The sequence below is a fragment of the Lolium perenne genome, chromosome 7 (genome assembly GCF_019359855.2).
Source record: "Lolium perenne isolate Kyuss_39 chromosome 7, Kyuss_2.0, whole genome shotgun sequence".
In the NCBI taxonomy this organism is placed as follows: Eukaryota; Viridiplantae; Streptophyta; class Magnoliopsida; order Poales; family Poaceae; genus Lolium; species Lolium perenne.
Window position 1 is genome coordinate 168,746,972 of NC_067250.2, and position 144,179 is coordinate 168,891,150.

The window sequence follows — 144,179 nt, forward strand, 5'->3', positions numbered from 1 at the left end:
TATTGATTCATGGACTAAATGCAAGGATGCTTTTATTGGTAGATATTATCCCCCTGCTAAAATTATATCTTTGAGGAGTAGCATAATGAATTTTAAACAATTGGATACTGAGCATGTTGCACAAGCATGGGAAAGAATGAAATCTTTGGTTAAAAATTGCCCAACCCATGGACTGACTACTTGGATGATCATCCAAACCTTTTATGCAGGACTAAATTTTTCTTCGCGGAACCTATTGGATTCAGCTGCTAGAGGTACCTTTATGTCCATCACTCTTGGTGAAGCAACAAAGCTTCTTGATAATATGATGATCAATTACTCTGAATGGCACACGGAAAGAGCTCCACAAGGTAAGAAGGTAAATTCTGTTGAAGAAACCTCTTCCTTGAGTGATAAGATTGATGCTATTATGTCTATGCTTGTGAATGATAGGACTAATGTTGATCCTAATAATGTTCCGTTAGCTTCATTGGTTGCTCAAGAAGAACATGTTGATGTAAACTTCATTAAAAATAATAATTTCAACAACAATGCTTACCGGAACAATTCTAGTAACAATTATAGGCCATATCCTTATAATAATGGCAACGGCTATGGTAATTCTTATGGGAATTCTTACAACAATAATAGGAATTCACCCCCTGGACTTGAAGCCATGCTTAAAGAATTTATTAGTACACAAACTGCTTTTAACAAATCTGTTGAAGAAAAGCTTGGGAAAATTGATATACTTGCTTCTAAAGTCGATAGTCTTGCTGCTGATGTTGATCTTTTGAAATCGAAAGTTATGCCTAATGAAAATCATCATAATTAAATTACTACTACAGCAAATGCCATCCAAGTTAGAATTAATGAGAATATAAGATTGATGGCCGAATTGCGTGCTAGGTGGGAAAGAGAAGAAAATGAAAAAGAAGATAATATAGCTAAAGTTTGGACTATAACCACCACTAGTAATGCTAATGCTACACAAGTTGCTGCACCTCCTACTATTAATAATAAAAGAATTGGTGTTAGCAATTTTTCCACTTCTAATGAAAAGCGCGAAAAACTGCCCGAAACTGCTAAAACTGCTGAAACTGCCTGTGATAAAACTGCTGAATTTTTTTCCAACATTGGGGATGATGATCCCATTGCTTTAGATTATAATGGTTTGAATTTTGATGATTTCCACATCTCTGAAGTTATAAAGTTCTTACAAAAACTTGCTAAAAGTCCTAATGCTAGTGCTATAAATTTGGCTTTCACGAAACATATTACAAATGCTCTCATAAAAGCTAGAGAAGAGAAATTAGAGCGTGAAGCTTCTATTCCTAGGAAGCTAGAGGATGGTTGGGAGCCCATCATTAAGATGACGGTCAATTACTTCGATTGTAATGCTTTATGTGATCTTTGTGCAAGTATTTCTGTTATGCCTAAGAAAATTTATAATATGCTTGACTTGCCACCGCTGAAAAATTGTTATTTGGATGTTAATCTTGCTGATCATTCTACAAAGAAACCTTTGGGGAAAGTTGATAATGTTCGCATTACCGTTAACAATAACCTTGTCCCTGTTGATTTTGTTGTCTTGGATATTGAATGCAATGCATCTTGTCCCATTATATTGGGAAGACCTTTTCTTCGAACTGTTGGTGCTATCATTGATATGAAGGAAGGTAATATTAAATATCAATTTCCTCTCAAGAAAGGTATGGAACACTTCCCTAGAAAGAGAATGAAGTTACCTTTTGATTCTATCATTAGAACAAATTATGATGTTGACACTTCGTCTCTTGATAACACTTGATACACACTTTCTGCGCCTAGCTGAAAGGCGTTAAAGAAAAGCGCTTATGGGAGACAACCCATGTTTTTTACTACAGTACTTTTTTTTATTTTGTGTCTTGGAAGTTGTTTACTACTGTAGCAACCTCTCCTTATCTTAGTTTAGTGTTTTGTTGTGCCAAGTAAAGTCGTTGATAGTGAGGTTCATACTAGATTTGGATTACTGCGCAGAAACAGATTTCTTTGCTGTAACGAATCTGGGCAAAATTCTCTGTAGGTAACTCAGAAAATTATGCCAATTTAAGTGAGTGATCCTCAGATATGTACGCAACTTTCATTCAATTTGAGCATTTTCATTTTAGCAAGTATGGTGCCCCAATAAAATTCGTCATTACGAACTGTTCTGTTTTTGACAGATTCTGCCTTTTATTTCGCATTGCCTGTTTTGATATGTTCGATGGATATTTCGATTCCATTGACTTTCAGTAGCTTTGTGCAATGTCCAGAAGTGTTAAGAATGATTATGTCACCTCTGAACATGTATATTTTGATTGTGCACTAACCCTCTAATGAGTTGTTTTGAGTTTGGTGTGGAGGAAGTTTTCAAGGATCAAGAGAGGGAGATGATACAACATGATCAAGGAGAGTGAAAGCTCTAAGCTTGGAGATGCCCCGGTGGTTCACCCCTGCATATATCAAGAAGACTCAAGCGTCTAAGCTTGGGGATGCCCAAGGCATCCCCTTCTTCATCGACAACATTATCAGGTTCCTCCCCTGAAATTATATTTTTATTCCGTCACATCTTATGTGCTTTGCTTGGAGCGTCGGTTTGTTTTTGTTTTTTGCTTTGTTTGAATAAAATGGATCCTAGCATTCTTTGTGTGGGAGAGAGACACGCTCCGCTGTAGCATATGGACAAATATGTCCTTAGGCTTTACTCATAATATTCATGGCGAAAGTTTCTTCTTCGTTAAAATTGTTGTATGGTTGGAAACGGGAAATGTTGCATGTGGTAGTGTATAAATAAAATACTTGTAGAACATTGAGCTTTGATAACTTGATTCTTTGCAAATGTTTTGAGATATTTAGATGGTAAGGCTTGCTGGATAAATAAGTTAAAATTAGTAGTGGATTGTTGTCTTTAAGCTTGTGCCGTACTACAAACTCTATTTAAATAGTTGAAGGCGTAGTTGGACTTGATAGCTTTCCATGTCTGAGAGTTCATCGTAATAACTAAGTTGTGCTGAAGGTCGAGGGAGCTAGCGGGGTACTTGTGCCACCGTGAACGGCCCTCCTTGGAGTAAATTTTAATCATGCTCTTAATGATGAACCTGCTAGTTGTTTGCAATAAGCTTGTGAGTTCTTTTTGACTAATGTTAAGCTACGTTTTTTGGCACTTCCACCATCCAAAATTTCTAGCCTCTTCGGTACTGTGCATTGCCTTTTGCTCACATTGAGAATTGTGCATACTTCGCCGGTACATCCAAACCCGTGGGAGAACTTTCTCTTGTTCTCCTACACATAAGCCCATACATCTCCTCAAAACAGCCACCATACCTACCTACCACAGCATTTCCATAGCTGTTCCGAGATATATTGCCATGCAACATCCATTTTTACATTACATGCCATGTTGTCATTTATTATTTATATATTTCTTTGCATGATCATATACAGCTGATGTGTGGTTTACCCATGTTACGCTAGATCATTGCACATCCTGCTACACTGGCAGAGGCATAAAGTTTCATACATCATGTTTCATTCATTATGAGTTATTTGTACCAAAAAGTGTGTTGTCATATTAGGATGTTGCCCCTAAAAATGAAAAGAGCCATGGAGGCCATCGAAAAGAAAAAAAAGAGAAGAAAGAAAAAAATGAAAAGAAAGAGAAAAAAGTGAAAAAAAGAGGAAAAGAAAAAGAAAATAAGGGAGAATAAAGAAAAAGGGGGCAGCATTACTATCTTTTATCCACACTTGTGCTCATGTTTTAGCACCCGCATTATTCATAGTTATCATTTGTGCTCATGTTTAGCACCTACATTCATATGAGAGAGTTTTCATGTTTTACTAGTATAACTATGTGGGGAATTTACACTATAGAACTTGGGTTGTATATTCCAATGATGAGCCTCCTCAAAAGTGCTCTAGGTCTTCGTGAGCAACCAAGTTGGATGCACCCCCACTAGTTCCATTGGAGAGCTTTCATACACATATAGCTCTATGTGCATCCGTTGCATGGCAATCACTACTCCTTGCATAGCTTCGATCATAAGGCTTCCTCTTGTCTAATGGTCATTTACAGCTTTGCAAGCCTTTCTTCCATTTGTCCTTCCAAACCCCCATTAACGTTCTTTATGCCATAACATCCTGGTGCTAATACCAAATGCTTGCGCTCACCGGTTGAGTAGACTTCGAAACAGTTGATTCATGACGTTCATGTTTATGTTTACTTGACTGAATCCTTCTTATGTTGTGAAAATTTACTTGATGCTTGGAATGAAGGATAGAACTTCTATGCTGAATGCTTAATACATCTTTAATGAACTTTGTACGGTTGCATGTCTTTAAAGCAATAGTTCATGAAAACTTCTAGCTTGTCTAACTCTTGCATTATCATCTCTTATATCAATATAGATACTTGCTTTGAATGATTTGATCTCAGCTCATATGCTTTACAATAGTATGATCAAGGTTATGATGGCATGTCACTCCAGAAATTATCTTTGTTTATCGTTTACCTGCTCGGGACGAGCAGAAACTAAGCTTGGGGATGCTGATACGTCTCCGACGTATCGATAATTTCTTATGTTTCATGCCACATTATTGATGATATCTACATGTTTTATGCACACTTTATGTCATATTCGTGCATTTTCTGGAACTAACCTATTAACAAGATGCCGAAGTGCCAGTTGCTGTTTTCTGCTGTTTTTGGTTTCAGAAATCCTAGTAAGGAAATATTCTCGGAATTGGACGAAATCAACGCCCAGGGTCCTATTTTGCCACGAAGCTTCCAGAAGACCGAAGAGTCAACGAAGTGGGGCCACGAGGTGGCCAGGAGGGCAGGCGGCGCGGCCCCACCCTTGGCCGCGCCGACCTGTCTCTGGGCCCTCGCGACGCCCCTGACCTACCCTTCCGCCTACAAATAGCCTTCGTCGCGAAACCCCGATACCGAGAGCCACGATACGGAAAACCTTCCAGAGACGCCGCCGCCGCCAATCCCATCTCGGGGGATTCAGGAGATCGCCTCCGGCACCCTGCCGGAGAGGGGAATCATGTCCCGGAGGACTCTACGCCGCCATGGTCGCCTCCGGAGTGATGTGTGAGTAGTCTACCCCTGGACTATGGGTCCATAGCAGTAGCTAGATGGTTGTCTTCTCCTCATTGTGCTTAATTGTCGGATCTTGTGAGCTGCCGAACATGATCAAGATCATCTATCTGTAATGCTATATGTTGTGTTTGTTGGGATCCGATGAATAGAGAATACCATGTTATGTTGATTATCAATTTATATCTATGTGTTGTTTATGATCTTGCATGCTCTCCGTTATTAGTAGAGGCTCTGGCCAAGTTTTTGCTATTAACTCCAAGAGGGAGTATTTATGCTCGATAGTGGGTTCATGTCTCCGTTAATATTGTGAAGTGACAGAAATCTCTAAGATTATGGATGTGCTGTTGCCACTAGGGATAAAACATTGGTGCTATGTTCGAGGATGTAGTTACTGATTACATTACGCGCAATACTTAATGCAATTGTCTGTTGTTAGCAACTTAATACTGGAGGGGGTTCGGATGATAACCTGAAGGTGGACTTTTTAGGCATAGATGCATGCTGGATAGCGGTCTATGTACTTTGTCGTAATGCCCAATTAAATCTCACTATACTCATCATAATATGTATGTGCATGGTCATGCCCTCTTTATTTGTCAATTGCCCAACTGTAATTTGTTCACCCAACATGCTGTTTATCTTATGGGAGAGACACCTCTAGTGAACTGTGGACCCCGGTCCAATTCTCTATACTGAAATACAATCTACTGCAATACTCGTTCTCTTGTTTTCGCAAACAATCATCATCCACACTATACATCTAATCCTTTGTTACAGCAAGCCAGTGAGATTGACAACCTCGCTGTTTCGTTGGGGCAAAGTACTTGGTTTGTGTTGTGCAGGTTCCACGTTGGCGCCGGAATCCCTGGTGTTGCGCCGCACTACATCTCGCCGCCATCAACCTTCAACGTGCTTCTTGACTCCTACTGGTTCGATAAACCTTGGTTTCTACTGAGGGAAACTTGCCGCTGTGCGCATCACACCTTCCTCTTGGGGTTCCCAGCGGACGCGTGTCGAACGAAAAGACAATACGTCAACCACGCGCATCACGCGTCGTCAGTAACGCTCCCCACCTTCAGGAAGGAGAGGCAGGGAAGACAAGACTTGGTGTTTCTAAAGAAGAAAATCATCAACAGAAAAGTTCAGCAAAATAGTAGTCGAAATAATTTGTGCAAGATTGTAGTCGAAAGAACAAAGTTTCTAGAGGACAAGTCATTTACCTTGGGAAGGGGATTGGTGCTGCTGAACGGTTCTCGGTAAGAAGATGGAACTGAATCCTTCTTGCTTAGAGATGAAACACGTCGGACGAGCTTCTCCAAGTCCTTTACAGAGAGATCTTCGGATATGCGGTCGACGTCTTTATCGCCAGCATATAGCCACAAAGGGTTTTTGCGAGCCTGTAGAGGCTACACCCTAATCCTAAGGAAATGCGCAGTAATTTGAATACCCGATAACTCTTTGCCTCTGGTATTCTGCAGCTCGTGGATGCGCTTCATCAGTGCATCAATCGCCGTTTTTTCTTCTTCGGTAGCTTCTGCATCCCAGGATCGGCGTCGAAGAATTTTTGCACTGCCATCAAAGGGCGCGATGTTGTATGCCATCGAGTCGGAGCATTCCTCGCGGACATATAACCATCTCCTGCACCACCCTTGGACGGAGTTGGGGAATTTGACGTCGAAATAATCGACATAAGCACGGGCACATATAACAACACCACCTATATTGTAGGCGATGTTGTGGGAGCTATTACGGCGAATGCAGAAAATGCGTTTCCACAGGGCCCAATTCGGCTAGGTCCCGAGAAAGTTCTCGCAAAGGGTGATAAAGATAGAAATATGGAGGATAGAGTTGGGAGTCAGTTGGTGTAGCTGCAGCCCGTACACAAAAAGCAGTCCACGAAGAAATTCATGGATAGGGGACCACGGATGAGATGGTCAACGAAGGTTACCTGATATTGGATGGGAGGCGTCGGAAAGCTTTCTTCACTGGGGAAGATCAGCGCCCCCTCCTTCTTCGTCAAGCCAAGCTTCTTCATCAAGTTTGCGTCTTGATTTGAGATCTTAGATCTCTCCCACTCGGAAATGCCCAGATCTTTTGTCGCCATGCTTGCTTCGGGGGTGCTGTGCCTTGTGAGTCTAGCCCACGGTGGCATGAACAATGGCGTTGGAAAGAGTGAGGATGTCGATGAGCGCATGAGTTTTTTGGTTGCAATGGAGGTTTTGGACAGAGAGAGGATATGAGCACGGCGCAGCGAAGGGGATAGCAGGAGGAAGAAGAAGATTATTTATAGCAAGCAAAGTGAAACGTCGCGCCGTTGGATGATGAGAGAATGGATTTGATGAATTACACGTGTGCCCAGGGGTAAAAAAGTATTTTCACTTGGAGGTAACTAAATAGGCGCCACAGTACGCGTGCCAGAAAAAGCGGAGGACGTGTGTCCCCCACTTGTGTAACGTGTCAAAAACCGCAGACTTTCGGCCCCACAGGTCAGAGACAGGATAGGACTCGCGTTTTCCCGATACAGCGATCGTGGCCATCGTCAGCACTGATGTCACTTTAAGGAAAAACTTCGACTCTGGTGACAAGGTATTAACTTGTCAATGCCTATGGATTGTAGGCTAGGGTTTAGTTGGAAGTAGAGGGCAAGTAGATCTCGAAGGTTTCAGCCGAAAAGTACTCGACGATTATGAAAACTAGGGTTTGTAAACAATGATTCGATGATCTCTGTGTCCCTCGACTCCCCCTTATATAGGAGGCGGAGCCGAGGGATTCGTGTAGTACAAGTTACATAGTCCGGGAAGGTTTCTAACTCATCCCGCAAGATTACAAATAACACTTCCTATTACAACTCTATCTTTCCTTAAATACATCTTGGGCTCCCGAATCTTCTTATTCTTCGGGTAGTGGGCCTTCAGTAAACCCCGGGTACTATCTTTGGCAGGCCCATTTGGGATGCCTATGTCAGTAGCCCCCGAGATTTTGCTTGAATCGTAGAGTCAAGGAAAATCTCCACTATTTATTTTTATTCGACAGCTTCGACTTTTCTATATTTCTTCACATAAAATTCTATATTGTACAGGGATAATGGTAGTTGGGGCTAGTTCATCTGACGGATCCGGTACTAGTTAACTGCTCTCGTGGCAATCCGCAAAAACCTACTTCAAGATCACGTCCCTGGACATGACCTCGGGATACTGGTGTAAACTTCGACAGGCGCCGCTTAAGGTCTTACCATTCTGTCGAGTCCCAGTAAAATTTATCGGGTACCTAACGCGTCCGTTAGGATTTTTCTTCGTATCTGTTGATACGGATAAAAGTAGCAGAGCGCAGTCTTCGGCGATGCCACGCCCAGCAGAACGGATCTGGGGTCTTACCTTCGCAAATTTGCGGCATTCAGAAATTGATCGCAACTTTGGCGTTCTGAGAATATATTGTCGAGTGCTTTTTCGGCTGTTGGAATGGCACATTTTATCGAGTCAAAGATGACGTATATTGCTCTCCCGATGGGAGTATATGTAGAGTTAGTTATAACTCGAAATATACTCTTTTGCTCTTCTATCTTTCTTTTTTCTCTTTCTTTCTTTCTTTTATAATTTCATCGGGCACGCGAACAGCGTTCCCGATGGGAGTAGCCCCCGAGGCTACAACCAAGGACTTGTACTTGGGTGTAGGCTCCGCGCCTTATGCCGACATACTTCCTTTTTTCTCCCGGAGTTTTATAATTTCTCGGGTGCGCGAACAGCGCTCCCGATGGGAGTAGCCCCCGAGGCTATGAACAAATATTTGTATTTGGTCATAGGCTCACACCATTTCTATTTTTTCTTTCTAGATCTTTTTCTTTTTTCCAAAGTAGCCCCCGAGCATTTGATCAGAAACTTGTATTTGATCAAAGGCTCAATCATTATTTTTCTGTGTCGCCTTTTATGAAGCTGTTGAGTCGAATTTTTCCTTCTGTCAAGATGACGTTGTTGCTGACGATAGCCACGATTGCCTGTCAAAAATTTGCGACAGGCCTTTTCTCGCCGCCATGCGGGCCCAATTAATCCACTATCTTGACATGTCGTGCAAGTGGGGGACACACGTCCTCCGCTTTTTCTGGCGCACGCACCGTAACTTCCGCCACGTTGAATTACTTTTTTACCCTTGATGCCACGTGGTTATCATCTGTCACACCTTTTCCTTATCCAAAGGTTCGTCGTTTCACCGCACCCCTATATAAATTCATCTTCTTCTTCCTTGGACACTTCCGCCCGCGCCATCTTCCTTCTCTCAGCTGCAAATTTCTCCTGCGATCCACAGTTTCCTAAGCTCTTTGCCTCCCTGCAGTGAATCCTGCGCCATTATTGATGCCACCTCGTCGCTTGACAAGGCATAGCATGCCAGAGTCCTCCATGGCTGCCGTGGATCTCGGAACGGCGGAGTGGGAAAGATCGAAGATTTCCTCTCAGGATGTCAACATGCTGAAGAAGCTGGGGATCAGCAAGAAACCCCAGGCATTGCGCTTCCCCAGTGAGGAAAGCTACCCAGCCCCTCCAATGGGGTACCGGGTAAGTTTTGTCGACCACCTCATCCGCGGTCTTTCCGCCCCCATTCATCCTTTTCTCCGTGGACTTTTTTTGTCTATGGTTTGCAACTCCACCACCTCACGCCGAATTCAATCCTCCACATCTCTATTTTCATCACTTTGTGCGAGGCCTTCCTTGGCGTCCAGCCTAACTGGGCGCTATGGAAGCGCATTTTTTTCTGCCGCCGCAATGGCTCGCCCAATGTCGCCTATAATATAGGCGGCGTTGTAATTTCTGTTCGACCCACTGTCGACTACTTCGACGTCAAGCTTCCTGACTCAGTTCAAGGATGGCGCAAGAAGTGGTTGTACATTCAGGAGGAGAACCACGGATGTGCAGAAGACAACATCCCTCCTTTTGATGGTGCCGAGAAAATTTTTCGCCGCCGCTCCTGGGACGCGGAGGCCACCGAAGAAGAACGGGCGTCGACAGAAGCCTTGATGGCTCGCATCCACGAGTTGCAAAATACTCGCGGCAAGGAGTTATCGGGTATCCAAATTACTGCATACTTTCTTAGGACTAGAGTGCAGCCGCTCCAGGCTCGCAAATACCCTCTATGGAGATATGCTGGCAACGAGGATGTAGATCGACTGTCGGTGGATTTGGAGGTCAAAGACTTGGAAAAGCTTGTCCGAAAAATCTCATCTCTCAGCAAAAAAGATCCTGTCCCTGCTTCTTGTCGTGTAAAACCATTCAGCGCCGCCAATCCACTCCCCCAAGTAATCTTTGTCTATTGTTTTGTTGTTGCTTTGCTAACTGTTTTGTAACTCCTTTTCTGACGTCTCCCCCTATTTATTTGGCACAGAATCACCCAGACCTTGTCTCGCTTCCCCCTCTCCCTGAAGGTGGAGAAGTCGAAGAAAGGGCGATTGTCACTGATGACAATCAAGAAGCCCCCTCTTTTGTGAATGAACCCGTAGATTCTCGAAAATCTGAGGGTTCTTCCGAAGGCACTGCGTCGGCACAATCTCCTCCTCCCGCTGTCTCCCCAAAAGGCAAAAGGAAGAGGAATGATGTCGAAGATTCCGGCACTTCCAAAGCCGAAGAAGTTGATCCTTCACGTCAGAAGGCAGCTTACGATCCTTATCTTGAATCCCTCGTCAGCTCGTAAGTCATTTTTACTTCTCCTTATTTCTGTACTCGAAATGTGTATCTTGTCTTGCTTTTTATGCTGTCAATTTTTAATCACAGCGATGAGGAGGAAGAAATACCAACTGTTGACGTGGCTCCTCGGACGAGCACGTCACATACTTTACTTGCCTCGGACACGTTAGTTGAAGGAGAAGAATCCTCGCCTCCTCAACGAAACGTCGTCACCACTACTCCGCCATCAAGCCCCCTTGCTCCTTCACCAAAAAGGACAAGGATGGAAATGATCATTGAGCCTGCCCCTCAATTGGGTAGCTCTTCTACTCTGCTCTTGGATGATGTAAGTTTTTTAATTTTCTTGCCGATATCTATATTTTCTCTATTTTGCTTTTTCACGCCTTCACTCTTTTTTCATACCGATGTTTCTCTTTCTTTGTTATTCTTTGTCAGCCCATGATCAAAGAGCTTATCCGCATCGGCTCCCAATTCATTGGGTACCGCGAGTATGCCAGCAGAACCGAAGGTAATAACTTTTTTGCTGTCGTTGTTTTTGACTTCTTGCTCCTGTCATTTGTCGCAACTTTTTTGACCTTTCTTTTTTCTTTTTTATTTCGACAGAGAAACTTGCAGAGGCCAACAAACGTGCCAACGCACTTGCTCAAAAACTGGAGCAAAGTGAAGCGGCCCGCAAGAAAGCCGAACTTGCTGCTAGCGAAGCCAAAGCAGAGGCTGATGAAGCCAAAGCAAAAGCTGCTAGTGTCGAGGAACTGCAGAAGAAACTTGAAGATGCTGAAACTGCTTTAAACGGGCACAAAGCCGCACAGGCTACTCGTGAGCAGGGGATTCTTAAGCGCCTGAAATCGCAAAGTCGACGCTTTCAAGGTAATATTATCGACCCCTTCTATTCTTTATGGGACCTGCTGTTTCTTGTTTTTGATCAATGTTTATTTCCTGTGGCAGGCCAAACAAACCAAGAGTTTGATCTAGAGAATCCCGTCAATGATCCTCTCCTTGACGCACTTTCTTATATGGAGTTACACGGATCCGAAATTCGTGAAGGCGTGGCGAATGCTGACGCGGGACTGTCGACTCTGTTCCCCTACTTCTTCCTGAAGAAAGAGGAGCCTAAGACTTTCCTTGCCCTTGCCCGGAGCTTCAATTCATCAGAGGACCTTGGACTGAAGATGCGCCAGGAAAACATGAAGATTGCTGTCGAGAGTACTGTTGCCTTGGTCGCTGACAGCCAACAAGCTGTTGATTGGATGAAGGTTGGCGACACCGATCAGATAGAGCAGTCAAGATGGAGATCATTGATTAAGGCAGCCAAGCCCAACACGAAGAAAATCCTGGCCTATCTCGGGATCAAACCAGCTTCAACTCCTAGCTCATCAAGGCCGGAGGTCTAGTTGCATGCCTCTTTGTTTTTTGCTTTCCTTGTCTCTTTTGCCCCTGTCGCCAATTTAGCTGTGGCGACCATTATCCTGGTAGTCCTTTTGGAGAAACTTCTTTTGTAATGCCTATGTAAATTTATCTAGAAATTAATGAAATTCCCTCTGGCATTATCATTGATCCTGGCACTTTCTTTTCCAGTTAATATTTGACAACTATTCGACCAATCCTTGCTCTGCCGATGCTTCACCTGCTTCTTCCTTCTCGAAGAAAATGATAATCGATGATAACCCTCTCGAAGGTTCTTCAAGCAAACATTTGTCGGAAGATTTGTAAGAACTTCGACAACAACTTCAATCCATGAAGAAACAAACTCTTGCGATGATGGAGAAATCTCGACAAGCGTCCGAGAGAGAGGAAATTGCTCTTCAACAGGCAAAAGAAGCCATCGCTGCGAAATATGCTGCTGTTGCTGAAGCTTCTTCCCGCGAGAATTATATGCTTCAGCTAATGACTGATGCCAGTTTGGACATGACAGGTATGTTTTCCGCTCGTAACCATATTGGATATTATTCTTCACCATTCGTTCCTTGATTTTTTGTTTGATGTATCAAGCTCGTTTCTGGATGCTGCTACCGAAGACGAATGTGTGGAAGCTCGAACCACTGTTTTGCTGAGACTGGCTGCGCAACATGGATCTAATTTTTGGGTTACTCCTGAGCGCACCCGCCAAATCGTCAGATTTCAAGATCACGCGGCTCAGGTCCGCGATTTCCTTGACTTCTGTACGAAGACTTTATTCTTAGTTTATGGGACCATGTTCCCTCGGAACAAAATGCCAGAAACCCTTCCAGCTTTAATGGAGAAATTTCGAGATGCTCCTCGAATCCATGGCTTTGTGCGAGCTCAACTTTCTGCTGGTGCAAGATTTGCCATGATGATGATAAAAATTTGTCATCCAAAATTGCCCATAGATCAAATTGTTCCTACTTGTTTGGCGAAGATGGCAAAGAAAAAGAGAAATATGGGCAAGATTGACGATTTGGTGACTCCTGTTGCTAAAGATATGATGGATGAACTTCTTCGGATGGATTCTGAGTTCTTCGTGAAGGGAAGCTATGCTGAACATAGTACTCGTCCTTCTACTGAGCGGATAACCATAGATCATGTGCTAGGTTTCCCTTGAAGACTTTTTCCTCTTTTTTGCTGTATTTCTACCATTGATACATCTTTGTGTATTTGTAAATACAATCTATATTGTCAAGCTGTTTTTTTGATCACTGAGCCCCCGAGCTTTTGGCTGGAGTCTATACTGTTTTTCTATCTCGGAGGTTTTCCCTCCTGTCACAATAAGATATTTCTGTTTTTTCATTGATGGGCTGGAAGCCCCCGAGTGTCGTGGTGTCACAGTTCTATATTTTTGTTGTGAGGTTCTTAGACCAAAGCAGTAAGTTTTTTGGCGCGTACACTATGTTTATAATTTTATTAGCTTCCGATATTTGGCGAGGTATTTAGTGTACCAAGGCGAAATATTTTGGTAAGTCTAATATGTCTATATTGTACGTATTTTGAAACTTGAAGGCGTTGTGCCCCCGAGCGTGTTGAAGAATAAGAAATATATCTCCACTATCTTTATTATATTGCAGCACCGCGAGCCCGCCTCATTAAAAACCTTTCCGGCCCCACTCGGTGCCCCGAAAAGGAAAAGAGTGCGTCTGAAAACTCGCGGGCGTTTCAGTACATTGTATTTTTACAGAAGAGGACTATATTTCGACTCTAGGCGTAGAACCGCCTGAGCTGTGCTACGTTCCAGGGGTTTTTCTCGGGAACCCCCGTCTTCTTGTCCTTGATCCTGTATGCGCCGCCGTCGATGACTTCTGTGACAACGTAAGGTCCCAACCATGGCGACTCGAGTTTTTCAGTGCGCTCTTGATTGAGTCGCAAAACTAAGTCTCCGACTTGAAAAGATCTTGGTCTCAAACGTCGACTGTGGTAATTTTTCAGGTCCTGCTGATATTTGGTTACCCTTGATAATACTTCGTCTCGAGCTTCGTCGAGTGCGTCGACGTCGACTTCCAATGCTTTCCTGGAAGCTTCTTCATTATACTCTGTGACTCTAGGGGAGTCGTGCTCTATTTCTATTGGCAGTACTGCCTCTGCTCCATGGACGAGGAAAAACGGGGTCTCCTGTGTCGCTGTATTTGGTGTTGTTCGGATGCTCCATAACACACTTGGTAGTTCTTCTGGCCAGGTATGTCGAGCTTTTTCCAGTGGTCTTAATAGGCGTTTCTTGATGCCATTGCAGATGATGCCATTGGCTTTCTCGACTTGACCATTGGTTTGAGGGTGTGCAACTGACGCGAAGTGCAATTTGATGCCTACCTCTGCACAGTACGCCTTGAACTCTTTTGACGTAAAGTTGCTGCCATTGTCTGTGACGATGCTATGAGGTACTCCAAATCGAAAAACGATGCCCTTCACAAATTTTATTGCTGATGCTGCATCTGGTGAATTTATCGCCTTTGCTTCTATCCACTTGGTGAATTTGTCGACAGCAACCAGCAAGTACTCATATCCTCCTGGCGAAGCTTTGTGTAACTTGCCCACCATATCAAGTCCCCATTGGGCAAAGGGCCACGACAATGGTATTGGTGTTAATTCTGCCGCTGGAGAGTGAGGTTTGGCGGCGAATCTTTGACACGCGTCGCAAGTTCTTACTATTTCCTTGGCATCCTCGATTGCTGTCAGCCAATAGAATCCTGCTCGAAAAACCTTGGCTGCAATAGCTCGACTACTTGCGTGGTGGCCACATATTCCTTCGTGTACATCCTTCAGAATTATTCTTCCTTCTTCAGGTGTGACACACCTTTGCAGGACGCCTGAAATACTTCGCTTGTATAATTCCCCTTTGATCACTGTGAAAGCTTTGGATCGTCGAATAACTCGTCTTGCTTCAACTGGATCGTCGGGTATTTCTTTCCTGAGGATGTATGATACATATGCTTGCATCCACGGAATTTGTACCATCATCACAAGCTCTTGGTCCTCTTCATCCTCCGTGGTTTCTTTGAGGGGTGCCGAAGTTTTCTCTTCTTTTGCTTTTTTCTGCACCTTTTTTGGCTTCGTGGATCTCTCCGCTATTTCTTCCCAAAATACTCCTGGCGGGATTGGGAGGCACTGCGACCCGATGTTTGCGAGAACGTCGGCTTCATCATTGCTCAATCTACTGATGTGATTTACCTCGCATCCATCAAACAGCTTCTCAAGCTCATTGTACACCTCCTTGTATGCCATCATGCTATCATTGACTGCATCACATCGGTTCATAACTTGCTGAGCCACCAATTGTGAGTCGCCAAAGATTTTTAGTCGAGTTGCACCGCAAGCTTTCGCCATCTTCATCCCGTGTATGAGGGCTTCATATTCTGCTTCATTGTTAGATGCATTAGGGAACATCATCTGAAGGACGTACTTCAACTTGTCGCCTTCAGGTGATATGAGTACTACTCCTGCGCCAGCTCCTTCTACTCTCTTGGACCCATCGAAGTTCATGGTCCAGGTTCTCGACAAATCTGGGGGTCCCGTGTTTTGTAGCTCCATCCATTCTGCAATGAAATCTGGCAGAACTTGTGACTTGATTGCCTTTCTTTTTTCATATGTGATGTCCCGAGGGGAAAGTTCTATTCCCCAAAGGGAGACACGCCCTGTGGCTTCTGGATTGTTCAGTATATTTGAGAGAGGTGCTTCATTGACTACTATTATCGGGTGTACCGAAAAATAGTGGCGCAACTTCCTTGCCGTTGCAATTACTCCATATGCTAGTTTTTGGTACTGCGGGTACCGCTGTTTGGAAGGCGACAGAACTTCGCTGATGAAATATATTGGCCTTTGCACTCCATGGAATTTTCCTTCTTCTTCTCTTTCGACAACTAGCACCGTGCTCACCACTTGGGGCGTGGCTGCAATATACAGCAGGAGAGGTTCCTTTTCCTTCGGCGCCACCAGAATTGGTGGTGTCGAGATTGTGCGCTTCAAATCCTCGAATGCTCTGTCGGCCTCTTTGTTCCACTGGAATTTATCTCCTTGCTTTATCAGAGCATAAAATGGTAACGCTTTTTCTCCCAGCCTGGCGACGAATCTGCTCAAAGCTGCGACTCGCCCAGTTAGCTGCTGTATTTCTTTCAACTTTGTTAGCTTCCTCATTGTTACGATAGCTTGTATTTTATCGGGATTTGCTTCAATCCCTCTTGCTGAGACTAGAAACCCCAGAAGTTCTCCTGCTGGGACGCCAAAAGAACACTTCGTCGGGTTCAACTTCAGGCAGAATTTGTCAAGGTTGTCAAAAGTTTCCTTGAGATCCTCGATTAGTGTTGCCCCTTTTTTGACGTTATGACGACATCGTCGATGTATACTTGCACGTTTTTCCCAATCTGTGTCGACAAACACTTCTGCATCATCCTATGATATGTTGCTCCCGCATTTTTAGACCAAAGGGCATTGTTCTGTAGCAAAACACGCCGTAAGGTGTAATAAACGCTGTCTTTACTTCATCTTCTTCTTTCAATCTGATCTGGTTATAACCAGAATATGCGTCCAGGAAGGAAAGACGTTCACATCCAGCCGTGGAGTCGATAATTTGATCGATCCTCGGGAGGGGAAAGTGATCCTTTGGACAATGTTTATTGAGACACGTAAAGTCGACGCACATGCGAAGGACCTTAGTGTTTTTCTTCGGCACCAACACAGGATTTGCTACCCATGTGGCTTCTGTAAATATCTCTTTGATAAAACCAGCCTCTCTTAGTCGATCGATTTCTGACAGCATGGCCTTGCGGTTTGGTTCCGAAAAACGCCGCAAGGGTTGTTTGATTGGTCTCGCTAATGGATCCAAGTTTAGGTGGTGCTCGGCAAGTTCCCTGGGTACTCCTGGCATGTCGGCTGGACACCATGCAAAGATTTTCCAGTTCTCACGGAGGAACTCGACGAGCGCGCTTTCCTATGTGAGGTCCATGTCGTTTGCGATGGACGTCGTCTTTTTCGGGTCTGTTGGGTGAATTTGCACCTCCTTAGAATTTTTCTCGGTGTTGAAAGTTGATTCTTTGTTTGGCCTTCCAACGTCTGGCAGCACGTCGTAGTCAGTCATACTCCTTGACGCCAGGTACTCAGCTTGCATCCCGAAAGTTTCTGATATCCGGTGAAAATCCTTATCGCACTTATCGGCTAAGGCGAAGCTTCCTTTGACTGTGATTGGTCCCTTTGGTCCAGGCAACCTCCACAACAGGTATGTATAATGTGGCACCGCCATAAATCTAGCATATGCTGGTCGTCCCAACAGAGCGTGGTATTGCGACGGAAAATCCACGACTTCAAATTCCAGCCTCTCGATTCTATAATTCTCTCGGGTTCCAAACTGAACGTCGAGATTGATCTTTCCCAATGGATAACTTGGTTTCTCCGGTGTGATACCATGGAACCTTGTGTCTGTTGGCTTCAAGTTTGCTAGGGATATGTTCATCTTCCTTAATGTATCTGCATACATAAGGTTTAAGCTGCTGCCGCCATCTATGAACACTCGAGAAACATCAAATCCCGCAATTACTGCTGGTAAAATAAGTGCTGACTGCCCTGGTCGAGGAACTTGCTGCGGGTGATCTGCTATGGTGAAGCCAATATCTTGCCCTGACCAATTAAGATACTCGACTGTTGGTGGAGGCATTTTTTCTGCCATAAACACCTGTCGTGAGATTACTTTCTGAGCTCTATTGGATGGCCTTCCCTTCTGAATCATCGACACCGCTCCGTTGGAGTTAGGATCAACATAAGGTGGTGGTGGAGGTGCTGCCGCTATTCTGAGCTGATGTCGATTGTCGTCTGTAATCGCGGGAGGAGGTGGCAAGTGAATCTCGCTCCTGGGTTCTCGAGGATTTCTCTGTGCTGCCCGCGCGTTAGTGTGCTCTGCATACCTTAGCATTGCCTGAAAATTACGACAGTCTTTCTGCAGGTGCCCTGACTGTCTTTTTCCGTTGCTGTCGAGGAAAAAGTGCATCTGACATGGCCCGTTCATCATCTCTTCAGGAGACACGAAAGGCCTTGGGAACCTAGGCCCGCTATTTTGCCTGTTGTTGCGAGAATCATCCCTGTTATCGCTTCGCTGCTCGCTGCTTCTCTGATAATCATCTCTGTTGTGTCCTCCTGTGTTTGCCCGAAAACCTGCCGAAATTTGTCCTGGAGCGTCATAGTTCGGGTACTGCCGAGGGAATCGTCGCCTCGGTTGATAATTTCGACCACGGTCCTCCTCTGGCGACCTGTGCCGTTTGTTGTGGACAGCATCTTCTCCATCTGCCCATCTGTTTGCTATTTCCATTAACGCGGATACTGTCTTTGGGTTGGTCCTTCCCAAGTCCTCGACGAAATCTCCACGCCTGATTCCTGCGACAAACGCGTCTATCGCTCTCTCGTCAGATATATTTTCTGCCGAGTTTTTGATGATGTTCCACCTTTGGATGTATTTTCTCATCGGCTCGTCCGGCTTTTGTCGACATGCTCTCAGCTCCTCCAACGACGCAGGTTTTTTGCATGTGGACCGGAAGTTCTTGACGAACACATCCTCGAAGCTTTCCCAGCTGTCGATAGATCCTGGGGTAAGTTTCTTTATCCAAGATCGTGCGGCTCCACTCAGATGCACCTGGATGCTTTGCATAGCTGTTGCTCTAGTTCCTCCTGTGAGCTTTACTGTCTCGAGATAATCAACTAGCCAATCCTCTGGATCTTGAAGGCCGTCGAATTTCTTGAAATTGTCGGGTAACTTGAATCATGAGGGGACTCGAGTTTTTCGGACTCTCCTCGTGAAGCATGGCAAGCCGCACATATCTTCGTCGTTAAGCTCCGGGGATTGCCGATGTTCCCTTCTACTTTGCCGCGCTCTATCGACCCTTGCTTGTGCTGCCGTGTCTCTTGCTCCACTTGGTCCTTCAGGTGCTGCCGCTGTTGCTGCTGCAGGTCGTGGACTATTTTGTCTTGCCGCTCCTTCGGGAGGCGTTGATACAAACGCTGTCCCCATAGCTCCAACTCCTGCTACCGCCATATTGTATAGTGTTTCCCTTGGATCACCTGGCGGTGGTTTAGATGCGAGGATAAAAGCGTGTGTCGCCATATACCCAGCCTCTGGTGTCTTAGGGATGATGTTTCCTCTTGTATCTATCGACATAAAGGACATGTCGAGGTTTTGGACCAAATGCTCTCTTTCTGCTTCGGGTATATGTTGCAACCTTGATCTTGCTCTGTTCCGAGCCTCCCTGTGACTATCACCCGAAGTTCTAGATTGTCGACTTAGATCTGCCCTTCTCCTGCTGGATGCAGAAGCTGCCTCCTTTCTCCTGTTTAACTCAGCTGTCTGTTTTTCCAATTCTCTTGCAGCTCGTGCGAGCCTATATTGATATGCTTGCAATTCCTCTGGTGTGGCTGTGGTGGCCATTGGTTCTGAACTGTTCATAGCTCTCGCGGCTCTATCCCATGCTGCTTGCGAAAGTTGAACTCTATCTCGCGGCTGTGGCCCAACGTATTTATTGCCCAGGCCTCGTCGCAGATCGGAGGGATCGACGTATGGATTTCCCAGATCATCGAAAGCCTCAGATGTTTCCTCTTGATCTTCAATGGCATAAATCTGATGATATTTTGTATTCAGATCTATGTTGGGTTTGGTGACACCATCGTTGGGATTGATGAAGACCTTGCCCACTGTAATAGATTTGTCGATGAAGTCGTAACTGCCGACACTGCTTGAGTCATCGCTTATATATGAGTCCGCAGATGACTCAAACGACATGTCGCTGAAGATCTTGGCGAGTTTCTCTCTTGCCCTGGTGCTGACGTAGCGTGTCGACGAAGTTTCTTCTTCTCCTGACTCGGTTGACGATGTATAGCTTGAAAAATCGGGATCGACCGCCGACGATCCCGACGAAATCGGAATTTCGACACGATACGATCCTTATTTCTCGACGCGAAAGCGAAACCTTCCGAACGTCATCTCCATAGGCTCCGCCAGATACGCATATGCATCCAAACGGGAGGGTGGGTGAGGAACAAAATCGACAAGACCAGCAGCGATCTGTTTACCTCGATCCATTGCGTTGCTTGCGGTTGATGATGTCGAAGATCTTGAACGTGCCATCGAGATCAGATCCTTACGCCTCTAGTTCCCACAGACGGCGCCAATTGACAAGGTATTAACTTGTCAATGCCTATGGATTGTAGGCTAGGGTTTAGTTGGAAGTAGAGGGCAAGTAGATCTCGAAGGTTTCAGCCGAAAAGTACTCGACGATTATGAAAACTAGGGTTTGTAAACAATGATTCGATGATCTCTGTGTCCCTCGACTCCCCCTTATATAGGAGGCGGAGCCGAGGGATTCGTGTAGTACAAGTTACATAGTCCGGGAAGGTTTCTAACTCATCCCGCAAGATTACAAATAACACTTCCTATTACAACTCTATCTTTCCTTAAATACATCTTGGGCTCCCGAATCTTCTTATTCTTCGGGTAGTGGGCCTTCAGTAAACCCCGGGTACTATCTTTGGTAGGCCCATTTGGGATGCCTATGTCATCTGGTGTTTTAAAGATTGGCAGCACAGGAGCATCATAAATAACTTCGAGAGCCGTTGATCAAATACAAGTTTTTGCTCAAATGCTCGGGAGCTACTTTTATAAGGAGTTTGATAAAGAGATGATTCAAAAAAGACAAAATAATTGAGCCTGCAGCCAAGTATAAATACTCGACTGTAGCCTCAGGGGCTACTCCCATCGGGAGCGCTGGTCGCGCACCCGATAAATATGACATTACTGAAAAAGATTAACAATATAGCGACAGAGCTATTAAAGAGGTGAGCGTACAACCAAGTACAAGCACTTGGCTGTAGCCTCGGGGGCTAGTCCCATCGGGAACGCTGGTCGCGTACCCGATGAAATTGATAAATTAATGAGGAGCATATTTCGAGTTACGACATAACTGTTCATATACTCCCATCGGGAGGACAAGATTAACAATACAAGTCATACGTTGACTCAGATAAATGTGCTATTCCAGCAGCCGAAAAAGGCACTCGACAATATATTCTCAGAGCGCCTCAGTCGTGATTTAATCTCTGAATGTCGCGTAACTTTGCGAAGGTAAGACCCCGGGATCCGTCCTGTGCGGCGTGGCACCGCCTCTGAATGCGAGTGGCTACTTTTTCCGTGTCAACAGATGCGAAGAAAAATCCTAACGGACGCGTTAGGTACCCGATAAAACATAACTGGAATTCGGCATCTGATAAGACCTTAAGCGGCACATGTCGAATTACGCCTGTATCCCGAGATCATGTCCAGGGACGTGATCTTGAAGTAGGTTTTTGCGGGATTGCCACAAAGAGAAGTTAACTGGTACCTGATCCGTCAGATGAACCAGCCCCAATAACCCGTTATCCCTGTACAATATACGATTGTTTTAAGAAAGTTATTTTCTGATTCAAAGAAAACATATGATAATTGTAAAGATGGAGATTTTCCCTGATTCTTCGATTGAAGCAAAATCTTAGGGGCTACTGACATAGGCATCCCCAATGGGCCTGCTGAAGATGGTACCTGGGGTTTACTGAAGGCCCATGACCCGAAGTTTATGAAGCCCGGAAGCCCAATTAAGAGATAGTTTGGAAAGATAGTTGTATTAGGAATATTCGACATGTATTATTACGGGACGAACTCAAAGAGTCTCCTGGACTTTGTAACTTGTACATCACGAAACCCTCGGCTCCACCTCCTATATAAGGGGGAGTCGAGGGAGAAAGAAGGGATCGATTTCATTGTCAACATAACCATAGTTTTCTAGCAGTCGAGTACTTTTCCGGCTGAACCCTCGAGATCTACTTGCCCTCTACTTCCAACTAAACCCTAGTCTACAATTCGTAGGCATTGATACCTTGTCATCTGGTTAGTGTTCAACATGATTATCTGGACCTTATTATGGACTAGTCAAAACAATATGGTTATGGAGCGTGTCTTCTTATAGTGTACCTCAAACTCCGTGTTAAGTTTTTTGGCCTTTCTGTAGTGACACCCACTATGTAGGCAACATGACAATGAGCAGCTAGATGGCATGCTCAATGATCTCATGGCGGCAACACGCAACCCTCTAGACTGCCTAATCGTTGTTTCACCCTAATGTGAAGTTATACCGTCTTTTCTATTTTTAGTTGACGGGTTCATTTTTTGCCTTAAATTTCTTTATTCTTTCATTTTGGAATTTTTTTGAGGGTAGTAAATTAACATGGACAAAATAAAAGCGGGTAGTTCCTCAAACCAAGCATTTGATTTGGTATCACACTCCTTACCTAACAAATGTGCAACAAAGTTTGTATCCCTAGAGTAATAGGTAAAATCTAATTTTGTGAACGAAGTGGCTTGAATACAAATATCTTCAACAATTGGCACTAGTGGAAAAAGCCTTATAGATGAGATCTTATTTATGTGGTGCACCAGCTACATATGCGCCACAGAAACAGTTTTTGTGGCGCACCTGGCACGGTGCGCCACAAAAATAGCTTATTTTTGTGGCGCACCGGATATCCATGCGCCACATAAATAAGGTGGGGCCCACACCCTGCCACCCCCAATCATTGGTTTTGCTAATTCTGTGGCGCACTGGCCTCGGTGTACCAGAGAAATAAGGTATTCTTTGGCGCACTATCCTTGGTGTGCCACAGAAATAAGGTATTATGTGGTGCACTGGCCTTGGTGCGCCATAGAAATAAAGGTATTGTGTGGCGCAATGTGCCTAGTGCGCCACAGAATTAGCGAGCCAGATCTACAAAAGTGCCAACCTCCCACCTACCACACTACCCAAGCCATTTTTCTTCCTCCTCCATCTAGCTCGTTTCCCCTTCTCTCTCATCCCATTTTGGCCATACTTTTCAGTTGCTTGGGTACTTATTGCACTTAATTTGGTTGATACATAATTAGTGTTGAGGAGAAGGCTCTTCATACTCTCTCCTCTCTAACTCATCGATCGCGGTCTCCTCTCGGTATCGAATCTAAAAGGTGAGTAGTTGGAGGAGAAATGCATATGCATGTTGATCTTGTGTGGTCGTCGGTGTGTATGGATGCTTGTTGCATGTGAAGCGCTTGTGCATGTGTGTGCCGGTGTGGTGCATGGATGTTTGCCGAAACGTTGATTCATTACTGTTTCGGCAAATTTTTGCACTGCCCATACATCCTACCTTTAGGAGAGGTCATGCCGAATTTTTCCGCTCATGGTATACCTTTAGAAGAGGTACGGCCCATGCATGTGTGTGCATGTGTTGCGGTTCTAATTTCTTGTTCTATGTATACCATTGGCAGGCAAGCATGGTCCTCTCGATGAGTTCCGCTCAAATCTCTATATACAAGATAGACGCGAAGGAGGACATGATTCGGAACATTAGGCGCCAGATAAGATATCCGTGTCGATCATGCAAACTCGAGCGCTGGATCAACCCTGATTCCGGACAACTGGAGGAGCACCTGCTGAGGCGCGGTTTCATGCAAGACAACCAGGCGCGGTCAGCCCCAACAAATGGTGCGCATGAAGACCATGGCGAGCGAGACGACGAAGCACCACATGTCGGCGGAGACTATCATCATGAAGAAGAAGTCGGCGGAGACTATCATCATGAAGAGGAAGTCGGCGGAGAAGATCATCATGAAGAAGAAGATGTCGGCGGAGAAGATCATCATGATGACGAAGAAGATTCCGGCGTGACCCCGTTAATTTCGGCCTTGTGGGACTCTCATGTTCAAGATCTGCTCCTCCAGGAGACGAGCAACGATAGAGATGCAGCCAGAGAGAGAGCCAAGCTGTCGCAAATGGAGAAAGACGGGATGACTCCGATCTTTCTTGGGTGCTGTCCACATGATACACGCTTGCATGTAACGCTTGATTATCTGCAGTGAAGACGCCGAACAAGTGGACCGATTCCACCTTCAGCAAGAACTTGAAATTCTGGCACGATCGTCTCCCGGAGGGGAACACATTGCCAAGTAGTATCGAGGAGGCCAAGAAAGTCGTGTGCCCTCTTGACCTACCGCACGAAAATACCACGCCTGCATCAATGGTTGCGCGATTTATCGGGGCGAGTACAAGGACAAAACCACATGTCCAATGTGCGGCCACAGACGGTACAAGGTTGGGAACAAGAAGGTACCTCGAAAAGTGGTATGGTACTTTCCTATCACTCCCCGTCTGAAGCGGTATTTCGTGGACCCTAAGGAAGCAAAGCTCATGTAATGGCATGCGAAAAGGGAGAAGCCTGAAGAAGATCTGGAGATGGGCTATATGCTGACACCCTTCAGACGCTGGCCAGTGGGAAGCATTGGACATCGCCTTCCCTAGGTTCGGGGGCGACGCAAGGAACATCAGGTTGGGTATGAGCACTGATGGACTCAATCCAGTCGGCAACCAGAGTAGCACGCATAGCACCCGGCCTGTGTTTGTATGGACTTACAACCTACCCCGTGGCTATATACCAAGCAAAGGTACATACACCTGAGTATTCTCATTCAGGGGCCGAAACAACCAGGTGTCGACATGCATTTGTATCTCGGGCTACTGAAAGAGGAGTTAGACACGTTGTGGAAGGCGCCACCCCTTGCGTGGGACACCTACACTAGAACTTACTTCGATATGAGAGCCGTGCTTGTGACGGTAAAGCACACTTCTGTTGGGAACCCCAAGAGGAAGGTGATGACCCACAAGTATAGGGGGTGTATCGTAGTATCTTCGATAAGTAAGAATGTCGATCCCAACGAGGAGCAGAAGGTGTTGACAAGCAGTTTCGATGAAGGATTCACTGTAAATGCTCACAGACAAGTATTCAGGGAGTTTTGATGTAACAGATGAATAAAGTACGAGTAAGTAAAGTGCGAGAGTAACAATTGCAGCGAGTGGCCCAATCCTTTTTAGCACAAAGGAAAAGCCGGTTTGTTTACTTATAATGACCAAACGTTCTCGAGGACACACGGGATTTTAGTCTAGTGCTTTCGCTACATACGGCTAATTAATCTTCATTGTTTTGATAAGTGTTGTGTGGGTGAACCTATGCTAATGTACCGCCCTTCCTAGGACTAATACATACTTGTGATTATACCCCTTGCAAGCATCCGCAACTACAAGAAAGTAATTAAGATAAATCTAACCACAGCCTTAAACTCTGAGATCCTGCTATCTGATAAGGGCTAAGCCCAAGGATGTGCCCGATCTTCACGGATTTGGGTGGAACTCGTGGGGATAGGTGGATGAACGCGATGAACACGAAGAACGCGAGGGGGAATCATGGGGATACAACACACACACGCACACAAACCGGTTTTCCCTCGTTGGCCCGATACACCAACTCGATAGAGGTTGCGAGAAAAGACCTTCCGGTAGAAGTCCCGCAAAGAGATCGACAAATCAAAGCTCGCAAGATCTAGAAGGGTGAAAAGACCGGAAGGTTGATAGAAGTGCAAGCAAAAGACCAAATAGGTAGAAGTGCAAGCAAAAGATCAAACAAACGGTAGAAGTCACCAAAGAGATCTTGACAAGTCGATAAGGAGCCCGGGTGGGTACAAGATCAAAGATCTAGGTAGGGTTCCCACAAGGGTGAGCGAAGCTCAGGTTTAATTTCACATCAAGTCTAATCTCAGATCTGAGCCAACTAGGCTATTTATAGTAGGTGGGGCGAAGGGATAACTTACAAGCTGAATCTGCCAGTTTTGGTGCTGAAACGCGTATGGGCGGAAGTTCCGGTCCTGAGGGGCAGAAGTTCCGGTCGGGCGGAAGTTCCGGTTGTCCTGGGCGGAAGTTCCGGCTGGATTCCTTTTAGACAGCATCTTCGAAGCATCTGGGCGGAAGTTCCGGTCCTGGAGGCCGGAAGTTCCGGTCGGGCCGGAAGTTCCGGTCAAGTTCCGGCCCTGTTCCGGAATTCGGCCATTTCCTCGCAGTAACATCCAGTATGGTTTTGACGGACTTTCGGAACTTGGGCAGAACTTGGGCAGAAGTTCCGGAGGGCGGAAGTTCCGGTCCTCCGAGGCGGAAGTTCCGGTCATGGGCGGAAGTTCCGGCCATCAGGGGCGGAAGTTCCGGCCTGGAGCATCCAGCTCCTCTTTCTATTTCTCTTCCATGCTTCCGTGACATCGGCCTTGCGTCCTCGGGTCTCCATGGCATCCTCTCTTCTCTCCGTACTTGTCGTCGAGTTCCTATCATCAAGATATGTTGGAGTATGAAGTAGTGTATCGTCCCAAATAGGCGATTCGAGGCACGCGTAAAGGAGAAGATTCACCTTAGCGTGCCGTCTTGGCGATGAAGCACATGATGCGGTGAAGACCGAAGGTCGCCCCGTATCATCTCCCCCCACTTGAAAAAGAGTCGTCCTCGACGATAACTCTTCATGAACTTGTATAGGAGGTAGATGACAACCACACTTGAATGTCGCTTCACTTGTCAAGAGCCCTATGAATAGCACAAGAAAAGCCAAACAACACTCAAAGCATAGCCAACGTTCCACGGGTATAGTAAGAGAGCGTAAGTAGAAGGAGGTCACCTTAGCATAATGTCGGTGTGCTCTCACTGAGAGATCTTGTGTAGTAGATGTATGGGGTTGAACCCATGCGTTGACGCTCATCCATATGTCACATGTACCTTCACACAACAAAGACCAAGCAAAGTATATGTGTGCGTGATAGAGGAGAATATCATCAACAACATGTCCATTCATGTTCACAACACCGTTAGCACAACACAAATTTATCAAGAATAATGCATGTGCAAGGTCAATGTGTAAGAACTCCATATGAACATCTTCCAAATGCGGAAACACAAAAACTCCAAATTGTGAGACGACCATGGTGTCCATCTCATGTAGAAACTCATTTTCATTGTTACTCTCAAGGCATCGGAAAGAGAAATTGTTCAACATCCTTGAAGCAACAAGTGGAGAATTTGGGAAAAACACATACGGAAGAGTGTCCAAAATATCATCAACACGTGTGCACACAAACCATTGGAAAGAGAAATTGGTCCTCATATTTGGTGCAACACACAACATATCTTCCAAAACGTTCACCAAGTAGAAATTTGCACAACCGTGCGTGCCAACAAACCAAATAAAAGAGGAATTGGTCAACTTGTTTGAGGCAACACCCACGGTAAGAATCACATCATCATGCTTGCAAAAGAACCAAGAGAAAGAGAAATTGTTCGACATGTTCAATGCAAAGCATGGGAAAGGTATTAGAGCCGGGTTCGATCTTGAACTCACTTGTATGATGCTCGCTAGAGCTCTCTTTGTCAACTCGTGCTCAATCGAGGTTGACATTGGCATTCTTGTACCTACACACACAATAGGCAAAGCAAAGAATGTGTGTGCATGGTATATGAACACATCATCCATCATGATGGTCCATTTCTTTTGCACATCACCATTAGCGTTAAGCAAAGCATCATAATAGATATGTGAATATGCGGAGTAAACATGGGAACATGCTCAACATGGATATATGCAAAGTCTCCAAAATTTGAGAGAGCTATGGGGGCAATCTCATTTACAAGCATATTAACATTATTGCAAACCAAGCATTGGAAAGAGCAAGTGTTCAACATTTTGGTTGCATTAATGTGAGAGTATTGCAAACATTTAGAGCAAAACATGTTCAACATTGTATCATGGTTGTCGACAAACCTAGGGAAAGAGCAATTGTTCATCAAGGTTGTCACAACACAAGAATTAACATCATCATTTTCATTGCAAGCAATACATGGGAAAGAGCAATTTTTCAACATATTGCAAGCAATAGGAGAGAAAGTGAAACTCTCATAGCATGGCATGGTGATATTATCATTAGCAACTAATTCCACATGATCAACCATAATGGTATCACAAGTATCACAAGGGAATGTGAAAGAAGCATATGACATTGCAATAGGATCAGCCAACTCATGCATGCACTCACAAATCATCATGTCCACTAGTGGGATCATGGCATCATCAACACCCATATAGGTACCTTTGTAGTCCGACTCATTTGAAGTGGGTGTTGTGGAAGAGGTAGGCTCCATGTGGCCTCCATGTTCATCTTCAATCAAGCATGGTGTGATAGCATCATCTTCATGCACCATGTACATCTTCTCCATGATCGGGAACTCGTCATCCATGGTACCTAATGAGACACAAGGAAACACACTAGAGGTAGAGGGTAAGTTGTTAGAATTCGAAATGGCCTCACATGACCTATCAACTACCACTCCCATCTCACTCGGTGTATCACTCATATCCTCAAGGTGGGGGCACTCAAGCTCATGTATAGTGGATTCACTCATCTCACATATAGTGGAGTTGCTCATCTCACATATAGTGGAGTCGCTCATCTCACATATAGTGGAGTCGCTTATCTCACATATAGTGTAGTCCCTAATCTTCATGGCAATGGCGTCGTCGATGTCCGAGCAACCTAGCAAAGAGGAAGACAACACAAGAGGAGTAGAGGTTAATGTGTTAGATATCAAAGCGTCCTCACTCAACTCATGTGGTGTGTCACTCTTGCTCTCAAAGTGTTTGAAGTAGGATTTGCATTCGGCTTTGTCTTTGGGGGTCATATTGGCTTCAAGAACTTCTAGCTCGGCAAATGTGAGGCACTCAAACTCACATATCGGGTGGGAGTCACTCAACTCACTATCACTCTCACTCAAGTGGGCTAAGTGGCTCTCATTCTCACATGGGATTGGTACCATCTCCTTATTCAAGTATATTGGAGTAGGCTCGATTTTCTCATCTCCATGCGCCTCCATTGGTGAAGGGATCATCCCATGCTCACCATTCTCAACTCCATTCACCTCCTTGGTTGAAGGGAGAATCCCATGCTCAACCGTCTCAACTCCATCGCCTCCCATGTTGACACCGTTTGATGGCGCTATGGTGTTGTTGAGAGCTAGGCTTGAATCAACGTCACCCTTGACATGGCCTTCTTGTGCTTCATCTTGAAGTGTGGACTTCATAGTCGTCCTCTTGGCCATTTCCTTGCACCATTCTTTGAAGACAATGGTATCTTGAAGTGTCTTGTTGGCAATTTTGGCATCCAATTGGGCGAAGTAGAGCTTGTGGGCTTGTGGTGTGTTGCACTCCCATGTCATGTGCTTGTTGGATGTGCACACATCACAATGGAGATTGGGGCATTCCCAAAGATGACCGTCTTGATTGCAACGAAAGCATTGGGAGCTACTTGATCTTGGTGGACAACGCATTGTCATGTTGGCATAAGGATGGGTAGATCGTCCTTCATCTTGAAGTGTAGACTCCATGGTCTTCATCTTGGGGCTTGAGCTTCTTGTAGGCGCCATTATGGTGGTGGCGGTAGGAGGGGGAAGCACCATGATATGTGGTTCCTATTTCTTTGCACTTGGCGCCATCTTGCTTGTTGGTGTAGCGCCTTGTTTTGCACCATTGGAGATCTTCTCATGTGTAGGTGGTCTTGGAGATTTCATTGTGGTGGTGACGGTAGGAGAGGGAAGCACCATAAGATGTGGTTCCTCTTTCTTTGCACTTGGCACCATCTTCCTTGTTGATGTAGTATCTTGCCTCGCACCATTGGAGATCTTCTCATGTGTAGGCGGTCTTGGAGATGCCATTTTGGTGGTGGCGCTAGGTTTTGTGAACACCATATGGTTCGTGTTGTTGTTCTTTGTAGCCTTGGCCGCTTCATGTAGAGGATCTCGTCTTCTTGCATCATCACCATGTCTTGGGGGGTGTCGTCGAAGATCCTTGGTAGGTGTTGGTCGATGGCGAACATGAGGTGACTTGTGTCGGTGACGGTCATGTGGTGATGTATGTCTATGGTGGTCATGAGGTGGGGATGGTCGACGACGATCATGAGGTAACTTGTGTCGGCGATGGTCATGTGGTGATGCATGTCGATGGTGGTCATGAGGTGGTGATGGTCGACGACGATCATGAGGCGACGTGTGTCGGTGACGATCATGTGGTGATGCATGTCGATGGTGGTCATGAGGTGGTGATGGTCGACGACGATCATGCGGCGACGTGTGTTGATGACGATCCTCGGCATGCCTAGATGATGGTTCATGAGGCTTGGCACTTTGCTTGTGGCGCCTTCTTGAGCTCGGAGGAGAGTGTCGATGGCGATCATGGTGGTGGCTCTCTTGATGTTCCCTAGGACGAGCTCGGTGTAGATGATCATGTGCATAAGCACTCTCATGGTTGCGCCGTCTTGGAGGTCCTCTATCTTCATATGTAGTTCCATTTGCCAAGGTGGGGAACTTGTAGGCACCGGTCTTGTTCAAGGTGGAGTCGAAGCTAGATTCCACCATGGTGTCGATGTCATGCTCGAGGTAGTGCTCGGTGCAGTGCTCCATCATGGTGTCGTAGTCGTAGTCGAGGTAGTGCTCAACCATGTCGTCGTGGTCGTAGGCGTGGTCGAGGTAGTGCTCAACCATGTAGTCGTGGTCGAGGTAGTGCTCAACCATGTCGTCGTGGTCGTAGTCGTGGTCGAGGTAGAGATGCTCGATGTCGTGGACGTCACCAATGCTTGCGGAGCCATAGTCGGTGTCGGGCTCCCCATGGTCCTCCATATCTGCGGTGCTTGCGGAGCTATCACCCTCATCGGACTCCATGTCGTCCTCCGTAGGTTCATCCTCACTATCCATGTTAGTCTATGGGATTGGTGTATATATGGTGGAAGGAAAACTACCAAAAGGGTCAAAACTTGCAAACCAAAATCGAAAAGGTGTTTCAAGGCGGAGGGCAACCGATATGTATGCACACACACAAAACCAAAAACTCTATATGGTGTTAGGTAAGGATGTGGAAAGCCAAATGGAAGAACTAAACGAAAAGTCTATTGTCAAAAGTGGGTAAGATCCAAAAGTCACAAGTCAAAGGCGGTGATCACAAAAGGCATACACAAGGAGGAACACACGCGTGGGACAAAATGGGGTTAGCGCGACTTGGAAAATGAGCAAGAACAAAATGGTCCTAACGAAGACTACTAGCTCGGTGTCACGCTAACGCAAGAGAGACCGTGGCTTGGTTGCAAAATTGAGAAGCAACAAGATTTGCGCAAGACGCCTCTCTTCTCTTTTCTCTCTTTTGCTTATAAGCTTTGGACTCTTTTGTGTATAGGTGTCACTCACACACTTTCCTTTTTCTTTTTGTATTTTTTTTCTTTCTTTTTCTCACTATGTAAGGATACTACTATCTATGTAAGTATGTCACACTTCTTTTGCTTATCTTTTCACACGAGCTTGCTTCGAAGCTTTGCTCAACACACGCACACCCTCACGGTCGGGACGCTTGCGCAATGCTTCGCAACACTAGAAAGCCACTCTCGATAGGAAAGATACGCAAAAGAGGCTAGGGCTACAAGTTAGGAGCAAGTTATACCACTTGATGATGGTGGCCGACGATCTTGAACTTGCTATGGTGGAGGTGTCAAATGAACCGCTTGGATCCTCGGGGTGCCATCGTCGTTGTCGATGTTGCGGAAGCTTTGTGGTAGCTGAAATGGCACTCAAACCGAAGTCCAAACACAAGGGGGTTAGTACCAAAACGAAAAACGAAGGTTGCTGTCAAAATTTTGGCCAGGCGGAACTTCCGGTCCTGAGGGGCGGAACTTCCGGTCCCCGGGCGGAACTTCCGGTCCTTCTGGGCGGAACTTCCGGTCGCAATCAGATCTGCGGGCTGTTCGTCGATTTGGGCGGAAATCCGGGCCGAAATCCTTCAAATTCGAGGAAAATTTGGCACTAGAAGCTGTGGGAAGGTGGGGGAATTGCAGATCAACACCAAAGACAAGTTTCTATTGGAGCAAAACCACAAATAACTCAACAAATCGAGAGATCGATCCAAGGCCAATTTGGGGCTATTTTTTGGGAAAAATTTTGGAAATTTTTTTGGGCGAAATTGGTGGAATTGGGGGATGTGGGGGTCAAATCCGTGGCAACCAAAGAGCTGCTGATACCATATGATAAGGGCTAAGCCCAAGGATGTGCCCGATCTTCACGGATTTGGGGGGAATCATGGGGATACAACACACACACGCACACAAACCGGTTTTCCCTCGTTGGACCGATACACCAACTCGATAGAGGTTGCGAGAAAAGACCTTCCTGTAGAAGTCCCGCAAAGAGATCGACAAATCGAAGCTCGCAAGATCTAGAAGGGTGAAAAGAGCGGAAGGTTGATAGAAGTGCAAGCAAAAGACCAAATAGGTAGAAGTGCAAGCAAAAGATCAAACAAACGGTAGAAGTCACCAAAGAGATCTTGACAAGTCGATAAGGAGCCCGGGTGGGTACAAGATCAAAGATCTAGGTAGGGTTCCCACAAGGGTGAGCTAAGCTCAGGTTTAATTTCACATCAAGTCTAATCTCAGATCTGAGCCAACTAGGCTATTTATAGTAGGTGGGGTGAAGGGATAAGTTACAAGCTGAATCTGCCAGTTTTGGTGCTGAAACGCGTATGGGCAGAAGTTCCGGTCCTGAGGGGCGGAAGTTTCGGTCGGGCGGAAGTTCCGGTCATCCTGGGCGGAAGTTCTGGCTGGATTCCTTTTAGACAGCATCTTCGAAGCATCTGGGCAGAAGTTCCGGTCCTGGAGGCCGGAAGTTCCGGTCGGGCCGGAAGTTCCGGTCAAGTTCCGGCCTTGTTCCGGAATTCGGCCATTTCCTCGCAGTAACATCCAGTATGGTTTTGACGGACTTTCGGAACTTGGGCGGAACTTGGGCGGAAGTTCCGGCGGGCGGAAGTTCCGGTCCTCCGAGGCGGAAGTTCCGGTCATGGGCGGAAGTTCCGGCCATCAGGGGCGGAAGTTCCGGCCTGGAGCATCCAGCTCCTCTTTCTCCTTCTCTTCCATGCTTCCGTGACATCGGTCTTGCGTCCTCGGGTCTCCATGGCATCCTCTCTTCTCTCCGTACTTGTCGTCGAGTTCCTATCATCAAGATATGTCGGAGTATGAAGTAGTATATCGTCCCAAATAGGCGATTCGAGGCACGCGTAAAGGAGAAGATTCACCTTAGCGTGCCGTCTTGGCGATGAAGCACATGATGCGGTGAAGACCGAAGGTCGCCCCGTATCACTATCCCTCCTGCATCGATATACCAACGGGGGTTTAGGTTTCTGTCACTCCGGCAACCCCACAATTGGCAAACGAGTACAAGATGCATTCCCCTAGGCCCATAAAGGTGAAGTGTCGTGTAGTCGACGTTCACACGACACCACTAGAAGAATAACACCACAACTTAAATATCATAACATTGAATATTACTCAACCATACTTCACTACTAACATTTAGACTTCACCCATGTCCTCAAGAACTAAACGAACTACTCACGAGACATCATATGGAACATGATCAGAGGTGATATGATAATGAATAACAATCTGAACATAAACCTTGGTTCAACGGTTTCACTCAATAGCATCAATAACTAATAGAAATCAACACCGGGAGAGTTTCCCCTATCAAACAATCAAGATCAAACCCAAATTGCTACAGCGGTGGCGATGTGCAGCGGTGGAGACGGCGGTGATGATGATGGTGATGGAGATGATGTCCAGCTCGATGACGGTGACGATGGCGTCGATTTCCCCCTCCGGGAGGGAATTTCCCCGGCGGATCTCAGCCTGCCGGAGAGCTCTTTTCTCTCTGGTGTTCTCCGCCCCGCAGAGGCGGCTATGACTCTTTGCGAGGTACCTCTGGAGCTTAGGTTTTCGGGACGAAGGCGTACGCGAAGAAAAGGAGGCGAGACGGGGCTGTGGGCCCCCTCCTCACAGGGCGGCGCGGCCAGGCCTTGGGCCGCGCGGGCCTATGAGGTGGGCCCACCTCGGGTCCCCTCGGCTCCCCCTTCTGGCTCACTTCGTCTTCTGGAAAAATAGGATTTTTCGTATAATTTCCGTCAACTGTTGATCTTCCGAAATATTGCATTCTGACGGCGCTTTTTCCAGCAGAATCCTGGCTCCGGTGCGCGATCCTCCAATAATCATGAAACATGCAAAATAGATGAAATAACATAAGTATTATCTCCAAATATGAAATATATCAATGAATAACAGCAAATTATGATATAAAATAGTGATGCAAATTGGACGTATCAACTCCCCTCAAGCTTAGACTTCGCTTGTCCCCAAGCGAAACTGAACTCGGTAAACAGGACCACATGTTTATGGAGTGAAGAGTCGATAAATCAAATACGGACAAGAAGCATCATATTCATTCACACAAGACATTCTAGTAAACATCTTCCTCATATAATTCAACTTGAAACAAGTATAAGGTAATCACAAATGAAGGTGCATAAGAAATCATAATTGGTGATGGCAAACTTTGTTCTTGGTCAGAGAACAATTAACAGGTTATATTTATCTTACCGAGCAGCGCTCTCATGTTAAAGTTTATATGGCACAACTTGCATACTCAATCATAATAGTTTCCTAATGATCATTGATAACTTGCAAACCTATATTCATTCAGATAAAACTTGTACTAAACAAGGAAGAGTAAAAGACATGATGAAGCAAATCACAATATAATGGTTTGATCACAACAACTCAAATGCTTGTTTAAGATGGATGGAAATAGGTTTACTGACTCAACATAAAGTAAAAGACAGGCCCTTCGCAGAGGGAAGCAGGGATTAAATCATGTGCTAGAGCTTTTTCAGTTTTGAAATCATATAAAGAGAATAAAAGTAACATTTTGAGAGGTGTTTGTTGTTGTCAACGACTGGTAGCGGGTACTCTAACCCCCTTGCCAGACAAACTCTCGAAGAGCGGCTCCCATAAAGTTTTATTTTAGGTTGGCACTCCTTCCAACCTTGCTTTCACAAACCATGGCTAACCGAATCCTCGGGTGCCTGCCAACAATCTCATACCATGAAGGAGTGCCTTTTTATATTAGTTTTATTATGATGACACTCCTCCCCTCCTTTGCTTTCTCAAGCCATGGCTAACCGAATCCTCGGGTGCCTTCCAACAATCACATACCATGGAGGAGTGTCTATTTAGGTTAATTAATTTGGGATTGGGAATCCCATTGCCAGCTCTTTTTGCAAAATTATTGGATAAGTGGATGAAGCCACTAGTCCATTGGTGAAAGTTGCCCAAAAAGATTGAAAGATAAAACACCACATACTTCCTCATGAGCTATAAAACATTGACACAAATAAGAGATAGTAAATTTTTGAATTATTTAAAGGTAGCACACGAAGTATTTACTTGGAATGGCAGGAAATACCATGTAGTAAGTAGTTATGGTGGACACAAATGGCATAGGTTTGGGTTGAGGTTTGGATGCACGAGAAGTATTCCCTCTCAGTGCGGGTTTTCGGCTAGCAAGGTTAATTAGCAAGCACAAGAGTTGAGGGAAACAAACAAATATACATGTGATAGAAACAATCATGCATCTTTCTTGTAAGCACAAACAATTTTAACTTCAGAATAATAAGCTATGAGCTAACAAGAAAGGAAGACAATGAAATAGCTACATATATTTCTCTTTTCTACTTAAACCTCAAAGTGTTGTTGCTATTGACCAATGCTAAGTTTGCCAAAACCAAATAGATTTATTCAATGCTCCCAAAGTGACACCAATACTAAAATCAAGATCAATCATATAATAGAGATTGCAAACTAAAATAAGGTGTGCAATATGTAAATGATAAGACTTCTCATTAATATTTCATAACGATAACTCACACCAAAGGATACATAGACAACCAACTAAAGGAGAGATACTTCCACACTGCAACACATCTTATATGATAACTTCCCTACTCATGATATGACACTACTTAATAGTAAAAAGTAAAAGATAGTGATGATGTGATACCGCGGCACTCCCCCAAGCTTGGAACAAACCAAGGGGATGCCAATACCGATGATGAATTACTCCTTCAGCGATGGTGGTGATGAATTCTCGACAAGCTTCTCAACAAGCTCCTGAAGTTCATCAATCTTGTACATGAGGTTGCGGATCATCTCCGAATTGTGCTCGATGCGATTAATAAGTATGTCCGACGGCGAGTCTCAATTCTTGGAGTTATTTCCCCACCCTTCAGCTTCAGGCTTCGTCCTTCCTGCAGTGTTAGAACGATCTATATCCCAATTGCTAGGCAATGCTGCCTTGGGAGTCCTTTCAATTTGACTATTGTAAATTAGATTGCGGAAGGGATGATAAGTGCCTGAAGAAGATGTCTTTGGAGCTAGGTAATGACGTGGAACCCTTCCTCCGGTGCGAATTCTTGCGCTCCTGTTTGCACTAAAAGGGTTATCCACCACCTCGATGCTTGCGATGGTAGCACGCGGGTATGCGCGCGAGTCTTCCTTCACTTCTTCTTCATCTTCTTCCTTGACGCTCTCGTCCTCCTCTTTCCACTCAGGATCTTGAATATCTTCATCCGAAAGCCCCTTGCCCTTGTTCTTCGAGACCATGGTGCTTCTAGATTGAGAACAGATCTTGGCAGGAACAGCTTGAAACAAAACACGTCGACAAAACGATATACGGACCTCCAGGGTTCCGGGGGATTATATAGCAGGAATTTTTATGTCATAAGGAAAGTACTAGGTCGAACCGGAGTCGGAAAGAGGTGACGAGGTGGCCAGCTCATAGGGCGGCGCGGCCTGGCTGGGGCCCGCGCCGGCCTATGGGGCACGCCCTCGTGCGTCTCCTCCACTCCGTTTCGATCTCGTAATTTTTCATATTTTTCAAAAACAGCAAAAATATTGTTCGGAAAGTAAATCGCGAACTTTTTATTACCTGTACTGTTACCTATTCAAAGTCGAGTTCTGGTGGACTGTCGATTTGACCTTTGATGAAAGCCTCCGGTGTTTCCACTCGAATAATATCAACATCTACATTATAAGAATCACCTGAGATATAATGCTTGAGTCTTTGTCCATTCACCACTTGTGTGGCATTGCCTTGGAGAGAGCTAATTTTAATTGCTCCTGAACGATACACCTCCTCAACAACATATGGTCCTTCCCATTTCGAGAGTAATTTCCCTGCAAAGAATCTGAGATGAGACCGATACAATAGGACTTTATCCCCAATATTAAATTCTCTTTTGATAATCCTTCTATCATGCCATTTCTTAACTTTCTCTTTAAAGAGTTTAGCATTTTCATAAGCTTCACTTCTCCATTCATCTAGAGAACTCAATTGCAACAACCTCTTATTACCGGCAAGTTTAGGATATTTATTTAATTCTCTAACAGCCCAATAAGCCATGTGCTCTAGTTCTAAAGGTAAATGACAAGCTTTTCCATAAACCATTTTATAAGGTGACATTCCCATGGGATTTTTATAAGCAGTTCTATAAGCCCATAGTGCATCCTTCAATTTACTAGCCCAATTCTTTCTAGTTTTATTAACAGTCTTTTGCAAGATAGATTTAATTTCTCTATTTGATAGTTCTACTTGCCCACTAGTTTGAGGATGATAAGCGGAAGCAATTCTATGATTAATACCATATTTAGCAAGAGTTTTTCTAAAACCACCATGAATAAAATGAGAACCTCCATCAGTCATAATATATCTAGGAACTCCAAATCGAGGAAAAATAATATCTAAAAGCATTCTTAAAGAAGTCTCACCATCAGCACTTTTTGTAGGTATGGCTTCCACCCATTTAGTAACATAATCAACAGCAACAAGTATACGAGTGTTACCTTCTGAAGAGGGAAAAGGTCCCATGAAGTCAAATCCCCAACAATCAAACGGTTCAATAACAAGAGTATAATTCATAGGAATTTCATTGCGTCTGGAGATATTACCAACCCTTTGGCATTCATCACAGGATAAGATAAACTTCCTTGCATCTTTGAAGAGAGTTGGCCCATAAAAACCTGATTGTAGAACCTTTTGCGCAGTTCTTTCTCCGGCGTGATGTCCTCCATAAGCACTACCATGACATTTACTCAATATCTCCTGTTGTTCATATTCGGGAACACATCTTCGCAGAATACCATCCACTCCTTCTTTATATAAGTGTGGGTCATCCCAAAAATAATGCCTCAAGTCATAAAAGAATTTTCTCCTTTGCTGGGCTGAAAAGGTTGGAGGCAAGTACTTGGAAACAATAAAGTTAGCATAATCAGCATACCAAGGACTGTCTCGTGAGCTCACCTTTATTACAGCCAATTGTTCATTTGGAAAACTATCATTAACAGGAACAGGATCATAAGCAATATTTTCCAATCTAGACAAATTATCAGCAACAGGATTATCAGCACCTTTCCTATCTACAATATGCAAATCAAATTCTTGCAACAGAAGTACCCATCTAATAAGCCTTGGCTTAGCATCTTTCTTTTGCATAAGGTATCTAATTGCAGCATGATCAGTATGAATAGTAACTTTTGAATCAACAATATAGGATCTAAACTTATCACAAGCAAAGACTACAACTAACAATTCTTTTTCAGTAGTAGCATAATTTCTTTGAGCAGCATCAAGGGTTTTACTAGCATAATGAATAACATTCAATTTTTTATCTACTCGCTGTCCAAGAACAGCGCCTACAACAAAATCACTAGCATCACACATAATTTCAAATGGTAAGTTCCAATCAGGAGGTTCAACTATAGGAGCAGTTGTTAAGGCTTTCTTTAGAGTTTCAAAAGCTTCCTTACAATCATCATCAAAAACAAAAGGTACATCTTTTTGAAGAAGATTAGTAAGAGGCTTTGAAATCTTGGAGAAGTCTTTAATAAACCTCCTATAAAACCCAGCATGACCAAGAACACTACGAATACCTTTAACATCCCTAGGATAGGGCATCTTTTCAATTGCTTCAACTTTAGCTCTATCAACTTCAATACCTCTCTCGGAAATTTTATGTCCCAATACAATTCCTTCATTAACCATAAAGTGGCATTTCTCCCAATTAAGAACAAGGTTAGTTTCTTCACATCTCTGCAAAACTTTATCAAGGTTCCGCAAGCAATTATCAAAAGAATTCCCATACACGGAAAAATCGTCCATGAATACCTCTACAATACTCTCGCAAAAGCCATGAAAAATAGCAGACATGCATCTTTGAAAAGTAGCAGGAGCATTGCATAAACCAAACGGCATTCGTCTATAAGCATAAGTTCCATATGGAGAAGTGAAAGTGGTTTTCTCTTGATCCTTAGTTTTAACAGCAATTTGTGAAAACCCAGAATAGCCATCAAGAAAGCAAAAATGAGTATTTTTGGATAACCTTTCTAACATTTGATCAATAAAAGGCAAAGGGTAATGATCTTTCTTAGTAACTTTATTAACTTTTCGATAACCAATGCACATTCTATACCCTACAACTACTCTTTGAGGTATGAGCTCATCATTATCATTAGGCACAACAGTCATTCCTCCTTTCTTAGGAACACAATGCACATGACTAACCCATCTACTATCAGCAATAGGATATATAATACCAGCTTCAAGGAGTCTTAATACCTCATTTCTTACCACATCCTTCATCTTAGGAATTAGACGACGCTGAGGTTCAACAATAGGCTTCGCATCATCTTCCATATTAATGGCGTGTTGGCAAATAGAGGGAGAAATCCCCTTCAAATCATCAAGAGTGTAGCCAATAGCACCTCGGTGTTTCTTCAGTATTTCCAATAACCTTTCTTATTCAAACTCTGAAAGCTTAGAACTAATAATAACAGGATATATTTTCTTATCATCAATATGAGCATATTTAAGATTATCAGGCAATGGTTTTAAATCAAAGACAGGATCTTCCTTTGGTGGTGGTGTTGTACCCAGATCTTCCACCGGTAAATCATGCTTAAGAATAGGTTGACGAAGGAAAATTTCATCAAGCTCATCTCTTTCTTCTCTAAAAACTTCACTCTCACTATTCTCCAAATGTTGCTACAAAGGATTATTAGGAGCAAGAGCAATAGATGCACACTGTTCAACTATAAAATCATTATTAGGCGAATCAATTTTATAAGGAGTTTTGGTAAATTTAGAGAAGTTAAACTCATAAGATTCACCAGCAAATTTAGTCAAAATTTTCTCTTTCTTGCAATCTATAATAGCTCCACAAGTATTTAGAAAAGGTCTACCAAAAATGATAGGACAATATTTACTAGCAGCAGAACCAAGTACCAAAAAGTCAGCAGGATATTTAATCTTACCACATAGAACTTCCACATCTCGAACAATACCAATCGGAGAAATAGTTTCTCTATTAGCCAGCCGAATAACCACATCAATATCTTCAAGTTCACAAGAACCAATTTCGTGCATAATCTCCGTGTAAAGCTCATAAGGAATAGCACTAATACTTGCACCAATATCACATAAACCATAATAACAATGATCACCAATTCTAACAGATAGCATAGGAACACTAGCTTGCTTGGACTTATTAGGATGTGAAACAATATTGGAGGCATCTTCACAGAAAATAATATGACCATCCTCCACATTTTCAGTCACAAGATCTTTAACTATTGCAACAGCAGGTTCAACTTTTATTTGTTCTTCAGGTTCTATAGGTTTCTTTTCACTTTTATGAACCGCACTATTTATAATAGAGTACTCCTTCATTTTAGCAGGAAAAGGAGTTTTTTCAATATAAGCTTCAGGAATAACATGATCAACAGTTTCAACTACAACACATTTATTTATAGATGAATCAATTTTGTCTTTATACGGTTCATGATACTTATCAAAATTCTTCTTAGGCAATTCATAATGAGAGGCAAAAGCTTTATAAAGATTTGCAGCAACTTGAGAATCAAGACCATAAGTAGCACTCATATTACGAAATTTATCAGTATCCATAAAAGCTTCAATGCATTTATAATCATAATTTATACCTGATTCTCTATCTTTGTCGTTCTCCCATCCTTCAGTATTTTCCTGGATCCGATTAAGAAGGTCCCTTTTAAACTCTTCCTTGTTGCGCGTGAATGATCCAGAACAAGAAGTATCCAGCAAGGTCTTGTCTTCAAAAGAAAGTCTTGCATAGAAATTATCAATAATAACATTACCAGGAAGCTCATGAATGGGGCATTTGAGCATTAAAGACTTCAATCTCCCCCACGCTTGGGCAATACTCTCTCCATCATGAGGCCAAAAATTATATATGCGGTTCCGATCTTTGTGAATTTCACTTGGAGGATAGAACTTAGAATAAAACCGGGGCACAAAAAACCTGGACATGCATTTGTATCTTGGGCTGCTGAAAGAGGAGTTAGACACGTTGTGGAAGGCGCCACCCCGTGCGTGGGACACCTACACTAGAACTTACTTCGATATGAGAGCCGTGCTTGTGACGGTAAAGCACACTTCTGTTGGGAACCCCAAGAGGAAGGTGATGACCCACAAGTATAGGGGGTGTATCGTAGTATCTTCGATAAGTAAGAATGTTGATCCCAACGAGGAGCAGAAGGTGTTGACAAGCAGTTTCGATGAAGGATTCACTATAAATGCTCACAGATAAGTATTCAGGGAGTTTTGATGTAACAGATGAATAAAGTACGAGTAAGTAAAGTGCGAGAGTAACAATTGCAGCGAGTGGCCCAATCCTTTTTAGCACAAAGGACAAGCCGGTTTGTTTACTTATAATGACCAAACGTTCTTGAGGACACACGGGATTTTAGTCTAGTGCTTTCGCTACATACGGCTAATTAATCTTCATTGTTTTGATAAGTGTTGTGTGGGTGAACCTATGCTAATGTACCGCCCTTCCTAGGACTAATACATACTTGTGATTATACCCCTTGCAAGCATCCGCAACTACAAGAAAGTAATTAAGATAAATCTAACCACAGGCTTAAACTCTGAGATCCTGCTATCCCTCCTGCATCGATATACCAACGGGGGTTTAGGTTTCTGTCACTCCGGCAACCCCGCAATTGGCAAACGAGTACAAGATGCATTCCCCTAGGCCCATAAAGGTGAAGTGTCGTGTAGTCGACGTTCACACGACACCACTAGAAGAATAACACCACAACTTAAATATCATAACATTGAATATTACTCAACCATACTTCACTACCACTACAAGAAAAGTTCTGATAGACAACGTCTCAAAATCGTCCGCTAAGGGGTATTTTTCGTCGCCTATGGGCCTAACCCGACGATATGGGTTCTGTTGTCGAAACTGCGTCAGGCAAAGTCCTACCACGTATTTTTCGGTCCGTCGCGCTTGGGTGCCCTTCCGCCACGGAAAATCGGACCGTTGCAGAAGTGTTTCTGGGAGCCCGTTGACTGCTGACGTCATGCAAACTGCCACGTGGCAGACGCCGTTGACTGGCAGTTAACGGCGTTAACCGCTGAAACCCCGTGGTAGATGGTAGGCCCACACGAGGCCTGCCACGTCTTAAGCGGGCCGGCCCATTAAGTTTGCGGGCCGGGCCAGCTAACTTAGTTTGACCGGTCAACTATATAGCTGGACTGGTCCATTAGTTACGTGGGCCGGGCCTAACCTCTAAGGTTGACTGGTCAAAACATTAATGGGCCAGCCCACTAAGCATGTGGGCCGGGCCGAATTCACTCATTTGACCGGTCAACAGGCAAAAAGGGCCGGCCCACAAGACATGTGGGACCCACTTTCCTGTTATCGGGCCGGCCCATTTACCTAGTGGGGTCCACCTTAAAACAACTGGGCTGGCCCAAGAAGTTATTGGGCCGGCCCAATTAGCATGTGGGTCCCACTTTCCTGCTATCGGGCCGGCCCATTAAGTACGTGGGGTCCACAATAGATCAAATGGGCTGGCCCAACAAGAAAGTGGGCCGGGCCAAAACACAGGTGGGTCCCACTTCCCTGTTAAAGGGCTGGCCCATTTAGTATGTGGGGTCCACCATATAGCAAGTGGGCCGGTCCAACACGCTAGTGGGCCGGGCCAAAAACACAGGTGGGTCCCTCTTTCCTCTTAAAGGGCCGGCCCATTTAGTATGTGGGGTCCACCATGTAGCAAGTGGGCCGGCCCAACAAGATAGTGGGCCGGGCCAAAAACGCAGGTGGGTCCCACTTTCCTGTTAAAGGGCCGGCCCATTTAGTGTGTGGGGTCCCCCATATAGCAAGTGGGCCGGCCCAACAAGATAGTGGACCGGGCCAAAAACACAGGTGGGTCCCACTTTTATCTTAAAGGGCCGGCCCATTTAGTGTGTGGGGTCCACCATATAGCAAGTGGGCCGGCCCAACAAGATAGTGGGCCGGGCCAAAAGCACAGGTGGGTCCCACTTTCCTGTTAAAGGGCCGGCCCATTTAGTATGTGGGGTCCACCATATAGCAAGTGGGCCGGGCCAAAAACACAGGTGGGTCCCACTTTCCACTTAAAAGGCCGGCCCATTTAATATGTGGGGTCCACCACAAAAGCAATTGGGCTGGCCCAGCTAGTTAGTGGGCCGGCCCAGTAGTGGGCGGGGTCCACCTTCAAGCAAATGGGCCGGCCCAATTAGACTGTGGGGTCCACCGTAAATCAAGTGGGCTGGCCCAATAAGTAAGTGGGCCAGCCCGTTTAGTTGCTGTTTATATGCCGGCATAATAGGCGCTTTAGGATTTTGCGGGCCGGCACATATGTGATTTCGGTTAATTGGGCTGTTTAAGGGATGGGAATTCGTGTTTTAGATACTGAGAATATTTACGCAGCAATGATTTCTGTCGGATAGCCTCACTTACCACAAGCAACAAAGAAAAAATGCGCGAAAGAACTATAAAAACTAGCTAAATATTACATCAGCTGCACGGCTTTGAAAAAATATTACAGAACCCGGAGAAATTGAATGGTAATTAAACCTAGCAATACAATGAAGCGATCCGGCAATCTTTTAAGTTGTCCATGCAGCACCTATATCTGAAACAAAGACATTACAAGTTAAGACAGCAACAATGGAAAGGCAAAGACACTACAATATTGTTTGCCAAAGAATTTGGAACTCATCATTTCGTCGTTATAACAAGATCATTGTAATGCGCACAATAAGCAAACAAAGAGTGCATGCCGCATACCAACAGCCAATATAACAGAGCATGTTAGAATGAAACAATGAGACTTACTACGTCGAGTCCCATGCAAACCAACATGTTCGGGGAGTACAAAATTGGCATGAACAACATAGTAGCAGGCTATAAATTTTGTAACAACGATCGAGCAAGATGAAGTTATGATGGCTACATCTACGAGCAGGAATGTAAACCAAAAATAGAAGTTACGATGGCAAAAGCTAAAGAGGAGGGAATGTGAACCAACATGTGCCAAGTGCAATTACTTCATTTTGGCCGTGAACTAAATAATACTCCTGAACTTATAGTGAAGGGGATGCAAATCAAGATGTTTCGGGATATAAACTTGTAATGAGAAACACATAGAGTATAGTTAATGCTGGAGCTTAGGATAGACCAGATACAGAATATAGTGGGATCACCTGTGAACTTGTATAAGAGGGAATGCAAACCAATATGTTCAGCATTCCATATGTGAGCGTCATGCCAAGTCAGAGAAACAAGTCAATAATGCAGCTTTTGAAGAACAAGATGGCACGCAAAATTATTATCTAGTAATATGACAAGTTTATTTGTACTACAGGCTAGATAGCAGAGTGATAGCATGCCAAACTAAGTCCTTACTTTGTTAGCTTACAATGAAGTAGATACAAAACAATGGCATCACCTGTAGTACAGGGAATGCAAGCCAACATGTTCATGGAGTAAAAAATTGGCACAAACAACATAGTAGCAGGCCATATTTTTTGTAACAACGACTGAGCAAGATAAAGTTATGATGGCTAGATTGACAGAGCAGGCAATGTAAACCAAATATAGAAGTTACGATGCCAAAAGCTATAGAGCAGGGAATGCGAACCAACATGTGCAATTACTTAAAATTGGCCATGAACTAAATAATAGCAGGATGTTACTATAATACCTATAATTTTTGTAACAACGACTGAGCAAGATAGAAGTTATGATGGCTACATCTACAGAGCAGGGAATGCAAACCAAAATGTTCAATCGCTTAAAGTTAGCAATGAACTAGAAAATAGCAAGGTGTTACGGTCATAGCTAGGAATGAACTAAAAGAGCTTCAGACAAACAAGCATCTGAACCCAGAACAGGGCGCTAAAACAAGGGACTTACATTAGGAGAAGCACTCTGTGGGAGTCACATCAGATCTTCCTGGGTTTGATAGATCCGGTGATGAAGTACGCTACATGTGCTACTTGGGGTTGGAGAGACGGCCATTACACTTCATGGTTACTCCTCTCATCTGCAAAAACGTAACAGCGCGTCGTTAGCAGAAACAAGTTCCCCCAAGATTAAACAAGAACTTGCAGGCAAGCAATAGAAAAGCGACAGTAGAAGAGTTTAGATCTTGCACGGCGCCGGTGAAGCAGATCCGGTCCATGCACATCGGTGTCGGTGAGCAAGATCCGATGCGGTGGACGACGGATCCGGCGAAGCGGCTCCGGTGGGGTGGACGATACCTCAGCTGAAGCGACTGCGGTAGACTGCTGGATGAGCATATGGTTTCAAGGTTCGGCGGGGATGATCCGGTCCGGTTGATGACGGCGTCGATGAAGCAGCTCCGGCAGGCAGCCGGATGACGAGGATCGCGAGGCCTCGGGTAGGCCAGGGAAGTCCGGCGGGGATGTTCCGGTGCAGTGGTCGTGGAGGTGGGAGAGAGAGGGACTTGGGAAGTTCCGGTGGGTGTGGTCTCAGAGGAGAGACTGAGGGAAATGAATTCTTTTTCGGTTAGTTTTCGGGGCTAGGGAGGTGGTGATCGAAAAAAATGACGGGTAGACCCCCCACCAACCGACTTATACATGGACATTGTTGTCATCTTTACGAGGGTAGAATGGGAAGTTAGAAGCGTGTAAAATATTTGTATTTTTCGGGCGGGAAGTTTTGCCGCTGGAATGAGATTTCGAATTTGGCTACAGTCCAAGTAATACAAAAATATGAGACCGTACTAGTACGGCCAAATGTCACATCAAGTCATCATCACGTTGAAAATCGGTTACCACGATCATAATCATGATGTATCTTGAAAATCCATTTTGAAAAGCCCTTTATTTCAGGATTGGTTGGAGATTTTGCAGCTTGACTGAAAATTGATTTTGAATACGGCTATGGTGCAAGTAATACACTCGTGATTGTAATATATAAGGCCAGGGGTAGACCATGCTAGTTTGTAGCCCTGTTCAGCCAAAAAAGGCCAGGGGTCACATCAAGCCATCATCATAAAATCATTTACACCCAAGTTCTTTCAAATTTCAATCCAAAAACGCGTCTAAAATAATCCGGATTCATTTTGCGGGGGGGTTTTGCCTCTCGACTGAGATTTTGAACTTTGAACTTTGCTACAGTAGAAGCAATATTAGTACTAGAAAAATGGTAGACCGGCGTAGTGCCTCTGTTCAAGAATCCAAGGCCTACGGTCACATCAAGTCATAATCACAACCGAAATCAGTTTCCATGTACTATCTCCTAAAAAAACTTAAATTTGAAAACGCTTAGCGAATATTTTGGAATTTATTGGCGGGAGATTGTTGCGCTTGACAGAGATTTTCAATTTTGGATTTTCGAGGAGTTTCCTTGGCAAGGGATGCGGTGATCGAAAAAATGACGGGCAGACCCCCCACCAACCGACTTATACATGGACATTGATGTCATTTTATGAGGGTAGAATGGGAATTTGGAAGCGTCTGAAACATTTGTATTTAGTGGGCAGGAAGTTTTACAGCAGTATTGAGATATTGAATTTGGCTAAGGACCAAATGTAATAACAATAAATTGTAAGACCGTACTAGTACTATGTTGAAGGCCGAGTTACACATCAAATCATCATCACCTTGAATATCGGTTACAATGATCACTATCTATCTTCAAAATCCCATTGAAAACGCGTATGAAATATTTCAGGATTGGCGGGACATTTTGCCGACGAACTGAAATTTGATTTTGATTATGACTATGGTCCAAGTAATATAATACTAATATTATTTTTGGAGGTGGACGGAGGGGAAAACCCCACCGTTTGTTATTTATTCCCGAAAATAGCCAAGTACACGAGAGAAATATACTACTCCAGGAGTAGTAATACTAAGGCTAGCCATAGTGCTAGTATCATGCGCATTGGTCTCACAAAAATGCTCATGTGGCAGCTAATTAAGTAGGAGAGAGGAGATTAGAGTAACATAGGTAGATACTGTATCATAGCGCAAACAACGAGAAAAGTTAATGATAAACAAATCTTGTACACAAATTGGCATTGAGATTCTAAAAAATAATAAATATAGCATGACTATGATACTACTACATGATACTATTCCTATAGTGGGTATGAAATTAGCATCATTAGAAAGTGATTTTTGTTTGACAAAGAATTACTTTAAATATATAAAGATTGTTTGTATGAAATTAGCATCATTAGAAAGTGCTTTTCAATACGAATCCAACGATATTAATTACATATAATATAATCAAGATTGTGTTGCTCAATTTTTATTGTCAAAGTTCGTCTTGGAATACGCGTGGGCCTTATTCCTTGGGACGGAGGTAGTACTTACCACTATGACTAGTCTAATATAAAAATGGTAGACCATGCGAAGTAGCTCTGCTCAGGCATTTATTCCCAGCGGTCATATCATGCCATTATCACAAACAAAATCAGTTACTCCCATGTCCTCCGAACTGCAATTAAAAAATGCCTCTGAAATATTTCGAACTTAATTGGCTAGTGGTTTTGCAGCTCAACTGATTTTGAGTTTGAGTGTGGCTACAGTCGAAGCTATATCTGTATCTGTCCATCTATATCTATATTTGTCCACCTATCCACTATATATAGAAAAAATCTCAGTTTTTGAAATCAGATAAGCCATCACCATGATGCACAAGCAATTATTGGCCGTTGGCACATCAGTTCTCCAACGCTTGATCCAACGGTCAAAGTTCCCTTTTTTAATAGAACGGTCAAAATTCATTTGATTCACTCGGGAACTGCGCGCGCCAAAACGAGTCTAGGGTCACATCAAGTCATAATCAGAACCAAAGTCGGTTCCCATGTTCTCCAATTCAAAACGCGTACAAAATATTTCAGTGTGTGAAATAATTGTATTCGATAGGCAGGAGGTACTAAATGCTACAGTTTCGAGATTTTGAATTAGACGGTTGTTAAGCTATTGATTATATGCAGTCAAAATTTGGTACTGTAGCATACATAAGTATCTCTGTTCACAACTCGCCTCTACAGAAGCAGGAACAGCTGTTGAGTTGCAGCACAACACAAAGGAGAAGCCACTGTTCCGTTCATTGCACTCAATACAGCAATGAATGAACTAGACCAGTTGACAATCTTCTAGACCTGGGCTATATGTAGAAAGCTGGAAATCAATGGATCACAGAAAATCATCAGTGTCAAGCTTTAATGCACTAGCCAACGCGACCAAAAGTACGAACTGATGGAAAGGGCCAGGCAATCCACTTTATACATCTCAACATAGCCAACACAACAAAAAGTCCAAACTGACAGAAAGGGCTAGACCGGGAGAAGAGAAGAGAAGGTTTGCGAAAGCGATGACCCGAACTTGAGACTATGGGCTCTGATACCATGTCAAAGCTTCATCCACAAGCCAACGGAACCACAAGTCAGAACTGATAGAAAGAGCTAGGTAATCCACTTATAATATTAACAAACAGCAGGGTTCCGGTTCAAAAAAAATCCACATCACAACAAGGAAACGACCACCAAGATCATAGCAATTGCAGATAAATGCACCTACGAAATATGCTCAGACTAAGGAACCATTTTACAAGACCAAGATACTGACCTGCCACGCTGTCCCTGTTCATCTCCAATTATCTAGTAGATACTCTTCTTACTACTTACTAGCATTCCTAACCTGCTCCAAAGAGGGCCTCCTTCGTGTCTGCTATCGTTCTAAAATTGTCGACTTCTAGTCTTAGCGCAGCTGATGCAGCTCGTTCTACTTGGAGTTGCTCCTCTAGAACTTGAGCATGCAAATACTTTGACTTGGACATGGACTTGCACTTCACCAGTCCAGCATTCCGTAAGAAAGTGTTTTTGGCAATGCCTTTCTTTTTTATTGCCATGGAAAATGCCTTCACACATTCTTCATCGGTTTTTTCCAGACCGTTTTTACCGGGTTTTGCCATCTCTAATTTCATATCTTCTTGCAAAAAATTCAGTTCGTACACATGTGTAAACATGATAGTTACTACAGAGAAACTTGCTGATAGTAGATTTATCATGTGTATGACCTACTTTTATTCCTACAGTTTGGCATGTCTGATTCACATCACATGAATTTTAATAACCATCTATAATATCATACTGACATGTACTTTACTACTCCTACAAGTTGGGATGTGAGTCGTCACAAAATTTCAATCTTAGAGAAGACTTACAAGAACACTCTGTGCGACTTCTCCAATCACATCAAGTTTGTTCTTCTGGCATGCTTCAAAAATCTCTAGCAGAGTCATCTCTTTGTTTGGTTCCCTTTTACTTGCATTATGTAACATCTGCATTTTAGTACTACCATTTATAAATCGAATAACGTGGTTGAAATGGAGGATCATAATATAAGCTGCACACTGGTGTATATACTCTGCATGATCTTTTACTAAAATATTTCTAAATAGCAGTATAAAACAACATGTCCTTACTTTTTGCCCGAATGTGCACTATAAGGTTACGAGATCCCATACGGCTAGGTAAAAGTAGTTTACCACGGTTTTCCTGATTCTGTTTAGCCAAATTCTGCAAAAAGGATACTAGTGAGACACTGCTATAAATAAGAATCCAAGATGTGATCTGGTCTCAGTCTTACAAATCATACCATATTCTTTGGATCAGACCAGTGCTTCACAAGATCTCCCCACTGTTTGTCAGTCATTTGCTTAAGAGGAGATCTAGTTGGAACACTCCCAGTAATCTTTCTAGTGAAGTATTTCTTCTTTAGCCTGCTGCGATACTGGCGCAGACAGTCTGAGAATAGACTGTTGAGAACATGCTTTACTTCCTCTTGGTCCTCATCGAACTCGAACTTTAACTGTTCACAACAATATAAACCGTTGGTGCGATATACATAGAGCCAACAACAAGCTAGAAGGAACGGGACGTGCCAATGTGGTATACTAGTATGAGTAACATTACCAAGAGAAAGATGACTTACGTGTAACCTGTGCACTAATTTTTCAAAATGCGCAGAGGTGTCTACGTGCTCTTTCCATGTTGGGAAGATAGGAATTTCATTCCTGACGAAAATTCCTACATCCGATGCTAATTTACAAGATTCTTCTGGGTCCAGTGGCCTTCTGCCACCTACGATAGATGAAAGGCGAAATCTTGATTCCTTCCCAGCAAGCTTAGCTACGAACATTTTCCCTACTGTTGGGCCCCTCGTTTTTCTTGATCGTGGTGCAACTACAAAGTTAAGCATTACATCAAGCTATCATAAAGTATAACTTTATAACGGAGAATGAAACTATAAGCATTGGAAAATGTACCTTCTTCGGTGTGGGGCTCATCCTCAGGGGAGTTGTCTATGGCAGGACTAATATGGGTCAGTGGGAGATCATCAACAGTTTGTTGATGTGCTAGCAGTGTTTGGCCAGTTGTGGTTGTGTCAGTGATGGCGTGTAACTCACACGTTCGTTGGGAACCCCAAGAGGAAGGTATGATGCGCACAGCAGCAAGTTTTCCCTCAGAAAGAAACCAAGGTTTATCGAACCAGGAGGAGCCAAGAAGCACGTTGAAGGTTGATGGCGGCGGGATGTAGTGCGGCGCAACACCAGGGATTCCGGCGCCAACGTGGAACCTGCACAACACAACCAAAGTACTTTGCCCCAACGAAACAGTGAGGTTGTCAATCTCACCGGCTTGCTGTAACAAAGGATTAACCGTATTGTGTGGAAGATGATTGTTTGCAGAAAACAAGAGAACAAAGATTGGCAAGAGATTGTATTTCAGTATAGAGAATTGGACCGAGGTCCACAGTTCACTAGAGGTGTCTCTCCCATAAGATAAACAGCATGTTGGGTGAACAAATTACAGTTGGGCAATTGACAAATAAAGAGGGCATGACCATGCACATACATATTATGATGAGTATTGTGAGATTTAATTGGGCATTATGACAAAGTACATAGACCGCTATCCAGCATGCATCTATGCCTAAAAAGTCCACCTTCAGGTTATCATCCGAACCCCCTCCAGTATTAAGTTGCTAACAACAGACAATTGCATTAAGTATTGCGCGTAATGTAATCAGTAACTACATCCTTGAACATAGCACTAATGTTTTATCCCTAGTGGCAACAGCACATCCATAATCTTAGAGATTTCTGTCACTTCCCCAGATTCACGGAGACATGAACCCACTATCGAGCATAAATACTCCCTCTTGGAGTTACAAGCATCTACTTGGCCAGAGCATCTACGAGTAACAGAGAGCATGCAAGATCATAAACAACACATAGACATAACTTTGATAATCAACATAACAAGTATTCTCTATTCATCGGATCCCAACAAACGCAACATATAGAATTACAGATAGATGATCTTGATCATGTTAGGCAGCTCACAAGATCCGACAATTAAGCACAATGGGGAGAAGACAACCATCTAGCTACTGCTATGGACCCATAGTCCAGGGGTAGACTACTCACACATCACTCCGGAGGCGACCAAGGCGTAGAGTCCTCCGGGAGATGATTCCCCTCTCCGGCAGGGTGCCGGAGGCGATCTCCTGAATCCCCCGAGATGGGATCGGCGGCGGCGTCTCTGGAAGGTTTTCCGTATCGTGGCTCTCGGTACTGGGGGTTTCGCGATGGAGGCTTTAAGTAGGCGGAAGGGCAGGTCAGGGGGCCACACGAGGGCCCCACACTACAGGTCGGCGCGGCCAAGGGGCAGGCCACGCCACCCTAGGGTGTGGGCGCCTCGTGGCCCCACTTCGTCTCCTCTTTGGTCTTCTGGAAGCTTCGTGGCAAAATAGGACCCTGGGCGTTGATTTCGTCCAATTCCGAGAATATTTCGTTACTAGGATTTCTGAAACCAAAAACAGCAGAAAAACAAGAATCGGCACTTCGGCATCTTGTTAATAGGTTAGTTCCAGAAAATGCACGAATATGACATAAAGTGTGCATAAAACATGTAGATAACATCAATAATGTGGCATGGAACATAAGAAATTATCGATACGTTGGAGACGTATCAGCATCCCCAAGCTTAGTTCTGCTCGTCCCGAGCAGGTAAAATGATAACAAAGATAATTTCTGGAGTGACATGCCATCATAACCTTGATCATACTATTTGTAAAGCATATGTAGTGAATGCAGCGATCAAAACAATGTATATGACATGAGTAAACAAGTGAATCATATAGCAAAGACTTTTCATGAATAGTACTTCAAGACAAGCATCAATAAGTCTTGCATAAGAGTTAACTCATAAAGCAATAAATCAAAGTAAAGGCATTGAAGCAACACAAAGGGAGATTAAGTTTCAGCGGTTGCTTTCAACTTGTAACATGTATATCTCATGGATATTGTCAACATAGAGTAATATAATAAGTGCAATATGCAAGTATGTAGGAATCAATGCACAGTTCACACAAGTGTTTGCTTCTTGAGGTGGAGAGAAATAGGTGAACTGACTCAACATTGAAAGTAAAAGAATTGTCCTCTATAGAGGAAAAGTATCGATTGCTATATTTGTGCTAGAGCTTTGATTTTGAAAACATGAAACAATTTTGTCAACGGTAGTAATAAAGCATATGTATCATGTAAATTATATCTTACAAGTTGCAAGCCTCATGCATAGTATACTAATAGTGCCCGCACCTTGTCCTAATTAGCTTGGACTACCGGATCATCACAATGCACATGTTTTAACCAAGTGTCACAAAGGGGTACCTCTATGCCGCCTGTACAAAGGTCTAAGGAGAAAGCTCGCATTGGATTTCTCGCTATTGATTATTCTCAACTTAGACATCCATACCGGGACAACATACACAACAGATAATGGACTCCTCTTTTATGCATAAGCATGTAACAACAATTAATAATTTTCTCATATGAGATTGAGGATATATGTCCAAAACTGAAACTTCCACCATGGATCATGGCTTTAGTTAGCGGCCCAATGTTCTTCTCTAACAATATGCATGCTTAACCATAAGGTGGTAGATCGCTCTTACTTCAGACAAGATGAACATGCATAGCAACTCACATGAAATTCAACAAAGAGTAGTTGATGGCGTCCCCAGTGAACATGGTTATCGCACAACAAGCAACTTAATAAGAGATAAAGTGCATAAGTACATATTCAATACCACAATAGTTTTTAAGCTATTTGTCCCATGAGCTATATATTGCAAAGGTGAATGATGGAATTTTAAAGGTAGCACTCAAGCAATTTACTTTGGAATGGCGGAAAATACCATGTAGTAGGTAGGTATGGTGGACACAAATGGCATAGTGGTTGGCTCAAGTATTTTGGATGCATGAGAAGTATTCCCTCTCGATACAAGGTTTAGGCTAGCAAGGTTATTTGAAACAAACACAAGGATGAACCGGTGCAGCAAAACTCACATAAAAGACATATTGAAAACATTATAAGAATCTATACCGTCTTCCTTGTTGTTCAAACTCAATACTAGAAATTATCTAGACCTTAGAGAAACCAAATATGCAAACCAAATTTTAGCAAGCTCTATGTACTTCTTCATTAATGGGTGCAAAGTATATGATGCAAGAGCTTAAACATGAGCACAACAATTGCCAAGTATCACATTACCCAAGACATTATAGCAATTTACTACATGTATCATTTTCCAATTCCAACCATATAACAATTTAACGAAGAAGAAACTTCGCCATGAATACTATGAGTAGAAGCTAAGGACATACTTGTCCATATGCTACAGCGGAGCGTGTCTCTCTCCCATAAAGTGAATGCTAGGATCCATTTTATTCAAACAAAACAAAAAACAAAAACAAACCGACGCTCCAAGAAAAGCACATAAGATGTGATGGAATAAAAATATAGTTTCAGGGGAGGAACCTGATAATGTTGTCGATGAAGAAGGGGATTCCTTGGGCATCCCCAAGCTTAGACGCTTGAGTCTTCTTAGAATATGCAGGGGTGAACCACCGGGGCATCCCCAAGCTTAGAGCTTTCACTCTCCTTGATCATGTTGCATCATACTCCTCTCTTGATCCTTGAAAACTTCCTCCACACCAAACTTAGAACAACTCATTAGAGGGTTAGCGACAATAAAAATTAACATGTTCAGAGGTGACACAATCATTCTTAACACTTCTGGACATTGCATAAAGCTACTGGACATTAATGGATCAAAGAAATTCATCCAACATAGCAAAAGAGGCAATGCGAAATAAAAGGCAGAATCTGTCAAAACAGAACAGTTCGTATTGACGAATTTTATCGAGGCACCAGACTTGCTCAAATGAAAATGCTCAAATTGAATGAAACTTGCGTACATATCTGAGGATCACTCACGTAAATTGGCATAATTTTCTGAGTTACCTACAGAGAAAACAGCCCAGATTCGTGACAGCAAAGAAATCTGTTTCTGCGCAGTAATCCAAATCTCGTATGAACTTTTCTATCAACGACTTTACTTGGCACAACAAAACACAAAACTAAGATAAGGAGAGGTTGCTACAGTAGTAAACAACTTCCAAGACACAAAATAAAAACAAAGTACTGTAGGTAAAAACCATGGGTTGTCTCCCATAAGCGCTTTTCTTTAACGCCTTTCAGCTAGGCGCAGAAAGTATGTATCAAGTATTATCAAGAGACGAAGTGTCAACATCATAATTTGTTCTAATAATATAATCAAAAGGTAACTTCATTCTCTTTCTAGGGAAGTGTTCCATACCTTTCTTGAGAGGAAATTGATATTTTATATTACCTTCCTTCATATCAATGATAGCACCAACAGTTCGAAGAAAAGGTCTTCCCAATATAATGGGACAAGATGCATTGCATTCAATATCCAAGACAACAAAATCAACGGGGACAAGGTTATTGTTAACGGTAATGCGAACATTATCAACTTTCCCCAAAGGTTTCTTTGTAGAATGATCAGCAAGATTAACATCCAAATAACAATTTTTCAGCGGTGGCAAGTCAAGCATATTATAAATTTTCTTAGGCATAACAGAAATACTTGCACCAAGATCACATAAAGCATTACAATCAAAATCTTTAACCTTCATCTTAATGATGGGCTCCCAACCATCCTCTAGCTTTCTAGGAATAGAGGCTTCGCGCTCTAGTTTCTCTTCTCTAGCTTTTATGAGAGCATTTGTAATATGTTGCGTGAAAGCCAAATTTATAGCACTAGCATTAGGAATTTAGCAAGTTTTTGCAAGAACTTTATAACTTCAGAGATGTGGCAATCATCAAAATTCAAACCATTATAATGTAAAGCAATGGGATCATCATCCCCAATGTTGGAAAAAATTTCAGCAGTTTTATCACAGGCAGTTTCAGCAGTTTTAGCAATTTCAGGCAGTTTCTCGCGCATTGCATTAGAAGTGGAAACATTGCTAACACCAATTCTTTTATTATTAATAGTAGGAGGTGCAGCAACATGTGTAGCATTAGCATTACTAGTCGTGGTAATAGTCCAAACTTTAGCTACATTCTTCTCTTTAGCTAGTTTTTCATTTTCTTCTCTATCCCACCTAGCACGCAGTTCAGCCATTAATCTTATATTCTCATTAATTATAACTTGAATGGCATTTGCTGTAGTAGTAATTTTGTTATGATGATTTTCATTAGGCCTAACTTTCGATTTCAAAAGATCAACATCAGCAGCAAGACTATCGACTTTAGAAGCAAGTATATCAATTTTCCCAAGCTTTTCTTCAACAGATTTGTTAAAAGCAGTTTGTGTACTAATAAATTCTTTAAGCATGGCTTCAAGTCCAGGGGGTGTGTTCCTATTATTGTTGTAAGAATTCCCATAAGAATTACCATAGCCGTTGCCATTATTATAAGGATATGGCCTATAGTTGTTACTAGAATTGTTCCGGTAAGCATTGTTGCTGAAATTATTATTTTTAATGAAGTTCACATCAACATGTTCTTCTTGTGCAACCAATGAAGCTAACGGAACATTATTAGGATCAACATTTGTCCTATCATTCACAAGCATAGACATAATAGCATCAATCTTATCACTCAAGGAAGAGGTTTCTTCGACAGAATTTACCTTCTTACCTTGTGGAGCTCTTTCCGTGTGCCATTCAGAGTAGTTGATCATCATATTATCAAGAAGCTTTGTTGCTTCACCAAGAGTGATGGACATAAAGGTACCTCCAGCAGCTGAATCCAATAAATTCCGCGAAGAAAAATTTAGTCCTGCATAGAAGGTTTGGATGATCATCCAAGTAGTCAGTCCATGGGTTGGGCAATTTTTAACCAAAGATTTCATTCTTTCCCATGCTTGTGCAACATGCTCAGTATCTAATTGTTTAAAATTCATTATGCTACTCCTCAAAGATATAATTTTAGCAGGGGGATAATATCTACCAATAAAAGCATCCTTGCATTTAGTCCATGAATCAATACTATTCTTAGGCAGAGATAGCAACCAATCTTTAGCTCTTCCTCTTAATGAGAAAGGGAACAATTTTAATTTTATAATGTCACCATCTACATCTTTATATTTTTGCATTTCACATAGTTCAACAAAATTATTAAGATGGGCAGCAGCATCATCGTAACTAACACTTGAAAATTGCTCTCGCATAACAAGATTCAAGAAAGGTGTTTAATTTCAAAGAATTCTGCTGTAGTAGCAGGTGGAGCAATAGGTGTGCATAAGAAATCATTATTATTTGTGGTTGTGAAGTCACACAACTTAGTATTTTCAGGGTTGGCCATTTTAGCAGTAATAAATAAAGCAAACTAGATAAAGTAAATGCAAGTAACTAATTTTTTTGTGTTTTTGATATAGCAAACAAGATAGCAAATAAAGTAAAACTAGCAACTAATTTTTTTGTATTTTGATTTAGTGCAGCAAACAAAGTAGTAAATAAAACTAAGCAAGACAAAAACAAAGTAAAGAGATTGGGATGTGGAGACTCCCCTTGCAGCGTGTCTTGATCTCCCGGCAACGGCGCCAGAAAAAGAGCTTGATGGCGTGTAACTCACACGTTCGTTGGGAACCCCAAGAGGAAGGTATGATGCGCATAGCAGCAAGTTTTCCTCGTAAAGAAACCAAGGTTTATCGAACCAGGAGGAGCCAAGAAGCACGTTGAAGGTTGATGGCGGCGGGATGTAGTGCGGCGCAACACCAGGGATTCCGGCGCCAACGTGGAACCTGCACAACACAACCAAAGTACTTTGCCCCAACGAAACAGTAAGGTTGTCAATCTCACCGGCTTGCTGTAACAAAGGATTAACCGTATTGTGTGGAAGATGATTGTTTGCAGAAAACAGTAGAACAGTATTGCAGTAGATTGTATTTCAGTATAGAGAATTGGACCGGGGTCCACAGTTCACTAGAGGTGTCTCTCCCATAAGATAAACAGCATGTTGGGTGAACAAATTACAGTTGGGCAATTGACAAATAAAGAGGGCATGACCATGCACATACATATTATGATGAGTATTGTGAGATTTAATTGGGCATTAGGACAAAGTACATAGACCGCTATCCAGCATGCATCTATGCCTAAAAAGTCCACCTTCAGGTTATCATCCGAACCCCCTCCAGTATTAAGTTGCTAACAACAGACAATTGCATTAAGTATTGCGCGTAATGTAATCAGTAACTACATCCTTGAACATAGCACTAATGGTTTATCCCTAGTGGCAACAGCACATCCATAATCTTAGAGATTTCTGTCACTTCCCCAGATTCACGGAGACATGAACCCACTATCGAGCATAAATACTCCCTCTTGGAGTTACAAGCATCTACTTGGCCAGAGCATCTACGAGTAACGGAGAGCATGCAAGATCATAAACAACACATAGACATAACTTTGATAATCAACATAACAAGTATTCTCTATTCATCGGATCCCAACAAACACAACATATAGAATTACAGATAGATGATCTTGATCATGTTAGGCAGCTCACAAGATCCGACAATTAAGCACAATGGGGAGAAGACAACCATCTAGCTACTGCTATGGACCCATAGTCCAGGGGTAGACTACTCACACATCACTCCGGAGGCGACCATGGCGGCGTAGAGTCCTCCGGGAGATGATTCCCCTCTCCGGCAGGGTGCCGGAGGCGATCTCCTGAATCCCTCGAGATGGGATCGGCGGCGGCGGCGTCTCTGGAAGGTTTTCCGTATCGTGGCTCTCGGTACTGGGGGTTTCGCGACGGAGGCTTTAAGTAGGCGGAAGGGCAGGTCAGGGGGCCACACGAGGGCCCCACACTACAGGTCGGCGCGGCCAAGGGGCAGGCCGCGCCGCCCTAGGGTGTGGGCGCCTCGTGGCCCCACTTCGTCTCCTCTTCGGTCTTCTGGAAGCTTCGTGGCAAAATAGGACCCTGGGCGTTGATTTCGTCCAATTCCAAGAATATTTCGTTACTAGGATTTCTGAAACCAAAAACAGCAGAAAACAGCAACTGGCACTTCGGCATCTTGTTAATAGGTTAGTTCCAGAAAATGCACGAATATGACATAAAGTGTGCATAAAACATGTAGATAACATCAATAATGTGGCATGGAACATAAGAAATTATCGATACGTTGGAGACGTATCAGTCAGCTGGGACTGGTACAGTGTGTCCTTGGGCAGTATTTCCTACCACAGCTACTGCTGATCCCAATTGTGGCTGAGAAGTTGCCGTGGAAACTGGTTCTGCTGCCAATTGTGGTTGAGAAGTTGCTGTGGAAACTGGTTCTGCTGCCAATTTTGGCTGAGAAGTTGCTGTGGAAACTGGTTCTGCTGCCAATTGTGGCTGAGAAGTTGCTGTGGAAATTGGTTTTGCTGCCGATTGTCGCTGGTTGAATGGATTGGTAACAGGTGGCTGATTCAACCGCTTGGGGTGTTCACCACGTTTTTTTTATTTCAGTACTCTTAGCATTTGCGTTATTTTCTTCAGCTAGTGCCATGAATCGCTGAGACTGTCTAGTAGCAGAAGCAGATTTCTTTTTTGGTTGCAGCTGTTCTATCACCGATTCAGGTACCTGTTGAAAGGTCTTCCTCTCATTGGTGGTTCCTGCGAAATTCTTACTTGAAGCTGCAGATTCCTAGCACACATAAACGATATTTCAGTCTACAGAAGTCCCATATATGATGATATGCAAATGGAATAGAATGAAGAACAGTAAAGGATGACGTGCATGCTGAAACATATATATGATGCGTTAAGGAGACCTAGAGGTGGCATGTGAACATGTTTGGTGGGATTCAGGATACAAGTATACAACACATGGAAGTTGCAACAGATATCTCCAAGTAAAAAAACAGAAATCACCTGGTGGGGTTGAGGAGAATGGTCAGGCAAGGCATCTTCCTGAGTCAGCTCTCCAAGAGGCTCAGCAGGATCAAATTGTGAATCATAACATTGTTCTTTATCTTTGGGGAGGGGAAAGGGTTCTTCTCCGATTTTGTTCAGGTTTGCACTAGAGGCAATAGCGTTACAGATGTTTGTGCCCACACGGCTTGCAAATCTGCTACATATCTTCCGTCTCCGTTTCTCTTTTAATTCATTCTGTAGTGCAATAATATCTAGCATGCATTACAAAAAAAATGCTAATGAGATGGTGGTGCAAGTAAGCAAAAAAATACTTTTCGAAATCACATGCATGAGGAAAGCGGCCATATCAACCTTCTTGGGAGTGTGCGCGTGTACGCTTTGTTTTCCTGCCGTGGACAATGGAGGCGCTTTGTGTACCCATCTCTCCAGTCCGGTGGATGGAAGGAGTCGGGGATTAAGATACGAGAACCCGGCGATGGTGAATGTCGCTGACAAGGCGGCGGTGGAAGTCGGCTACGGAGGAGCTCGTATGGTACAGTGGTCGTCGGTGGGGGTGGCGGGAGGTGGAAGCTACTCCGGCTTGCTAAAAAGCAAGGGAGACGGTGGAACATCGTCGGTCACTACGGTGGCCGATGAGAAGGCAGTAGTGCTGGTGTGGGAATGGGACAGTGGGCCGGCACCGGCGCCGGCGTGTGAGATGATCCAGTGGGTCATGCAAGGTGGAAGCGTGAGAGAGAGATGCGGGGTTCGGCGCCGCCGGTGATAGGTCTGAATTGAGCGGTCCGGGGGGATAAGATCGGCACTATACTTATTTCACATCGCTTTGAATTTTGGAAGCGGGGGGAATTTCGGCGGGAATTTTTGGGCAGAGTTGAAATTATTACTGGTTGGTGGAAAACTGTGGAACCCTAGCCTACGAAATCCCAGGTCTGAAGCTGAGGGCCCTTTTGTTGTGGCTTTTTTTTTGGCTTTTTGGCTTTGGCAAAAGCCAAAAAAAGCACCTATTTAGAAGCCAAAAGAATAGGATCTTTGTTTATGGCTTCCAAAATCCAAAAGCCAAAAAGCCAAAAAAAAGCCACAACAAAAGGGCCCTGAGTAGGTTCGGGGTCAAGGGGATATGCTTGTTGGTTCTTGGGTGCATATGATCTCTTTATTTCGAAATTCATCTTCTATACATTTTGAAATGTCAAGAAAGAATAAAACGAAAAATGCATGTGTACTTCTTCGCTTGCTATATACACATAAAATATTTCAATGGAAAATCGAATAGTAATTTGGGCTATGTAAAAAAGAGTTAATCCGTAAAAAAATTGTGCTAACCATAAGGCTTTTTATGAGACATGTTTTCTCTCTTTTTTTACATCGACCATGAAAAAAACTTGTTTTTTTACATCAACCATGAAAAATACTTTTTTTACATCGACCATGAAAAATACTAGGAATTTGCTAAATTTATATTTTCCATCTTCTAATGTCTAGGTGTAACATCTCTACTAGTAGTAGTATATACTAGAAAATTGCACGTGCCTTGCACGTGAGAGCTCTTTTTTTAGTGAAACAACTTCGATGCAATAAGAATTCGATCTTTTTTTAACAAAGGAGGGGGGCCCAAGGGCTTGGATACCATTAAGTGCAACAGAGGGGTACATATTACAGATTGCAGTCAACAGTCACTTGGGTTGAAAGCCAATGCAAGCCCGCCTACATGATAGCAGGATTTTGTGAAGCTTTTTAACTTAATTGGTCAAACATGCGAAGCACCATTTACTTGTACAACTTTATCGGAAAATAATTACTTGTACAAGCTAGTTCCCCCAAGAACTACCAGCACATAAGTAAACAAAGGAACCAGGGACATCATCAACTGAAACAACAATCTATTCATATAGCGGCTCTTGCATCACCCTTTGAAAATCATCTACCTGCAAAGATGAGTGCAGAGTTTCTACTCGTGCTTTCACCTGTTCCAAGATCGTCCAGTTGATCTCATGGACATCTGCATCAGCCAAAGCGGTAACCAAGTTGCTAGCCACTAGCTTCTGCAGATCAAGAATAAAGCATGTAGGCCATCTTGAATTGTAGAATTCCATCCTCGGTTCATTTCTTTGTTCTGCCAAGTGGCCACATCCAAGTCCTTTTGAAGACGCCTAATCTTAGCTTCCCCAGTGCCACATCCTTCTGTTTTGTTCCTACAAACGTTTGCATCACTGGAACTCTGGACATCTGTGCTACAATGCTGCTTGGCAGGGACATGAGCAGTCACTTGCTTCTGCGATTTGCCATGCATTAAATCAATCAGCAGATTAAAAGGAAATATGTTGGTTGATTCATGTCACCACTTTGAGCAACCCATGAGTTTCTAAACCTTAAATGGAGTCTAAAACATTGCAATAAAAGGGTGGGTGCATCATTTGGATGCAGAGGCCGGGGCGACCCTATTTTGAAGAAAAAATTAGGAAATCTGAAATCTATATCTATATCTCTACCATCTATACCACTCCACTCCTGTTGACAGTTTAATCTCTTTCAGTACATTAGATTATGTCATGTTTAAAACACTATTATAAAATTACCTCCTTAATGTTGAGCTCAGGAGGATCCAGATGTGCTGATCCTAGGTGGCCCCTCAAATGATTGCTTGCTAGAACAATAGGACCAAATCCCGCCTCCTTTCTACCAATGTCTGCATCACTGGCGCGCTCACTGTCTTTGTTAGGAACATGAGCAGTGGCTAGCTGCTGCAAATCAAAGTTCATCAAATCAATCAGCAAACAACACATATGAAATTTGAGCAGTGCGGCTAAATACCTTCTTCAGCAGCAGCCCCACGGGATCGTCCTTTTGGCGGCACATCACACGGGTGAAAAATCTCGGCAACGACTTGGGGTGCGGTGATTTTGTCCCATTCCACGGTATGCCGATCGAGGCTGCAATTATCTTATTCTGCAAGATATTTTGCCTCCGAGATTCTTCGTAGGCATTCTCGAGTGGAATATCTAGCAGGCATTACAAAAAAAAACAGATGCTAATAACAAGCAGTGGAAGCAAGCAATAAACTAGTCTCGGAAATCAAATACATAACAAAAGCTGCCGGACAAAGTGTTCAACCTTGGTCGACTGGGGAGGTGGCGCGTTGGCCGTTCGGTTTGGTTCGGTGGATCATGGTGGCGCTTTGTGTACCGATCTCGCCGGCCGGTACGATGAACCAGTGAGTCGGGGAAGCAGATCCGACGAAGCGGACGGAGTGTGGTTGTGACGGCGTCGCGAGCCGCTCCGGCGCGGTGGATGTCGGCTACGGATGGAGGACTGAGAGGGAGCGAGACGGACTAGGAGCGAGGTAGGGAGAGAGGCCCTTGCTTGTTCGTGGGTGTGGCTGGATATAGGGGAAAGGAAAGCCCTAGAAGATAGCATCCTGCTAATATCCTAGTACAAAACAATTGAACTAGAAAATCCCGCCAATATATGGTGCTGAATTGCGGGCGGCTCATAGCTTGTGCACAAATAAAATGGGAAAATCCAAAAAATGTAGTTCAACAAAAAAAAACTCTAGTAGGCAAAGTCGCTAGCTCGCCATGAGACGATGCACTCCGCCAAAAAAATGTGACAAGCTAGTTTGCTATGGATCTTGCATTAACCCTACTCGATAAAATGGTGGGCACAAAAGACAAGCTAAATCAAAAATAATGGTGGTAGAAAGATGTAAACTCTTCAATGTAAACTCTACTAAACAGGGCCAACTCCAAAACATGCCTCATTATTTGTACTTCCTCCGGTCCATATTAACTGCCACTACAATGGATGTATCTACAAATACATCCATTTGAGTGGCATGTATATGGATAGGAGTAGTAGATCAAAGGAGTTGCGAGACAGTGGAGGAAATGAGGTGGGGAGGAGGAGGGTGACGACCAGACCCCCACCTCCACGGCACCGCATAAATAGAAGCTAAAATATGTGAAACAGTGGAGGAAATGAGGTGGGGAGGAGGAGGGTGATGACCAGACCCGATAACAGTACTCCCCCCGGTCGAACTGCTCCTCATGTCGCGCAAGGTGAAAAAAGGGGTATTTTTTTCATTGACTTGATGGAGAAAAAAAATCTTCTTTTTAGCACCAGCGTCACCGCAAAACTATTCACATCTGAGTTTATCTTTTTTTTTTCTCGATGTATATTTCGAATTTTGATCTGAAATTTTTAGGGGTTATCTTAATATGTGCTGTGAACGTGCATGATTTATTTCAGATTTTTTCGCAATGTTTCAATTTGGATTTAGGCCGCATGTCACACGGGGTGCATGTCACCTCGCTACCGCTCGAGAAATGGAGGCCCTCTCCGCTGGGCTCCAATAAAAGCTTCACTGCTCATGTCGATCGTTGAAGACAGTGGCAAGTGCATGTCAGTGGGACAGAGAATAAATTGCGTCCACGCGTCGGCGCGTGCTGTCTACCCCAAACCCTAAACTCTGTCTTATGAAGTCAAGCATGCATGAAGAGAAGTGGTTTTTGGTTTCAAACATGGAAATTTCAAAAACCCTCCCAAGAGCTACATTTTGGAGTGACTAATTATTCATATTCATGATTTAAACTTGTTTAAATGGGCATAAAAATGGGCATAAAATTATAAATCAAAATAAATCGAAATAAATGAAAAACCAAGGCACATAGTCTTCTTATATCATATAGTAAGCATTCAATTAAGTTGATAAACAAGGTCTAGACATATTCAAACCAGAAAAATCATGTATCTCCCGGTAACCCTGAACTCTGTCATATGAAGTCAAGCATGAAGAGATGTGGTTTTTGGTTTCAAACATGGAAATTTCGAAAACCCTCCCAAGAGCTTCATTTTGGAGTGACTAAGAAGCATACATGCTTACTTTTTCATATTCATGTTTTAAACATGTTCAAATCTTGGTCAACCCCAGGATTTGACCAAGATTCAAATGGGCATTAAAATTCAAAAAAAACAATGAAAAACCAAGGTCTTCTTATGTCATATAGTAAGCATTTAATTAAGTTGATAAACAAGGTCTAGACATATTAAACCTGAAAATTCATGTATCTACCCCCTAACCCTAAACTCTGTCTTATGAAGTCAAGCATGAATGGTGAAGAGAAGTGGTTTTTGGTTCCAAACATGGAAATTTCAAAAACCCTCCCAAGAGCTTCATTTTGGAGTGACTAAGAAGGATACATGCTTACTTTGTCATATTCATGTTTTGAACTTGTTTAAGTCATGGTCAAACCTAGGATTTGACAAAGATTCAAATGGGCATAACAATTCAAAAAAAAATCAAAAATCAAAGCACATAGTCTGTGTATGTCATATAGTAGGCATTCAAGTTGATAAACAAGGTCTAGACATACTCAAACCAGAAAAATCATGGAAATTTCAAAAACCTCCTGCGAGCTTCATTTTGGAGTGACTAAGAAGGATCGATGCATGTTACTTTTCATATTCATGTTTTAAACTTGTTTAAATCTTGGTCAAACCTAGGATTTGACCAAGATTCAACAAATGGGATAAAATTCAAAAAAAGCAATAAAATGAAAAACCAATGCACATCGTCTTCTTATGTCATATAATAAGCATACAATTAAGTTGATAAACAAGGTATAGACATATTCAAACCAGAAAAATCATGTATGTGGCTACCCCTAACCCTAAACTCTGTCTTATGAAGTCAAGCATGAAGAGATGTGGTTTTCTGTTTCAAACATGGAAATTTCAAAAACCCTCCCAAGAGCTTCATTTTGGAGTGACTAAGAAGCATACATGCTTACCTTTTCATATTCATGTTTAAAACTTGTTCAAATCTTGGTCAAACCTAGGATTTGACCAAGATTTAAATGGGCATAAAAATTCAAAAAAAAATGAAAAACCAAGGTCATCTTATATATGTCATATAATAAGCATTCAATTAAATGGATAAACAAGGTCTAGACATATTAAACCTGAAAAATCATGTATCTACCTCTAACCCTAAACTCCGTCTTATGAAGTCAAGCATGCATGGTGAAGATAAGTGGTTTTTGGTTTAAAACATGGAAATTTCAAAAACCCTACTAATTAAGAGCTTCATTTTGGAGTGACTAAGAAGGATACATGCTTACTTTTTCATATTCATGTTTTAAACTTGTTTAAGTCATGGTCAAACCTAGGATTTGACCAAGATTTAAATGGGCATAAAAATTCAACAACAAAATCATAAACCAAAGCACATAGTCTTTGTATGTCATATAGTAAGCATTCAAGTTGATAAACAAGGTCTAGACATATTCAAACAAGAAAAATAATGGAAATTTCAAAAACCTCCCACGAGCTTCATTTTGGAGTGACTAAGAAGGATCGATACAGGCTTACTTTTTCATATTCATGTTTGAAACTTGTTTAAATCTTGGTCAAACCTAGGATTTGACCAAGATTCAACAAATGGGGATAAAAATTCAAAAAGTAATCGATAAAATGAAAAACCAGTGCACATATTATTCTTATGTCATATAGTAAGCATTCAATGAAGTTGATAAACAAGCTCTATACATTATCAAACCAAAAAAATCATGTATCTAGCTACCCCTAACCCTAAACTCTGTCTTATGAAGTCAAGCATGCATGAAGAGAAGTGGTTTTTGGTTTCAAACATGCAAATTTCAAAAACCCTCCCATGCAAGAGTTACATTTTGGAGTGACTAATTAAGAAGGATAGATGCTTAATTTTTATATTCATGATTTAAATTTGTTAAAACCATGGTCAAACCTAGGATTTGACCAAGATTCAAATGGGCATAAGAATTTAAAAAAATGAAAAAATGAAAAAGCAATGCACGCATAGTCTTCTTATGTCATATAGTAAGCATTCTCAATTAAGTTGATTTTAGAGTGACTAAGAAGGATGCAGGCTTCCCTTTTCATTTTCATGTTTTAAACTTGTTTAAATCTTGGTCAAACCTAGGATTTGACCAAAAGATTCAAATGGGCATAAAATTTCAGGAAAAAATCAAAAGAATGAAAAAACAAAGGACATATCATTCTTATGTCATATATATAGTAAGCATTCAAGTTGATAAACAAGGTCTAGACATATTCAAACTAGAAAATCATGTATGTATCTACCCCTAACCCTAAACTCTGTCTTATGAAGTCAAGCATGCATGAAGAGAAGTGGTTTTGGGTTTCAAACATGCAAATTTCAAGAACCCTCCCAAGATTTACATTTTGGAGTGACTAATAAGAAGGATAGATGCTTAATTTTTATATTCGTGATTTAAATTTGTTTAAACCATGGTCAAACCTAGGATTTGGCCAAGATTCAAATGGGCATAAGAATTTAAAAAAATCAAAAAATGAAAAACCAATGCACACATAGTCTTCTTATGTCATATAGTAAGCATTCTCAATTAAGTTGATTTTAGAGTGACTAAGAAGGATGCATGCTTCCCTTTCATTTTCATGTTTTAAACTTGTTTAAATATTGGTCAAACCTAGGATTTGACCAAAAGATTCAAATGGGCATAAAATTTCAGGAAAAAATCAAAAGAATGAAAAAACAAATTAAGGACATAGCATTCTTATGTCATATATATAGTAAGCATTCAAGTTGATAAACAAGGTCTAGACATATTCAGACTAGAAAATCATGTATATATCTACCCCTAACCCTAAACTCTGTCTTATGAAGTCAAGCATGCATGAAGAGAAGTGGTTTTTGGTTTCAAACATGGAAATTTCAAAAACCCTCCCAAGAGTTACATTTTGGAGTGACTTAAGAAGGATAGATGCTTAATTTTCATATTCATGTTTTAAACTTGTTTAAATCATTGTCAAACCTAGGATGTGACCAAGATTCAAATGGGCATAAAAATTCATAAAAAATCAAAAGAATGAAAAACCAAAGCACATAGCATTCTTATGTCGATCATATAGTAAAGCATTAAAGTTGATAAACAAAATGTCTAGACATATTCAAACCAGAAAAAATCATGTATGTACGTATCTACCCCTAACCCTAAACTCTGTCTTATGAAGTCAATCATGAAGAGAAGTGGTTTTGGGTTTCAAATTAAACATGGAAATTTCAAAAACCTCTTAAAAAATTCATTTTAGAGTGACTAAGAAGGATACAGGCTTCCCTTTTCATTTTCATGTTTTAAACTTGTTTAAATCTTGGTCAAACCTAGGGTTTGACCAAAAGATTCAAATGGGCATAAAATTTCAGGAAAAAATCAAAAGAATGAAAAAACAAAGGACATAGCATTCTTATGTCATATATATACTAAACATTCAAGTTGATAAATGTAATATCCCAGGTTTAGAGGCAATAAAATGAGAGAACACCAAAGTGTGCATTGCATTCATGCATAGAAAATCTGGGGAATTTTCGCGCTTTCAAATAAAACTTACCACAGTAACTGAAGTTTCACTTGACTTGCTGGAATTGAAGTAGATCATCAAGTCAAGCGCTATAAACTTCACTGTGATCTTTGTTGAAACCTTGTTTTGGGTAGAGATGATTTGATCTATGGACTAGATCAAATGGAATTAGTTTTACAACAAACAACACCTTAAGTAAGGATTAACTACAAGATTTTATAAAAGATCTTAACATGCCATTCCTTACAACAACACATGAATAATTATTCCACTATGAATCAAAGAACTCAATTAATTAAGAAACTATTCTATACTTATCTTATCCATGTTTTCTACTAAATAAATGTTCCTACCATGAGTCACATGGTATATCTTGTCAACTACAATACTTGAACCAAGTCAAGAACACTCATATGTATTCTTCATTAACTTTGACCATTCCAACCTTGTTTCCAAACTCATTCTATTAAACCCTAGAGAAAGGAGAGAATCATGAATATGCTTATACTATCCATTGGGTAGAACCTAGATGAATATTCAACCTATCTATATGAGGTAAACCATTAATACTAATCAATGCTATAAGGAGTACAAGTCAAGTAATAAACCCTACTTGACCTAGCTAATATTTGATGGTAAGTTAGAACCTATTCCTCTAGTAATTATATAGAGGCAAGTGTTGTGATCATTACACCTTGGTAAGGATCATAAACCCTAGAGAAAACCCTACCTATCTCAGAGAGCTTAAGCTACATATGTATACTCAAGTATATGGACCAAAACTTGATCTTGGAAAGAGAACCATGATTCACTAAGGAATTGTTATGAGGCCAATACTTTGATCATTACAATTTGGGTGATGATCATAAACCCTAAGAATCTAATTGAGTGTGTTGATAGAAGTATTAAAGAAGAGAGATTAGTGAGGAATAAGTGGATCATGTCTAATGCATGATCTTACCTTATAAATTGGGATGATAATTTAAACCTATCTATGTGATCCAGAGATCTCATTCTTCTCATGAAACAATAAGTAACTCATTAGTAGTTAACCAAACCAATACTCATGCCTTGTATAGAGTAGTAATGATATTGTATTTAAACCTTGCCTATCCAAACACTTGATACAAACTTAGCATTGCCTTGATACAATAATTCTACCTAAGTGAGGAGGATAACCCTAGCCACTAAAACATGATCAAGCTATGCTCATACCTGATCCTAGTTGTGTATCCCATTGGTGATCACTACTGAAACCCTAAACCATATTTGAATTCCAATCCAAGTATTACTTTGTACCATAAGTAGAACCCTGCCATACCTCATGCCTATTTAATACTTCAAATGGTGAAGTATTCCCAAAACCCTAAACCTTTCACATAGAATTCACTCCACATGAAATAGTATGCCCTAACTTGTGTATCATGGATCACAAGTATAAACCAAGCCATAGATACTTAGAACTAAATACCATGTGGTGAGTAGAATGAACCAATATTCAATTCTATTTTTGCTTCCCAAGTACTTGCTTTGGGAACCAAATGAAATAGTAGTTTATAAAACAGAATCACCACAAGAGCAATTGAATTAACCATGAGGAATATAGGATTCATCCTAAATAATTTAAGTCAAAGCTGGATTGATGATTATAGAGGTTATAACACCATCTTCTTAAACTCTAAGAACCATCATTCACATAAAATGATGAATTCATCTCATTCTCATTATCATTTAATTTAAACTCTAGCCATAAGGAGAATTATATGTGAACAATCCATATTATTAAGTACTAGCTTAACCTAATCATGAGTTCATTATGCACCAGCTATAAATTTCAAACCATTTAAATGGATCTGGTTCCTAAATTAAAAGGAAGTGAGATAAAAAGCTAAACCTATTTCTTTGTTAATTCAACCTCACTAAGTGTCACTTTAATTAAAAAATTCAATAGTTGTTAAACAAAAGAATTAGGCAGTGAGTATTATCATAAAATGATATTGATATTCAAATAGTTTTGAACCTGCAAAACAAAATAGAAATCAGATCTGAATTCAAATAGAAATATCAAACATAAAATAAAAATAGAAAATAGAAATTTGAAATAAGAAAGAGAGGGAAAACTCACCTGCCTTACCTGGCCGTGCAACCCAGTAACAGCCCACGTTGTTGGCCCAGTAGAGGACTAGGAGCAGCCCAGCCCACGAACAAATTCGACCCACCTTACCATTTCGGCAGAGAGAAGAAAAGGGGCTTCGTCTTCCTTCCCGGCAACGATAGCGCGGTGGAGGAGCTTCGACACGTCCTCGCTGCAGATAGAGACGCCGCCGGACGCCATCCATCATGCCAGAAGCCAATACAAGGATCTCCATGTCCAGAGTTATCCTAATTGCGCCAAGATCCGTGCCCAAATACATCTCCATCGAGGTCGCAGTATCCTGGCCGCCGGCGACGAATTACCGTCGATGCCGAGCTCTTCTGGAGCTATAAAACCACGAGCAGACACGCGCAAACCCTAGTTACGCTCAGCGCCTCTCCATTGCATCCCTATCCCTTTCTAACTCTCACTGGAACCACAACCATAGCCGGCTAGTTCTCCGGCTAGCCGTCGATTTGAAGCATCCCGGTGTCCATGGAGTGGAGGAGGAGAAGCACGAGGTCATGGTGATCGTGATGGAGCAAGGAATCGAAAAGGGGAGGTCTTAATCATCGCCAATCGTCCGTTCCCTTTCGCCGGCCTTCCGCAGAAAAGTGGAGCTCGTCGTCATCTCCGACCATCTCAAGCTTCGCCGAGGGTCTCATCATCTTCCTGGTGAGCTTGCGCATCTCACGGACCATCTCGCTCGCTTAATCATCAACCGTAGCCCCGATTTGATATTTGGCCGACATGCGCCGCCGCAGATGGTGCTCGCCGGAGCAACTCCGGTGACCATTTGGCGGAGGCACCACCACCATTCGGTTCAGCGTTTAGTGCTGCGTCGATTAGGCTTAGTCGCACGTCCGCGGGAACCCCCTAGCGCCGCCGTCGTCGGGAGTCTGCTCGCCGGAGTTGAGCCCCGGGCCAGTCAAACATTTTGACTCGGTCTTGCTCACGTGGCTGCCACGCTGGACTTGGTCCCACTCGTCTGTCACTGGAGCTAGATAACCAACCGGTACCTTTAGTATTTAGTGTTAATTTCAAATTTCAGAAAATTGCAGAAACTTTGTAAAATCATAGAAAAATAATTTCAACTCAGAAAAATATGAATAATATATCAAAATGCTCACAAAAATAAACTTTATTCAAATAAAATATAAAAAAAAATGTGTGTCAAAATAAAAATTCACTTATTTTTATTCTTCATTAATTATGTCTTTCTAATTGTTTAAAAATGCAAATTGAATTCAATAAATGACTAAGTTCCAAAATTAAATTTTAACTATTCAGTAACTAAGTAAATTGTTAAGATTAATTTTCTTTACCATAATGGCATTCACTTAAGTATTAGTGATAATTCATAAACCCTAAATTGCATATTACTATTTTCTATTTTCTGTAAATAGTAATAACTCAAGAAAATATTAAAAGACAATATTATTTTGGTAGCCCAACAATTGTTTACTTAAACATATTTGGTTAACAAGTTAATTATTTTAAAACCTAATCACAATTGTTAAACCCTAATTCTCAATTAAAAACTAAATAGGAGTTACCCTAAATATTAATTCTTGTGAAAATTAATAAAGTGTCAAACCATTATTAATTTTGTTTCAAAGTAATTAGTTACCACACCTATGTTGCCAATCATCATTTTAGGAGTTGTACCATAATTTAGAAACCCTAGTTTGAATTTAAGTAAGACCTGGATCCCATTATTTTATGTGTTCATCCTAAATAGTTGAAATCCTAAAACCCTAGGGGTTTAGCCCATGTGATCATAGCCACTTCAACTTTACACATAGAGCCTTGATGAGTAACCAATGAATGCATGTTCATGATCCACCAATATAAAACCAATTCACATGAATTTATCATTTCATGTCTCTATTTTTGATTAAAACCTATATGATCCAATAATGACACCTAGGTATAAACCCTAGCTTGCTAATCTCACATTGACACCATTCATCACCATACCACACCATTCAAATCAACCTCAATCATCAAACTCTAGTAGAACCATAAGATAAACCCTAGTAGCAACCTTGTGTAACAATTCACATCACATGCTCTTATTCCACTAAACCCTACTTAGGAAATGATAAGCCACTTAGCTTAGAAACCATTGGAGATTATTTAGTAAAGCAAAGGTGAAGCCATAGTAAACCTAATAGAAAACCTATGGAACCATCTTAATAACCATCCTTTGATATTATGTATATGGGAAACCATAGTAATAAACCTACCAATACTTGCTACATATAAACCCATTCTACTTAAAGAACCCAACTAGTTCCTATTAGTGAACTAAATGAATTCAATAGTAAACCCTATAAGCCATAGCTCCTATGTATAGTAGTTCATATTCTTATTTAACCTGTTCTTCAAAAGTTATTCTTTTGAAGTACAAATGTCAATCAAACCTTAGAAGCCCTAATCCTTCTTTAAAATACTCATTATTTCTTAAACAACATGTTCTTCAAAAGTTATTCTTTTAAAGTATAGTATCAGTAATCATCAACCATGATCTGTGGAACTTAAAATTGACAACTGTTCTTTACATATTATTCCACCACTATTCTTATGTGTATGATTATTATGATGTCTTATATCACTTGGTTATGCTACTAATATAACCAAACCCTAATAAGAACCTTGTTTGAGAACCATTTTAAAAGTGCAACCAACCCTAAAGAAATCTTTACAACTCATACATCCTAAATCATCGAGGTTAGGTTACGCTCGGGACGATTACATCTCATACTATGCATTATAGCATCTTTGCCAGTTCTTTAAACATTGTCCTTACCGGACGATGATGGTATTTCAGCATTTGGAGTTATCACGTATCGAAGCTTTTGCCTGCATAATCTTGCAGTCAAGAAAGGCAAGTTCATCGCTTGCTCATGTCATTTGATTATTTGTATCAAACTATATGCAAAGTACTATACTTATCACTCTTGCATAAAAAGCAAAAGTACTATTTTCATAACTATGAATATGACTATGTGGTGGGCAATGGAACCATGGTATGTGTTGATATGGTGGAGGTTCCATTGCAAGGGTTTATATCCATCTAGGATTAAACAACAAATGTCGTCCAGTGATTCTTGTGCCATAATACCTGTGTTAACCATAAGATCTGGAGTGGGACGGAATAGTCAATTGTATTTCCACCTCTTGTACATCAACGGATGCGCTTTACCGTAGGCACTTGTATTCCAAAGGGGCAAGCGGCAGGCTGGGGAAGCCCTAAGTCCCCACGGTAGAGACCGTAGGCACTTGTCGCCTGAGGATCAAGCGGCAGGCTGGGGAAGCCCTAAGTCCCCACGGTATTGCGGTCTATGATGGGTTGCAGCTACCGGGGAAGGAGTTCATGGTAGAGACCTGAACTGTTGTCGTGGTCGGGGTCCGTCCCTAAGTGGTGTAAGTGGACCGACGAGGACCCAGGGTCGGAGTTTGCAACAACGGGTGGGTGTATGAGGTAGCGGAGGAATATGATTGGCTATGACCTTATACCGGGCCTCACACCAAAGGAAGTGTGGACGAGAAAATCGAGCCCGGTTGGCACCAAGGTTAAGATCTCTTATGGGTAAAGCAACACACCTCTGCAGAGTGTAATGAATCGTGAACTGTCACTCCCTGTTCCGGGATATGGAACTGTGAACGCTGCCGGAAAGGAGCTCCATGAAGTTCTAGTAAACTGGTGAAGGCTGACGGACATAGTTCTTCTGAATAAAAGCAACCTTTTGAAGAAATGATTATGAAAACTTGCAAGGGCCTATGACTTTATGGTCTATGGCTGTAGCTAGTGCATGATACACATATTTCCTAATATGAACTTGCTGAGTACGCTCGTACTCATTCTATCTCGTTTGAACCCCCTTCTTAGATCAAGGCACCGAAGGAGAAACTACCGTGGAACTCGAAGACAGAGGAGTCAACTGCAACAAGATGAAGATTCCAATCAAAGAAGTCTATGGAGTCAACTTTTGCATCAGCTATAATGGAAACCTAGACTAGTAATAGAAGGGAACCTTTCCCTAATCCTAGCACCTACGTAGCTAGAATTCTATAGCAAGCCAGATAGCTCTTAAACTTGAGTTAGCAATAAGATAGACTACGAGTCGTTCTTCTGGAGCTTTATTTGAAGTTTTACCTCACTGTAAAGTAGGAGGCTGTGTGGATCTTATGTAAACAGTTCATGTGTACTTCTTTAGACATACCTTGGACTCGCATATGTTTCTGTTGTACCACTCTGAGAGATGTAATATGAGTGGAACGGTGTTTCACTTATGTTATGTCAACGACTTGTGTACTACACCATGCAGTGGTACGCTGGGTCACCACAATAAACAAGGTCTAGACATATTCAGACTAGAAAATCATATATATATCTACCCCTAACCCTAAACTCTGTCTTATGAAGTCAAGCACGCATGAAGAGAAGTGGTTTTTGGTTTAAAACATGCAAATTTCAAGAACCCTCCCAAGATTTACATTTTGGAGTGACTAAGAAGGATAGATGCTTAATTTTTATATTCGTGATTTAAATTTGTTTAAACCATGGTCAAACCTAGGATTTTGCCAAGATTCAAATGGGCATAAGAATTAAAAACAAATCAAAAAAATCAAAAACCAAGGTACATATAGTCTTCTTATGTCATATAGTAAGCATTCTCAATTAAGTTGATTTTAGAGTGACTAAGAAGGATGCAGGCTTCCCTTTTCATTTTCATGTTTTAAACTTGTTTAAATCTTGGTCAAACCTAGGATTTGACCAAAAGATTCAAATGGGCATAAAATTTCAGGAAAAAATCAAAAGAATGAAAAAACAAAGGACATAGCATTCTTATGTCATATATATAGTAAGCATTCAAGTTGATAAACAAGGTCTAGACATATTCAAACTAGAAAATCATGTATATATCTACCCCTAACCCTAAACTCTGTCTTATGAAGTCAAGCATGCATGAAGAGAAGTGGTTTTTGGTTTCAAACATGCAAATTTCAAGAACCCTCCCAAGATTTACATTTTGGAGTGTCTAATAAGAATTATAGATGCTTAATTTTTATATTCGTGATTTAAATTTGTTTAAACCATGGTCAAACCTAGGATTTGGCCAAGATTCAAATGGACATAAGAATTTTAAAAAAATCAAAAAATGAAAAACCAAGGCACACATAGTCTTCTTATGTCATATAGTAAGCATTCTCAATTAAGTTAATTTTAGAGTGACTAAGAAGGATGCAGGCTTCCCTTTTCATTTTCATGTTTTAAACTTGTTTAAATCTTGGTTAAACCTAGGATTTGACCAAAAGATTCAAATGGGCATAAAATTTCAGGAAAAAATCAAAAGAATGAAAACAAATGACATAGCATTCTTATGTCATATATATAGTAAGCATTCAAGTTGATAAACAAGGTCTAGACATATTCAGACTAGAAAATCATGTATATATCTACCCCTAACCCTAAACTCTGTCTTATGAAGTCAAGCATGCATGAAGAGAAGTGGTTTTTGGTTTCAAACATGGAAATTTCAATAACCCTCCCAAGAGTTACATTTTGGAGTGACTAATAAGAATTATAGATGCTTAATTTTCATATTCATGTTTTAAACTTGTTTAAATCATTGTCAAACCTAGGATTTGACCAAGATTCAAATGGGCATAAAAATTCATAAAAAATCAAAAGAATGAAAAACCAAAGCACATAGCATTCTTATGTCGATCATATAGTAAAGCATTAAAGTTGATAAACAAAATGTCTAGACATATTCAAACCAGAAAAAATCATGTATGTACGTATCTACCCCTAACCCTAAACTCTGTCTTATGAAGTCAATCATGAAGATAAGTGGTTTTGGGTTTCAAATTAAACATGGAAATTTCAAAAACCTCTTAAAAAATTCATTTTAGAGTGACTAAGAAGGATGCAGGCTTCCCTTTTCATTTTCATGTCTTAAACTTGTTTAAATCTTGGTTAAACCTAGGATTTGACCAAAAGATTCAAATGGGCATAAAAATTCAAAAAAAATAAATGAAAAACCAAGGTCTTCTTATGTCATATAGTAAGCATTCAATTAAGTTGATAAACAAGGTCTAGACATATCCAAACAAGAAAAATCATGTATCTTCCCCCTAACCCTAAACTCTGTTTCACGAAGTCAAGCATGAAGATATGTGGTTTTTGGTTTCGAACATGGAGATTTTAAAAACCCTCCCAAGAGCTTTATTTTGGAGTGACTAAGAAGGATCCATAGGAAACTATGTACTAATACAATATAATAATCACCTGAGTTATTAGAGCAACAAGTCTGTCACTTACGTGTGGTTCCCATGCGTGAGGTCCCACACTTCAGTGAGCACAAGTCACGTACGCTAGGTAGGCAAACTCCCAGCCATCTTCTTTGTCAAGAGAGAGGCATCAAGACTCTCTCTCTCTCCATCTCTCCAATTATCCACCTCCGTTGGCTGCCGGTTTTGGCAGGGCGTTTCTAGCTCAGCTCGGAGGCCATGGTGTGCGTGCTCGTAGCCATGCCGATTTGGTCGCGCCAAGTTGTTCGTGCCCGGCTCCGACGAGGATCAATCCGGACGGTGGCTGTTAAGGACCCGATCGCATTTCTTGCCTTCAGCCTGGGGTCTACCATGTAAATCTTAGGGATTTAGACGTAATTTCCTATTTATTTTGTGTCCTGCTGTAAACTGTGCTCTGATGCGTATTGGAAAATCTGGGTCCTTCAGGATCGTTCGGTTGTCCCTCTAAAAAAAATCTCTCTCTCATTCTCGGCCTCGTTCGCTCGCACCCCCTGCGCACTGACAACCCTGCACAACAGTCAGCATCACCCGAAAAAATCTAGACACCATAAATAAGTGGGGCCCCGTGACTACTCTCCCTTCGTCTCCTCCCGTGTGATCCCTCTTCCTCCGACTCCTGACCTTGCGGAAAAGAAAAATGAAATGAAAGAGTTTCACTGGACGGGCAAACACATGTGCTGCCTAGTAATAATAATAATAACGTAAAAAAATCGACCTACGAATCTATTATTAAATAAGCTAAACTAGGGGTTTGCCCAGTACTACGGATCAATTTCTGAAAATCCAACTACGGGGTTCGATTTGGCCTGCTAATATAAAATTATATAATCCAAACTAGTATTCCTCTAAAAAATCATTTTGGTATGCATCGTTTGGTACTTTTGATAGCAAGAGTGCTTACTCCCTCCGTTAGCAAAAGTCTTCATTTTCATGTTTATGAAGTCAAGCATGAAGAGAAGTGGTTTTGGGTTTCAAACATGGAAATTTCAAAAACCTCCCAAAACTTCATTTTAGAGTGACTAAGAAGGATACAAGCTTCCCTTTTCATTTTCATGTTTTAAACTTGTTTAAATTATCTTGGTCAAACCTAGGATTTGACAAGATTCAAATGGGCATAAAATTTCAGGAAAAACTCAAAAGAATGAAAAAACAAAGGACATAGCATTCTTATGTCATATATATATAGTAAGCATTCAAGTTGATAAACAAGGTCTAGACATATTCAAACTAGAAAATCATGTATATATCTACCCCTAACCCTAAACTCTGTCTTATGAAGTCAAGCATGCATGAAGAGAAGTGGTTTTTGGTTTCAAACATGCAAATTTAAAGAACCCTCCCAAGATTTACATTTTGGAGTGACTAATAAGAAGGATAGATGCTTAATTTTTATATTCGTGATTTAAATTTGTTTAAACCATGGTCAAACCTAGGATTTGGCCAAGATTCAAATGGGCATAAGAATTTAAAAAAATCAAAAAATGAAAAACCAAGGCACACATAGTCTTCTTATGTCATATAGTAAGCATTCTCAATTAAGTTGATTTTAGAGTGACTAAGAAGGATGCAGGCTTCCCTTTTCATTTTCATGTTTTAAACTTGTTTAAATCTTGGTCAAACCTAGGATTTGACCAAAAGATTCAAATGGGCATAAAATTTCAGGAAAAAATCAAAAGAATGAAAAAACAAAGGACATAGCATTCTTATGTCATATATATAGTAAGCATTCAAGTTGATAAACAAGGTCTAGACATATTCAAACTAGAAAATCATGTGTATATCTACCCCTAACCCTAAACTCTGTCTTATGAAGTCAAGCATGCATGAAGAGAAGTGGTTTTTGGTTTCAAACATGCAAATTTCAAGAACCCTCCCAAGATTTACATTTTGGAGTGACTAATAAGAAGGATAGATGCTTAATTTTTATATTCGTGATTTAAATTTGTTTAAACCATGGTCAAACCTAGGATTTGGCCAAGATTCAAATGGGCATAAGAATTTAAAAAAAAAATCAAAAAATGAAAAACCAAGGCACACATAGTCTTCTTATGTCATATAGTAAGCATTCTCAATTAAGTTGATTTTAGAGTGACTAAGAAGGATGCAGGCTTCCCTTTTAATTTTCATGTTTTAAACTTGTTTAAATCTTGGTCAAACCTAGGATTTGACCAAAAGATTCAAATGGGCATAAAATTTCAGGAAAAAATCAAAAGAATGAAAAAACAAAGGACATAGCATTCTTATGTCATATATATAGTAAGCATTCAAGTTGATAAACAAGGTCTAGACATATTCAAACTAGAAAATCATGTGTATATCTACCCCTAACTCTAAACTCTGTCTTATGAAGTCAAGCATGCATGAAGAGAAGTGGTTTTTGGTTTCAAACATGCAAATTTCAAGAACCCTCCCAAGATTTACATTTTGGAGTGACTAAGAAGGATAGGTGCTTAATTTTTATATTCGTGATTTAATGTTTAAACCATGGTCAAACCTAGGATTTGGCCAAGATTCAAATAGGCATAAGAATTAAAAAAATCAAAAAATGAAAAACCAAGGCACATATAGTCTTCTTATGTCATATAGTAAGCATTCTCAATTAAGTTGATTTTAGAGTGACTAAGAAGGATGCAGGCTTCCCTTTTCATTTTCATGTTTTAAACTTGTTTAAATCTTGGTCAAACCTAGGATTTGACCAAAAGATTCAAATGGGCATAAAATTTCAGGAAAAAATCAAAAGAATGAAAAAACAAAGGACATAGCATTCTCATGTCATATATATAATAAGCATTCAAGTTGATAAACAAGGTCTAGACATATTCAAACTAGAAAATCATGTGTATATCTACCCCTAACCCTAAACTCTGTCTTATGAAGTCAAGCATGCATGAAGAGAAGTGGTTTTTGGTTTCAAACATGCAAATTTCAAGAACCCTCCCAAGATTTACATTTTGGAGTGACTAAGAAGGATAGATGCTTAATTTTTATATTCGTGATTTAAATTTGTTTAAACCATGGTCAAACCTAGGATTTGGCCAAGATTCAAATGGGCATAAGAATTAAAAAAATCAAAAAATGAAAAACCAAGGCACATATAGTCTTCTTATGTCATATAGTAAGCATTCTCAATTAAGTTGATTTTAGAGTGACTAAGAAGGATGTAGGCTTCCCTTTCATTTTCATGTTTTAAACTTGTTTAAGTCATGGTCAAACCTAGGATTTGACCAAGATTTAAATGGGCATAAAAATTCAACAACAAAATCATAAACCAAAGCACATAGTCTTTGTATGTCATATAGTAAGCATTCAAGTTGATAAACAAGGTCTAGACATATTCAAACAAGAAAAATAATGGAAATTTCAAAAACCTCCCACGAGCTTCATTTTGGAGTGACTAAGAAGGATTGATACAGGCTTACTTTTTCATATTCATGTTTGAAACTTGTTTAAATCTTGGTCAAACCTAGGATTTGACCAAGATTCAACAAATGGGGATAAAAATTCAAAAAGTAATCGATAAAATGAAAAACCAGTGCACATATTATTCTTATGTCATATAGTAAGCATTCAATGAAGTTGATAAACAAGCTCTATACATTATCAAACCAAAAAAATCATGTATCTAGCTACCCCTAACCCTAAACTCTGTCTTATGCAGTCAAGCATGCATGAAGAGAAGTGGTTTTTGGTTTCAAACATGCAAATTTCAAAAACCCTCCCATGCAAGAGTTACATTTTGGAGTGACTAATTAAGAAGGATAGATGCTTAATTTTTATATTCATGATTTAAATTTGTTAAAACCATGGTCAAACCTAGGATTTGACCAAGATTCAAATGGGCATAAGAATTTAAAAAAAATGAAAAAATGAAAAAGCAAGGCACGCATAGTCTTCTTATGTCATATAGTAAGCATTCTCAATTAAGTTGATTTTAGAGTGACTAAGAAGGATGCAGACTTCCCTTTTCATTTTCATGTTTTAAACTTGTCTAAATCTTGGTCAAACCTAGGATTTGACCAAAAGATTCAAATGGGCATAAAATTTCAGGAAAAAATCAAAAGAATGAAAAACCAAAGGACATATCATTCTTATGTCATATATATAGTAAGCATTCAAGTTGATAAACAAGGTCTAGACATATTCAAACTAGAAAATCATGTATGTATCTACCCCTAACCCTAAACTCTGTCTTATGAAGTCAAGCATGCATGAAGAGAAGTGGTTTTGGGTTTCAAACATGCAAATTTCAAGAACCCTCCCAAGATTTACATTTTGGAGTGACTAATAAGAAGGATAGATGCTTAATTTTTATATTCGTGATTTAAATTTGTGTAAACCATGGTCAAACCTAGGATTTGGCCAAGATTCAAATGGGCATAAGAATTTAAAAAAATCAAAAAATGAAAAAACCAAGGCACACATAGTCTTCTTATGTCATATAGTAAGCATTCTCAATTAAGTTGATTTTAGAGTGACTAAGAAGGATGCATGCTTCCCTTTCATTTTCATGTTTGAAACTTGTTTAAATCTTGGTCAAACCTAGGATTTGACCAAAAGATTCAAATGGGCATAAAACTTCAGGAAAAAATCACAAGAATGAAAAAACAAATTAAGGACATAGCATTCTTATGTCATATATATAGTAAGCATTCAAGTTGATAAACAAGGTCTAGACATATTCAGACTAGAAAATCATGTATATATCTACCCCTAACCATAAACTCTGTCTTATGAAGTCAAGCATGCATGAAGAGAAGTGGTTTTTGGTTTCAAACATGGAAATTTCAAAAACCCTCCCAAGAGTTATATTTTGGAGTGACTTAAGAAGGATAGATGCTTAATTTTCATATTCATGTTTTAAACTTGTTTAAATCATTGTCAAACCTAGGATTTGACCAAGATTCAAATGGGCATAAAAATTCATAAAAAATCAAAAGAATGAAAAACCAAAGCACATAGCATTCTTATGTCGATCATATAGTAAAGCATTAAAGTTGATAAACAAAATGTCTAGACATATTCAAACCAGAAAAAATCATGTATGTACGTATCTACCCCTAACCCTAAACTCTGTCTTATGAAGTCAATCATGAAGAGAAGTGGTTTTGGGTTTCAAATTAAACATGGAAATTTCAAAAACCTCTTAAAAAATTCATTTTAGAGTGACTAAGAAGGATGCAGGCTTCCCTTTTCATTTTCATGTTTTAAACTTGTTTAAATCTTGGTCAAACCTAGGGTTTGACCAAAAGATTCAAATGGGCATAAAATTTCAGAAAAAAATCAAAAGAATGAAAAAACAAAGGACATAGCATTCTTATGTCATATATATAGTAAGCATTCAAGTTGATAAACAAGGTCTAGACATATTCAAACTAGAAAATCATGTATATATCTACCCCTAACCCTAAACTCTGTCTTATGAAGTCAAGCATGCATGAAGAGAAGTGGTTTTTGGTTTCAAACATGCAAATTTCAAGAACCCTCCCAAGATTTACATTTTGGAGTGACTAAGAAGGATAGATGCTTAATTTTTATATTCGTGATTTAAATTTGTTTAAACCATGGTCAAACCTAGGATTTGGCCAAGATTCAAATGGGCATAAGAATTAAAAAAAATCAAAAAATGAAAAACCAAGGCACATATAGTCTTCTTATGTCATATAGTAAGCATTCTCAATTAAGTTGATTTTAGAGTGACTAAGAAGGATGCAGGCTTCCCTTTTCATTTTCATGTTTTAAACTTGTTTAAATCTTGGTCAAACATAGGATTTGACCAAAAGATTCAAATGGGCATAAAATTTCAGGAAAAAATCAAAAGAATGAAAAAACAAAGGACATAGCATTCTTATGTCATATATATAGTAAGCATTCAAGTTGATAAACAAGGTCTAGACATATTCAAACTAGAAAATCATGTATATATCTACCCCTAACCCTAAACTCTGTCTTATGAAGTCAAGCATGCATGAAGAGAAGTGGTTTTTGGTTTCAAACATGCAAATTTCAAGAACCCTCCCAAGATTTACATTTTGGAGTGACTAATAAGAAGGATAGATGCTTAATTTTTATATTCGTGATTTAAATTTGTTTAAACCATGGTCAAACCTAGGATTTGGCCAAGATTCAAATGGACATAAGAATTCAAAAAAAATCAAAAAATGAAAAACCAAGGCACACATAGTCTTCTTATGTCATATAGTAAGCATTCTCAATTAAGTTAATTTTAGAGTGACTAAGAAGGATGCAGGCTTCCCTTTTCATTTTCATGTTTTAAACTTGTTTAAATCTTGGTCAAACCTAGGATTTGACCAAAAGATTCAAATGGGCATAAAATTTTAGGAAAAAATCAAAAGAATGAAAACAAATGACATAGCATTCTTATATCATATATATAGTAAGCATTCAAGTTGATAAACAAGGTCTAGACATATTCAGACTAGAAAATCATGTATATATCTACCCCTAACCCTAAACTCTATCTTATGAAGTCAAGCATGCATGAAGAGAAGTGGTTTTTGGTTTCAAGCATGGAAATTTCAAAAACCCTCCCAAGAGTTACATTTTGGAGTGACTTAAGAAGGATAGATGCTTAATTTTCATATTCATGTTTTAAACTTGTTTAAATCATTGTCAAACCTAGGATTTGACCAAGATTCAAATGGGCATAAAAATTCATAAAAAATCAAAAGAATGAAAAACCAAAGCACATAGCATTCTTATGTCGATCATATAGTAAAGCATTAAAGTTGATAAACAAAATGTCTAGACATATTCAAACCAGAAAAAATCATGTATGTACGTATCTACCCCTAACCCTAAACTCTGTCTTATGAAGTCAATCATGAAGAGAAGTGGTTTTGGGTTTCAAATTAAACATGGAAATTTCAAAAACCTCTTAAAAAATTCATTTTAGAGTGACTAAGAAGGATGCAGGCTTCCCTTTTCATTTTCATGTCTTAAACTTGTTTAAATCTTGGTTAAACCTAGGATTTGACCAAAAGATTCAAATGGGCATAAAAATTCAAAAAAAATAAATGAAAAACCAAGGTCTTCTTATGTCATATAGTAAGCATTCAATTAAGTTGATAAACAAGGTCTAGACATATCCAAACAAGAAAAATCATGTATCTTCCCCCTAACCCTAAACTCTGTTTCACGAAGTCAAGCATGAAGATATGTGGTTTTTGGTTTCGAACATGGAAATTTCAAAAACCCTCCCAAGAGCTTCATTTTGGAGTGACTAAGAAGGATCCATAGGAAACTATGTACTAATACAATATAATAATCACCCGAGTTATTAGAGCAACAAGTCTGTCACTTACGTGTGGTTCCCATGCGTGAGGTCCCACACTTCAGTGAGCACAAGTCACGTATGCTAGGTAGGCAAACTCCCAGCCATCTTCTTTGTCAAGAGAGAGGCATCAAGACTCTCTCTCTCTCTCCATCTCTCCAATTATCCACCTCCATTGGCTGCCGGTTTTGGCAGGGCGTTTCTAGCTCAGCTCGGAGGCCATGGTGTGCAGGCTCTGTAGCCATGCCGATTTGGTCGCGCCAAGTTGTTCGTGCCCGGCTCCGACGAGGATCAATCCGGACGGTGGCTGTTAAGGACCCGATCGCATTTCTTGCCTTCAGCCTGGAGTCTACCATGTAAATCTTAGGGATTTAGACGTAATTTCCTGTTTATTTTGTGTCATGCTGTAAACTGTGCTCTGATGCGTATTGGAAAATCTGGGTCCTTCAGGATCGTTCGGTTGTCCCTCTAAAAAAAATCTCTCTCTCATTCTCGGCCTCGTTCGCTCGCACCCCCTGCGCACTGACAACCCTGCACAACAGTCAGCATCACCCGAAAAAATCTAGACACCATAAATAAGTGGGGCCCCGTGACTGCTCTCCCTTCATCTCCTCCCGTGTGATCCCTCTTCCTCCGACTCCTGACCTTGCGGAAAAGAAAAATGTAATGAAAGAGTTTCACTGGACGGGCAAACACATGTGCTGCCTAGTAATAATAATAATAACGTAAAAAAATCGACCTACGAATCTATTATTAAATAAGCTAAACTAGGGGTTTGCCCAGTACTACGGATCAATTTCTGAAAATCCAACTACGGGGTTCGATTTGGCCTGCTAATATAAAATTATATAATCCAAACTAGTATTCCTCTAAAAAATCATTTTGGTATGCATCGTTTGGTACTTTTGATAGCAAGAGTGCTTACTCCCTCCGTTAGCAAAAGTCTTCATTTTCATGTTTATGAAGTCAAGCATGAAGAGAAGTGGTTTTGGGTTTCAAACATGGAAATTTCAAAAACCTCCCAAAACTTCATTTTAGAGTGACTAAGAAGGATACAAGCTTCCCTTTTCATTTTCATGTTTTAAACTTGTTTAAATTATCTTGGTCAAACCTAGGATTTGACAAGATTTAAATGGGCATAAAATTTTAGGAAAAAATCAAAAGAATGAAAAAACAAAGGACATAGCATTCTTATGTCATATATATAGTAAGCATTCAAGTTGATAAACAAGGTCTAGACATATTCAAACTAGAAAATCATGTATATATCTACCCCTAACCCTAAACTCTGTCTTATGAAGTCAAGCATGCATGAAGAGAAGTGGTTTTTGGTTTCAAACATGCAAATTTCAAGAACCCTCCCAAGATTTACATTTTGGAGTGACTAATAAGAAGGATAGATGCTTAATTTTTATATTCGTGATTTAAATTTGTTTAAACCATGGTCAAACCTAGGATTTGGCCAAGATTCAAATGGACATAAGAATTTAAAAAAAATCAAAAAATGAAAAACCAAGGCACACATAGTCTTCTTATGTCATATAGTAAGCATTCTCAATTAAGTTAATTTTAGAGTGACTAAGAAGGATGCAGGCTTCCCTTTTCAATTTCATGTTTTAAACTTGTTTAAATCTTGGTCAAACCTAGGATTTGACCAAAAGATTCAAATGGGCATAAAATTTCAGGAAAAAATCAAAAGAATGAAAACAAATGACATAGCATTCTTATATCATATATATAGTAAGCATTCAAGTTGATAAACAAGGTCTAGACATATTCAGACTAGAAAATCATGTATATATCTACCCCTAACCCTAAACTCTGTCTTATGAAGTCAAGCATGCATGAAGAGAAGTGGTTTTTGGTTTCAAACATGGAAATTTCAAAAACCCTCCCAAGAGTTACATTTTGGAGTGACTTAAGAAGGATAGATGCTTAATTTTCATATTCATGTTTTAAACTTGTTTAAATCATTGTCAAACCTAGGATTTGACCAAGATTCAAATGGGCATAAAAATTCATAAAAAATCAAAAGAATGAAAAACCAAAGCACATAGCATTCTTATGTCGATCATATAGTAAAGCATTAAAGTTGATAAACAAAATGTCTAGACATATTCAAACCAGCAAAAATCATGTATGTACGTATCTACCCCTAACCCTAAACTCTGTCTTATGAAGTCAATCATGAAGAGAAGTGGTTTTGGGTTTCAAATTAAACATGGAAATTTCAAAAACCTCTTAAAAAATTCATTTTAGAGTGACTAAGAAGGATGCAGGCTTCCCTTTTCATTTTCATGTCTTAAACTTGTTTAAATCTTGGTTAAACCTAGGATTTGACCAAAAGATTCAAATGGGCATAAAAATTCAAAAAAAATAAATGAAAAACCAAGGTCTTCTTATGTCATATAGTAAGCATTCAATTAAGTTGATAAACAAGGTCTAGACATATCCAAACAAGAAAAATCATGTATCTTCCCCCTAACCCTAAACTCTGTTTCACGAAGTCAAGCATGAAGATATGTGGTTTTTGGTTTCGAACATGGAAATTTCAAAAACCCTCCCAAGAGCTTCATTTTGGAGTGACTAAGAAGGATCCATATGAAACTATGTACTAATACAATATAATAATCACCCGAGTTATTAGAGCAACAAGTCTGTCACTTACGTGTGGTTCCCATGCGTGAGGTGATGTCTACGTTCCCCCTCCTTTCCTGTAGACAGTGTTGGGCCTCCAAGAGCAGAGGTTTGTAGAACAGCAGCAAGTTTCCCTTAAGTGGATACCCAAGGTTTATCGAACTCAGGGAGGAAGAGGTCAAAGATATCCCTCTCATGCAACCCTGCAACCACAAAGCAAGAAGTCTCTTGTGTCCCCAACACACCAAATAGGTGCACTAGTTCGGCGAAGAGATAGTGAAATACAGGTGGTATGAATATATATGAGCAGTAGCAACGGTGCCAGAAAAGTGCTTGGCGTGTAGTTGATGGTGGTAGTATTGCAGCAGTAGTAACACAGTAAAACAGTAAACAAGCAGTAGTAACGCAGCAGTAGTAAACAAGTAGCGATAGCAGTATTTAGGAGCAAGGCCTAGGGATTACACTTTCACTAGTGGACACTCTCAACATTGATCACATAACAGAATAGATAAATGCATACTCTACACTTTTGTTGGATGATGAACACATTGCGTAGGATTACACGAACCCTCAATGCCGGAGTTAACAAGCTCCACAATAATGCTCATGTTTTAGTAACCTTTAGTGTAAGATAGATCAACGCTACTAAACCAAGTACTAGCATAGCATGCACACTGTCACCTTCATGCATATGTAGGAGGAATAGATCACATCAATATTATCATAGCAATAGTTAACTCCATAATCTACAAGAGATCATGATCATAGCACAAACCAAGTACTAACACGGTGCACACACTGTCACCATTACACACGTGCAGGAGGAATAGAACTACTTTAATAACACATCACTAGAGTAGCACATAGATAGTAGTGATACAAAACTCAGATGAATCTCAATCATGTAAAGCAGCTCATGAGATCATTGTATTGAAGTACATAGGAGAGATTAACCACATAGCTACCGGTACAGCCCCGAGCCTCGATGGAGAACTACTCCCTCCTCATGGGAGCAGCAGCGGTGATGAAGATGGCGGTGGAGATGGCAGCGGTGTCGATGGAGAAGCCTTCCGGGGGCACTTCCCCGCTCCGGCAGCGTGCCGGAACAGAGATCCTGTCCCCCAGATCTTGGCTTCGCGATGGCGGCGGCTCTGGAAGGTTTTCGTGGGTTTCGTCAATCGGTCTAGGGTTTTCTGATCCAGGGGCTTCTTATAGGCGAAGAGGCGGCGCAGGAAGGTCGAAGGGGGGCCCACACCCTAGGGGGGCGCGCCCCCCCCCTAGGCCGCGCCGGGGTGTGGTGTGGTGGCCCTGCCACCCTTCTCTGGCGGTTCTCGTGTGTTCTGGATGCTTCCGGGTAAAATAGGAACCTGGGCGTTGAAGTCGTACGATTCCGAGAATATTTCGTTACTAGGATTTCTGAAACCAAAAACAGCAGAAAACAGGAACTGGCACTTCGGCATCTTGTTAATAGGTTAGTTCCAGAAAATGCACGAATATAACATAAAGTGTGCATAAAACATGTAGATAACATCAATAATGTGGCATCGAACATAAGAAATTATCGATACGTCGGAGACGTATCAGCATCCCCAAGCTTAGTTCTGCTCGTCCCGAGCAGGTAAAACGATAACACAGATAATTTCTGGAGTGACATGCCATCATAATCTTGATCATACTATTTGTAAAACATATGTAATGAATGCAGCGATCAAAACAATGGTAATGACATGAGTAAACAAGTGAATCATAAAGCAAAGACTTTTCATGAATAGCACTTCAAGACAAGCATCAATAAGTCTTGCATAAAAGTTAACTCATAAAGCAATAATTCAAAGTAAAGATATTGAAGCAACACAAAAGAAGATTAAGTTTCAGCGGTTGCTTTCAACTTGTAACATGTATATCTCATGGATATTGTCAACATAGAGTAATATAATAAGTGCAATATGCAAATATGTAGGAATCAATGCACAGTTCACACAAGTGTTTGCTTCTTGAGGTGGAGAGAAATAGGTGAACTGACTCAACATTGAAAGTAAAAGAATGGTCCTCATAGAGGAAAAGCATCGATTGCTATATTTGTGCTAGAGCTTTGATTTTGAAAACATGAAACAATTTTGTCAACGGTAGTAATAAAGCATATGCATCATGTAAATTATATCTTATAAGTTGCAAGCCTCATGCATAATGTACTAATAGTGCCCGCACCTTGTCCTAATTAGCTTGGACTACCTGGATTATCGCCGCAATACATATGCTTTAACCAAGTATCACAAAGGGGTACCTCTATGCCGCCTGTACAAAGGTCTAAGGAGAAAGCTCGCATTTGGATTTCTCGCTTTTGATTATTCTCAACTTAGACATCCATACCGGGACAACATAGACAACAGATAATGGACTCCTCTTTTAATGCTTTAAGCATTCAACAACAATTAATTCTTTTCTCATTAGAGATTTGAGGATGTTTGTCCAAAACTGAAACTTCCACCATGGAACATGGCTTTAGTTAGCGGCCCAATGTTCTTCTCTCACAATATGCATGCTCAAACCATACAACTCGAGTAGATCGCCCTTACTTCGTACAAGACGAACATGCATAGCAACTCACATGAAATTCAACAATGAGTTGATGGCGTTCCCCAGTAAACATGGTTATCGCACAACAAGCAACTTAATAAGAGATAAAGTGCATAATTACATATTCAATACCACAATAGTTTTTAAGCTATTTGTCCCATGAGCTATATATTGCATAGGTGAATGATGGAATTTTAAAGGTAGCACTCAAGCAATTTACTTTGGAATGGCGGAAAATACCATGTAGCATAGGTAGGTATGGTGGACACAAATGGCATAGTGGTTGGCTCAAGTATTTTGGATGCATGAGAAGTATTCCCTCTCGATACAAGGTTTAGGCTAGCAAGGCTTATTTGAAACAAACACAAGGATGAACCGGTGCAGCAAAACTCACATAAAAGACATATTGAAAACATTATAAGACTCTACACCGTCTTCCTTGTTGTTCAAACTCAATACTAGAAATTATCTAGACCTTAGAGAAACCAAATATGCAAACCAAATTTTAGCATGCTCTATGTATTTCTTCATTAATGGGTGCAAAGCATATGATGCAAGAGCTTAATCATGAGCACAACAATTGCCAAGTATCACATTACCCAAGACATTATAGCAATTACTACATGTATCATTTTCCAATTCCAACCATATAACAATTTAACGAAGAGGAAACTTCGCCATGAATATTATGAGCTAAGAACACATGTGTTCATACGAACCAGCGGAGCGTGTCTCTCTCCCACACAAGCATTTATTCAAACAAAAACAAAAATAGAAACAAACAAACAGACGCTCCAAGAAAAAGCACATAAGATGTGATGGAATAAAAATATAGTTTCAGGGGAGGAACCTGATAATGTTGTCGATGAAGAAGGGGATGCCTTGGGCATCCCCAAGCTTAGACGCTTGAGTCTTCTTGAAATATGCAGGGATGAACCACCGGGGCATTCCCAAGCTTAGAGCTTTCACTCTTCTTGATCATAGTATATGATCCTCCTTTCTTGACCCTTGAAAACTTCCTCCACACCAAACTCGAAACAACTCATTAGAGGGTTAGTGCACAATAAAAATTAACATATTCAGAGGTGACACAATCATTCTTAACACTTCTGGACATTGCATAATGCTACTGGACATTAGTGGATCAAAGAAATTCATCCAACATAGCAAAAGAGGCAATGCGAAATAAAAGGCAGAATCTGTCAAAATAGAACAGTTCGTATTGACGAATTTTAAAATGGCACCAGACTTGCTCAGATGAAAATGCTCAAATAGAATGAAAGTTGCGTACATATCTGAGGATCATGCACGTAAATTGGCTTAATTTTCTGAGCTACCTACAGGGAGGTGGACCCAGATTCGTGACAGCAAAGAAATCTGGAACTGTGCAGTAATCCAAATCTAGTACTTACTTTTCTATCAACGGCTTAACTTGGCACAACAAAACACAAAACTAAGATAAGGAGAGGTTGCTACAGTAGTAAACAACTTCCAAGACACAAATATAAAACAAAGTACTGTAGCAAAATAACACATGGGTTATCTCCCAAGAAGTTCTTTTCTTTATAGCCATTAAGATGGGCTCAGCAGTTTTAATGATGCACTCGCAAGAAATAGTATTCGAAGCAAAAGAGAGCATCCAGAGGCAAATCCATAACACATTTAAGTCTAACATGCTTCCTATGCATAGGAATCTTGTAAATAAACAAGTTCATGAAGAGCAAAGTAACAAGCATAGGAAGATAAAACAAGTGTAGCTTGAAAAATTTCAGCACATAGAGAGGTGTTTTAGTAACATGAAAATTTCTACAACCATATTTCCCTCTCTCATAATAACTTTCAGTAGCAACATGAGAAAACTCAACAATATAACCATCACATAAAGCATTCTTATCATGAGTCTCATGCATAAAATTATTACTACCCACATAAGCATAATCAATTTTATTAGTAATAGTGGGAGCAAATTCAACAAAGTAGCTATCATTATTATTCTCATCAAGTGTAGGAGGCATAGTATAATCACAACAAAATTTACTCTCCATAGTAGGTGGCATCAAAAGACCACTATCATTATCATCATAAATAGGAGGCAAAGTATCATCAAAGAAAATTTTCTCCTCAATGCTTGGGGGACTAAAAATATCATGAAAACCAGCTTCCCCAAGCTTAGAACTTTCTATATTATTGTCAACAATGGTGTTCAAAGCGTTCATACTAATATTACTACCAGCATGCAAAGAAGATTTCATAGGTTTTTTAATTTTCGCATCAAACAATCCATGTTTTAAATCAGGAAATAGAACAAGAAGCTCACTCTTGTACATTATGCCAACTAGTGTAAACAAGAAACAACAAGATGCAATTGCAGGATCTAAAGGAAATAGCTTCGAGCACACACACGACGGCAACAGAAAAATACTTTACCTGGGACCGTAGTATGAGAGCCTTTTACCTTTCCTCCCCGGCAACGGCGCCTTTAAAAGTGCTTGATGTCTACGTTCCCCCTCCTTTCCTGTAGACAGTGTTGGGCCTCCAAGAGCAGAGGTTTGTAGAACAGCAAGTTTCCCTTAAGTGGATACCCAAGGTTTATCGAACTCAGGGAGGAAGAGGTCAAAGATATCCCTCTCATGCAACCCTGCAACCACAAAGCAAGAAGTCTCTTGTGTCCCCAACACACCAAATAGGTGCACTAGTTCGGCGAAGAGATAGTGAAATACAGGTGGTATGAATATATATGAGCAGTAGCAACGGTGCCAGAAAAGTGCTTGGCGTGTAGTTGATGGTGGTAGTATTGCAGCAGTAGTAACACAGTAAAACAGTAAACAAGCAGTAGTAACGCAGCAGTAGTAAACAAGTAGCGATAGCAGTATTTAGGAGCAAGGCCTAGGGATTACACTTTCACTAGTGGACACTCTCAACATTGATCACATAACAGAATAGATAAATGCATACTCTACACTTTTGTTGGATGATGAACACATTGCGTAGGATTACACGAACCCTCAATGCCGGAGTTAACAAGCTCCACAATAATGCTCATGTTTTAGTTACCTTTAGTGTAAGATAGATCAACGCTACTAAACCAAGTACTAGCATAGCATGCACACTGTCACCTTCATGCATATGTAGGAGGAATAGATCACATCAATATTATCATAGCAATAGTTAACTCCATAATCTACAAGAGATCATGATCATAGCACAAACCAAGTACTAACACGGTGCACACACTGTCACCATTACACACGTGCAGGAGGAATAGAACTACTTTAATAACACATCACTAGAGTAGCACATAGATAGTAGTGATACAAAACTCAGATGAATCTCAATCATGTAAAGCAGCTCATGAGATCATTGTATTGAAGTACATAGGAGAGATTAACCACATAGCTACCGGTACAGCCCCGAGCCTCGATGGAGAACTACTCCCTCCTCATGGGAGCAGCAGCGGTGATGAAGATGGCGGTGGAGATGGCAGCGGTGTCGATGGAGAAGCCTTCCGGGGGCACTTCCCCGCTCCGGCAGCGTGCCGGAACAGAGATCCTGTCCCCCAGATCTTGGCTTCGCGATGGCGGCGGCTCTGGAAGGTTTTCGTGGGTTTCGTCAATCGGTCTAGGGTTTTCTGATCCAGGGGCTTCTTATAGGCGAAGAGGCGGCGCAGGAAGGTCGAAGGGGGGCCCACACCCTAGGGGGGCGCGCCCCCCCCCTAGGCCGCGCCGGGGTGTGGTGTGGTGGCCCTGCCACCCTTCTCTGGCGGTTCTCGTGTGTTCTGGATGCTTCCGGGTAAAATAGGAACCTGGGCGTTGATTTCGTCCGATTCCGAGAATATTTCGTTACTAGGATTTCTGAAACCAAAAATAGCAGAAAACAGGAACTGGCACTTCGGCATCTTGTTAATAGGTTAGTTCCAGAAAATGCACGAATATAACATAAAGTGTGCATAAAACATGTAGATAACATCAATAATGTGGCATGGAACATAAGAAATTATCGATACGTCGGAGACGTATCATGAGGTCCCACACTTCAGTGAGCACAAGTCACGTACGCTAGGTAGGCAAACTCCCAGCCATCTTCTTTGTCAAGAGAGAGGCATCAAGACTCTCTCTCTCTCCATCTCTCCAATTATCCACCTCCGTTGGCTGCCAGTTTTGGCAGGGCGTTTCTAGCTCAGCTCGGAGGCCATGGTGTGCAGGCTCTGTAGCCATGCCGATTTGGTCGCGCCAAGTTGTTCGTGCCCGGCTCCGACGAGGATCAATCCGGACGGTGGCTGTTAAGGACCCGATCGCATTTCTTGCCTTCAGCCTGGAGTCTACCATGTAAATCTTAGGGATTTAGACATAATTTCCTGTTTATTTTGTGTCCTACTGTAAACTGTGCTCTGATGCGTATTGGAAAATCTGGGTCCTTCAGGATCGTTCGGTTGTCCCTCTAAAAAAAAATCTCTCTCTCATTCTCGGCCTCGCTCGCTCGCACCCCCTGCGCACTGACAACCCTGCAAAACAGTCAGCATCACCCGAAAAAATCTAGACACCATAAATAAGTGGGGCCCCGTGACTGCTCTCCCTTCGTCTCCTCCCGTGTGATCCCTCTTCCTCTGACTCCCGACCTTGCGGAAAAGAAAAATGTAATGAAAGAGTTTCACTGGACGGGCAAACACATGTGCTGCCTAGTAATAATAATAATAACATAAAAAAATCGACCTACGAATCTATTATTAAGCATTCAAGTTGATAAACAAGGTCTAGACATATTCAAACTAGAAAATCATGTGTATATCTACCCCTAACCCTAAACTCTGTCTTATGAAGTCAAGCATGCATGAAGAGAAGTGGTTTTTGGTTTCAAACATGCAAATTTCAAGAACCCTCCCAAGATTTACATTTTGGAGTGACTAACAAGGATAGATGCTTAATTTTTATATTCGTGATTTAAATTTGTTTAAACCATGGTCAAACCTAGGATTTGGCCAAGATTCAAATGGGCATAAGAATTAAAAAAATCAAAAAATGAAAAACCAAGGCACATATAGTCTTCTTATGTCATATAGTAAGAATTCTCAATTAAGTTGATTTTAGAGTGACTAAGAAGGATGCAGGCTTCCCTTTTCATTTTCATGTTTTAAACTTGTTTAAATCTTGGTCAAACCTAGGATTTGACCAAAAGATTCAAATGGGCATAAAATTTTAGGAAAAAATCAAAAGAATGAAAAAACAAAGGACATAGCATTCTTATGTCATATATATAGTAACCATTCAAGTTGATAAACAAGGTCTAGAGATATTCAGACTAGAAAATCATGTATATATCTACCCCTAACCCTAAACTCTGTCTTATGAAGTCAAGCATGCATGAAGAGAAGTGGTTTTTGGTTTCAAACGTGGAAATTTCAAAAACCCTCCCAAGAGTTACATTTTGGAGTGACTTAAGAAGGATAGATGCTTAATTTTCATATTCATGTTTTAAACTTGTTTAAATCATTGTCAAACCTAGGATTTGGCCAAGATTCAAATGGACATAAGAATTTAAAAAAATGAAAAAAATGAAAAACCAAGGCACACATAGTCTTCTTATGTCATATAGTAAGCATTCTCAATTAAGTTGATTTTAGAGTGACTAAGAAGGATGCATGCTTCCCTTTCATTTTCATGTTTTAAACTTGTTTAAATCTTGGTCAAACCTAGGATTTGACCAAAAGATTCAAATGGGCATAAAATTTCAGGAAAAAATCAAAAGAATGAAAACAAATGACATAGCATTCTTATGTCATATATATAGTAAGCATTCAAGTTGATAAACAAGGTCTAGACATATTCAGACTAGAAAATCATGTATATATCTACCCCTAACCCTAAACTCTGTCTTATGAAGTCAAGCATGCATGAAGAGAAGTGGTTTTTGGTTTCAAACATGGAAATTTCAAAAACCCTCCCAAGAGTTACATTTTGGAGTGACTTAAGAAGGATAGATGCTTAATTTTCATATTCATGTTTTAAACTTGTTTAAATCATTGTCAAACCTAGGATTTGACCAAGATTCAAAAGGGCATAAAAATTCATAAAAAATCAAAAGAATGAAAAACCAAAGCACATAGCATTCTTATGTCGATCATATAGTAAAGCATTAAAGTTGATAAACAAAATGTCTAGACATATTCAAACCAGAAAAAATCATGTATGTACGTATCTACCCCTAACCCTAAACTCTGTCTTATGAAGTCAATCATGAAGAGAAGTGGTTTTGGGTTTCAAATTAAACATGGAAATTTCAAAACCTCTTAAAAAATTCATTTTAGAGTGACTAAGAAGGATGCAGGCTTCCCTTTTCATTTTCATGTCTTAAACTTGTTTAAATCTTGGTCAAACCTAGGATTTGACCAAAAGATTCAAATGGGCATAAAAATTCAAAAAAAATAAATGAAAAACCAAGGTCTTCTTATGTCATATAGTAAGCATTCAATTAAGTTGATAAACAAGGTCTAGACATATCCAAACAAGAAAAATCATGTATCTCCCCCCTAACCCTAAACTCTGTTTCACGAAGTCAAGCATGAAGATATGTGGTTTTTGGTTTCGAACATGGAAATTTCAAAAACCCTCCCAAGAGCTTCATTTTGGAGTGACTAAGAAGGATCCATAGGAAACTATGTACTAATACAATATAATAATCACCCGAGTTATTAGAGCAACAAGTCTGTCACTTACGTGTGGTTCCCATGCGTGAGGTCCCACACTTCAGTGAGCACAAGTCACGTACGCTAGGTAGGCAAACTCCCAGCCATCTTCTTTGTCAAGAGAGAGGCATCGAGACTCTCTCTCTCTCTCTCTCCATCTCTCCAATTATCCACCTCCGTTGGCTGCCGGTTTTGGCAGGGCGTTTCTAGCTCAGCTCGGAGGCCATGGTGTGCAGGCTCTGTAGCCATGCCGATTTGGTCGCGCCAAGTTGTTCGTGCCCGGCTCCGACGAGGATCAATCCGGACGGTGGCTGTTAAGGACCCGATCGCATTTCTTGCCTTCAGCCTGGGGTCTACCATGTAAATATTAGGGATTTAGACGTAATTTCCTATTTATTTTGTGTCCCGTCAGAACCGTGCTCGATGCGTATTGGAAAATCTGGGTCCTTCAGGATCGTTCGGTTGCCCCTCTAAAAAAAATCTCTCTCTCATTCTCGGCCTCGCTCGCTCGCACCCCCTACGCACTGACAACCCTGCACAACAACAAGATCACCCGAAAAAATCTAGACACCATAAATAAGTGGGGCCCCGTGACTGCTCTCCCTTCGTCTCCTCCCGTATGATCCCTCTTCCTCCGACTCCCGACCTTGCGGAAAAGAAAAATGAAATGAAAGAGTTTCACTGGACGGGCAAACACATGTGCTGCCTAGTAATGATAATAATAACGTAAAAAAATCGACCTACGAATCTATTATTAAATAAGCAAAACTAGGGTTTTGCCCAGTACTACGGATCAATTTCTGAAAATCCAACTACGGGGTTCGATTTGGCCTGCTAATATAAAATTATATAATCCGAACTAGTATTCCTCTAAAAAATCATTTTGGTATGCATCGTTTGGTACTTTTCATAGCTAGAGTGCTTACTCCCTCCGTTAGCAAAAGTTTTCATTTTCATGTTTATGAAGTCAAGCATGAAGAGAAGTGGTTTTGGGTTTCAAACATGGAAATTTCAAAAACCTCCCAAAACTTCATTTTAGAGTGACTAAGAAGGATACAAGCTTCCCTTTTCATTTTCATGTTTTAAACTTGTTTAAATTATCTTGGTCAAACCTAGGATTTGACAAGATTCAAATGGGCATAAAATTTCAGGAAAAATCAAAAGAATGAGAAAACAAAGGACATAGCATTCTTATGTCATATATATAGTAAGCATTCAAGTTGATAAACAAGGTCTAGACATATTCAAACTTGAAAATCATGTATATATCTACCCCTAACCCTAAACTCTGTCTTATGAAGTCAAGCATGCATGAAGAGAAGTGGTTTTTGGTTTCAAACATGCAAATTTCAAGAACCCTCCCAAGATTTACATTTTGGAGTGACTAATAAGAAGGATAGATGCTTAATTTTTATATTCGTGATTTAAATTTGTTTAAACCATGGTCAAACCTAGGATTTGGCCAAGATTCAAATGGGCGTAAGAATTTAAAAAAAATAAAAAATGAAAAACCAAGGCACACATAGTCTTCTTATGTCATATAGTAAGCATTCTCAATTAAGTTGATTTTAGAGTGACTAAGAAGGATGCAGGCTTCCCTTTTCATTTTCATGTTTTAAACTTGTTTAAATCTTGGTCAAACCTAGGATTTGACCAAAAGATTCAAATGGGCATAAAATTTCAGGAAAAAATCAAAAGAATGAAAAAACAAAGGACATAGCATTCTTATGTCATATATATAGTAAGCATTCAAGTTGATAAACAAGGTCTAGACATATTCAAACTAGAAAATCATGTGTATATCTACCCCTAACCCTAAACTCTGTCTTATGAAGTCAAGCATGCATGAAGAGAAGTGGTTTTTGGTTTCAAACATGCAAATTTCAAGAACCCTCCCAAGATTTACATTTTGGAGTGACTAAGAAGGATAGATGCTTAATTTTTATATTCGTGATTTAAATTTTTTTAAACCATGGTCAAACCTAGGATTTGGCCAAGATTCAAATGGACATAAGAATTAAAAAAATCAAAAAATGAAAAACCAAGGCACATATAGTCTTCTTATGTCATATAGTAAGCATTCTCAATTAAGTTGATTTTAGAGTGACTAAGAAGGATGCAGGCTTCCCTTTTCATTTTCATGTTTTAAACTTGTTTAAATCTTGGTCAAACCTAGGATTTGACCAAAAGATTCAAATGGGCATAAAATTTCAGGAAAAAATCAAAAGAATGAAAAAACAATGGACATAGCATTCTTATGTCATATATATAGTAAGCATTCAAGTTGATAAACAAGGTCTAGACATATTCAAACTAGAAAATCATGTGTATATCTACCCCTAACCCTAAACTCTGTCTTATGAAGTCAAGCATGCATGAAGAGAAGTGGTTTTTGGTTTCAAACATGCAAATTTCAAGAACCCTCCCAAGATTTACATTTTGGAGTGACTAAGAAGGATAGATGCTTAATTTTTATATTCGTGATTTAAATTTGTTTAAACCATGGTCAAACCTAGGATTTGGCCAAGATTCAAATGGGCATAAGAATTAAAAAAATCAAAAAATGAAAAACCAAGGCACATATAGTCTTCTTATGTCATATAGTAAGCATTCTCAATTAAGTTGATTTTAGAGTGACTAAGAAGGATGCATGCTTCCCTTTTCATTTTCATGTTTTAAACTTGTTTAAATCTTGGTCAAACCTAGGATTTGGCCAAAAGATTCAAATGGCATTAAAATTTCAGGAAAAATGCAAAAGAATGAAAAAACAAAGGACATAGCATTCTTATGTCATATATATAGTAAGCATTCAAGTTGATAAACAAGGTCTAGACATATTCAAACTAGAAAATCATGTATATATCTACCCCTAACCCTAAACTCTGTCTTATGAAGTCAAGCATGCATGAAGAGAAGTGGTTTTTGGTTTCAAACATGCAAATTTCAAGAACCCTCCCAAGATTTACATTTTGGAGTGACTAATAAGAAGGATAGATGATTAATTTTCATATTCGTGATTTAAATTTGTTTAAACCATGGTCAAACCTAGGATTTGGCCAAGATTCAAATGGGCATAATAATTTAAAAAAATCAAAAAATGAAAAACCAAGGCACACATAGTCTTCTTATGTCATCTAGTAAGCATTCTCAATTAAGTTCATTTTAGAGTGACTAAGAAGGATGCAGGCTTCCCTTTTCATTTTCATGTTTTAAACTTATTTAAATCTTGGTCAAACCTAGGATTTGACCAAAAGATTCAAATGGGCATAAAATTTCAGGAAAAAATCAAAAGAATGAGAAAACAAAGGACATAGCATTCTTATGTCATATATATAGTAAGCATTCAAGTTGATAAACAAGGTCTAGACATATTCAAACTAGAAAATCATGTATATATCTACCCCTAACCCTAAACTCTATCTTATGAAGTCAAGCATGCATGAAGAGAAGTGGTTTTTGGTTTCAAACATGCAAATTTCAAGAACCCTCCCAAGATTTACATTTTGGAGTGACTAATAAGAAGGATAGATGCTTAATTTTCATATTCGTGATTTAAATTTGTTTAAACCATGGTCAAACCTAGGATTTGGCCAAGATTCAAATGGGCATAAGAATTTAAAAAAAATTAAAAAATGAAAAACCAAGGCACACATAGTCTTCTTATGTCATATAGTAAGCATTCTCAATTAAGTTCATTTTAGAGTGACTAAGAAGGATGCAGGCTTCCCTTTTCATTTTCATGTTTTAAACTTGTTTAAATCTTGGTCAAACCTAGGATTTGACCAAAAGATTCAAATGGGCATAAAATTTCAGGAAAAAATCAAAAGAATGAAAAAACAAAGGACATAGCATTCTTATGTCATATATATAGTAAGCATTCAAGTTGATAAACAAGGTCTAGACATATTCAGACTAGAAAATCATGTATATATCTACCCCTAACCCTAAACTCTGTCTTATGAAGTCAAGCATGCATGAAGAGAAGTGGTTTTTGGTTTCAAACATGGAAATTTCAAAAACCCTCCCAAGAGTTACATTTTGGAGTGACTTAAGAAGGATAGATGCTTAATTTTCATATTCATGTTTTAAACTTGTTTAAATCATTGTCAAACCTAGGATTTGACCAAGATTCAAATGGGCATAAAAATTCATAAAAAATCAAAAGAATGAAAAACCAAAGCACATAGCATTCTTATGTCGATCATATAGTAAAGCATTAAAGTTGATAAACAAAATGTCTAGACATATTCAAACCAGAAAAAATCATGTATGTACGTATGTACTCCTAACCCTAAACTCTGTCTTATGAAGTCAATCATGAAGAGAAGTGGTTTTGGGTTTCAAATTAAGCATGGAAGTTTCAAAAACCTCTTAAAAAATTCATTTTAGAGTGACTAAGAAGGATGCAGGCTTCCCTTTTCATTTTCATGTTTTAAACTTGTTTAAATCTTGTTCAAACCTAGGGTTTGACCAAAAGATTCAAATGGGCATAAAATTCCAGGAAAAAATCAAAAGAATGAAAAAACAAAGGACATAGCATTCTTATGTCATATATATAGTAAGCATTCAAGTTGATAAACAAGGTCTAGACATATTCAGACTAGAAAATCATGTATATATCTACCCCTAACCCTAAACTCTGTCTTATGAAGTCAAGCATGCATGAAGAGAAGTGGTTTTTGGTTTCAAACATGCAAATTTCAAGAACCCTCCCAAGATTTACATTTTGGAGTGACTAAGAAGGATAGATGCTTAATTTTTATATTCGTGATTTAAATTTGTTTAAACCATGGTCAAACCTAGGATTTGGCCAAGATTCAAATGGGAATAAGAATTAAAAAAAATCAAAAAATGAAAAACCAAGGCACATATAGTCTTCTTATGTCATATAGTAAGCATTCTCAATTAAGTTGACTTTAGAGTGACTAAGAAGGATGCGGGCTTCCCTTTTCATTTTCATGTCTTAAACTTGTTTAAATCTTGGTCAAACCTAGGGTTTGACCAAAAGATTCAAATGGGCATAAAATTTCAAAAAAAAAATAAATGAAAAACCAAGGTCTTCTTATGTCATATAGTAAGCATTCAATTAAGTTGATAAACAAGGTCTAGACATATCCAAACAAGAAAAATCATGTATCTTCCCCCTAACCCTAAACTCTGTTTCACGAAGTCAAGCATGAAGATATGTGGTTTTTGGTTTCGAACATGGAAATTTCAAAAACCCTCCCAAGAGCTTCATTTTGGATTGACTAAGAAGGATCCATAGGAAACTATGTAGTAATACAATATAATAATCACCCGAGTTATTAGAGCAACAAGTCTGTCACTTATGTGTGGTTCCCATGCGTGAGGTCCCACACTTCAGTGAGCACAAGTCACGTACGCTAGGTAGGCAAACTCCCAGCCATCTTCTTTGTCAAGAGAAAGGCATCAAGACTCTCTCTCTCTCTCCATCTCTCCAATTATCCACCTCCGTTGGCTGCCGGTTTTGGCAGGGCGTTTCTAGCTCAGCTCGGAGGCCATGGTGTGCAGGCTCTGTAGCCATGCCGATTTGGTCGCGCCAAGTTGTTCGTGCCCGGCTCCGACGAGGATCAATCCGGACGGTGGCTGTTAAGGACCCGATCGCATTTCTTGCCTTCACTGGGTCTACCATGTAAATCTTAGGGATTTAGACGTAATTTCTGTTTATTTTGTGTCCTGCTGTAACCGTGCTACGATGCGTATTGGAAAATCTGGGTCCTTCAGGATCGTTCGGTTGTCCCTCTAAAAAATCTCTCTCTCATTCTCGGCCTCGCTCGCTCGCACCCCCTGCACCGACAACCCCTGCACAACAGTCAGCATCACCCGAAAAAATCTAGACACCATAAATAAGTGGGGCCCCGTGACTGCTCTCCCTTCGTCTCCTCCCGTGTGATCCCTCTTCCTCCGACTCCCGACCTTGCGGAAAAGAAAAATGAAATGAAAGAGTTTCACTGGACGGGCAAACACATGTGCTGCCTAGTAATAATAATAATAACGTAAAAAAATTGACCTACGAATCTATTATTAAATAAGCTAAACTAGGGTTTTGCCCAGTACTACGGATCAATTTCTGAAAATCCAACTACGGGTATCGATTTGGCCTGCTAATATAAAATTATATAATCCGAACTAGTATTCCTCTAAAAAATCATTTTGGTATGCATCGTTTGGTACTTTTCATAGCTAGAGTGCTTACAACCTCCGTTAGCAAAAGTATTCATTTTCATGTTTATGAAGTCAAGCATGAAGAGAAGTGGTTTTGGGTTTCAAACATGGAAATTTCAAAAACCTCCCAAAACTTCATTTTTGAGTGACTAAGAAGGATACAAGCTTCCCTTTTCATTTTCATGTTTTAAACTTGTTTAAATTATCTTGGTCAAACCTAGGATTTGACAAGATTCAAATGGGCATAAAATTTCAAGAAAAAATCTAAAGAATGAAAAAACAAAGGACATAGCATTCTTATGTCATATATATAGTAAGCATTCAAGTTGATAAACAAGGTCTAGATATATTCAAACTAGAAAATCATGTATATATCTACCCCTAACCCTAAACTCTGTCTTATGAAGTCAAGCATGCATGAAGAGAAGTGGTTTTTGGTTTCAAACATGCAAATTTCAAGAACCCTCCTGACATAGGCATCCCAAATGGGCCTGCCGAAGATAGTACCCGGGGTTTACTGAAGGCCCACTACCCGAAGAATAAGAAGATTCGGAAGCCCAAGATATTATTAAGGAAAGCTAGAGTTGTAATAGAAAGTCTTATTTGTAATCTTGCGGGATGAGTTAGAAACCTTCCCGGACTTTGTAACTTGTACAGCACGAATCCCTCGGCTCCGCCTCCTATATAAGGGGGAGTCGAGGGACGCAGAAATCATCGAATCATTGTTTACAAACCCTAGTTTCATAATCGTCGAGTACTTTTCGGCTGAAACCTTCGAGATCTACTTGCCCTCTACTTCCAACTAAAACCTAGTCTACAATCCGTAGGCATTGACAAGTTGATACCTTGTCAATTGGCGCCGTCTGTGGGAACTAGAGGCGTAAGGATCTGATCTCGATGGCACGTTCAAGATCTTCGACATCGTCAACCGCAAGCAACGCAATGGATCGAGGTAAACAGATCGCTGCTAGTCCTGTCGATTTTGTTCCTCACCCACCCTCCCGTTTGGATGCATATGCGTATCTGGCGGAGCCTATGGAGATGACGTTCGGAAGGTTTCACTTTCGCGTCGAGAAAGAAGGATCGTATCGTGTCGAAATTCCGATTTCGTCGGGATCGTCGGCGGTCGATTCCGATTTTTCAAGCTATACATCGTCAACCGAATCAGGAGAAGAAGAAACTTCGTCGTCACGCTACATCAGTACCAGGGCAAGAGAGAAACTCGCCAAGATCTTCAGCGACATGTCATTTGAGTCATCTGCGGACTCATATATAAGTGATGGCTCAAGCAGTGTCGACAGTTACGACTTCATCGACAAATCTACTACAGTGGGCAAGGTCTTCACCAATCTCAACAATGGTGTCACCAAGTACAAAATATCATCAGATTTATGTCATTGGAGAGCCAAGCCATGACCAAGAGGAAACATCTGAGGCTTTCGACGATCTGGGAAATCCATACGTCGATCCCTCCGATCTGCGACGAGGCTTGGGCAATAAATACGTCGGGCCACAGCCGCGACACAGAGTTCGACTCCCACAAGAAGCATGGGATAGAGCCGCGAGAGCTATGGACGGTTAAGAACCAATGGCCACCACAGCCACGCCAGAGGAATTACAAGCATATCAATATAGGCTCGCACGAGCTGCAAGGGAATTGGAAAAATAGACAGCTGAGTTAAACAGAAGAAAGGAGGCAGCTTCTGCATCCAGCAGGAGAAGGGCAGAGCTGAGTCGACAATCTAGAACTTCGGGTGATAGCCACAGGGAGGCTCGGAACAGAGCAAGATCAAGGTTACAACACATACCCGAAGCAGAAAGAGAGCACCTGGTCCAAAACCTCGACATGTCCTTTATGTCGATAGACACAAGAGGAAACATCATCCCTAAGACACCAGAGGCTGGGTATATGGCGACACATGCTTTTATCCTCGCATCTAAACCACCTCCAGGAGATCCAAGGGAAACACTGTACAACATGGCGATAGCAGGAGTTGGGGCCATGGGGACGGCGTTTGTATCAACACCTCCCGAAGGAACAGCAAGGCAAAATAGTCCACGACCTGCGGCAGCAGCAGCAGCAGCTCCTGAAGGACCAAGTGGAGCAAGAGATACAGCAGCACAAGCAAGGGTCGACAGAGCGCGACAAAGCAGAAGAGAACATCGGCAGTCCCCAGAGTTAAACAACGAGGATATGTGTGGTTTGCCGTGCTTCACGAGGAGAGTGCGGAAAACTCGAGTACCTTCGGGATTCAAGTTGCCTGATAATTTCAAAAAATTCGACGGCCTTCAAGATCCAGAAGATTGGCTAGTTGATTATCTCGAGACGGTGAAACTTACAGGAGGAACCAGAGCAATAGCTATGCAAAGCATCCAGGTGCATTTGAGTGGAGCCGCACGGTCTTGGATAAAGAAACTCCCTCCAGGATCTATCGACAGTTGGGAAAGCTTCGAGGACGTGTTCGTCAAGAACTTCAGGTCCACGTGCAAAAAACCTGCATCGTTAGAGGAGTTGAGAGCATGTCAACAAAAGCCAGACGAGCCAATGAGAAAATATATCCAAAGGTGGAACATCATCAAAAACTCGGCAGAAAATATATCTGACGAGAGAGCGATAGATGCGTTTGTCGGAGGAATCAGGCGCGGAGATTTTGTCGAGGACTTGGGGAGGACCAACCCAAAGACAGTATCCGTGTTAATGGAAATAGCAAACAGATGGGCAGATGGAGAAGATGCTGTCCACAACAAACGGCACAGGTCGCCAGAGGAGGACCGTGGTCGAAATTATCAACCGAGGCGACGATTTCCTCGGCAGTACCCGAGCTATGATGCTACAGGACAAATTTCGGCAGGCTTTCGGGCAAACACAGGAGGAAACAACAGAGATGATTATCAGAGAAGCAATGAGCAGCGAGGTGATAATAGAGATGATTCTCGAAATAACAGGCAAAATAGCGGGCCTAGGTTCCCGAGGCCTTTCGTGTCTCCCGAAGAGATGATGAATGGGCCGTGTCAGATGCACTTTTTCCTCGACAGCAACGGAAAAAGACAGTCAGGATATCTGCAGAAAGACTGTCGCAATTTTCAGGCAATGTTAAGGTGGGCAGAGCATGCTAATGCTCGGGCAGCACAGAGAAATCCTCGAGAACCCAGGAGTGAGATTCATTTGCCACCTCCTCCCGCGATTACGGAAGATAATCGACATCAGCTCAGAATAGCTACAGCACCTCCACCACCACCTTACGTTGATCCTAACTCCAACGGAGCGGTGTCGATGATTCAGAAGGGAAGGCCATCCAATAGGGCTCAGAAAGTAATCTCGCGACATGTGTTCATGGCAGAAAAAATGCCTCCACCAACAGTCGAGTATCTTAATTGGTCAGGGCAAGATATTGGTTTCACCATAGCAGATCATCCGCAGCAAGTTCCTCGACCAGGGCAGTCAGCACTTATCCTACCAGCAGTCATTGCGGGATTTGACGTCTCTCGAGTATTCATAGATGGTGGCAGCAGCCTAAACCTTATGTATGCAGATACATTGAGAAAGATGAACATATCCTTAGCAAACTTGAAGCCAACAGACACAAGGTTCCATGGTATCACACCGGAGAAACCAAGTTATCCATTGGGAAAGATTAATCTCGACGTTCAGTTTGGAACCCGAGAGAATTATAGAATCGAGAAGCTGGAGTTTGAAGTTGTGGATTTTCCGTCGCAGTATCACGCTCTGTTGGGACGACCAGCATAAGCTAGATTTATGGCGGTACCACATTATACATACCTGTTGTGGAGGATGCCTGGACCTAAGGGACCAATCACAGTCAAAGGAAGCTTCGCCTTAGCCGATAAGTGCGAGAAGGATTTTCATCGGATATCAGAAACTTTCGGGATGCAAGCTGAGTATTTGGCGTCAAGGAGTATGACTGACTACGACGTGCTGCCAGACGTCGGAAGGCCAAATAAAGAATCAACTTTCAATACTGAGAAAAATTCTAAGGAGGTGCAGATTCACCCGACAGACCCGAAAAAGACGACGTCCATCGCAAACAACATGGACCTCACATAGGAAAGCGCGCTCGTCGAGTTCCTCCGTGAGAACTGGAAAATCTTCGCATGGTGTCCAGCTGACATGCCAGGAGTACCCAGGGAACTTGCCGAGCACCACTTAAACTTGGATCCACTAGCGAGACCAATCAAACAACCTTTGCGGTGTTTTTCGGAACCAAACCGCAAGGCTATGCTGTCAGAAATAGATCGACTACGAGAAGCTGGTTTTATAAAGGAGCTGCATACAGAGGCCACATGGGTAGCAAATCCTGTGTTGGTGCCGAAGAAAAACACTAAGGTCCTTCGCATGTGCGTCGACTTTACGTGTCTCAATAAACATTGTCCAAAGGATCACTTTCCCCTCCCGAGGATCGATCAAATTATCGACTCCACGGCTGGATGTGAATGTCTTTCCTTCCTGGACGCATATTCTGGTTACAACCAGATCAGATTGAAAGAAGAAGATGAAGTAAAGACAGCGTTCATCACACCTTATGGCGTGTTTTGCTACAGAACAATGCCCTTTGGTCTGAAAAACGCGGGAGCAACATATCAGAGGATGATGCAGAAGTGTTTGGCGACACAGATTGGAAAAAATGTGCAAGTATACATCGACGATGTTGTCATAATATCAAAAAAGGGGGCGACGCTGATCGAGGATCTCAAGGAAACCTTTGACAACCTCGACAAATTCTGCCTCAAGCTGAACCCGACGAAGTGCTCTTTTGGCGTCCCAGCAGGAGAACTTCTGGGGTTCCTAGTTTCAGCAAGAGGGATTGAAGCAAATCCCGACAAAATACAAGCTATCGTAACAATGAGGAAGCCAACGAAGTTGAAAGAAATACAGCAGCTAACTGGGCGAGTCGCAGCTTTGAGCAGATTCGTCGCCAGGCTGGGAGAAAAAGTGTTACCATTTTACGCTCTGATAAAGCAAGGGGAGAAATTCCAGTGGAATGAAGAGGCCGACAGAGCTTTCGAGGATCTGAAGCGCACAATCTCGACACCACCAATCTTGGTGGTGCCGAAGGAAAAGGAACCTCTCCTGCTGTATATTGCAGCCACGCCCCAAGTGGTTAGCACGGTGCTAGTTGTTGAAAGAGAAGAAGAAGGAAAACTCCATGGAGTGCAAAGGCCAGTATATTTCATCAGTGAAGTTTTATCGCCTTCCAAACAGCGGTACCCGCAGCATTCTAAACTAGCATATGGAGTAATTGCAACGGCAAGGAAGTTGCGCCACTATTTTTCGGCACACCCGATAATAGTAGTCAACGAAGCACCACTTTCAAATATACTGAACAATCCAGAAGCTACAGGGCGTGTCTCCCTTTGGGGAATAGAACTTTCCCCTCGGGACATCACGTATGAAAAAAGAAAGGCAATCAAGTCGCAAGTTCTACCAGATTTCATTGCAGAGTGGATGGAGCTGCAAAACACGGGACCCCCAGATTTGTCGAGAACCTGGACCATGAACTTCGATGGGTCCAAGAGAGTAGAAGGAGCTGGCGCAGGAGTAGTACTTATATCACCTGAAGGCGACAAGTTAAAATACGTCCTCCGGATGACGTTCCCTAACGCATCTAACAATGAAGCAGAATATGAAGCCCTCATACACGGGATGAAGATGGCGAAAGCTTGCGGTGCAACTCGATTAAAAATCTTTGGCGACTCACAATTGGTGGCTCAGCAAGTTATGAACCAATGTGACGCAGTCAATGATAGCATGATGGCATACAAGGAGGTGTACAATGAGCTCGAAAAGCTATTTGATGGGTGCGAGGTAAATCACATCAGTAGATTGAGCAATGATGAAGCCGACGTTCTCGCAAACATCGGGTCGCAGTGCCTCCCAATCCCGCCAGGAGTATTTTGGGAAGAAGGTGCAGAAAAAAGCAAAGGAAGGAAAAACTTCGGCGCCCCTCAAAGAAACCACGGAGGACGAAGAGGACCAAGAGCTTGTGATGATGGTAGAAGTTCCTTGGATGCAAGCATATATATCATATATCCTCAGGAAAGAAATACCCGACGATCCAGTTGAGGCAAGGCGAGTTATTCGACGATCCAAAGCTTTCACAGTGATCAAGGGGGAGTTATACAAGCGAAGTATTTCAGGCGTCCTGCAAAGGTGTGTCACACCCGAAGAAGGAAGAATAATTCTGAAGGATGTACACGAAGGAATATGTGGCCACCACGCAAGTAGTCGAGCTATTGCAGCCAAGGTTTTTCGGGCAGGATTCTATTGGTTGACAGCAATCGAGGATGCCAAGGAAATAGTACGAACCTGCGACGCGTGTCAAAGATTTGCCGCAAAACCTCACTCTCCAGCGGCAGAGTTGACACCAATACCATTGTCGTGGCCCTTTGCCCCATGGGGACTTGATATGGTGGGCAAGTTGCATAAAGCTTCGCCAGGAGGATATGAGTACCTGCTGGTCGCTGTCGACAAATTCACCAAGTGGGTAGAAGCGAAGCCAATAAATTCACCAGATGCAGCGTCAGCAATAAAGTTCGTGAAAGGCCTCGTTTTTCGGTTTGGAGTGCCTCATAGCATTGTTACAGATAACGGTTCAAACTTTACGTCCAAGGAATTCAAGGAGTACTGCGCAGAAGTAGGCATTAAATTGCACTTTGCGTCAGTTGGGCACCCACAAACCAATGGCCAAGTCGAGAAAGCCAATGGAATCATCTGCAACGGCCTCAAAAAGCGCCTGCTAGGACCGCTTGAAAAAGCTCGACATACTTGGCCAGAGGAATTGCCATGTGTTTTGTGGAGCATTCGAACAACACCAAATACGGCAACACAAGAAACTCCGTTTTTTCTCGTCCACGGAGCCGAAGCAGTACTACCAATTGAAATAGAGCATGATTCTCCAAGAGTAACAGAGTATGACGAAGAAACATCACAAAAAGCTCGGGAGGATGATATGGACGCACTCGACGAAGCTCGAGATGAAGTACTTTCACGAGTCACCAAATACCAGCAAGACCTCAAAAACTACCACAGTCGACGGTTAAGGCCAAGATCTTTTCAGGTCGGGGATTTGGTCTTGCGGTTAAATCAAAAAAGTACCGAGAAGCTCGAATCACCATGGTTGGGGCCTTGCGTTGTCACGGAAGTCATCGACGGAGGAGCATACAGGATCAAGGACAAGAAGACAGGGGCTCCCGAGAAAAACCCCTGGAACGTGGCGCAGCTCAGGCGGTTCTACGCCTAGAGTTGAAATATAGTCCTTTGTAAAAATACAATGTACTGAAACACCCGCGAGTTTTCAGACGCACTCTTTTCCTTTTCGGGGCACCGAGTGGGGCCGGAAAGGTTTTTAATGAGGCGGGCTCGCGGTACTGCAATATAATAAAGATAGTGGAGATATACTTCTTATTCTTCGACGCGCTCGGGGGCTCAACGCCTTCAAGTCTTAAAATACAATATAGACAAATTAGACTTACCGAAATATTTCGCCTTGGTACACTAATACCTCGCCAAATATAAACATCGGAAGCTAACAATTATAAATATAGTGTACGCGTCAAAATCTTATTGCTTTGGTCCAAGAACCTCGCAACAAAAAATATAGAACTTCGACACTAAGATACTCGGGGGCTTGCAACCCATCAATGGAAAAAATAAAGACATTTTCTTACGACAAGAGGAAAAATCTTCGAGATAGCAAAAACAGTACAAACTCTAGCCAGAAGGCTCGGGGGCTCCAACAATATAGAGCACTTTACAATATACAACAAATCTCTTTGGAAATAAAAAAGAAAGAAAAAAAGATACAGACACAATGTTTTGCAATATAGTACAACTCAGTGAAAGCCTAAAATACTATCTATGGACAAGCCTCTGGTTGTCTTGTGTTCAGCATAGGACCCCTTGATGAAGAATTCTGAGTCCATCCGAAGAAGCTCATCTATCATCGACTCGGCCACAGGAGTTACCATCTCATTGATTGTGTCAATATCATTTTTTCGCCGCGATTTCTTGGCAAGGCAATCAGCAACAATCTTCGTCAGGTCTAACTTTGGATGGCAAATATTTATCATAATCATGGCGAACCTTGCTCTAGCAGTCAATTGAGCTCGCACAAAATTATGAATGCGGGGAGCATCTCTAAATATCTCCAGCAATTCAGGAAGAGTTTTGGGAACCTCATTTCGAGGAAACAAAGTCTTGTAAATAAGGGTTAACGTTGTCGTGCAAAAACTGAGAAATTCGCGCACCTGGCAAGCACGATCTTGGAACCTGACAATTTGTTGGGTCCGTTCAGGAGTGGCCCAGAACAGACACCCATGGTTAAGGGAAAGATTGACGAGAAGATTCGTTCTCTCGTTCACTCTTTGGTCTTCGGCGGTAGCATCAAGAAACGAGCCTATTAAGCGACAAGGCAAGAAATTTAAGGGGAGGCACAGTAAAGCAAAAAAGAGGCAGTACGAGGTTGGAAAAACATACCTAACATATCTATGCTAGCTTCAGACATCAGCTCAAGCATGCTATTTTCTCGAGTAGCGGCTGCCTTAGCTTCCAGCACAGCAGCATCCCTGGCAGCCATAGCTTCTTTGGCTTGTTGGAGAGCAAGTTTCTCTTTTTCAGATGCTTTCCGAGATTGTTCCATCATTGCCAGAGTTTGTTTCTTCATGGATTGAAGTTGTTGTCGAAGTTCTTGCAAATCTTCCGACAAATGTTTGCTTGAAGAACCTTCGAGGGGATTATCATCGACTAGCATTTTCTTCGAGAAGGAAGAAGCAGGTGAAGCATCGGCAGAGCAAGGGTTGCTCGAATAGTTATCAAATATTAACTGGAAAAGAATGTCCCAGGATCAATGATAGTGCCAAGAGGAATTTCATTAATTTCTGGAGAGTTTACATGGACATTACAAAAGAAGTTCTCCAAAGGGACTAGTAGGATAATCGTCGCCAAAGCTAGAATGGCGACAACAGCAAAAGAAATAGAGAAAGCAAAGGAAAGAAAAAGAAAAGGCATTCAACTAGACCTCCGGCCTTGATGAGCTAGGAGTTGCAGATGGCTTGATCCCGAGATAGGCCAGGATTTTCTTCGTGTTGGGCTTGGCTGCCTTGATCAACGACCACCATTTTGTTTGCTCTATCTGCTCGGTGTCGCCAACCTTCATCCAGTCAACAGTTTGTTGGCTGTCAGCGACCAAGGCAACAGTGTTCTCGACAGCAGTCTTCATGTTCTCCTCGCGCATCTTCAGTCCAAGATCCTCCGGTGGGTTGAAGTCCTTGGCAAGGGCAAGGAAAGTTTTAGGCTCCTCTTTCTTCGGGAAGAAGTAGGGGAACAGCTTCGATAATCCTGCGTCAGCATTCACCATGCCTTCGCGAATTTCTTGGCCATGAAACTCCAGATAAGAAAGTGCGTCAAGCAGAGGATCATTGGCACTACAAGAAAAGTTCTGATAGACAACATCTCAAAATCGTCCGCTAAGGGGTATTTTTCATCGCCTATGGGCCTAACCCGACGATATGGGTTCTGTTGTGGAAACTGCGTCAGGCAAAGTCCTACGACGATTTTTTCGGTCCGTCGTGCTGGGGCGCCCTTCCGCCACGGAAAATCGGACCGTTGCCCAAGTGTTTCCGGGAGCCCGTTGACTGCTGACGTCATGCAAACTGACACGTGGCAGACGCCGTTAATCGCGCGATTAACGGCGTTAACCGACTGAAACCCCGTGGTAGATGGTAGGCCCACACGAGGCCTGCCACGTCTTAAGTGGGCCGGCCCATTAAGTTTGCGGGCCGGGCCAGCTGACTTAGTTTGACCGGTCAACTATATAGCTGGGCTGGTCAATTGGTTACGTGGGCCGGGCCTAACCTCTAAGGTTGACTGGTCAAAACTTTAATGGGCCGGCCCACTAAGTATGTGGGCCGGGCCGAATGCACTCGTTTGACCGGTCAACAGGCAAAAGGGCCGGCCCACAAGACATGTGGGACCCACTTTCTTGGTATCGGGCCGGCCCATTTACAAAGTGGGGTCCACATTAAAGCAACTGGGCCGGCCCAAGAAGTTATTGGGCCGGCCCAATTAGCATGTGGGTCCCACTTTCCTGCTATTGGGCCGGCCCATTTAGTACGTGGGGTCCACATTTGATCAAATGGGCTGGCCCAACAAGCCGATGGGTAGGGCCAAAAGCACCGGTGGGTCCCACTTTCATGTTAAATGGCCAGCCCATTTAGTATGTGGGGTCCACCATATAGCAAGTGGGCCGGCCCAACAAGATAGTGGGCCGGGCCAAAAACACAGGTGGGTCCCACTTTCCAGTTAAAAGGCTGGCCCATTTAGTATGTGGGGTCCACCATATAGCAAGTGGGCCGGCCCAACAAGATAGTGGGCCGGGCCAAAACACTGGTGGGTCCCACTTTCCTGTTAAAGGGCCGGCCCATTTAGTATGTGGGGTCCACCATATAGCAAGTGGGCCGGCCCAACAAGATAGTGGGCGGGCCAAAAACACAGTGGGTCCCACTTTCGTCTTAAAGGGCGGCCCATTTAGTATGTGGGGTCCACCATATAGCAAGTGGGCCGGCCCATCAAGTTAGTGGGCCGGGCCAAAACCACAGTGGGTCCCACTTTCGTCTTAAAGGGCCGGCCCGTTTAGTATGTGGGGGCCACCACAAAAGCAATTGGGCTGGCCCAACTAGTTAGTGGGCTGGCCCAGTAGTGGGTGGGGTCCACCTTAAAGCAAGTGGGCCGGCCCAATAAAAGTGTGGGGTCCACAAGAATCAAGTGGGCCGGCCCAATAAGTAAGTGGGCCAGCCCGTTTAGTTCTTGTTTATATGCCGGCGTAATAGGCGCTTTAGGATTTTGCGGGCGGCACATATGTGATTTCGCTTAATTGGGCCGTTTAAGGGATGGGAATTCGTGATTTAGCTATCGAGAATATTTACGCAGCATTGATTTCTCGTACGATAGCCTCACTTACCACAAGCACCAAAGAAAAAATGCGCGAAAGAACTATAAAAACTAACTAAATATTACATCACCGCAAGGCATTGAAAAAATATTACAGAACCCGAGAGAAATTGAATGGTAATTAAACCTAGCAATACAATGAAGGGATCGGCAAATCTTTTAAGTTGTCCATGCAGCACCTATATCTGAAAGAAAGACATTACAAGTTAAGACAAAGCAACAATGGAAAGGCAAAGACACTACAATATTGTTTGCCAAAGAATTTGGAACTCATCATTTCGTCGTTATAACAAGAACATTGTAATGCGCACAATAAGCAAACAAAGAGTGCATGCCGCATACCAACGACCAATATAACAGAGCATGTTAGAATGAAACAATAGACTTACTATTGTCGAGTCCCATGCAAACCAACATGTTCAGGGAGTACAAAATTGGCATGAACAACATAGTAGCAGGCTCAAAATTTTGTAACAACGACTGAGCAAGATGAAGTTATGATGGGTACATCTACAGAGCAGGACATGTACTCCAAAAATAGAAGTTACGATGGCAAAAGCTAAAGAGGAGGGAATGTGAACCAACATGTGCCAAGTGCAATTACTTCATTTTGGCCGTGAACTAAATAATACTCCTGAACTTATAGTGAAGGGGATGCAAATCAAGATGTTTCGGGATATAAACTTGTAATGAGCAACACATAGAGGATAGTTAATGCTGGAGCTTAGGATGGACCAGCTACGAATATAGTGGGATCACCTGTGAACTTGTATAAGAGGGAATGCAAACCAATATGTTCAGCTTTCCATATGTGAGCATCATGCCAAGTCAGAGAAACAAGTCAATAATGCAGCTTTTGAAGAACAAGATGGCACGCAAAATTATTATCTAGTAGTATGACAAGTTTATTTGTACTACAGGCTAGATAGCAGAGTGATAGCATGCCAAACTAAGTCCTTACTTTGTTAGCTTACAATGAACTAGATACAAAACAATGGCATCACCTGTAATACAGGGAATGCAAGCCAACATGTTCATGGAGTAAAAAATTGGCACAAACAACATAGTAGCAGGCCATAATTTTTGTAACAACGACTGAGCAAGATAAAGTTATGATGGCTAGATCTACAGAGCAGGGAATGTAAACCAAATATAGAAGTTACGATGCCAAAAGCTATAGAGCAGGGAATGCGAACCAACATGTGCAATTACTTAAAATTGGCCATGAACTAAATAATAGCAGGATGTTACTATAATACCTATAATTTTTGTAACAACGATCACAAGATAGAAGTTATGATGGCTACATCTACAGAGCAGGGAATGCAAACCAAAATGTTCAATCGCTTAAAGTTAGCAATGAAGTAGAAAATAGCAACGTGTTACGGTCATAGCTAGGAATGAACTAAAAGAGCTTCAGACAAACAAGCATCTGAACCCAGAACATGGCGCTAAAACAAGGGACTTACATTAGGAGAAGCACTCTGTGGGAGTCACAACAGATCTTCCTGGGGTTGATAGATCCGGTGATGAAGTACGCTACATGTGCTACTTGGGGTTGGAGAGACGGTCATTACACTTCATGATTACTCATCTCATCTGCAAAAACGTAACGGCGCGTCGTTAGCACAAATAGGTTCCCCCAAGATTAAACAAGAACTTGCAGGCAAGCAATAGAAAAGCGACAGTAGAAGAGTTTAGATCATGCACAGCGCCGGTGAAGCAGATCCGGTTCATGCACAGTGGTGTCGGTGAGCAAGATCCGATGCGGTGGACGACGGATCCGTGAAGCGGCTCACCTGAAGCGATCGCGGTAGACTGCTGGATGAGCATATGGTTTCGAGGTACGGCGGGGATGATCCGGTCCGGTTGATGACGGCGTCGATGAAGCGGCTCCGGCAGGCAGCCGACTGACGAGGATCGCGAGGGCTCGGGTAGACCAGGGAAGTCCCGGGGATGTTCCGGTGCGGTGGTCGTGGAGGTGGGAGAGAGGGACTTGGGAAGTTCCTGGGTGGTCTCAGAGGAGAGAGTGAGGGAAATGAATTTTTTTGGGAGGGTCTCCGGGCTAGGGAGGTGGTGATCCAAAAAATGACGGGCATACCCCCCACCAACCGACTTTGCTGCCATCTCCACAGGGGTAGAATGGGAATTTGGAAGCGTGTGAAATTTTTGTATTTTGTGGGCGGGAAGTTTTGCCGCTATGAGATTTTGAATTTGGCTACCGTCCAAGTATAATGATAAAAAATTGTGACACCGTACTAGTACCTCTGTTCAAGGCCGAGTGCAAAATCAAATCATCATCACATTAAATACCGGTTACTATCATCGTGATCTATCTTGTTATCCCATTCAAAAACCCGTCTGAAATATTTCAGGATTGGCGGGAGATTTTGCCGCCCGACTGAGATTTGATTTTGAATATGGCTATGGTCAAGTAATATAATATAATACTAATATAAAGACGGTACACCTGGTTAAGTACTAATTGCTCTGCTCCGGCAGTCAAGGCCAGCAGCCACATCAAGCCATCATCATTACAAACAAAATCAGTCAAATCTAGAAGCTAGTATACGAAAAATCACAGCAGCATAATAAATCCAGAAAACTAAGTACGGAGTATAATACATCAACTGCATACAACAGCCAAAAGCAGCCAATAACAATGTTAATGTTCACGACAAACTAATCTGAAAATAATACAAGACGCAATGTATGGCCAACATGAAGATTAGGATACCCCAAGATGAATGAATCTGATCTTCATTCAGCATATATTTCTTCGTCACTCCATTCTCTGATCTGAAGGAAATATTCATTGAACTCCTTCCGTCTGCAGTGTGCAGCCAATACATCCTCCAAACGGTATGGCCTTTGTTCATTTCTCATACCATAGTTTCCTAATCTATCCACACGTATTGGCCACTCATCCCAGGCCTTTATATCATCAAAGTACTCTCTGATATAACCCAAATCTGCATAGTAGATGCAGCCAGGTCGAAGTGTCGGGTGCACTCTGGTGTCGATGGAGATACACCGGATATAATGGACGAAGAAGGCATGACTGCCAATGTTATTGACGGCATGGAGAGAGCGGCTCTCAGTGTCCACACGGTACACCAATGGTTGACCTTCCTCCAAATGCTTGTTGTCCAACAACACAAGCAGCAGAGCACCATCCGACTTCACAAGGTAGAACTTGTTATTTCCAAGTTCTGGAAATGAAAATAGTGTATCCATGTTGACACTGCTCGCGCGCTGCTCCAACTGGACATTGTTGGTGCACACTAATTTTCCGAACTCAAAATTGTTCACAGCTATTGCATACAGTTCACCATTGAACGGGGTAATGCAACGCAGAGAATGGTGCTCGGTCGAAAATCTTCCTTCTCCCCAGTCTTCATCTATACCCTTAGTTGTAGTGCTCTCATCGACCCAAGCAATTTCCGCCGGGTAATCTTTGGAAACGAAGACCATAGTCGGGGACTTCATTACAGCGACTGACTTCAGAATAACATATGGCATATGCGCCTCAAACCTAGTATTCAATGTCTTTGTGAGTGGGTTCAAAAGCCGTATCTTGTGCGGCTGGTTCTTCTGGGCAAGGACGATGACGCCACGGTAAAAGCCGACGAAGTAGTATCTAAAATATATTGATGAAGATAACATTCAGCACTAAGATGTTTACGATTGAAAATAAAAATAGATTAACTCTATAGATATGGAGGAATTTGAACCTTGCATGAACTTCCGTTAGATCGATGGTGACGTAGCGGGATGTGCGGAGGTGGAGGAAGGTGAAATCAGCAGCGCGTGGAAGGACGTGTTCTACCATGATCCATTCATGCAGGTGCACGTCGGGCTCAGGTAAACCTGAGCGCCAATTTCTACAAACTTGCCTCAAAGCAGAGTAGGTGTCCATGTACTCCTCGTTCGCCAGTAAGCAGTCCCCGATCTTGTGAAGTGGTCCGTCAGCCCTGAGAGAGGCCCAGTCCACGGAGGCGCCGCGCTTGGATGCGCCGCCCTCGGAGGTGACGGTCTCGGGGGCGACGGCCGCCGGCGCATTCTTCTTGTCCATCGCCGGCAGGGAACGCGCGTAGGGCGGTTGGTGTTTTTTCATTCGATTTGGAGAAGTTGATGGGACGTGAGAGGCGTGGTTGCGTGCGTGAGTGAGAATGAGACTGTGTGCAGAGGGAGGGACAGAGGGGCTCTGTACAGGCAACGTGACGGTTGGTCTCGGCAGTTTCTCAAAAAAGCTAGACGTTTGGTCTCAACACGCGCACCGCCTAACCGCTGCGCACCACGACACGCGTCCGTGGTACTGCACGTCTGCACCGTTACGTGTACTCAGTTCTACCGTCGAGCCTTACACTGGAAAAATATATGTACTCCGTACTCAGTTTTCCCCTCGAGTATAGTGGCTAGTGCAATATACTCCATTTTACCCTCAAGTGGCTGGTCAACAGAGAGTCAACAAATGGGATTAAGTTGTCTAATTGAGTAATTTCATGCGCAAAAAAATAAAATCATAGTGCCTCCTACTCATGGAGTCTTGTTAAGAAGAGGAGGTCTAACACGTGGAAAAGAGAATAGCACACCACAGGTCCGAAATGATGGAAAGGGCTAGGCAATCCACTTATTATAGATCTCAACAAAAACCACATGGAACTAGTATATTAAACTTATGCAAAGAGCCAACGCAACCAAAAGTCAGAAGTGCAGGCTGAGTCCCAAAGGCACAACACAATACGGAAACTTGCAAACTTATATAAAAGGGGCTATGCAACCCACTTATACACACATTAACAGCCATCCTCCTGTGTGACAAGAGAAATTCAACACTGGATTCGGAGGTAGGCACATGAAGCTTTACAAGGGCCAATGGGGCACCAACAAATTAAGGATGAATTGAACCACACCATCAACAATTCAAACTCGAGACCTTGGCTCTAATACCATTTAAGTTCAAACTGATTGAAAAGGCTAGGCAACCAATTTATAAAACATCCACAGAGTTGATCCCAGCCGCAGATAAATGCATCCACCAACAAAATAGGAACATTGCCTCAGTCTCAGGAAAATTTCACAATACCAAGGTACTCACATGTCAATGTCAGTGTTCATCTCCAATTATCTATGGCATTTTATTAGTCTTTGAGAGATTATAACGAACTTGATTGGCCTCCTCCGAGGGCATCACATGCTTCGATCTCGATCTCAACATATCAACTTGGTTTCTTAACACATCTGCTGCAGCTCGTTCTATTTGGAGTTGTTCCTCCGTAACTTGTGCAGAGAAAGACTTGGACTTGGACTTGGACTTGACTGCAAAAACCCAAGCATTTCGCAGAAAGTGTTTTTGGTGATATCTTTATTTTTAAGTACCATGGTAAATGTCTCCATACATTCTTCTAGAGTTTTTTCCATACCGTCTTTCCCGGGTTTTGCCATCTCCAATTTCATATTTGCCTGAAAAAATTTCAGTCGTGTAAAAATTAAAGTTATTACAGAGAAACATGCAGACGGTAGATTTAATGTGTATGAACTACTTTTAATCCTACAAGTTGGTATGCCTTATTACACATCAAATGCATTTTCACAAAAATGCCTAAAAGATCATATTGACATGCCCATTATTGCTCCTACAAATTGGCAAGTGTGTCGTTAAAAAAATTAAATCATAAAGAAGACTTACAATAACACTTTCTCATGAGTTCTCCTATCACATTATGTTTGTTCTTCTCGCATGCCTCGAATCGCTTCGCGCAGTCATCTCTTTGTCTCGGTTGCATGTTGTTTGCATGATCTACTTTCGCATTTTTGTGCAATCATATAGAAATCAAATAACGTGGTTAAAATGGAGGATGGAAATATAACATGCACATGGAGTTCTACACAATTTACGAGTAACATATGTAGCAAGACAGACCAGCGGGGCATTACTTTTGCCGTAGATGCCCAACCAAGTGACGAGATCCTGTACGGCTTGGTAAACGTTGTTTCAAGCGGTTAGCCTGGTTCCTTTTAGACAACGTCTGCAAAAAGAGACTAGTGAGACACTGGCGCAAAATAAGTATTCGGAATTTAATCTGGTTTCATGGTCCTCATAAGCCATACCACATTCATTGGATCAGACCAGTGCTTGACAAGATCTCCCCACTGCTCGTCAGTCATACAGGTGCGGGAGACTTTGTTCGAACATTGGCGTAATGTCGCCGATGAAGTATGTCGCCTTAAGCTTATAGCGGTCTTTGGCGCAACAATTCTTTGAATATGGAAGCGATGACAAACTTTACATCCTCATTATCCTCATCGAATTCAAACCTTAACTGCTCGTAACGGTGGAATGATTAGTGAGTTATATAGCATAGAAACAACAAGAAGCTACAAGAAATGGGACAGATCAATGTGGAATAATTTATCATTACCAGGAGAAGCATGACTTACATGTAAATTATGCACTAAACTCTCGAACCGTGAAGGGGTGTCAACGTGTCGCTTCCACAATGGGAAGGTAGGAAGTTCATTCCTGATAAAATAGCCAATATGTGATACAAGATATGAAGATTCATGCGGATGAAGTGGCCTTCTGCCACCTACAATAGATGTGATGCGAAATCTTGAACCCATTCCGGAAATCTTAGCTGCAAATTTTCTTCCTACCGTTGGCCCCCTCGTTTTTATTGATCGTGGCGAACCTACCAAGTTAATCATTACATCAAGCTATCATGGTATATAGATACATAAGGGAGCATTAAACTACAAGTCTTGAAAAAAGTATTACCTTTTTTGGCGTGGGTCTCGTCATCGGGAGAGGAGTTGTCTTTCGCAGACTAAGGGTCGGAGGGAGATCATCACCAGTTCACTGGTGTTGTGGCAAAGCACTGTTTGGACATTTGAGGCTGTATCATACGGGACTAGCATCATGTGTCCTTGGCCATTATTACCTACCACCACTCCCGATGATGCCAATTGTTGGCTCGAATTTGCTTGTGGAAACCGGTTCTGTTGGCAATTGTTGCTGAGAAAAAGATTGGCAACGGTGGTTGTGGAATGTGTGGGCTGGTACATGCTTTGAGGGCTACTTACGTACGATTCGATGGTTTGTGGTTTTTACGAGACCTTTTCGTTATCATTCTCGGCCTGTTCGCCACCTCGTGTCGAGTCTTTTGTTAGACCTTGTAATAGGAGGAGCAGCACGAGCATCGGGCTTAACCTTTTTTTTATTACGCACTTGTCACCCATCCTCCGGTATCGCCGAGGTTCTGTTGAGTGTTCTTCCTCCCTGTTCGTTCTTGAAAAGTTCTTGCCCGAATCTGCAGATGCCTGTCACACATAAATGATATTTCAATGTACAATATTATATGATGATGATATGCAGATGGAATGGAAAAACAGTAAGGCAACATATGCAAAACCATATATGATGCGTTAACTAAGCAGGAAAAATGTAGTAATGAGATTGAACATGGCATGGGTAACATATTTGGTAGGACTGGGATACAACAAATGGAAGTTGGGACAAATAATTCGATGACAGACAGAGAAAACTCACCTTGTTGTGTTGCAGAGGATAGTCGACCAGGGCATCTTCCTGAGTCAGCTCGCCATCACAATCAGCAGGATCAAATTCTGAATCAGAGGAATGTTCCGTATCCTTTGTGAGGGACGTGGGTGGCGTTTTTGCACTAGACCTTGTAGAAGGATGTAGTGTTAGGCCCAACGAGGCTGCAACTCGGCTATTATGCAGGATAGTTTGCCTCCGTTGCTCTTCGTACTCATTCTCGAGTGGAAGACCTAACATGCATTGGCGAGAAATGCAGATGAGATTTATCATGGAACTGTGCATGTAAGAACAAATTAATAGTAGCAGTGAGACTGCTCAAAAGGTGTAATGACAAACAAACTATGGCTCAAAAATAATTGATATTCATATTGTCAAGCTTCATGCACTAGCCAACGCAACCGGAAGTCCGGACTGATGGAAAGGGCAAACAAATTATGGCTCAAAAATAATTTACGTTGGGCAACGAGAGGGCAGCAAAGCAACAATTTTTAGGATAAGTATGAATGTCAAGCTTCATGCAAGAGCTAACGCAACCAAAAGTCCGAACTGATGGAAAGGGCTAAGCAATCCACATATACACTCAAACACATATAAGTGTCATTTCATGCCAATGGTTAACCATATGGAATGGCGTGTGCTTAATATAATTGCCTAGGGTCTTCCAAGTTCCAACAGATCGGTCTATTGGATGAACTTGCTAGAGCATGCAATTCGAAATGGTATCAGACCTACAAGGTCCTGAGTTCAAATCCTAGCAAGTAGCAACGCAGTATTCAAAATAAATATTTCCAGCCTTCCTAAAAAAATATCTAATGATACATGCCTAAGGCTCGGTCTATTGAATGAGCGGTTTATCACTTAGCACCACAAGTTGGGGATTTTTTATCACAAAACACCAACATTTGGGGAAATTATTTCACATAACACATTATTTGTCATTAGTTGGCTTGACAAGAGCATCACCCTACAAATAAGTGACACCAATTTACAAGACGTGAGCATGTTTGCTACAAACAAATGAATTTTGGTGTGAAATTTTGTAGACACTGTGGAAATGAGAATATGAGTCACACTTGTTACATATGCTACACACAAAATGAATTACCATATGACAAATATTCATTGAAATTATAACCACACAAGAACATGAGATTTGGGTAATATATTCTGTACCAAAGATAAGGTTTTGATAATGTGTACCAATACAACTACCCTGGACATAAGATTTTTTTGAACTGTCTGGACATAAGATTAAACTACTAGTGTTGACAAACAGCTTTGTATTTAGCGTTTAACAGAAAATACCACAAAATAAAGTCTAATTGTCTTTCACCTGCTGTCACTCTTAAACTGATGGTGGCCTGAAGTCACTAATGGGCTATCAAACAGAGATCATGTATTCTCCGAAACAATTACCCCAAATGTTGGTGTTTTGTGATACAAATTTATAGGGTTGTGGTTCTGTGATAAAATAAAATCCCGAACTTCTAGTGTTAAGTGATAAAACCTCATTGGATGAACTGGCTAGAGCATGCAATTCCACATGGCGCACAAAGAGTTGCAAATAGAAAAAATACGAGCGGTTTAATACTATCAATAAATTGCTCTGCTAGCTTGACTGCTATCATAACCTTTGTAAAATGTACTACCACCATCCCGAAGTTTTTACCAAAAATCATTATTAACATGCAAAATACAAATTTAATATCATTAAATAGATAACGAATATATTTTCGTACGGTATCTACGAAATATTATATTTCTTGATAGATTGTTCTGAAAGTTTGGTCAAACTTTACTTGGTTTGACTTTTATAAATAAGCCTTCAGGTTTGGGGTGGAGGTAGTATACTTCAAACCCCAAAAAAGTACCGCACAGATGTGATATTTGGAAAAGAAAAGCGTAATGAAAGCGGACATAAGCTCTGCCTCTTCATCAGCAGATGTAAGGTTACGATCAGCAGAGTTCCGAGATAAAAAAAAATACAGGCAGTTTAATACTATCAACAAATTGCTCTGCTAGCTTGACTGCTATCATAACCTTTGTAAAATGCATACTTCAAACCCCCAAAACATATCACACAGAAGTGATTCTCGGAAAACAAATGCATAGCGAAAGCGGACATAACCTCGATCTTCCTCTCGATCAGCAGATGTAAGGTTGAGATCTCATATAGCTACGCGGCAAACAACTATCTACACTGATCTAATATCAGCAAGAATGCATTGCAAGAAAGCAACGAAAACTAGTGTCAGAAATCAAATGCATATAACAAAAGCGGACATGTAAAGTATTCATCAACCTTCGTCTGAGGCCAGGGCAGATTTACTCTTTGGTTGGGGGTGGTGGACTTTGGGGCCGCGTTTTTTGCCCATCTCGATCTCCGGTGAGGTGGACTACAGAGTCGAGGAAGCAGATCCGGAGCAGATATGGCGTGGTCAACGTCGGCGTCGAGGAAGCAAATCCGGCTTGCTAGACAGCAAGGGAGGTCCGCCGGTAAAATGTGGTCGGTCACTACGGTGGCCGGTGAGGAGGCAGTGATGGTGAGGAGGGGCGGTAGGCACGGCCGTCGTCGTGGGAGTGTGCCTGGTAGAAGCATGAGAAAGATGTGGTGTTCGAATTGTGCTCTGCAGGGAAATATCCTCTGTTGACCGAAGTTTTATAGGCCGACGGGCAAACCGCAGGTTTTGGGGTAGCTTGAAAATGGGACGCGCCAACAATTTCGGTGCGTGTTTTGCGGCAGAGACGAAAGTCACCCATAAGAAACTTTCCTCATGGAATACCTTTTGCTTGTTGGTTGGTCGTGTGGACAACATATATAGTGGGAGATGCCCATAGCTTGCTAGGCCATTTATATCAAACTCGAGTGATTATCACTAAGTTTACAATGAATATATTTCATGACACTCGCTATTGGCCGGATAGTAGAAAATATATTTCATGAATATCCCATATTAGTTAATTTATATTATTTCAATTGCTAAAATATTTTCATATTCTTTTAGAGTTCTAAAAACACACTACACAATGACAATGGATATTACCACTACCTTCTAGGTCCCGGCCATCAGATTTAGGGCTCCTTTGATTCATAGGATTTGCATAGGAATTGTGTAGGATTTGGTTCCTATGGAAAATTTTCCTATACATGTTGTTTGATTCATACGAATATATCCTATAGGAAAAATTCCTATGGAAATCTTGTAGTGTAATTTCTATAGGAAAAAAAACATTAGCTCATACCTCATGAAAAATTCCTTTTTGCTTCAATCAAACATACTTCATCTTCCTATGGGATTCAAATAGACATGCCATTTAATCCTATGACTTTACTATTCCTATGCTTTTTCTATCCTTTGAATCAAAGGAGCCCTTAGAGAAAAGTAGCTTAGCCAGAGATTTAGACCTTTGTGCAACAAATACATGAGTTGGTGATATGTGCAAAAGAACAAAGTTAACCGAGTGTTCGTGCAACAATGACAACAATAAGTGGAGTTTCGTGCAAAGGATAAAAGGTGCAAAAGGGATCACACGGAAGGAGAAAGAGAAAGGGAGAGCGATTGCCTCACGGGGCTGTTATTTATGGTGAAAAGAAATGCTTCACTTTTTCGGTGAGTGATGTTGGTAGCACACAGGGTTTCGATTCAGAGACTCGGTGCAGCAGCTACGCGCCCGTCTAATATTCTTTTTTTTTCAGCGACAAATGGGAGAGAGAGAGAGAGTCTTGACGATGCGTCTTTACTTGACAAAGAAGATTGCTGGGAGTTTAACTACCTACCGCACGTGACTTGTGCTCACTGATGTGTGGGACCTACACGCATGGGAACCACACGTAAGTGATCGGCCTACTTTATTCTAGGGGTGCCCGTCAAGCTAATACATAGTCTGCAACATGAAACTCTATTCGCTTATAAAATCTGAACTTTGAAATCCAATTTAATTTAAGTCTATTATTGGTCATATCAAGTATAAAATTACATTCTGAAACTTATTCAACGCTTTCTCATAAATTATTATGGTAGTTTTTTAAAATCAAATGCTAATTGATTTGAGATAAAAACATATATCATTGCACAACAATGGGATATTAAAATATCTATTTGTAAATAAAATTAAGAAGTCAATGTTGTGGTAAGTTAGGAGGTTCAAAGGGTAAACCAAATATAACGTTTTGTTCAATCTCATAGTTAATATTACCAAGTTTGATTCTCCCTGGACAGCTTTGTTATAGTGTTCCCTAATTGGGCATGGTGGTGCATCTTGCCATTTCTAACACTGTTGATGACTAGACTTTTCAAGTTTTCGGTATAAAAAATCGTTTTTCATTTTCTAGATGATAAAATATGTTTATTTTGTGCATGGGGTAGATAAAATATGGGTCAAAATTGCGCATCTACATTTTTAAAATAAATTAGGCCATATTTTAATGTCAATTCCCAAATTTACGGTTTTTAGTGCTTTCTAGCTAGTTTCGCACATTTAAATGACTGTATGCTGATTTATTGAAAGTAAATCAAATTTGAATTGTAGGTGTGTTATAACTTGGTCCTACAAGTCCCCACAAATCATTTTTAGATACATATTACTTACTATATATAGAAACCAGTGATAGTACTAAAATATTCAACCCCTTTGCAAGGATAATCATGTCGACCATTTTGACCTGGTTTAGAAATAAATAAATGAAAATGAAGAAAACCTCAAAAATGAAACCCTTCCGCATGGAGTGTGCTTGTATGTGTTAGTTGACAGGGAAAATAATAAACATGTGATAGGGTAGTGAAAAACAAAATGTCTTCACACAAAGCAGACTATCGTGTATGAAGATTCCTGGTTTGCAAGCCAAATGATATAGTTATGGCCATATTTGTGGCATAGTTTGTTACAATGTGCCCAAATTGGGCATGGTGGTGCATCTTGCCATTCCCAACAATGTTGCTGACTAGACTTTTCAACTTTTCGGTATATAAAACTCATTTATCAATTTCTAGATGACAAAATAGGTTTATTTTGTGAATGGGGTACATAAGATATGGCTCAAAATGGCGCATCTGCATTTTTAAGATAAATAAGGCCACATATTAGTGGAAATTCCCAACGCTTTACATTTTTTAGTGCTTTCTAGCTAGTTTCACACATTTAAATGACTTTATGGTGATTTATTGAAAGTAATTCCAATTTGAAATGTAGGTGTGTTATAACTTCGTCCTATAAATCCCCAAAAATCATTTTTGGATACATATTACTTACTATATACAGAAACATGTGATAGGGTAGTAAAAAACAAAATGTCTTCACAAGACGGACTATAGTGTGTATGAAGATTCATGTGCTTTGGTTTTCAATTTTTTATTTTTTTCTGAATGTTTATGCCCATTTGAATCTTGGTCAAATCCTAGGTTTGACCAAGATTTAAGCAAGTTTAAAACACATGAAAATGAAAAGGTAAGCCTGGATCCTTCTTAGTCATTCTAAAATGAAGCTTTTGGGGGGTTTTTGAAATCTCAATGTTTGAAACCCAAAACCACTTCTCTTCATATGGTTGGCTTCATAAGAAAGAGTTTAGGGTTAGGGGTAGATACATGATTTGTCGGGTTTGAATATGTCTAGTACTTGTTTATCAATTTGAATGCTTACTATATATATGACTTAAGAATACTATGTGCTTTGGTTTTTCTTTTCTTTTTTTTGATTTTTTCTGAATTTTTATGCTCATTTGAATCTTGTTGGTCAAATCCTAGGTTTGACCAAGATTTAAACACGCATAAACATGAAAATGAAAAGGTAAGCTTCGATCCTTTTTAGTCACTCTAAAATTAAGCTTTTGGGATGTTTTTGAAATTTCCATGTTTGAAACCCAAAACCACTTCTCTTCATGGTTGACTTCATAAGACTGAGTTTAGGGTGTTAGGGGTAGATACATGATTTGTCGGGTTAATTTGAATATGTCTAGACATGCATGCTTATTTATCAACTTGAATGCTTACTATATGACATAAGAAGACTATATGTGTGTTGTATTTTCATTTTTTTGTTTTTTCTGAATTAATGTTTATGCCCATTTGAATCTTGTCAAATCCTAGGTTTGACCAAAATTTAAACAAGTTTAAAACATAAAATGAAAAGGTAAGCCTGGATCCTTCTTAGTCATTCTAGAATGAAGCTTTTGGGGGTTCTTGAAATCTCAATGTTTGAAACCCAAAACCACTTCTCTTCATGGTTGACTTCATAAGACAGAGTTTAGGGTGTTAGGGGTAGATACATGATTTGTCGGGTTAATTTGAATATGTCTAGACATGCATGCTTATTTATCAACTTGAATGCTTACTATATGACATAAGAAGACTATATGTGTGTTGGTCAAATCCTATGTTTGACCAAGATTTAAACAAGCATAAATCCTGAAAATGAAAAGGTAATTAAGCTTGGATCCTTCTTATTCACTCTAAAATTAAGCTTTTGGCGGGAAGTTTTTGAAATTTCCATGTTTGAAACCCAAAACCACTTCTCTTCATGCTTGACTTCATAAGACATATATAGTTAAGGGCCAGGGGTTGATACATGATTTGACTGGTTTGAATATGTCTAGACCTTGTTTATCAACTTCAATTCTTACTATATGACATAAGAAGACTATGTGCTTTGGTTTTTCATTTTTTTATTTTTTTCTGAATGTTTATGCCCATTTGAATCTAACAAAGGTCATGCTTGGAATCTTACCTATGTATTATTGTACATCACAAATGTGAAATGAAAATATGTGCATCGATCTCTATAAACCATAAACCCTAACCCTAACTATATAGAAAAAGGTGAATGTTTATCGGGTTTGAGTTTTTATGCCCATTTGAGTCTTGGTCAAATCCTAGGTTTGACCAAGACTTAAGCAAGTTTAAAACACATGAAAATGAAAAGGGTAAACCTGGATCCTTCTTAGGGTTAGGGCCAGCAGGGTAGATACATGATTTTTCTAGTTTGAATATGTCTAGACCATGTTTATCAACTTGAGTGCTCATGCATTATATGACATAAAAAGGCTATGTGCGTTTTTTTATTTTTTATACCCATTTGAATCACGTTCAAATCCTAGTTTTGATCAGGATTTAAACAAGTTTCAAGTAAAATTTCGAATATAACCAGAATGTACCAATTGATAGATGCGTTAACTTGGCTTCATGGAAAAAATAATGTCATGTAAATGAGTTAACTTGGCTTTCCTACCCTTGAATCCATAGGAAACTTTGTACTAATACAGTATAATGATCACCCGAGTTATTACACCAACAGGTCTGTCACTTACGTGTGGTTCCCATGCGTGAGGTCCCATACTTCAGTGAGCACAAGTCATGTGCGGTCGGTAGGCAAACTCCCATCTTCTTTGTCAAGAGAAGACGCATCAAAACTCCCCCCCCCTCTCTCTCTCTCCAGTTATCCACCTCCGCTGGCTGCTGGTTTTGGCATTGCGTTTCTACCTCAGCTCGGAGGCCATGGTGTGCACGCACAGTAGGCCATGGCGATTTGGTCGCGCTAAGTGGTTCGTCCCCGGCTGCGACGAGGATCAATCTGGGCGGTGGCTGTGAAGGACCCGATCGCATTTCTTGCTTTCAGTGTGGGGTCTTCCATGTAAAAGTTAGGGATTTAGATGAAATTTCCTGTTTATTCTGTGTCTTGTTGTAAACTATGCTCTGGTGCGTATTGGAAGTCTGAGTCCTTCAGGATCCTTCGGTTGTCCCTCTCTCTCTCAAAAAAAGAAAAAAATATCTCTCTCATTATCGGCCTCGCTCGCTCGCTCGCACCTCCTGCGCACTGACAAACCCTGAAAAAGGTCAGACACCATAAATAAGAGGGCCCCACTCACTTCTCTCCCTTTGTCTCCTTCCGTGTGATCCCTCTTCCTCCGAGTTTCACTGGATGGGCAAACACATGTGCTGCCTAGAAATATTCGACCCCTTTGCATGGATAATCATGTCGACCATTTTTACCTGGTTTAGAAATAAATAAATGAAAATGAAGAAAACCTCAAAAATGAAACCCTTCCGCATTGAGTGCTTATAGGTGTACTAGTTGACAGGGAAAATAAGAAACCTGTGATAGGGTAGTAAAAAACAAAATGTCTTCACAAGACGGACTATAGTGTGTATGAAGATTCATGTGCTTTGGTTTTCAATTTTTGATTTTTTCTGAATGTTTATGCCCATTTGAATCTTGGTCAAATCCTAGGTTTGACCAAGATTTAAGCAAGTTTAAAACACATGAAAATGAAAAGGTAAGCCTGGATCCTTCTTAGTCATTCTAAAATGAAGCTAATTTTGGGGTTTTTTTTGAAATCTCAATGTTTGAAACCCAAAACCACTTCTCTTCATATGGTTGGCTTCATAAGAAAGAGTTTAGGGTTAGGGGTAGATACATGATTTGTCGGGTTTGAATATGTCTAGAACTTGTTTATCAATTTGAATGCTTACTATATATATGACTTAAGAATACTATGTGCTTTGGTTTTTCTTTTCTATTTTTTTTGATTTTTTTCTGAATTTTTATGCTCATTTGAATCTTGTTGGTCAAATCCTAGGTTTGACCAAGATTTAAACAAACTTAAAACATGAAAATGAAAAGGTAAGCCTGTATCCTTCTTAGTCACTCTAAAATGAAGCTTTTGGGAGGTTTTTGAAATTTCCATGTTTGAAACCCAAAACCCCACTTCTCTTCATGCTTGACTTCATAAGACAGAGTTTAGGGTTAGGAGTAGATACATGATTTGTCGGGTTTGAATATGTCTAGACCTTGTTTATCATCTTGAATGCTTACTATATATATGACGTAAGAAGACTATGTGCTTTGGTTTTTTTTTTGTTTTTTCTGAATTATTATGCTCATTTGAATCTTGTTGGTCAAATCCTAGGTTTGACCAAGATTTAAACAAACTTGAAACATGAAAATTAAAAGTTAAGCCTGGATCCTTTCCTAGTCACTCTAAAATTAAGCTTTTGGGAAGTTTTTGAAATTTCCATGTTTGAAACCCAAAACCACTTCTCTTCATGCTTGACTTCATAAGACAGAGTTAAGGGTTAGGGGTAGATACATGCTTTTTATATTTTGAATATGTCTAGACCTTGTTTATCAACTTGAATGCTTATTTTATATGACATAAGAAGGCTATGTGCTTTGGTTTTTCATTTTTCTGGTTTTTTTAATTTTATGCCCATTTGAATCTTGGTCAAATACTAGCTAGGTTTGACCAAGATTTAAACAATTTAAAAACATGAAAATGAAAAGGCAAGCCTGGATCTTTTGTAGTCACTCTAAAATGAAGCTCGTGGGAGGTTCTTGAAATTTCCATGTTTGAAACCAATACGACTTCTCTTCATGCTAGACTTCATAAGATCGACCGAGAGTTTATGGTTAGGGGGTAGATACATGATTTGTCTGGTTTGAACACATGTCTAAACCTTGTTTATCAACTTGAATCCTTACTATCTATATGACATAAGAAGCTAGACTATGTGCTTTTGTTTTTCATTCTTCTATTTTTTTGAATTTTATGCCCATTTGAATCTTGGTCAAATCCTAGGTTTGACCAGGATTTAAACAAGTTTAAAATATGAAAACGAAAAGGTAAGCCTGGATCCTTCTTAGTCACTCTAAAATGAAGCAGCTTTTGGGGGGTTCGATCTTGAAATCTCAATATAATGTTTGTAACCCAAAACCACTTCTCTTCATGCTTGACTCCATAAGACAGAGTTAAGGGTTAGGGGTAGATATATACATGCTTTTTTCTGTTTTGAATATGTCTAGACCTTGTTGATCAACTTGAATTCTTACTTTATGACATAAGAAGGCTATGTGCTTTGGTTTTTCATTTTTCTGATTTTTTTGAATTTTATGCCCATTTGAATCTTGGTCAAATACTAGCTAGGTTTGACCAAGATTTAAACAAGTTTAAAACATGAAAATGAAAAGGTAAGTCTGGATCCTTCTTAGTCATTCAAAAGTGAAGCTTTTGGGGGGTTCTTGAAATCTCAATGTTTGAAACCCAAAACCACTTCTCTTCATGGTTGACTTCATAAGACAGAGTGTTTAGGGTTAGGGGGTAGATCGATACATGATTTGTCGGGTTTGAATATGTCTAGACATGCTTGTTTATCAACTTGAATGCTTACTATATGACATAAGAAGACTATATGTGCGTTGTATTTTCATTTTTTTGGTTTTTTCTGAATTAATGTTTATGCCCATTTGAATCTTGTCAAATCCTAGGTTTGACCAAGATTTAAACAAGTTTAAAACATAAAATGAAAAGGTAAGCCTGGATCCTTCTTAGTCATTCTAGAATGAAGCTTTTGGGGGGTTATTGAAATCACAATGTTTGAAACCCAAAACCACTTCTCTTCATGGTTGACTTCATAAGACAGAGTTTAGGGTGTTAGGGGTAGATACATGATTTGTCGGGTTAATTTGAATATGTCTAGACATGCATGCTTATTTATCAACTTGAATGCTTACTATATGACATAAGAAGACTATATGTGTGTTGGTCAAATCCTATGTTTGACCAAGATTTAAACAAGCATAAATCCTGAAAATGAAAAGGTAATTAAGCTTGGATCCTTCTTATTCACTCTAAAATTAAGCTTTTGGCGGGAAGTTTTTGAAATTTCCATGTTTGAAACCCAAAACCACTTCTCTTCATGCTTGACTTCATAAGACATATATAGTTAAGGGCCAGGGGTAGATACATGCTTTTTCTGTTTTGAATATGTCTAGACCTTGTTCATATCGATCAACTTTAATGCTTACTATATATATATGACATAAGAAGGCTATGTGCTTTGGTTTTCATTTTTTGATTTTTTCTGAATGTTTATGCCCATTTGAATCTTGGTCAAGTCCTAGGTTTGACCAAGATTTTAGCAAGTTTAAAACACATGAAAATGAAAAGCAAGCCTGGATCATTCTTAGTCATTCTAAAATGAAGCTTTTGGGGGGTTCGATCTTGAAATCTCAATATAATGTTTGTAACCCAAAACCACTTCTCTTCATGCTTGACTTCATAAGACAAAGTTAAGGGTTAGGGGTAGATCGATACATGCTTTTTTCTGTTTTGAATATGTCTAGACCTTGTTGATCAACTTGAATTCTTACTATATATGACATAAGAAGGCTATGTGCTTTGGTTTTCATTTTCTATTTTTTTTATTTTATGCCCATTTGAATCTTGGTTGAATACTAGCTAGTAGGTTTGATCGACCAAGATTTAATCAATTTTAAAACATGAAAATGAAAAGGCAAGCATGGATCTTTTTTAGTCACTCTAAAATGAAGCTTCTAGGAGGTTCTTGAAATTTCCATGTTTGAAACCAATAGACTTCGTAAGATCGACCGACTTTATCGTTAGGGGGTAGATACATGCTTTTTCTGTTTTGAATATGCCTAGAACTTGTTCATCAATTTGAAATTTCCATGTTTGAAACCCAAAACCCCACTTCTCTTCATGCTTGACTCCATAATACAGAGTTTAAGGTTAGGGCCAGGGTAGATACATGATTTTTCTAGTTTGAATATGTCTAGACCATGTTTATCAACTTGAGTGCTCATGCATTATATGACATAAAAAGGCTATGTGCGTTTTTTTATTTTTTTATACCCATTTGAATCTCGTTCAAATCCTAGTTTTGACCAGGATTTAAACAAGTTTAAAACATGAAAATGAAAAGGTAAGCCTGTATCCTTCTTAGTCACTCTAAAATGAAGCTTTTGGGAGGTTTTTGAAATTTCCATGTTTGAAACCCAAAACCATTTCTCTTCATGCTTGACTTCATAAGATAAAGTTTAGGGTTAGGTGTTGATACATGATTTGACTGGTTTGAATATGTCTAGACCTTGTTTATCAACTTCAATTCTTACTATATGACATAAGAAGACTATGTGCTTTGGTTTTTCATTTTTTTATTTTTTTCTGAATGTTTATGCCCATTTGAATCTAAAGGTGAGAGAACACGTTAAAGGTTATTCTAACAAAGGTCATGCTTGGAATCTTACCTATGTATTATTGTACATCACAAATGTGAAATGAAAATATGTGCATCGATCTCTATAAACCATAAACCCTAACCCTAACTATATAGAAAAAGATGAACAATCCATGCTTTTCGGTTGCCTTTTTTGATACACCTTTGGCTGGATTTCAAATTGGGGGGGAGGGGACGAGTGTGTTTCTTTGGATGCCTCTCTCGTATTTGCTAGTTTTTTGGGGTCACAAAAATTAAGGGTAGCATCATGCCCACCCCCTCCCTTCACGCGCGGAAAAAGTGGTAGGCGAGTAGTAAAATGGCATGAACAACAAGTTTCAAGTAAAATTTCGAATATAACCAGAATGTACCAATTGATAGATGAGTTAACTTGGCTTCATGGAAAAAATAATGTCATGTAAATGAGTTAACTTGGCTTTCCTACCCTTGAATCCATAGGAAACTTTGTACTAATACAATATAATGATCACCCGAGTTATTACACCAACAGGTCTGTCACTTACGTGTGGTTCCCATGCGTGAGGTCCCACACTTCAGTGAGCACAAGTCATGTGCGGTCGGTAGGCAAACTCCCATCTTCTTTGTCAAGAGAAGACGCATCAAAACTCCCCCCCCTCTCTCTCTCTCTCTCCAGTTATCCACCTCCGCTGGCTGCTGGTTTTGGCATTGCGTTTCTACCTCAGCTCGGAGGCCACGGTGTGCACGCACAGTAGGCCATGGCGATTTGGTCGCGCTAAGTGGTTCGTCCCCGGCTGCGACGAGGATCAATCTAGGCGGTGGCTGTTAAGGACCCGATCGCATTTCTTGCTTTCAGCGTGGGGTCTTCCATGTAAAAGTTAGGGATTTAGATGAAATTTCCTGTTTATTCTGTGTCTTGTTGTAAACTGTGCTCTGGTGCGTATTGGAAGTCTGAGTCCTTCAGGATCCTTCGGTTGTCCCTCTCTCTCTCAAAAAAAGAAAAAACATCTCTCTCATTATCGGCCTCGCTCGCTCGCTCGCACCTCCTGCGCACTGACAAACCCTGAAAAAGGTCAGACACCATAAATAAGAGGGCCCCACTCACTTCTCTCCCTTCGTCTCCTTCCATGTGATCCCTCTTCCTCCGAGTTTCACTGGACGGGCAAACACATGTGCTGCCTAGAAATATTCGACCCCTTTGCATGGATAATCATGTCGACCATTTTTACCTGGTTTAGAAATAAATAAATGAAAATGAAGAAAACCTCAAAAATGAAACCCTTCCGCATTGAGTGCTTATAGGTGTACTAGTTGACAGGGAAAATAAGAAACCTGTGATAGGGTAGTAAAAAACAAAATGTCTTCACAAGACGGACTATAGTGTGTATGAAGATTCATGTGCTTTGGTTTTCAATTTTTGATTTTTTTCTGAATGTTTATGCCCATTTGAATCTTGGTCAAATCCTAGGTTTGACCAAGATTTAAGCAAGTTTAAAACACATGAAAATGAAAAGGTAAGCCTGGATCCTTCTTAGTCATTCTAAAATGAAGCTAATTTTGGGGGTTTTTTTGAAATCTCAATGTTTGAAACCCAAAACCACTTCTCTTCATATGGTTGGCTTCATAAGAAAGAGTTTAGGGTTAGGGGTAGATACATGATTTGTTGGGTTTGAATATGTCTAGAACTTGTTTATCAATTTGAATGCTTACTATATATATGACTTAAGAATACTATGTGCTTTGGTTTTTCTTTTCTATTTTTTTTGATTTTTTTCTGAATTTTTATGCTCATTTGAATCTTGTTGGTCAAATCCTAGGTTTGACCAAGATTTAAACAAACTTAAAACATGAAAATGAAAAGGTAAGTCTGGATCCTTCTTAGTCATTCAAAAGTGAAGCTTTTGGGGGGGTTCTTGAAATCTCAATGTTTGAAACCCAAAACCACTTCTCTTCATGGTTGACTTCATAAGACAGAGTGTTTAGGGTTAGGGGGTAGATCGATACATGATTTTTCGGGTTTGAATATGTCTAGACATGCTTGTTTATCAACTTGAATGCTTACTATATGACATAAGAAGACTATATGTGCGTTATATTTTCATTTTTTTGGTTTTTTCTGAATTAATGTTTATGCCCATTTGAATCTTGTCAAATCCTAGGTTTGACCAAGATTTAAACAAGTTTAAAACATAAAATGAAAAGGTAAGCCTGGATCCTTCTTAGTCATTCTAGAATGAAGCTTTTGGGGGGTTCTTGAAATCTCAATGTTTGAAACCCAAAACCACTTCTCTTCATATGGTTGGCTTCATAAGAAAGAGTTTAGGGTTAGGGGTAGATACATGATTTGTCGGGTTTGAATATGTCTAGAACTTGTTTATCAATTTGAATGCTTACTATATATATGACTTAAGAATACTATGTGCTTTGGTTTTTCTTTTCTATTTTTTTTGATTTTTTTCTGAATTTTTATGCTCATTTGAATCTTGTTGGTCAAATCCTAGGTTTGACCAAGATTTAAACAAACTTAAAACATGAAAATGAAAAGGTAAGCCTGTATCCTTCTTAGTCACTCTAAAATGAAGCTTTTGGGAGGTTTTTGAAATTTCCATGTTTGAAACCCAAAACCCCACTTTTCTTCATGCTTGACTCCATAATACAGAGTTTAGGGTTAGGTGTAGATACATGATTTGGCTGGTTTGAATATGTCTAGACCTTGTTTATCAACTTCAATTCTTACTATATGACATAAGAGGACTATGTGCTTTGGTTTTTCATTTTTTGATTTTTTCTGAATGTTTATGCCCATTTGAATCTAAAGGTGAGAGAACACGTTATAAAGGTTATTCTAACAAAGGTCATGCTTGGAATCTTACCTATGTATTATTGTACATCACAAATGTGAAATGAAAATATGTGCATCGATCTCTATAAACCATAAACCCTAACCCTAACTATATAGAAAAAGGTGAATGTTTATCGGGTTTGAGTTTTTATGCCCATTTGAGTCTTGGTCAAATCCTAGGTTTGACCAAGACTTAAGCAAGTTTAAAACACATGAAAATGAAAAGGGTAAGCCTGGATCCTTCTTAGGGTTAGGGCCAGCAGGGTAGATACATGATTTTTCTAGTTTGAATATGTCTAGACCATGTTTATCAACTTGAGTGCTCATGCATTATATGACATAAAAAGGCTATGTGCGTTTTTTTATTTTTTATACCCATTTGAATCCCGTTCAAATCCTAGTTTTGATCAGGATTTAAACAAGTTTAAGACATGAAAATGAAAAGGTAAGCCTGGATCCTTCTTAGTCATTCTAAAAATGAAGCTTTTGGGGTGTTCTTGAAATCTCAATGTTTAAACCCAAAACCACTTCTCTTCACGGTTGACTTCATAAGACAGAGTTTAGGGTTAGGAGTAGATACATGATTTGTCGGGTTTGAATATGTCTAGACCTTGTTTATCATCTTGAATGCTTACTATATATATGACGTAAGAAGACTATGTGCTTTGGTTTTTATTTTTTTTTCTGAATTATTATGCTCATTTGAATCTTGTTGGTCAAATCCTAGGTTTGACCAAGATTTAAACAAACTTGAAACATGAAAATTAAAAGTTAAGCCTGGATCCTTTCCTAGTCACTCTAAAATTAAGATTTTGGGAAGTTTTTGAAATTTCCATGTTTGAAACCCAAAACCACTTCTCTTCATGCTTGACTTCATAAGACAGAGTTAAGGGTTAGGGGTAGATACATGCTTTTTCTATTTTGAATATGTCTAGACCTTGTTTATCAACTTGAATGCTTATTTTATATGACATAAGAAGGCTATGTGCTTTGGTTTTTCATTTTTCTGGTTTTTTTAATTTTATGCCCATTTGAATCTTGGTCAAATACTAGCTAGGTTTGACCAAGATTTAAACAATTTAAAAACATGAAAATGAAAAGGCAAGCCTGGATCTTTTGTAGTCACTCTAAAATGAAGCTCGTGGGAGGTTCTTGAAATTTCCATGTTTGAAACCAATACGACTTCTCTTCATGCTAGACTTCATAAGATCGACCGAGAGTTTATGGTTAGGGGTAGATACATGATTTGTCTGGTTTGAACACATGTCTAAACCTTGTTTATCAACTTGAATGCTTACTATCTATATGACATAAGAAGCTAGACTATGTGCTTTTGTTTTTCATTCTTCTATTTTTTTGAATTTTATGCCCATTTGAATCTTGGTCAAATCCTAGGTTTGACCAGGATTTAAACAAGTTTAAAATATGAAAACGAAAAGGTAAGCCTGGATCCTTCTTAGTCACTCTAAAATGAAGCAGCTTTTGGGGGGTTCGATCTTGAAATCTCAATATAATGTTTGTAACCCAAAACCACTTCTCTTCATGCTTGACTTCATAAGACATATATAGTTAAGGGCCAGGGGTAGATACATGCTTTTTCTGTTTTGAATATGTCTAGACCTTGTTCATATCGATCAACTTGAATGCTTACTATATATATATGACATAAGAAGGCTATGTGCTTTGGTTTTCATTTTTGATTTTTTCTGAATGTTTATGCCCATTTGAATCTTGGTCAAGTCCTAGGTTTGACCAAGATTTTAGCAAGTTTAAAACACATGAAAATGAAAAGGCAAGCCTGGATCCTTCTTAGTCATTCTAAAATGAAGCTTTGGGGGGTTCGATCTTGAAATCTCAATATAATGTTTGTAACCCAAAACCACTTCTCTTCATGCTTGACTTCATAAGACAAAGTTAAGGGTTAGGGGTAGATCGATACATGCTTTTTTCTGTTTTGAATATGTCTAGACCTTGTTGAGCAAGATTTAAACAAGTTTAACACGTGTAAACGAATAAGTAAGCATGGATCCTTCTTAGTCACTCCAAAATGTACCAATTGATAGATGTGTTAACTTTGCTTCATGGAAAAATTAATGTCATGTAAATGAGTTAACTTGGATTTCCTACCCTTTAGTCCATAGGTAACTTTGTTCTAATGCACTATAATAATCAACCGAGTTTTTACACAACAGGTCTGTCACTTACGTGTGGTGCCCATGCGTGAGGTCCCACACTTCGATGAGCACAAGTCACGTGCAGTAGGTACGCAAACTCCCAGCCATCTTCTTTGTCAAGAGAAGACGCATCAGGATGCGTATTGGAAGTCTCTGGGTCCTTCAGGATCCTTCGGTTGTCCCTCTCACAAAAAAAAAACCTCTCTCTCATTCTCGGCCTCGCTCGACTCGCTCGCTCGCTCGCACCTCCTGCTCACTGACAAAACCTGCACAACAGTCAACATCATCACCCGAAAAAGGGGAGACACCATAATGCACTCCCTTCTTCACTCCGGCCGAGTGATCCCTCTTTTCCTTCGAGTTTCACTCGACGGGCAAACACACATGTGCCGCATAGTAATAATAAAAAAGTAGAAAAATCGACCTACGAATCTATGATTAAATAGGTTAATCTAGGGTTTTGCCCACTACTACAGATCAAGTTCAAAAATATCCAACTACTGGTTCGATTTTGGGCTACTAATGTGCGTTGGTTTTTTATTTTTTATTTTTTCTGAATGTTTATGCCCATTTGAATCTTGGTCAAATCCTATGTTTGACCAAGATTTAAACACGCATAAACATGAAAATGAAAAGGTAAGCTTCGATCCTTTTTAGTCACTCTAAAATTAAGCTTTTGGGATGTTTTTGAAATTTCCATGTTTGAAACCCAAAACCACTTATCTTCATGCCTGACTTCATAAGACAGAGTTAAGGGTTTGGGGTAGATACATGCTTTTTCTATTTTGAATATGTCTACACCTTGTTCATCAACTTGAAGGCTTACTATATATATGACATAAGAAGGCTATGTGCTTTAGTTTTTCATTTTTTTATGTTTTTTGAATTTTTATGCCCATTTGAATCTTGGTCAAATCCTAGGTTTGACCAAGATTTAAACAAGATTAAAACATGAAAATGAAAAGGTAAGCCTGAATCCTTCTTAATTAGTCACTCTAAAATGAAGCTTTGGGGGAGGGGGTCTAGAAATTTCCATGTTTGAAACCCAAAACCATTTCTCTTCATGCTTGACTTCATAAGACAAATCTAGTTTAGGGTTAGGGGGTAGATACATGATTTGTCGGGTTTGAATATGTCTACACATGCTTGTTTATCAACTTGAATGCTTACTATATGACATAAGAAGACTATATGTGCGTTCGTTTCTTATTTTTAAATTTTTTCTGAATGTTTATGCCCATTTGAATCTTGGTCAATCCTATGTTTGACCAAGATTTAAACAAGTTAATTTAAAACATGAAAATGAAAAGGTAAGCATTGAACCTTCTTAGTCACTCTAAGATGAAGTTTTTGGGAGGTTATTGAAATTTCCATGTTTGAAACCCAAAACCACTTCTCTTCATGTTTGACTTCATAAGACAGATCGAGTTTAGGGTTAGGGACATATGGTAGATACATGATTTTTCTTGTTTTAATATGTCTAGACCATGTTTATCAACTTGAATGCTCATTATATGACATAAAAGGCTATGTGCTTTGGTTTTACATTTTCTGGTTTTTTGAATTTTTATGCCCATTGAATCTTGGTTAAATCCTAGGTTTGATAAAGATTTAAACAAGTTTAAAACATGAAAATGAAAAGGTAAGTCTGGATCCTTCTTAGTCATTCAAAAGTGAAGCTTTTGGGGGGTTCTTGAAATCTCAATGTTTGAAACCCAAAACCACTTCTCTTCATGGTTGACTTCATAAGACAGAGTGTTTAGGGTTAGGGGGTAGATCGATACATGATTTGTCGGGTTTGAATATGTCTAGACATGCTTGTTTATCAACTTGAATGCTTACTATATGACATAAGAAGACTATATGTGCGTTGTATTTTCATTTTTTTTGGTTTTTTCTGAATTAATGTTTATGCCCATTTGAATCTTGTCAAATCCTAGGTTTGACCAAGATTTAAACAAGTTTAAAACATAAAATGAAAAGGTAAGCCTGGATCCTTCTTAGTCATTCTAGAATGAAGCTTTTGGGGGGTTCTTGAAATCTCAATGTTTGAAACCCAAAACCACTTCTCTTCATGGTTGACTTCATAAGACAGAGTTTAGGGTGTTAGGGGTAGATACATGATTTGTCGGGTTAATTTGAATATGTCTAGACATGCATGCTTATTTATCAACTTGAATGCTTACTATATGACATAAGAAGACTATATGTGTGTTGGTCAAATCCTATGTTTGACCAAGATTTAAACAAGCATATAAATCCTGAAAATGAAAAGGTAATTAAGCTTGGATCCTTCTTATTCACTCTAAAATTAAGCTTTTGGCGGGAAGTTTTTGAAATTTCCATGTTTGAAACCCAAAACCACTTCTCTTCATGCTTGACTTCATAAGACATATATAGTTAAGGGCCAGGGGTAGATACATGCTTTTTCTGTTTTGAATATGTCTAGACCTTGTTCATATCGATCAACTTGAATGCTTACTATATATATATGACATAAGAAGGCTATGTGCTTTGGTTTTCATTTTTTGATTTTTTCTGAATGTTTATGCCCATTTGAATCTTGGTCAAGTCCTAGGTTTGACCAAGATTTTAGCAAGTTTAAAACACATGAAAATGAAAAGGCAAGCCTGGATCCTTCTTAGTCATTCTAAAATGAAGCTTTTGGGGGGGTCGATCTTGAAATCTCAATATAATGTTTGTAACCCAAAACCACTTCTCTTCATGCTTGACTTCATATATAAGACAAAGTTAAGGGTTAGGGGTAGATCGATACATGCTTTTTTTCTGTTTTGAATATGTCTAGACCTTGTTGATCAACTTGAATTCTTACTATATATATATGACATAAGAAGGCTATGTGCTTTGGTTTTCATTTTCTGATTTTTTTTTATTTTATGCCCATTTGAATCTTGGTTGAATACTAGCTAGGTTTGATCGACCAAGATTTAAACAATTTTAAAACATGAAAATGAAAAGGCAAGCATGGATCTTTTTTAGTCACTCTAAAATGAAGCTTTTGGGAGGTTCTTGAAATTTCCATGTTTGAAACCAATAGACTTCGTAAGATCGACCGACTTTATGCTTAATTAGGGGGTAGATACATGCGTTTTCTATTTTGAATATGCCTAGAACTTGTTCATCAATTTGAAATTTCCATGTTTGAAACCCAAAACCCCACTTCTCTTCATGCTTGACTCCATAATACAAAGTTTAAGGTTAGGGCCAGGGTAGATACATGATTTTTCTAGTTTGAATATGTCTAGACCATGTTTAATTGTTTATCAACTTGAGTGCTCATGCATTATATGACATAAAAAGGCTATGTGTGTTTTTTATTTTTTTATACCCATTTGAATCTCGTTCAAATCCTAGTTTTGACCAGGATTTAAACAAGTTTAAAACATGAAAATGAAAAGGTAAGCCTGTATCCTTCTTAGTCACTCTAAAATGAAGCTTTTGGGAGGTTTTTGAAATTTCCATGTTTGAAACCCAAAACCATTTCTCTTCATGCTTGACTTCATAAGATAAAGTTTAGGGTTAGGTGTAGATACATGATTTGAGTGGTTTGAATATGTCTAGACCTTGTTTATCAACTTCAATTCTTACTATATGACATAAGAAGACTATGTGCTTTGGTTTTTCATTTTTTTGATTTTTTCTGAATGTTTATGCCCATTTGAATCTAAAGGTGAGAGAACACGTTAAAGGTTATTCTAACAAAGGTCATGCTTGGAATCTTACCTATGTATTATTGTACATCACAAATGTGAAATGAAAATATGTGCATCTCTATAAACCATAAACCCTAACCCTAACTATATAGAAAAAGATGAACAATCCACGCTTTTCGATTGCCTTTTTTGATCCACCTTTGGCTGGATTTCAAATTGGAGGGGGGGGAGGAGACGAATGTGTTTCTTTGGATGCCTCTCTCGTATTTGCTAGTTTTTGGGGGTCACAAAAATTCAGGGTAGCATCATGCCCACCCCCTCCCTTCACGCGCGGAAAAAGTGTTAGGCGAGTAGTAAAATGGCATATATGACCAACAAGTTTCAAGTAAAATTTCGAATATAACCAGAATTTACCAATTGATAGATGAGTTAACTTGGCTTCATGGAAAAAATAATGTCATGTAAATGAGTTAACTTGGCTTTCCTACCCTTGAATCCATAGGAAACTTTGTACTAATACAGTATAATGATCACCTGAGTTATTACACCAACAGGTCTGTCACTTACGTGTGGTTCCCATGCGTGAGGTCCCACACTTCAGTGAGCACAAGTCATGTGCGGTAGGTAGGCAAACTCCCATCTTCTTTGTCAAGAGAAGACGCATCAAGACTCTCTCTCTCTCTCTCTCTCTCTCTCTCTCTCTCTCTAAAATCGATGCATATGAAGCTACATATATATTCTTGGTCATAATCCCCTTATCTAAAGAGGATGGATGCATGGCTTCACGTCGTCGTCGCTTTCATCGTCAGTATCATCGTCGTCCGAGTAGTAGTACTTCCTGCACATTGTTCCGTCGAACACCTTCACTGTGAGCACATCATCGCCTTCATATTTGAAGTGTACGAAGCAGCCGAAATCCACACCGTGCGCGATGGCGAAATTCTCCCAGCCCTTGTCGAGGTACATCCGGCCTTGTCCGTCAAATAGGACCTCCACGGTCCAGAGACGAGGACCGCGGTCACCGCTCGCAGATACACCTTAGCCGGCTCCTGGCCGTTAAGATAGTCCGCAAACTTTTTTGGGAGAGCCTGCAAAGAGATCGAGCACCGATCGTTTGAAATTAAATGCTTTTTAGAACATGCCCATAATTAATCACATGCATCATATATGTGGGAACGCGTACGTACCTTCTTGACCAAAGGGTCTTCATAGACGACGATGAAGAACTCCTCTATGATCAAAGGCAGTGTTGACGGTGGTGGTGGCAATGATGATGATCCATCACCCGGCCGCCCCTTCCCCTTCCCTTTCCCCTTCCCCTTCCCCTTCTGGTCGGTGTCCGAGACGTGGACGCCATGGCAATGGATCAAGTGTATGTGAACGAAGAAGAGAGAGGCAGAACCTATTGACACAAGGGATGGCCATTGTGGTTGTTTATAAGGAAGAGATGACCGTTGTAGGGGTTTACACAATAAATTAAGGAGGAGGTGACCGTTGTGGGGGTTTTACACAATAAATTAAGGAGGAGATGGCCGTTGTGGGAGAGATCAGGTGACATGCACCTTTTGCATGTCCCGTGGGACATGCGGCCTAAATCCAAATTTAAACATTGCGAAAAAAATCTGAAACATCATGCATGTTCAAAACACATATTAAGATAACCCCTAAAAATTTCAGATCAAAATTCGAAACATACATCGAGAAACAGAAAAGAGAAATCTAAGTTTCTCTGTACACTATTCACATCTGAGTTTCTCTTTTTTGTTTCTCGATGTATGTTTCGAATTTTGATATGAAATTTTTAGGGGTTATCTTAATATGTGCTGTGAACATGCATGATTTTTCCAGATTTTTTCGCAATGTTTAAATTTGAATTTAGACTGACATGCAAAAGGTGCATGTCACATGATCTGTGTCCGCCGTTGTGGGGGTTTATATCTCAACAAAAAAGTAATGCGGACTATCTTGACGGAAATGGAACTTCGTGATATAGTTTATCATTTTACCGTGAAAAGTAATGCCTACAATAAATGGTAATTCGTGATAGTTTATCATTTTCGAGTGGGGTACATAAGATACGGGTCAAAATGGCGCCTCTACATTTTTAAGATAAACTAGGCCATATTTTAGTGCCAATTCCCAACTCTTTACGATTTTTAGTGTTTTTAGCCAGTTTCACACATTTAAATGACTATATGCTGATTTATTGGAAGTAATTCAAATTTGAAATGTAGGTGTGTTATAACTTGGTCATAGAAATCCCCCAAAATCATTTTTAGATTCATATTACTTACACTATATACATAAACCAGTGATAGTACTGAAATATTCAACCCCTTTGAATGGATAATCATGTCGACCATTTTGATCTAGTTTTGAAATAAAAAAATGAAACCCTTCCGCATTGAGTGCTCATATATAGGTGTACTAGTGGACAGGGAAAATAAGAAACCCGTGATAGGGTAATAAAAAACATTTTTTCTTCACAAAATGGACTATCGTGTATGAAGATTCATGGGTTTCAAGCCGAATAATATATATAGTTATATATGGCCATATTTGTGACATATTTTATTATAATGTGCCCAAATTGGGCATGGTGGTGCATCTAGCCAGTCCCAACAATGATTTAAAAGTTTGCCTTGGTTCTCGTAGTAACATGTGCACGTGGGAAATTGAAGAAGCAAGGTAAACTCCAACATATATGAATGGTGAGAGAACATGTTAAATGTTATTCTAACAAAGGTCATGCTTGTTTAATTAATTTCTTACTTATGTAGTATTGTACATCACAAGCGTGAAATGAAAATATGTGCATCATCTCTATAAACCCTAACCCCTAACCCTAAACACTTATAAATCTATATATCACTACAACAAAAAATCAGTCATGGGATTCAAAGGTTTGCCATTGTTTTCTTGTAGTACTTAATACAATGCTCACACACTTTTGGGAAGTGAGTGGAACTTGTACTCAAACACACATGTGGTGCCGAAATGTGCAGTGGTTCCTCTAAAAGAGGATATACAAGTGTGTATATATATGCCACACGTTCATTTGGTATTGTCATATATATATAGAGGTAGTATGTAAACCACAAATGATATGACTCAATATGCATGCTTT